We start from the raw sequence: 144179 nt of genomic DNA, 5'->3' as shown, positions 1-144179 counted from the left end.
ATGCGTTAAACTTCCACTTCTAATATTTGCGCCCCATATCCAAATGGTGCTTTGTAGCCTAGCTGCTCTGCTCCCAGCTATAGGAAAGCAGAAGATGGTCCAAGCAATTGCAGTACAGCCACCCACTTGACAAACTGTAATGAATTTTGAGGCTGTTGGCTTCAACTGCCTCAACTATGAATATTCCAGAATTAACCAGTGAATAAAAAATTCTCCTCTCTCTCTCTGTTTCTCTCTCTTTCAAATAGATTAATAAATTGTTAAAAATATAATTTAGAGAAAGTCCAGCACAATGGTTCATTGGCTAAATCCCCACATTGCAAGTACCAAGATCTTGTGTGGCTGCCAGTCAGTAATCCAGCTGCTCCACTTCCCATTTAGCTCCCTGCTGTGGTCTGGGAAAGCAATTACAGATGGCCCTGCACTTACATGGAAGACTGGAAAAAGTTCCTGGCTCCTGGTTTGGGATTGGCTCAACTCCAGTCATTGTAGCCATGTTCAGAGTGAACCAATAGGCAGATTTTTCTTTCTGTCTCCTTCTCTCAATGACCTGATGTTTGTGATCAGGTAAATATATATATATATAATTTAGGAAAAAACATGTTTTATCATTACTAATGCTGTTAACTACAAAACACCAACAAGAGGAAAGAGTGAAAAACTATTTTTTTATATGAAGAACAAGTTATTTCAAATGTTGGGATTCTCTTCTATATTTATGATGAAAACCATTAAGCTAAGCATTTAGACTGACATAGGGTAAAATGCAAAACAACACCTCGCAGAGGTTTCCAAAAGTCTTATAATGAGACCAGAAATTGAGTAAAACTAGATTGCTTTATTTATTTTAGTGTCTTGAGAAAAGAAGGAACATTCTAATAAAACATTAACAGATACAATACATGACATACTGCCAGCAAAGTAATCTTAAGTGAAAGTAAGCTACAAAACAATTTATGTAAGTGGCTTTTTAAACAAGCATTTAATTTAACTCTACATGTGGTAGACATAAATGTCAAGGTCTCCAGAGCTTTGCAAAAGTGGTGTGTGAAATAACAAATATACCAGATTCCTTGAAAGTCAGCTATACCTTTTTATGTTAGCATTTTCTCTATTTGATAGGTAAAACATGTATCTAATAATAGAATATATATTGCAGTTTAATAGGTGGGAATTGTTTAACTCAATTATAAATTTTAATATCACTGACATAGTGGATTAAATAAGATGCTGTTGTTCATCAGAATTTTCCCATTTCTACCTCATAGGAAAACAGAATTTAGTCACTTTCATGGAGTACAATGAATTCTCTGGCAGCTTTTCTTTCTTTCTTTCTTTCTTTCTTTCTTTCTTTCTTTCTTTCTTTCTTTATTTCTTTCTTTCTTTCTTTCTTTCTTTCTTTCTACTTTTTTTGGTCTTGGGCATTTTCCTCTATGAATCTATACCTGTGGATCTCATCTGCAAAGCACTTGCAGTCTTAGCTCACTCCCAGGAACATTTGTCCCTGTCTACATACATGATCATTAGTTTATTATCATTATCATTACTTTTTTGAGAGGCTAAAACACACACACTCAAAAAGAGAAAGGGAGGAAGGGATAAATCTCTTATAGTAGTTCATTCACCAATGTCCACCACCAGCACAACTCTGTTGCACCAATATTTTTTTAAGATTTATTTATTTTTATTATTCAAGGCGAGGACTTTAGCTGCTAAGCCACAGCACCGTGCCCTTCTGTACCCATTTTTGAGAAACCAATCCAGGTCTCACACGTAGGTATCAGGGAGACAAGTCCTTGAGCCATCATTTGTCTCCAACGGTCTTCATTAGCTAGAAGCTATAATCTGGAGTGGAGCTAGGTCTCAGTTCTCAACAGAGTCACAGATACAGTCACAGATACAGTCACAGGCCAAATGTCCAAACCCAAACAGCTTTGTCACACAGGTGTCCAAACTAGGCAGTTTAAAATGTTAGCAGAGGCCAGGTTGAAAAATATTGTCAGGAGAATCATGGTGTAGAGCACAAAATCATCCCTATGATATGTGTTTCAACTTTTCAGATAAAAAGCCAACCAAAATTATTATTATTATTATTATTAATAAATTGAACATAAATCACATAATTTTAGGAGTAATAAGAATATATAAACTGTCATACTATTTTGCTGAAAGTGAGTTTTTTTTCAGGTTTGACTCTCAATATAATTACTAGAGACACATTAAAAATGTTATTGCCTCAGCTCTGCCTCCAGAGATACTGTGACACTTGATATTCAGAATATAGCTTTTCTGGGGGACTTATAACTATCCATGGTGATACAAAGTCAAGGTTAAGGATCACTTCTCCAATACTTCTTCTTTTAACCTAGATGAAAACATCACCTCACTTAACCATCTTAACCAACTTAACCATCGATAAGACAAAGTTGTATCATTTGCCTGGTATTAAAGTTTTGGTAAACATGCATAATAGAATTCAAAAATTAAAATTTGGATTCAAACAACAAATACCAAAAACACTAATTTATCAACACTGTAAACGAACAATCCATCCCTAAATAAGCATTTGGCAAGAATTTAGAATTAATTAAATTTACTTTTGTGCATTCAAATTTTCTTTTTCTGTCTCGCTTGTAACTCTACTGACAACATGCCACACAGTGAGAGATTACAAGCATTCCTTGTATCGCAAGAGACATGTCTGTGACATTCCTCTCTTATCATTTTATTTAGCCTGTGTCTTTTCATATAGAAGATGTCAAACTCTATGTGGACCTATGGATGGCTCCAGGGACACAGGCTTTCTGCTTGTGTCCTTTGGACAGATCATGTCTCCAAAAATACCAAAATGTCTGGAGCTGAGTAACTCCAAAGCCAGGATCACCAGTTTCCTCTGTGTCCCCCAGAAGCATGTAGGAGCCCATGACTTTGAACCATGCTTCACTGATTTGCTAGGACATTAGTTCAATCGAAAGTGAAGCAGTTGGAACACATATCGACAGCAATACAGGATGCCGGCACTACAGGCAAAAGCTTAGCCCCATATGCCATGGCAGCAGCTCCAGAATTTACTCTTTACAATCTATAAAAACTTCTAGACAATCTACTCTCAAAGGTTGTCATCTTCACATATGCCCCGTGCCATCACTGAAGATACTGTCTTTTATGTCTGCTTTAACCTCTGTATCTTTGAATAAACTATCTGTGCTTTAATAACTGGGTGGGGCTTCTCCCTCAATAACCCCCTTTACCTCAGATACATGAAGGAAACAATATGGAAATAATACTTTTACCCTTCCCTATAGCCCTTGAACCTTTTTTTCCCCTAATTAACTATGTAAAGATTGTCAAAAATATAATAAAAAAATCAAATTAGAAAAAAATACTCTTTTTATTCCATATTCCTTATATTTCTTTGATAGAAAATAGGAACCAAGCAGAAAAATACAAGAATTGCAAATAACTGAATATGGCTTCAACACAATGTTACGCAGAAGCCTTTGTAGTCCAGAGTGAAATCATTGTTATGGAAAAATGGGTTAAGTCAAGCACCTGTGACATGGCATCTCATAGGCGCATCAGTTTGAGTCCCGCCTGCTTTCTTTCTGAGCCAGCTCCCTGGGGAAGCACCTGGGGAAGCAGTGAATGCTGGACTGAGTCATTTAGTCCTCTGTCACCCACATGGGACACCCAGGTGGTGTTGCAGGTTACTGACTTTGGCCTTGCCTCATCTTAGTTTGGTATGAATATGCCTAAAGTTAATTACTGGCCAAAAGATGTCTCTGTCATCATTCCTACTCTTATTCCCTGCTCCCTATGTGTAACTCTGTCTTTGAAATACATTTTAAAATTAGTGATTAGTATGTGATAATTACCGTAGCTCATCTGTGTCTATTTTTTTTTGTTAAAAATTTGGATAATAGTGATCATTAAAAACATTAGTTGGCTTTTTGTACTGCTGATAGTAATCACGAGTGGAAGTCACCATTATTTCCTCTGAGTGATTGTGAAAGTATAGGTGCAATACTAATGCAGACAGCAATGTGAAAACGGGAGCTCCTTTTCCAGTGATAAGGCGTTACGTACATAGAACAAATTCAAGAGAATTCCCCTTAATTTTTCAATATATTAATGGAGTATGATAACTCTTTTGTATTCTAAGAAAACCACTTGGTTTTCCCTTGGTTGACAACCGTGAATGGAGGGATACAAATAAGCTAGATAGAGTGTGGCTCCCATGTTTTCTTTCTGATAAAATGTATGAAAAAAACATGATTACACAGAGTGCTAATATAAAAGTAGAAATTAATTTGCATAATAAGCATTGGGATATAGCCAGTCTATTGCCTCTAATTCAAAATAGTTTTAAATGTAAAGGCATCAGATAATTGTATACAGTTTGATCTCTGAAGGGAATTAATTGTTTCTCCAACTAATTAGTCACTGTCGGCCTAGAAAGACCTTTTTCTTTTACTCATTTGCAAAGTTGTGGTTCATTAGCAGCCAATAATTGAGGTGATATGTGATCAATATCCTGTGAACCACTTTTACAATATATCCAGCTAAGAATTCCCAGGGTATTCTGTAATCTTAATTCTCCTTCACAACTATATGACATAATATTTAGAACATTCTGCTATATAATAAACTGATCTCTAAAGCTTTCAAAATGACAATTGTGATAAATTATCAATATTACATAATTTCACTCTAATTAAAATTAGGCTACACCGATTCTGAACGTGTGCTTCTGTGTGAGAGCAAGGTATGGAGACAGAGAAATATTTCATGGGGAAAAAAAAGATATAAGATTACTCAGTAGATTGCCTGATTTTTTCAATGCGACATTTGTTTATTGTGCAGGGGATACAGACGTGTTCTAATAGTGCTTTTGGTTATACTTAAATTTATACGGACACAAAGATCAATTTATATAGAAAAGATACGAGAAAAATTGATATTTAGCATTTTATATTTGTAGGATTATTAAGTATCAAGAGGATATTTACTGGTAGATCTGAATTCAGGGTTAAAATAACGGTTATAAACTTTATTTAGTTACATATTTTATCTTTAATGACAAATTTTATTATGTGAAATGTTAGCAACAGAGAGGTACCCAGAAGAATGAAGAGATCCTCTATCCATTGATTTATTGCTCATAAGGCCCTAAGAGCCCAAGTTGAACAGGGTGAAGACAGAAACCTGAACCTCCACCTGGTCTAACTCCTGGACAGCAAGAGTCTGTTTTTGATGTTATACTTTGGGGTTTTCTTTGCTTTGGTTTTGCCTTTTGGTTTGTGGAGGGACTTTTTTCTTGGACCTTAACTTATCTTTGTCCAATTCAGTTTATAAAGTTACCTTCTATAATATATTGTGAAGCTTCCATAGTTTTAGGCTTTAAATTTAGCTTATTCACCTCTAGCTTATTTTCATGTTATGAAAGTCTGAATCAAGAACCATTTTGTGTTTCTCCCATAGAACTGTATAATTCTTAAAATTCTGTTGGACAGTACTTTGTGCGTTAACTTGCATTGTTAGACTTGTCAAAGAAAAATAAAAACAATTCTTATATGTGCTGATGTATTTCTAAATTTTGGCTCTTAACACTAATATGTTTACCTTTCTGAAAATAACAAGATGTATTTAATAATTCAGATTATTATGTTTTCAAATATGTTCCTTTATCAAATTATTTATGTAGGGTAAACAAATGTGTATTTCACAATGCGTGTTTGGCAGTATAGTTATAGTTCCTACCCTACCTTGCTTCTGACCCATGGCCACCACCCATCATTCTGTTTCCTTACATTTAAATTAATTTTTACAAGAACATACTTTCAGTTCACATCAAAATCACAGGTTCAGCATGCCACTAGATTAGTAACTAAACAAATTGAAAGTTGGAAGAAAGAAACATTATTTCTCAAGAGTATAATAACTTCAAACAATAATCAAAACTTAAAATGATAATTTTGCTTACATGGATAACTTTTTGTACAATGTGTATTATTTGTCATGGATCTGGCAAAACGTATGATATATTTCTTCTTGGTTCTGGCTTAGTTCACTGAACAATTGTTTCTAGTTGTACCCATTCTACTGCAAAGAATTTCACTTTTTTTTTTTTTTTTTTTTTTTTAGGATTGAGTAACAGTCCAGAAGTATTTTTACACAACATTTTAAGTTTCACCTAGCAATAAAGTCTTAGAGTATTTCATATATACCATGTTCTCTTTATTCAATCATGAGTGCAAATCAGTATTAATTGCATACCTTGGCTATTGTGAATTGGCTTGTTTTAAACATAGGAATACAAATAGCTTTCATAAGCATCTCTTTAGAGCAAATTCCAAGGAGTGCAATGACAAAGTCAAATTGAGATTTTTTTTTCAGATTTTTGAGGCATTTCCATCGTGTCTTCCATAATATAGTAGTTTGTATTTATACCACCTGTGGTTTGAATATCTTTTTCTCTGCATCTGACAGCATTTATTGTGTTTGATTTCTATATGATAACCACTCTAATCCAAAGAGGTGAAACTGCATTGTATTTTTACTTATTTACTCATTTTTTGAATTTTCCACATGACTAGGAGTTCTGAGAACTTTTCATTTCTGTTGGCCGTATGAGTTTTATTCATTGAAAAATGCCCATTCATTCTATTTTCCCATTTCTTTTTTTTAAGATTTATTTATTTTTATTGCAAAGTCAGATATACAGAGAGAATGAGAAACAGAGAGAAAGATCTTCCTTCCAATAATTCACTCACCAAGTGACCACAACAGCTGGTACTGCGCCAATCAGAAGCTACGAGTCAGGAGGTCTCCCATGCGGGTGCAGGGTCCCAAGCGTCCTGGACTGATTTCCCAGGCCACAAGCAGGGAGCTGGATGGGCAGTGGAGCTGCTGGAATTAGAACCGGTGCCTATATGGGATCCCGGCAGGTTCAAGGTGAGGACTTTAACCTCTAGGCTACCACGCCAGGCCCTGATTTCCCATTTCTTAAGAGGATTGCTTTATTGTTGAGTTTTTTGTGCTCTGTATAGATTCTGAATATGAATCCTCTATCAGTTGTTTAATTTGCAAATATTTTCTGCCGTTTTTCCTATTACCTCATTCACATTGTTGACAGTTTCCTTTGCAGTGTAGAAACTTATTAACTTGGTGTAATCCTGTTTGCCTATTTTTGCCTGTATATCTGGGGTTTTTCTAAGAAATCTCTACCTATGACAATATCTTGTAGTGCACCCAATTTTTTTTTTTCCTAGTTGCTTGCTGGTATCAGATCATAGATTTAGAACCTTGATTCCTTAAGAGTTCATTTTTGTTTAAGGTGTAGGTTATAGTTCGTGTGCTATACTTCTGCACATATAGATCCAATTTTCCAGGCTCCATTTGAGAAAGAGTCCATCCTTTCTCCATGGATCAATTCAGGTTTGCCTGTCAATAATTAGCTGGCTCTTTATGTTGGTTCATTTCCAGAATTTCAATTCAGCTACACTGATCTTCGTATCTCTTATTGGTACGGTAACAGGCTAGCTTGATTCAAACTGTTCTGTGTTATGTTTTGAAATCTGATGTTGTGATGCTCCAGCTTTTGTTGTTGCTGAAGATTGCTTTAACTGTTTGGGGTTTCTTGTGTTGCTGTAATAATTTTAGAATCATTTTTTGAGAGTTGAGAAAAATGTACATTCAATAGCATTGAAAGTCACTTCAATAGAATGAAATCTTTAAAATGCGTTTGGTATTATGGATATTTTTTCATGCTGTTAAATGTAACAATCTATAAACACGCCAGGTTTTTCCATCTTTTGATGCCCTGCATTTCTTTGTTTAATATTTTGTAATTTTAATCTTATATATCACTCACATCTTTGGCTAACCATAATCCAGTGTAATATTTTCTCACAGCATTTGACAATGATTTACATTGATTAAGATGTAGAATGAATAGAATGGATGTTAGTATTATTTTATATTGCTACCTGTTTATTTGAAAAGGAGAGAAAAAGTCAGATCACAACTGGGAGTGAGAGAATGGGTTTGTGTTTGTGTGTATGTGTGTTCTGTTATGTTTTGTGAGAGAGTAGGAGAGGGAGAGAGATCTCATATGCTGGTTCACTTTCAAAATATGTACAACAGCAACAGGGAATTCAATCTACCATGTGGGTGGTATAAGTCCATTAACTTGAGGCAGATTTTACCTTTGCATTCCCTGAAGACAAGACCATGAAATTGGGAGCAAAACCAGGGGTTGAACCCATGCACCTTAACATGGCATGCAAACCTTAGCTATCATTATGAGCGTGAACCAGTGGATGGAAGACCTCTCTGTTTCATTACCTCTCAGTAATTCTGACTTCCATGTAAAATAAATGTTAAAAATTTCTACTGAGAAATCCTATGCTATGTTTGTTGAAACATTATTAGTATTATTTTTGACAATAACGTTGGACATCACTGCAAATATCTTCAATGGTTACCTTAAAATCATGATTTATACAGGAACCAAAGGAGACCTATGTACACCCTGGAGAGAATCCAAAATTAGAATTGCAAAACCAAAATAAAACAAAAAAAAAACCTTTTTGCAACCAGTTTCAACATTTACTGGTTTAAGCTTCCGTGTTATGTAGCTTTTCAGTACTACAGTTTTTATTTTGGGCTGCTTTTGTAATGTACTTAGTGTATTGAATCTGGAACTGCTTTCTTTCAACTCAAAAATATTTTGACTGCACTAAAAATGTGTAATTGTGTGTCTCAGGATTTGTTACATCATTTGTCAGTTGAAGATATGAAATCTTGAATGGCAATATGATTTAAAAATATCAGGAAATCTTTACTTTCAATTTTAGTTATTTTAAAAATGACAAGAAACAATAGAAAATGCTTTGGTGTATACTAGACAAAAATGTCTCAATGCACTTATGAAAATTATTTTAGGATGAAGAAATTGTGTCAGTGTATCTATGTTTTAAAATGATTAGTGTATTGCCTACACTTCGTAAGACAAATCATAAACTTATGTTTAGTTCCATAAGATAGCATGTGTGAACATACAGTTGTTTTACTTTTTAGGATTTATTTTAATTTTACTTGCATGTTTGAATTACAGGAAAAAAGGGAGAAATAGTGTGTGTGCATGTGTGTGTGAGAGAGAGAAAGAGACAGAGAGAATGCTTCCATAAGCTGGTTCAATCATTAACTGTTTGCAATGACAAGATATAAGCCAGTCTGAAATCTGAAGTCAAGAGCCAGGATCTTCTTCTGGCTCTCCCACACAGGTGCATGGACGAACGGCTTGATTCATCCTGTGCTGCTTTCCTGGGCCACCTAAATCAGAAGCGGAGCAGCTGGGACATGAACCTGCACCCAACTGGGATTAGCCGGCTATGCTACCACGATGGCCCCAGTATAAATTATTTTTAAAATATAATTCCATATTTACAATTTGATAACCTTTAACCTTTGGAAGTTTAAAAGAAAGAAATAGTGTTGTCTTGATGCCCAAGTTTTTCTCCTTCATACTTTAAGGAAAAAACTGAGTACCAGAATTATTGTCAATGTAAAACATGTGCTAACACTGTATTTTTGCTATCTGTTTCTAGGCTATAATAATTATAAATAGGCAGCTGACAGAAGCCTGGAGATAAAATTCCAAATGTCTGGCTTGTAAAAAATTCATCATACTGTCTAGTACTTACCAATGAAAGCAATTCAAGGGCAGCCTGCCCTGTACCAGCACTTCATCATTTCACACGCTTACTGCCAAAGGATAGTTTTTAATTGTTTATGTGATGAATGACTTGATTGTCTTCTTTACTCAGCAACTAGGAAGAACAGAGTAAATTAATAATAAGCTTAGGCACTATAGCAAGCAAAGTTACTAGGGAATTCTCATGATTTATATGCTGAAATGATGCTTGGACCTTAGATAAATAAATAAGGACTATACATTTTCTTCCATATTTCAAATCAGTAGATAGGTTTCATATTGCAGTTGAAACAACACTCTTTGAAATATGGAAGTTAGAAAAATACATTTGTGTGTTAAAATGGATGAGAAAATCTCAAATGAAAATTGAATGACTTTCAATACTGTGTTCTTTGGCTTTGTCACACATTCCTATGGAGCAGCAGGTACTGAATTCCTACAAGGAAGTGGTAATGAAAACTAATGCAGACAGAAATAGCTTGCCTCTGGCTAGACTAATGGCAAGGTCAGAAGATATCAATTAAATCGAAAGTTTCCAAGATAAAGTTCACTACTACACTCAGGGATGCTATATTTTCCCAACTGGACTTTTTTTTCTCCTAGTTTTTTTTGTAAAGAATATAAGGTGAAAAGCAATCCAGAAAAATGCATCCATTTTATATAATCATATGCTCCTGTGTAGGTTCTTAAAATTGTATTTGTAAAAATCTTAAATGCAAGATATACAAAGCTTATCATTATAAAGGTATCATCACAATCATTAATGTCATCATGATAGTATATTGGGTTTATTTTTAATTCAGTGAATTATGTTAATTTGAGAAGCACCACAGCCCTATCATTTAAATATTTCTTTTAAATTTTATTTGAGGTCACATTAATTATTTGAGACATGCCACGAAAGTAGAGAGACAAGGACAGAGGGTCCATCAACCAACTTACTTTCTAAATTTCCACAAAGATTGGGGATGGACCTTTATAAAATCTGTAATAGGAATTTAAATGTATCCAGGTGTCCCTTGTGGGTGGAGAGACTCTCTTATTAACTTAATCGCTTGCTGCCTCCCTTGATATGCATCAATCCAGGATGAAGCCTGGAACAAATTCAGGGCACAGGGACCCAACTCATAACTTACCTGCTAATCTTAACCTCTATCACATGCTACCTTTTAAGCAGCAATAATGTAGTACATTGGCTTATAACTCAGGAATTGCGGTAGAATGGTGCTTAGCAATAACTGTATTTATGAACTTTTCCTATTTTGAGCTTTTTTAAAATTTGTTTTAATTTTTATTTGAAAGGCAGATATTTACAGAGAGACAGCACGAAGGTCTTCCAGCCACAGGTTCACTCCCCAAATTGCCCCAACAGCCAAAGCTGAGCTGATTTGAAGTTTGGAGCCAAAACTACCTCCCAGATGTAACATGGGTACAGGGACCCAAGAACTTGAGCCAACATTCTCTGCTTTTCCAGGCCATTGGTACTGAGCTCAATTGGAAGTGGGGTACCTGGAACACAAAACAACACAAATACAGGATAGCAGCACCATGGGACATAGGATTAACCTTATAAGCCACTGTACTTGCCTCTATTTAACTGTCACAGAGAAAGTTTTGTGGTAAGCATCAGAAGATAAAAATAAACAAAAAATCACTAAAACTACCTGGAGTCATCTTGTTAGAGCTTAGAAAAAATGAAGTGCATAAATAACTTTTATACAAGATACGGTAAAGGTTTGAAAGAAAAGAAGGATTAGCAGAGTCATAGTTTAAATTAAATCATAAGTGTAATACATCCAATTTTATAAAATTTTCTAGTAATTTAACCGAAAATCTGTGTTTTATTGCAATTAATTAGAAAGATATTGCATACACTCTTTAGTATGCAAAAGTACAATAGTACAAACTTCATTTTTTTTACACATTTATTAATTTTTTTAAAAAGTCAGATTTACAGAGGGGAGAGACAAAGATCTTCCAACCACAGGTTCACTCTCCAAGTGGCTGCAACTAAGCTGTGCTGATCCCAAGCCAAGATCCAGGAGATCATTCAAGATTTCCCATGAGGGTACTGGTTCCCAAGGCTTTTGGTCACCCCCAGTTGCTTTTTCAGTCTACATGTAGGGGGCTGGAAGGGAAGTGGAGCAGCCCAGATATAAACCGGAGCCTGCAGGGGAGCCAGGCGTCTGTGAGGCAAGGACTTCAGCCACTAAGTTACTGCACCAAGACCAGATTTAAACTTTTAAATATTAAAAAGGTTCAGCTTTTCTTGTTGATCTTACATGCAAAATTTCTAAACCAAATACTAGCAAACCAAATTTAACACCACATCAAAAGCTGATATTTATCCCAAAGCTGCAAGTTTGGATTCACATCAGAAATCAATAAACATGTAAATCACATAAATAGAGAGAAGAAAAATACTGCCGTCCTAATTCCCTTTTTTGTTTTCTTTTTTGGTCTAAGGTTTTTGTGTTTCCATGGTTAATTTATTAAAGGATTTGTTTTCTAGTGTATTAAATATACTCTATAATTTTAACTCCTTTTTTGCTTTAACATTATGGACATTTTGATGATATCAATTTTTGCAATCATGAAAAAAAATTCTTCCCTTTTTTGTGTATCCTTGATGATGTCTTTGATCAATACTTTATAAATTTCATTAGAAGGATGTTTCCCTACTTGTGGAAAATGAATGCTTCATTTTTTTTTTGAGAATTTTTATTTACATTGTATTTGGAAAAATAGGCAAACATACATAGACATAGAGATGGAGCTATATACTGACATTTACCATTTGGTGATTCATTCCCCAAAAACTTCAATAGCCAGAACTGGGCTAGACTGAAGTCAGAAACCTGCCACTCAATCTAGGTATCCCACATGCTGGCAAGGACTCCACTACCTAACCCATCCCTGCTGCCTGTCAGGGTGTGCATCAGTAGGATGCTAGAACTGGAAACAGAGCTGGAGCTGAATGTGGGTTTGCCATAGGATTTGGGTGTCCCAAAGTGATGTCTTAACTGTGACACAAAGTGCCCACCCTGAGCTTTTTGAGTATATCTCCAATATTCTATTACTTTTATAACTTTATTCTTTTTGCTTGTCAGAAAGAAGTTTTTAGTCAAAGCAAGCTGGTGTGGGACAATGGGTGACTCAGGTAATAGTGATGTGACTGCCTCACCTTCATGCCAGACTTGTGGCTGAATGCTTCATTTTTTCTATTGTTTATTATGACCTGAATTTATTTTTTTGACTCTCCTGTTGGCAAGTTCAACACTATTATATAAAAATCTACTTTTGTGTATGCATTTTTTGTAACCTGCAACTTAATTAATTGGCTATTCAGTTCTAACAGCTTTTTGTTGGAGCATTTAGAGCTTTTGATTTAAACATCCTGTTATCTTCATATGTGGGTAATTTTACTTAATCCTTTCCAACTTTGTAATCATTTGTTTCTTTTTTCTCCCTATGGGATATTTCTAATAAATCAATATTACACAAAATAGAAAATTAAACTAATAATGAATATTGATCACTCTTTTTGTACATCATGGTGATATTCACTTTCAAATAAATTATTTTATATTAACTAATAGGTTACCATTTGTATAATTCTAAAAAAATGCATCAAGATGATTTTAACTGTAGAAATAGCCAGATATACAGATGATATTCTTTGTGGAAATTTTCAGTGCAGAGAAGCGTGTAATCAAACTTTGTTCACTAATTAGTTTTGTTTCTAACATAAATGCAACATTCTGCAAATCGCAATATAAAGGGTGAGTATTGTTCACTATTGTGACATTCTGGTAGTTGATATTACTAATCATAACTGGAATGCAATGGGCTGACATTAAATATTAACAATTGTGATGTTAATACTTTTAAACTTCAAATTGTGAGACAAAAAATGCTGGAAGCATCACATCTTGGTCCTTATTACAATTGTGGTCCCAAACTTAAACAAAAGCAGCTCAGAACTCAGGGCATTTTAATGTATCTAAATTAAAATAAACACATCTAAAATCATTTGCTTTTCAAAGTACCTGAACAAATATTAATCATCAAGTCATATTAGCTAAATTTATTTAATTGGTGGGAAATATTGTTAAAGTTGGTATTTTACCTGCTTTATTTTCACCACCTTTCTCTATTCTGAAACACCAAATTGAGAAGTGCCTGATGCTGACAGGAAGCGAAAGTAAAGGGAAAGATATGAAAAGCTTTTGTATATAAATGACATGCTTTTGTGGCATATAATTTTAGTAAAATACGGTTGCAATTTTAGATGAAAGCACTTGTATGGCTGGTAAGCAAGAGAAAATACAAGGTATCTTACATATTTCAAACACATAAACAAGTAATGATGAATTGCCAGTAATGACAAGGACACATGATCTTATAACAATTTTCTGCAATCTCCCAAGGAATAATTTTTGTTTTATTGTTTGTGTTGCTCAGCTTTATATCATGTTAAGTGTATATCATTTCACTTTAGGAAACATTAAGTGGTTCCACAGTAGAATCAATTGCCAGCCTTCAATCAATTTTGTAATGTCCTTGACCACGGCAAGTAGTAATGAATATCATGAACTACAGCTGAAACCATGTGGGGATTTGAAATGAACTTAATACAGACTTTAAAAGAAAATTACGGTCCTTTTTACAATTCTTGCTTAATATAAATATCCACGCAAACACATGAAGGAGCATGCTTGAATTGACTGTTGAACCTGTTTCTCAATTTCTCTAAGTGTAAAATAATGTTGCATTTGCTTTTAAGAGGAAAGCAACCTATACTTCTGTTTTCCATCTCACTTCTTCATTCAGCTTACACTTCCTGAGAGTTCTGTAGGATTTCTTGGTGTAATAATTGTATTGCTTTGGGTTTGTATAAGTGGTGTCAGTGACAGCGTGGAGTTGACCCTAACACCTATAGACTCATGACAGTTTGGGACCTTCCATTTCTAATGTATAATTTGTTTTTCATATGAATTAAAATATTATTTCTGGGGTATGGTAAATTTATTTTTGTCACTTGATGTTTAATCTGATATTGCTTTATTTCTATCTTCAGACTTTCATCTTTCATTGCTTAATGTGTCTGAAATTCATTAAAATTCATCAAGTATCCCCATTATACTGGAATCGCATGCAAGGTGTGCTAGCAACTTATTATCTAAATAAGCAGGTTAAGCAGGTTAATTGGGTTTTCACATTCCCAATTATATCCCTGCTTACTTTAATGAATATTGTTAAAGTATATTGATATTATATTGGCATATGCTATAGTTTTCTTTCATTTCATGCAATTTATAATGTTTGTCCTTTACTTGGAGAAGCTAATCTTTTCAAGAAAAAAAAAGTAAGTTTCAACCCTGTAACGGTCTGATTTTTTTCCCCACACACCTCTTTTTTGCATTATGTATCTCAGATTTAATTAAATGTCTAAGATGGTTTCTTCTCCTGTTTAAACACAATGGATTGTAAATAAAAAGCTGCCCTATTGGTGTACAGCCTTGAAATTCTAATTTGTGCATTCATTTCTTTTTATCTGCTTTGAAAATTTCAACACAGAATGTAGAATATCAGTAATGGAAATGACCAGCTACCACGAAATCCTGGAATATGGCAGCTCAAAATCTGATTTTTTAGTTTCTACTCTTGCACATAAGATGTCTTTATATATTGCTCTAACATTTATGTTTTTAAAATGCCGCATGTTTACATTCTCCTGCTGTGCAAATTATGTTATTTTACTAAATATTCATTGGTCTTGGAATTCCATCAAAAATACCTACCTAGCTTATAGCCTCTAGTATGTTTTATTAATTTGTATTCTTTGATATATAAATATACAACATATATTTTATATATATGAGAGCAATAAGTAAAAACTAAATTTTCACATTGTTAGAACACATTCATTTTATTTATATACAATATATTATATATGCATGTTATAGGGAAATTTATGATTATGTATGCATAGTATGTATTTAATATAATACAGGCATAAAATATGTATATATAAACACAATGTCTTACATATATGCTGTAACTGTGGAAATGCATATATATGTACATATATGTGTGTATATATTTATATATTCTCACTGCACTCATCAAAGTATATAATTGATCTGAAAACTAACTTTTTTTTCTCTTTTAGCTTGTTAGTCTTAGCTCAAGTGGTTTATGTTTTCAACAAATGACTGTTTTGTTCCTCAGTATCTGTTATTTGTAGACACAATTTTTAAAATTATAATTAGAGTGTTAGACGCTTAAGCTCCCATTTATTCAAAAGCAACCTACTAGCTTATCTGGATGATTAGAAGCAATTATTTGAATCTTTGTTTAATGCTCAACAAAATTATTTCATGATTCCCAACATCCTAACACACATTAATGCATAAATCTGCATTATTGTATAATTGTTAATATATTCTTCAAAAGGTAGTCATGGCAATGCTTGGTATTTCTGTTTCAATTGAATGAGCCGTTTCCAGTGATGGTAGGACAAATATCTCCTACATTTCATCAACAGATGGACTTTTAATGCATTTCGCAAAGCTCATATTTATTACAATGCATTTCTCAAGACTCAATTAATTGGATTTTCGCATACTCAACTTTCAATTTCTTCAAAAGTTTTCCTTTTATATATTTCCCTAAGCAATTGAACACAAGGAAAAACAATATAATCAATAGTACAGCTTTCCATCGACTGTATTCAAGAAAGCAAGCAGCAGCATCCTGTATTCTTTCTTAAAATTAATTAACCATTTTTTTACATTACATTGGAAATTATACCTTACAGGAATGTTATATTACAGAAATATTTGTTTCCTCCGTGAACATGAAGTATACATTTTGGTAGATGAATCTCCATAATAATAAGAAGTGATTTTGATTATTCGTTCTTTACTCCAGTAGGAAATTAAGTCAATTACAGATAATGCTAGCATCAATCACTATGAATTAATTAACTTATAAACATTGTACTATATTCATATATGTTATGTTATAAACCAACGAGGTTAAATTAAAATCTATATTAAATTTCAGCTCATTTTTTGCATTTGAAGAAGTACCAAGTTTGAATCACATTTGGCTATGTGTGCATGCACTATCTTTCAGAAACAAATTGTCACCTCTGCCATAATTACAGAATCTGAGAATGAAAAGAAGGTAAAGATGGAAGCATTTCACTAATAATGCTTTTTATGCTTTACCTGTACTTATTCTATCAAAATATTGAACATGATTCAGAAAAACACATGCACTTTATTGTGTAGAGAATGATTTAAACAATATAGTGTGGGGTCTGGCGCAATAGCGTAGTGGTTAAAGTCCTTGCCTTGCATGCGTTGGGATCCCATGTGGGCGCCGGTTCTAATCCCAGCAGCTCCATTTTTCCATCCAGCTCTCTGCTTGTGACCTGGGGAAGCAGTCAAGGGAGGTCCAAAGCCTTGGGACCCTGCACCCACGTGGGAGACCTGCAAGAGCTCCTGGCTCCTGGCTTCGGAATGGCTCATCTCCAGCCGTTTTGGCTGCTTGGGGAGTGAACCATTGGACGGAAGATCTTCCTCTCTGTCTCTCCTCTCTGTATATCTGCCTTTTCAATAAAAATAAATGTGTGTGTGAAAAAGAATTCCTATTCATCTAAAATAAATCAACATTTACTTCTATCACAACCGAGGGTCAATAGCTGATATTGTGACAGCAAGTTAAAGCAACTATTGCAGTGCTGGAATCCTATATCAGAATGCCAGTTCGAGGTTCAGTCGCTTTACTTCCAATCTAGCTCTCGCTTGCGAGCCTGGGAAAGCAGTGGATGCCAGCACAAGTGTTCAGGTTTTTGCCATTCTTGAGACAGAGGAGAATTTATGTTTTTTTCTTATTTGTAAATGCATTTTCTACTTTTGTTGAATATTGTGATTAATGCTGCACTAAGCCTTGATGTTATAGTATAATGATTTTTTTTTCAAAAATTTAATGAAAAGAAGGAAAGGGGGAGTTGGGTATAGATGGAATTATGGTTATATTTTTCTAAGTTTACTTATTAAATTAGTGAATTATGTTGTATATATTGAAAAAAATATAATATTTTTTTTATAATCTATTTTATTGTGTTGTTGTTGACAATCTTTACATAGTTAATTACAGCTAAAGAAAGAAAAAGAAAGAAAAAAAAAGGCTTCAGGGGGATAGGGAAGTGGGCAATACTATTATGGAAAAAAATATAATATTTTTGTATTCCAAAGTTTAACTAAACTTCCACTTTATTTTGCCTGAAGTCTTGATCAAACTTCTGTTTCCAATTTGAATATACAGCTAATAAAAGAGAAAATTTTTATTTACTCCACAAATTATATTTGCTCCCATGCCTCATTGCCTCATTGTTAATCTTCTCTATGCTGACCAGCACATTAGGAAGGTCTGGTTGTGAACGCTGAAGCATGAAAGATCAATTATAACATTCCGATTGCACTAATTTCAATATCCCCATTTCACAAATAAATAAAGGTCTTTAAATGATTGATAACAGGAGACAGCTTTAATTCACTTACTCTACAGTGAGTAGGATGTAAAAGATACAAGATATACTTGTTACATGGTTACCTTCATTACCGAGTTGTACTTTTTTAAGTTTTAAGATGAATTGGTAACAGTTAATTTAATAAGTAACCTGTACATGCAGGCAGCCATTTTGGGCATTCACTTTGATCTTGGGCTACAAATGTCTTCTCTGAAAGATTTATTTGCTCTAGGGTTATCATCCTTGGATGAAATTAATGTTGGTGTTTTGAAGTGACCTAGATTTTAATGAAAACATGTTATATGTGACTGATTTCCTATTCACCTTTCCAATATATTGTGGTACAACCTTTCGGTGCTTTAAAATGCTTGAAATAACTTTCAAACCAAAGTTCCAGCTTTCAAAACTGTGAGCTAAATAAACTCTATGAAGTATCCCATCTTAGGCATTTGTTACAGCAAAGGGTAACTAAGATAAGGCATCTGGTTCCAAAGAGTGTTGGGGAAGAGATTCTGCACTGGAGTAACGATGGAACCTTGGGATTGGAACTGTGTCCAAGCAGGAATCCGTAACGGTGCCAATGTGGAAAGTCATCCTGCCTGAGCATGAACGTGGGTTGTGCCCAACTGACTGGTGGTGATTGAGTTGTTGTGCTGCTAGAGATTTTTTTCCATGCTGGTGAATGGAAGTTTCCAGTTAGAGCTTTAAAATTTAATGTGTTACTTAATTTTGGTGTCTTTTATCCAGTTCCTCTTTCTTCTTTCTCTATTCCTTCCATTTGGAATAGGAATATTTATCCTATCTCCATAATTGTATGTTTAAAGTAGAAAACTTCCTTCTGATTTTACTGTTTCACAGCTGGGAAGTGTTTGTCTTAAGTGTCAGGTGGAACTTTAACTTTCCAGTGATGCTGGATGAGATGAGATTTTGAAACTGAAGATAGACTATTTCTGTTGTAAGAAGGTGCTAATACTTGGACATTATTGGTGGAGCGCTAACTGGTGGTTATTGTCTCAGTGTGTTCTCAGGGTTGAGGCTGTGTGTCTGCATTGAGAACATAGAAATATTAAGAAATGGACCGCAGCACAAAATAATTGGGTTGTGGAATTGCCATCCTTATGATTAGGGTATTATCAAATGAATCTACTTCTGCCTTGGCCTTTTTTTACGGTGCCATTTCCTTTTCCATTTCACTTGACTGAATGTGTGTAGTATGATCAGGGTGGGAGAATGGGGTCCTTCCTTTGAGTCAAACAGATGAAACTGTCAATCAGAAGTTTCCAACCCTAAAACTAATAATTGTTTTATGAAGTCCCCCAAATCAGCTATTTCTCTTTTCTTTTTTGCAGCAACAGCAAATTGACTAAGATTGAAGCAAAGGACCACAAACTGGTATTTGTATTGTTGTAAAATAATTACAATGGAAATAATAATAGATAGATGCTAGATACACAGATGTTAGATCATTGACAGATGACTTACACACAGATCACTGCATACATTATTCTAATAATCATCTTCATTACTGTGATAAATGATTGGTGTTATTTTACTTAGAGTGTGTATCAGAGGAAAACAAAATTGAAAGGAGTGATAGAAAATATGATCAATGACAATAGTGATGGGAAAATACGTGGAGGTAAAGTTGGCACGAGACTTTAAATGATTAGGCTTATTGAAAGGAAGACTGTGAAGCAAAACGTGATAATTTATCTTGTAGCAAACAAACAAAGAAAAAACCTGTGGCATACTTACGGATATATTCAGGTTTTACGAAGTATGTGAGCCAGCCATTGGCCTAATGGTTAAGCAATTGTGTCCCCAGTTGAGAACATCTAAGCTCAAATCTGGGCATTAACTTCAGACATCAGCTTCTGGTTAATGTGAGCAATGAGAGTGAATATGACTTCCAATTAAGTAAATAAAACTTTTTATGGAGGGGACCCAAACAAACCATTCTCCAACTCATATTTTAGTCAAACTGTCAAAAGTTAAAAATAGGAGAGAAGAGAGAAACACAGTAAGAGAAAAATGTGAGCTTACATATAAAAACAAAACAAACAAACATGACCAACAGCAGACTATTCAAAAGAAAAAAACTTGCAAAGGCCAGATGGGAGAGAGACAAAAAAGAGAGAGAAGGGAGGCAGGGAAATGGAGACAGAGAATATATTCAAGTCTGGAAAAATCAGTTTTTGAAAAGTCAAGAATAGCCTATCCAAAGAAACATTATTTTAGAAGTAACAGAAAAATAATGTTTCCAAAGCATGCAAAATCTGAGAAAATCCATCTCCATAAGAGCATTATAATCAGGAATCCTGAAGAAATCTTTAAATTAAGGTAATAATCATATGCCAATATTATGGCATAATGGGTTAAGCTTTGAGTTTGGGCAGCAGCATCTCACGTGAAAATGTCAATCCGAGCCTCACTTCTCCAATTCCTACCCATCTCCCAGCTAATGTTCCTGTTAAATCAGTAGGTACTTTCCTAAGGAAGAGCTTCATTTCCAGTAGTTAAAATGTTTCAAGCTCATCTTTGTATTGCCTGCTCTAGTTGGATAATGAGTTGTCAGAAGTGTCTGTGTTTCTTTTAGTGAAAAATGTGCTAAGAAACCAACTATCTAGATGTATTCTTTTCTTCTTGGGAGTTTACTTGTAGATCTTTTTAGCTGGTGATAAAAAGTGAATATACTAAACTATATATATATACATATATATATATATACACATATTTATTAATATTTTCTATTTCAGAATTCACATATACTTTAAGCTGATTGTATTCCTACAACCTCCAAATAAATCCTTCATAAAATCACTGACCATGGAATGTATCAAAATTCTCTGTAAAACTGCAAAATTTGGCTTCCACTTTGCATCATGGAGTTATGTAATTTCAGTTTTAGTGTGTATGTATACTGCTATCTGTATTGCTGATGTATGACTCCATAGAAAAATGCTTAATAATGTATAACACAAAATACATGTAATTATTTCTTCAGCAGTGCGTATGTCACATATTGTCAAATTTATTTAGCACAGAAACTCTATCTCTATACTTTGATGTAGATGTACACTTTTGTTGATCTATATTATTCATGACTTGATAACTCATTCCTTTTTTTGTTGGATAATATGTTGCTACTGTATTAGTGTTGCATAAGAGTTCATTTGTTCCACTATTAATTTTTGCTGATTTTATTATACAAAGTTATGAATATAGTTGCTAGAAATATTTGCATGCAAGTACTTGTGCATATGCAGTTTTTCAAAACTGTTCCATAAAAGTGACCAGAATAATGACTGATGGAATGTATGGTATGCCTATGATTAATATTTAAGAAAGTTATTTGGATGTATTTAAAAAATTGTTGAGCATTTTGCAATTTGGGTAGGCATGACTTAGAGTTTTGTTACACCCCACCTTTTTCGAAGTTCATTCCAACTGTTTTCTTTAAAGAAAATAGCTTTAGCAATCATCTTATTATTATATTAATTTGCAAGTTTGTCATAGCATATGATGTTGTTATTTTCCTATGTTTATGTCTTTCTTTCTTCTTTGTTTCACACTGTTCATATCTCTTCTATTTATTTTAGTTGTTTCCATAGTATTGAGTTTCAATAGCTGTGCAATTTGTGTACAAATCATTTGTCAGATATGTGACTTGCAAATATTTAACCAGCTTGAAAGTGGTAAAGCCTGCCTTTTGAAGATAACGCAGTACACATATTCAGATCAGGAAGCACAGAATACACTAGACAAAGCAAGCACAAAGTGTTGCAGGGAGAAGCATTTGCTTAGAGGTTAAGAAGACGGTTAAGATGGATACATTCTATGTCGACATGCTAGAGTGACCACCAGCTGCCTTGAATGCAGATTCCTCGGTGCAGCAGGGAGGGTTCAAGTAGTGAGGCTTCAGCTTCCTTGTTAGACACTTGGACACAGATCTCAGCTTGAAGATCCTGTCCAGCTCAGCCTTGGTCATTCCTACTAGGAGAAAAATAAAAAGCAATAAAGGAGAGAGACTGACCCCAGCTGTACTGAAACAAAAGGTGTGATAGATTTTAAGTGCAGAATTGAGCTAGTGGAAAGTGCCAGAGGACATTACGACGTCAGACTTTTATGTTCCAACATAGATTAGGCCAGAGAGGCCCTTTGATTATAACACTTCAAAGGGAGACTTCCAGGTACTTGAGAAATACATTAAATCATTTCAACACTGTCAAGAACATGGGAGAATGTTTAAAAATGAAATGGACAGAGAAGAAAATTGCAATTAGAAGTTTTTAAAAGTAAATGTTGTATGTCAAGGGAGGCCAAGATTCCAGTCAGTAAGGAGCTGTTCAAAGTACAGTCAAGTGTAGAGGGATTTAAGGCAATTTATGTCACTTGACAAGTTCACAGATCAAAAATGTATAGCTCATTCGTAAATAAATATCTAATGTGCTGATATTTATAGATGTTCATTTAAAAAATCGTATGTGGTTGAGATGGTGAGAATCGATGTGTGCTGGAGAAATAGAGGCACGTTTGATAAATGATCAATCTAGAGACAAGAGCAGATATCACAGAGAAGCAGAAGTGACACTTTTTAATGCAAGTGAATTCAACATCAGAAGTTTCCTTTACTGGTCTTCTACTTCATTATTGATTGATAAATAGTTCCTAATGGGTGGCTGTCAAAGAGAATATTTCATTGTAGCAGATAAAAACAAATCTGACACTAAGATTAGAATATAACAGCAAAATGAGTTTTGTATAATTTTGGAAAATATCTCAAGTATTGCTGTAAGTACTAAAATAATGAATTGCTGATTACTAATTATTGTATGGCTTTTTTGGACTGTATCTAAAAAAGATGTTTCTACTAAATGCTTATACAGAGTTATTCTATTTTCAAAAATAGAATTTACTTTTATTTTGGAATTTTCTGAAGATCTATATTTTTTAATTCAGTTTAAATATATCATTCTTGAGGTTTCTGCATCTGTTTAATTATGTTATATATTTAAATGTATGTCTACATAAATTGACATTTCTGCTTTCTTAAAGAAAAAAAAAACTCCATCAGGTGCATGTTAAGTTATAATCCACTCTCCGAATACATATTTTGTCTCCAAAAATCATTTTTTTGCATTGATTTAAATATTCCCATAATTTTTATGAAATCATGAATAGCTTAAGTCCAACATCCAAATTCAAGAATAATTTGATTACAATGCTGTTTGGTTTTATATCCCATAAACAAAAATACAATTGTAAAATTTGTATTAAACATGAATTTTGGGGTTCATATTAGTGTTCATGATGATGTCTGACATTTCAGCTCTTTTGTAATTAATTTGTAATATGTTAAAATAAAATCATGAAATGCAATTCTTTTACGTGACAATATCCTGAGCAACCTAATGTTGTTGGTATAAAAAGAATATCATTTACTTGAGTAAGAACATTCTTTTTCAGTAAAGGAGATGAGAGTTTTAGCAGTCACTGTTTTACTTGCCATACGTGTAAGAGAAAACTTGAAAGCAAAATTGAACCAAATGAATTTGACAGTCATTTGATCTAAGACGTATTTGTAGACAAGTTGTCTGTAGTTGCACAAGGTAAATGATCAATTTGTGGTCTTCAAGTTATTACCATTTTGGAAGGAGATACTTACATGGCCCAAGCTAGGAGCTTCATCCGAGTCTATCATTTGAGTAACCCAAGCACTTTGGTCATCTTCTACTGCTTTCCTAGGCACATTAGCGGAGAGTTGGATTGTAAGTGGAACAGCCTGGAGTCAAACAAGCAGCCATAAGCCTGCATCATAGGTGGTAGTTTAACCCACAACACGGCAGTGAAGGCCCCAAATACACTCATTTTAAAGGTTTGCTGCTGTTGTTGTTCTTTAGGAAATAATGCAATTTTTTAAGACTCCAATGATCCAAAATGGCAGAAGTGAATTTTCCAGACTTATTTAATGATTTTTGCCTGCCAGAATGCCAGCAATAACAAAATTGAGATATTTCTCAAAGGAAAATATGTCTTTTTTTTTTTTTTGAGAAGACAGGAAAAATTGAAAAAAACAACTACAGAATATACAGTTAAACTGGGCTAGCATATTAGTGTATCAGGTAAAACCATCACCTGTAATACCAGCAACTAGTATGGCTATAAATTTATATTCTGTCTGCTCCATCTCCAAGCCTGTTAATGGGTTGAGAAATCAGCAGAAGATGACCCAAGTGTTTGGGCTTCTACCACCCATACAGGAGGCCCAGCACAAGGTCCTGGCTCCTAGCTTCTGCCTAACTCAGTCAACCACTGTGCTCACCTGTGAGAGAATCAGTGAACGGAAGAACCCTCTTTTTCTGTCTTCCTCTGTCTCTAGCCAACAACATTACATTTCTCAGGATACTATCACATAAAAGGGGAGTGAATCATCAGACAAAAGATCTTCCTCTCTGTCTCTCCTCCTCTCTGTGTATCTGACTTTGTAATAAAAATAAATAAATAAATATATATATTTTAATCTAGTTTGTAATTTGACTCCAAGTAGCACACACCCGGGGCCAGTTGACCTGACTGGCGCCAGGGTGGACTGACCTTGTTGGCCCAGGATAAGCACAGCTAGCCTGAGTACACCTGGGCCCTGGTATGGGTGGGCTGGGTGGAGCTAAAGCCCTGGACTTCATGTCAGACCTGAAGCACTGGAACCGCCTCACCAGATTCACAGTGTGTCGTGAAGTTAAAAACCGACGTAGCCTGCCTGAATAAAAATGTTACTATGTAGATAGAATGAATTCATTATATAAATAAATGCACAAAATTGATTATAAAAGTATAATCAATCTGTATATCAATTTTAACTCACAATATTTTCAATCCGTTTGGGTGGCCATGCAGCTCCCTGCTTGTGGACTGGGAAGGCAGTCAAGCACAGGCCAGGGCCTTGGGGTACCCCACCCATGTGGGAGAGCAGGCTCCTGGCTCCTGGCTCCTGGCTTCGGTTCAGCTCAGTTCAGCTCTAGCCGTTGCAGCTGCTTGCGGAGTGAGTCAGAAAACAGAAGATCTTTCTCTTTGTCTCTCCTCCTCTCTGTATATCTGAGTTCCCAATTTAAATTTAAAAAAATCTTTAAAATCTATACACATTTATTCATTCGAAAGGCAGAGTTCTAGACAAGAGAGATTTTCCCCCAGCAGGCTCATTCCCCAGTTGGCTACAAAGACTGGAGCTGGGGCAGTCCAAACCCAGAAACCCGGAGTTTCTTCGGGGTCACTTTAACCGTAGAAGCCAGGGATTTGATGTGGTCTCTCATTTGGGTGGCACAGGTCTCTGGATCCCAGACGCTGTCTGTTGCCTCCCAAGAAGTTAGTCTTTTGCTGAGAGTCTATCTTAGACACTCTACTGAATGATCTGATCATCTCAGTAACCATCTTGGCTGCTGCCTCAAATGCCTGCCTCAGAGAAAACCTGTCATAAACAGTTTCTTTGGATACATTTAAGAGTATTTAATGCAGTTTGTGTCATGGAATTAGAAAATATAAAACAAAATGGAGCCTGCTGTTTGAGGCATTGAACTCATTTTTTCTGGGGAAAAGAAATTATTATCTGTGCTCCCACTTGGGGAGTGAACCAGAGGATCAGAGGATGGGAGATCTTTGTCTTTTTCTAAATCTGGCTTTCCAATAGAAGTGAATAAATCCTTAAAAATTGAAGAAGAAGTGCATGGCCTAAAGATTAAAATTGCACTGTTATTTAAGGCATACTTAATAAAGGGAAAAAAACACAAAATTATTTAGTGACCACACGCTTTGTTTTCCTTTCGTCTGACCCACTTCATTTTTTAATGTTGTATGCATTTTATTTTAATATCTGAGGAAAGGTATCTCTAATGAGTTTTTCATTGAATACATAGTATTTATATATTGAGCCATACTATTTTCAAAATTTAAACATATAAAAATGATAATGACTCATCTGGTATAAATTGTGCTCAGTATATTATTCTTTATTTGGGTACTATGCTTCTGTTGTAGTCAAATGCATTATGCCTTTCATCTCACCTGATTATTTCCAATGTGGTATATTAACTTCTCTAACATTTAATTTATCTTATAGTACACTGGGGACTAATAACTAACTCCTGAGGATATTTTTAAATAGCTCACAAGCAAAAGTACAGAAGTTTTGGTTTCCTGTTATCAAGCACACATTTATTACACTTATTTTTCTCTGAAGCTTTGTATTCTTTCTTGCCCAAGTAGCTGCATGCTGAACAATTTATAAAAACCAATTAGTTTGGAGTTTTTATATATTGTCTGATATAGAGACACTAACCCATTTTAATGTCTCAGGTTCACAATTTCTAAGTCAAGGGTAAAAATAATCACACACTGAGTGATATTTAATGGGTAATAAAAGTACAAATTGAACAGAGAATTAATAGTATAACCTTTAAGCTTAGGCTCTCCTAGGTGTAATATATAGCCTGAGGAGAAATACGTGGTAATTAATTGTGCAATTTCAACTTTTGTCTTTTCATCAGAAACTCAGTTCCCTTTTCAGAGCTGCTCTGTAATTATAGACTCAGAGTAACTCATGCTAAGTAACTAACAAAATAAAAAAAAAGAGAGTTTATAGATTTTAATCATTTTCAATGTTTTTGGCTTCTAATTCTCATTCCTCAAAGGAAGCAAAAATACGGTATTTGTTCACTCAGAATATTTAATGTCATTCTTTCTTAATATCACTGCCAGTCAGCCATAAACTCCACCATTATGAATAGAATATGGGCCATTTTAATGTTTGAGGATCTATTTGCAAGTAACCTTACAATTTCAATGAAATAACATTAAATTTTCAAAAATACATGCATATAAATTATTTAAAATTCATTTATAGGACATATTTTAGAATGATTGTATTTCCAAATAATTTATTACTAAAACACTCAGTGTCTCTCATGTGTTTCTCATTCTTTCCAATAGATCAGTTTCATTTGCTATCACATTTTACCAAAATAAACTTTTGCTCATCATCTTTTAATTCAACCATATTTCCTTTCTGTCAATGCTGGTTGTCCTCTACAATCTGTTCAATTGCTGAAGCCCTTTGTAGTACTTTTCAAAAACTGATTTTTTTCATATCAGGGGTTATTTCAGTTTGAATCATGACAAAGCATCAATCTTACGTGAAATTCAGTTAGAATATTTAGTGCACTTTTAAAATGTATAAATAAATATCTATATTCTATACACATGCCGCTACATTAATTTGAAAGAGATATTGACAAAATGAGAAACATTCAAGCCATTTTCATATTTTTGCAAATTACGTGAGGAAACCCTTTCATTATCTTACATCTTGAAACAAAGACATTGCCAAGTGGAGAGCATGCTGATTTTTCCGCATGCAGCCTGCAGGTAGGTCTGTGTGAACAAAACAAGTTACTTGTTAACATTTATCAAAATGCTGCACTTGCGGTATCACATAAAATATTCCAGTGCTGGCTTCACTCAGAGCTCCTTAACTTCAGATCCCAACTCCCTGATAATGTGAATAATATGTTACAGATCATGCTTCAAGGACATGCATCACTGTTACCACCATGGGTACCCTAAGTAATTCCTGGCTCCTGGCATCACTACGGCTCAGGTCTGGCTGTTGTGGCCATTTGGGCAGGAAACCAAGGAATGAAACATCTGTGTTGTTTCTGTCAGTCAAAATCCTTTCAATTACTAATTTTTTTACAGCAAAATATGGATATGCCAAATTGAGATGTACATTTAATATACTATTAATCTTTAGAAGTTGTAACAATGTATCTGATAGTTGTTACGAATTTCTAATTCCAATTGGCTAGATGCAACATTTTTATTGCTGCCTTCTTTGTAAGAGATAGTCTTTACTGTTATTTTTCAATTAAGTACATTCACAAAGAGTTCTACAAATGTAAGTTTTCCTGGAAATTTATCCAGATATATTTTGTTGATTTTCAGAAATATTTGTTTGTGTGTATATATATGTATACATATATATATCCCACTATAAATAAAAACAGCTTTGAATATCACCTACAACATAACACATTTTAAGATAGGGAAATTACTGTAATTTTACAATGGCACAGCCAAGAAAAATATGCAGAGGCAAAACTGATCTCATTTAAAATTAACTGTTTAACTTTGAGAGGAAGATGGCAACTCCTTTACTGAGAAAATTTCAAGTCAGTCATGCCACAGCAGCTCAATGTACTAATTCTCCTCTTGGAAGTTCTGAGATCACCTATGAGCACCTATTCAGGTCCTGGCCACTCCACTTCCTTTCCAGCTCCCTGCCTGTGACAGGGAAAAGCAGCAGAGGATGGCCCAAAGCGTTGGAACGCTGCACCTGAGTGGGATGCCTGGTAGAATCTCCTGGCTTCAATTTGGCTCTGCTCCAGCTGTTGCAGCCATCTGAGAGTGAACCAATGAAATGGAGATTTTACTGTCTATCTCTTCTTCTCTCTGTAAATTTACCTTTTCAATAAAACAAGAATAAAAATTAAAAACAAACTAAATTTAAATCATATCTAGGAAGTGGCCTCTTTTACAATACAGATTTTAGATTCAGCTAGTTGAATTCATAGATTGCCAGCCTCCAGTCTGAATAAGTTTCTCTCCTTGTGCCCTGTCCACATTTATGGTAAAAATCTCTTAAACACAATGTGTGTACACATTTGAAAAGTCATTTCCTTTTGGAAAGGATGATAAACTATTTTCCTTGGAGGGCAACTGGATTTAGTCGTTATTTAATTATGGCACTCTTTACAAACATAAACCAAATTGAATAGTCTTGGCCTTAAGACAGCAGAAATAGTTTCACATCTGTGGTACTAATCCTAATTATTTAATATACCAATCTATATATTCATGGAAACTGCACTTACAAGCCACTGTTCCTTTGCCTTGCATTTGTGAAGATCTCCCTTTATTCAAAGAAATTTTTTACATCTGGAGTCAAAATAATTTCTACTTCTGTCTTTCCTCTCCTCCAAGTTTGTTTTTTAATTCCTTCACCTTCATCCATCAGTTTCTGTTTGCAAATAGTTTCCAAACACAAGTCTTGGTATTTGAAGCAACACATTGAAAGGGATTTGCCTTAGAGTGAGACACTGTTAGTACTCTGCTTCCTATTGAGTCCATTGCACATTAAAGATTACATTATACATTTTGGAATTCAAAATAGGATATGATAAAAGCCTGTACTTAAAATCTACTGCAATACTATTCACACAGCCAAGGTATGAAACCAAAATAGATATTCATTTGCAGAAAAAAAATGAGAAAAAGTAAGTGCTAGGAATTCTATCCAGTCATAAAAACAAGGAAATCCTTTGCACTTATGTTTAGGTATCTTAACATTTAAGTGAAATAGGACAGGTGAATACAATTAAATATCAATTTCAAATAGCAAATTTAAATCACGTGTAACAAAGCACAGTCAGTTGGAAGTGACATGTTCTATTACACCAAAGTAGGATAGGGTGACTTAGCCTACGATGACATACCACAAATTGCGTAACAGAAGAGAGCTAGTATTGCTCCAAACATGGGGAAAGGATCAGGAAGAATGGCTGCCTAGACTGATCGTTGACTTTACATGTATCTGTCGAAGCACGGAATGCATCCCAGATATTTCTGCAAGTGATACATTTGATTCAGATTTTTAAAACTTGAAAAATAATGTAAAGTGAAAATGCTCTTATTTCATGGCAGAAATGCAGAGTTTATTTCTAATTTGATTCATGAGGGAATCAATGTAATCAGTAAAGATTATCTGATTATGTTGTAATAGGAATGTCATCAATTCAGCATGAATAGAAAACGAATATACATGCTCTTTTTTGAAATTCAAAGGTTTTCAGGAGCAGTTCATTTTTTTTAAAAATTATTTTTATTACAAAGTGAGATATACAGAGAGGAGGAGAGACAGAGAGGAAGATGTTCTGTCCTCTGTTTCACTTCCCAAGTGGCTGCAATGGCCAGAGCTGAGCCAATCCAAAGCCAAGAGCCTCTTCACGGTCTCCAGCAGGGGTGCATGGTCCCAAGGCTGTGGACCTTGCTTGACTTTCCCAGGCCACACACAGAGAGCTTATGGAATCTCTCTCTCTCTCTCTCCCACTCTGTGCGTGTGAGTGTGTGTGTGTGTGAGTGTGTGTTTGTGTGTGTGCTTGTCTGTGTGCCTTCTATTGTCACTCTTTCCTATTTAAATAAATGAGATAAGTTAAAAAAAATTAGGAAAACACACCAAATGCTAAACTCTGTGCTTCTCTCAGTTTTTCTCTATATGGACGTGTGCTTATGTGTTAGTGCTTCTACCCATCTCTTCTTAGCCTGGTAATTATGTTTAAAAATAATTAAGTGAATGGTACATTTAGGAAAACATGTCAAATGTTGAGCTGTGTGTGTATATGTTTGTATCTTAACACAAAATTGGTGTTTAGGAACAGGAAATTGTTGTTGATATTTCACACTGAATAACAGCAGGCGTATATTCTTGACAAGCCTCTACTTTCATGCTTATATGTTTGTGATTGCTCCAAAATAAAATGAATTTGGAAAACATGTCAATAAGTAGTCCAAAGTTGATGCGCCAGGGTATTAATATAGTCTTTAACATCTCCTCTGAGAGACTACGAGACAAAAAACATATCCAGGCTTCTTAATATTCGAGAAACAGCTGTACAGACAATTTGGGGTATAATATGGTGCCATGTTTAACTTGCCAGAGACAAAAAGGTCCTTGATCTATTGATCTATTAGGGATGTGATTTTCTTTAGGATATTACTTCACCTTTTGCTTTTAGACTTTTCACACCAAATTTCTTCTCTTTTGAAGTTGAAGAGCTGTATTTCGACATTTAAAAGGCAGAAGCTCTCCTGAGGGATTCACTGGTAAAAGCCATTAGTGAATTTGCTGATATAAAACTTGCATGCAGGCATAAATCTTTCATAGAATGTCCGGAGGGGTGTGTGTGTGTGTGTGTGTGTTTAAGCAAAATATACAGAAATATAGAAAATAGGAGGAAGATGAGAGTGGCAAATTGCATTACACAAACCTTTGGAATGAACATCCAGAACTGTACTTTTTGGTGCTTTGCAAACAGCATCACAAAAATCTGTGTCCTTAGAGACTTTGTTTGGCTATGTGTGGATGAATAGCCATGTCATAGGCTTATGAGAAAATACACACACACACATTTCCCATTGTATGACTGATTTTATTTTCCTTTTCTGGAAATAAAAATACTCCAATCTTTAAAAGTCATAGCAATAGCATGGATGCCTACGACTACACCTATCAAGATGGGCAGAGAGATTGTAGTAACACTATATCCTTTTGTATAGTTCTTTATTTTGATCACCTTGGCATTCACAGATAGGGAGGTAAGTTTTCAATAAATATTGTCCAAAGCTTTGTAATTTTTTTCAATGCAAATCCAGTTTTAAATGTGATGGTTTGAAGAATTTCTTCCCTTTGTGACTTATTTTATTTATGTAAAATGAACAGAATTTACAAAATTAATTTAGGAACATAATGATATTTACCATATTACCTTCACTTTTCACACATTACCCATGCCCCCTTATTCTTTCTTTTTTTTTTTTAATTTTTACAATGGGATACATTGATTTCACTTCAAAATCACAGGCTTGACATTCCCACCTGATAAAGATTTCAACATATAGCTAGTAGAATAAAAAACAAACAAAAACAAAAACTCTATCATTCCTCAGGAGGATAGATGAAGTCCACAAACAGTAATCAAATCTGGAAATGTTCATCTTGATCATATAGATAACATTTTAGTACTCTGTGTCCTACTTACCCAAGATCAAGGAAAACAGGTTTTTTGGCTTTTTTGGACTAGCTAATTTCACTAAGCATAATTGTTTCCACATTTTATTATTTTTATGACTGAGATTGTTTGGAAGTTACGTATACATTTTCTTTATCCTGTTATCAGCTAATACATATATAGATTGATCTCATAGCTTAACTATTTTGAAATGAGCAGGATTAATCATGTGCAAGGAAGTCTCTCCTAAGTTTGTCATGAAGTATATGTTTTCAGAATAAAATTTCTCTTTGCTGGTAATTCCACAATTTTATGAAGTCAAATCAGACTTCTGATTTGAGAGGAAGTTGAAATAGAATTGTTTCTTACTCCTCTCCTTGGCATCACAAAAATCATACCAAAATACCCCAATGTATTTCAAGAAATGCGGTCCTAAAATGATTCTAAGGACCAAAAAACAGCAGGAAGAAAAGCTCACAACTTGACCTTGGTTTTATTTAAGCTGATAATATCCTGAACTGTAAGTCGAAGAGAGGCCTGCGATTCAAAACTACGAACAGAAACAATACAAGAAAAGAAGGAGGAGGGAAGAAAAGACTATAACACAGGGAAAGTTTGATTTCTGTCTAAAGAAGAGGAAACGTAAAGCCCAGAAAATTCAATCAAACACATGACCTGCTATGTAGGCCTCCCTCCTAAATAAGATTATTTCAGGGCTGACAGCTAATTCATCTCCTTTCTACATTTGACAACAGTGTGTCTGGTCTGTCTTGGGCATTGCATCTGCATGTCCTGTGTTTAACACAGCCTGTCCAGCCCCCACTCCTTATCCCAGAGGGGATCCACATGTCATATTCACTTGTAAAGGATACAATAGCTGACAAAACTGAACAGTTAACAGTTCTCCTGGCTATCAACAGAATAGTAGAAGGACAAGTAGAGTCAACGTTTGGATACTCCTCTTGGTGGCAAAACATATTTCCTGAACTTTGCACGAAATGACACAGGAGGCAACACAGGCATCCTTTGTGTGAGCTCAACCGGGAAATTTAATCAGTTGCAGGTTTCTGTGATAAAACCAAACTGACTGGCTGTGGCCACTAACTTGCCGTACAAATTACAGCTTACAAAATCAGACCAAACCTGGGGCATGCATTTAATCTGGTGGTTAAGATCTGAGTTAAGACTCAAGCATAGCACGTTGAAGTACCTGGGTTTGATCTGTGACACTAGCTCGTGAATCTACCTTGCTAGAAATTGAGTCGTTGCTGATGGTTCAGATAGTTCGCCTCCTGAAACCTGAATTCAGTCACTGGCATCTGGATTTGAGCCACATCAGGTCCTAGTTAGGCACTTCAGCTGATTTGTGCAGATAGGATTTCTCTCTCTCCCTTTCTGTCTCTCAAATGAATTCAATTTTAAAAAGCTTACCTATATCATAAATCTAAACAAGACGTCTGATTAAGTAGATTGAAATATGATTGGGAGCATATTAACATAGGATTCAAAACATCAACAACAAAAAAGTGGAAAAATCATTCTTCGCAAGAGCCAAGAAAAGAACACTTTGAAAGGAAAAGCGTCATAAACTGACAATAGCACTGATGTGGATCGCACGTTAGGATTAGCTAAAAGAGATTTTAACTAATCATCATAAAATATTTCAATAAGGAATTTCAAACTGTATTGAACGAAAAGAAAGGGAAATAATATTAAGTGTAAATGAATTTTAAAAATATAGCTGAAGAATAAGAAAACAGCACAATTTGCTATGTGGGCTCAAGAGTGAAGATAGAAAGTAGAATTTTAATAACACAGGGAAAAGAAGTTGGAACAGAGCTGTCCTGGAAGTTGAATAGCCAGAACTCAGGCAGGAATAAGATAGAAAGTCACCTGTAGACATGATTGTTGGTCATGACATTGATTTGATTCCTGACCTTGATTTGTTAGTGTCTTTGAATTTAGGGACTAAATCAGATTCATAGTCACCAATCCCTTATTAGACACAGAATGTTATCAGATTCTGATTGATTATCAGGCTCATTTAACGCTTTTGGTGTTGAATTCAACCTTACTTAGCATTAACTCATTAACTGTCCAACACCATTTTTTAAAATAAAAGTTTTTGGTGTGACTTTCCCTGCTTATTTTTGATATGTGCATTGTAATTTAGTATATTTCGGAGAAGTGGATTGTAGGTAGACTTCATTATTTTTTAAATTTCATCAGTCCTTGCTTTTTTGAAATAAGAATAATCTCATTCTTTCATATTTTCAAAAAAGATATGCTTTCCTTTTAAGTCATGTTTATCATTCATTAATTTGCATTTTATTATTTTCCTGCAAATTAATTTTCTTGGCTGGATTAAACTCCATTTCTCTTGATTAATTTTAAAAGTCTATTATGCCATTTTAAATAAGAGAAACATTCCTGCCATTATCAATTACTCTTAAATTTATATGTTTACATTGCCATACTATTGATTAATATATTTTCCAGATTCTAGGATAAATGGTACTATAATAATCTAAATCTTAACATTACATTGCTAGTATTCAATAATCGAAAAAGCAAATAAATATTTTGTAAATAATAGAATGTGGGGAGCCATGCAGTTGGGTCAGATGGCATGGGTGTGTGATGAGCACCGCTCCTTGGGTAGCAGGGCTACGAGGAGTTTCTGGCTGCAAGGCAAGGCCTGGTGGCATGTCTCAGGTCACCTCATTGCTGCCTCACCCCATTGTATGGAAACTCAATCAGCTCTCTGATGTTTCATAGAATTCTCCTGAGGGTGTTGTTGTTATTTTTCTGCTAATGTGAAGTGATTCCTGTAACTGGTAATAACACCTCAAACTCATCAATCATGTTATGGTAAAAGCGTCTTTAGCGACATAAGGCAATGACACACAGCTAAAAGTACACGATAGACCACAATGTCTCCAAATATCCTGTTATGTGCCCATTTTTGCCCTGAAGTTTGCACTAGCATACGTAATGATTTCTTTAAGAAATGGCTTGATAATATCTTGGAACAGATGGCAATCATGGAGGTACAAAGAGTTGTTTACCATGTGCCTCGAACTGTTACAACACATGATATGACGCATTTTAGTTTCTCACCACAGAAAGCAAAAGTATAGGGGCATCTTCTAAAGGGAAACAAATGTGAACTCCCTAAAAATGGCTTAAAATCTCAATCTTATACTGGCACTTATATTTAGGGAAAGAAAACAGTTTATAAAGATAAAAGGAAGTTTTTTTTTGTAAAGGCCCTCTGTAGATTGGCTGAGTTGCCTTGATCCCTTTCACTGCCCTTTAACAAAAGAACAAAAAACAATTGAATCAGCACTAGGTGAAGGTGACAGTACTTAATGCATGATTTGATTATAACATTTAGCAAAGAATCTATGTTATATGCTTTTAAAACATCCTTTCATTTATGATTTTTAATTCTGTACTCTTAATATTTTAAGTAATATTAGTTAGTTTGTGTTTAGTAAAAATTGATTTTGAGTACAAGTAAACTACTTCTCACTATGTAACCACATGCACTGCCAACGGTTGAGTTCCTGGCTTCAGCCAGGTGACTGCAGGTTTCAATGAGTAATGGTTTGTTGAAAATGTTTTCTTTAGGATTGTTTTTTGTATTTTCTTAACCATGAAGTAAAAATGAAACAATTGGATACTGTGCAAAAGCTTGTGATGATTTGGGTATAAATAAAGAAGAAGGCAACTTTTCTGAGTTGTCCATTATGAGCATCATGTCATAGTGGTCCATGTCTTATCTCTTCTTCATATCGTCTCACCGATCCACGCATCCTTTGCAAGCTCTCAGTCAGCAGGAGCTGGTCTCCAGCAATAGAAGATTTCATTTCATGAATTATTTAGTGTTTAGTATTTATTTTCCTATGCTCCATTTTCTGTATGACACAGATACTGTTTTATATTGCAAATACATGACATCAACATTGCCACCTTATATTTCTGCCCTGATTGTAACAGAAAAGTGTAAATACAAGTAAAAGGACACATGTATACATATAATAAATATATGTATATTTAAATGTACAGTTACCTTATCCAGTTTTAGCCATTCAAGTGAATGTTTATCTCCTTATAAGTTGAATATACTACATCATGCATATTTTTATATAGATTAATTCATTATTTTATGTGAAAATTCATCTGTACTGAAGCTGTGTACTACGAAGGCAATCAATGAAAGTGGCCTAACAATTGCATTTCAGTTTCAACAATTTCTTCTGGTGTGAAATTTATAGATTTTCAATAGCATATATACATGTACACACATATATTTAGCATATAGATGTGCTAAATATAGTGTATATGTATATGTATATACATACATGTACATGCTAAACTTTTTCCATAAGGTACAAACCACATAAAAATAGAAGCAGAAATTTATACCAATAAAAGTAACAAATACTTTGAATAAAGGGTGGATTAGAAATGTACATGTTAAATAGCATTGCAGAATTATTTCCCACCAGAGCAATAAAAATAAAGCCTCTGTGTGTTACCATAATATGATCCAACAGAATGGCTGCAATGGAAGACATTGACGACAGCAGATATTGAAATGGATCTGCTGTGCTTCGGTTTCTTGTACTTTCCTGTGGAAATGGAAATTTTTACTGAAGAAAACTGCTAACAAACATTAATTTTAGTAAATAATCAATATTTAATTCTATACAATACTAGACTGTAAGTTAAATGTAAAAAAATGTTACGAAGGTTTAAACTGTAGTATTGTTTTAGGTTGTCAGGATACTTGTTCTGATTTTCACTCACTTCACCATTTCACCCAGAAACTGTTAATTTCTTATATGAAATTTGAATTTGAGTTTCCTGAGGTCATTATGATCATATCCAATCTGATCTGAAAAGAAGCTTTCTGATTTCTCACTTGCTTCGTGTACTCCAGGCATTGCAATTCCTATGTTATTCTTCATGTAGGTCAGTCATGTACTTCGTACCTTACAGCTTCCACCTGCCTGTCTTTTCTTTCTAGATGATTTTTTTTGCTAATATGTTCAAGACCGAATACCTCACTGCTTTTACTTTTCTTCTCTAATGAACATCCTTAGTGAGACTCACTTGAACACCTCACATATAAAATACCCAGATAGCAAAATCTTAGCGTTCCTCCACCATCATTGTTTTTCCACACCAAGTTTCTTCTTTCAAATACCAGATATGTTACACTGTTCATACCATATGTAAGATTTTTTTTATTGCAAAGTCAGATATACAGAGGAGGAGAGACAGAGAGGAAGATTTTCTGTCCAATGAGTCACTCCCCAAGTGACAACAATGGCCAGTGCTGCGCTGATCTGAACCTTGGAGCCAGAAAGTTCCTCCATGTCTCCCACGTGGGTGCAAGACCCTAACGCTTTGGGCCGTCCTTGACTGCGTTCCCAGGCCACAAGCAGGCAGCTGGATGGGAAGTGGGACTGCTGGGTTAGAACTGGCGTCCATATGGGATCCCAGGGCTTTCAAGGCGAGGACTTTAGCCGTTAGGCCACGGCGCAGGGCCCCATACGTAGGATTTTAAAAACTCTCCCAATTTACTAATACCAGAGTTTAATATACAGATTTTAGTCATGTATGAACTATTCTACTCTTCACAAAAAAAAAGTGAGTAAAAATTCTACCTTAATAATCCTTGTTTTCTATCCCATCCCCTTTTTTGATATCCTTATTTTTATGTTCCACTCATGAAAAAAATTAAAATCTCTGAAACCAACAGGAATTTTGTACAAGTGAAAGAGTTTTCTTTAGCCAAGAAGAGGTATAACATTGCAAATATCAGTACTGTTTAAACATGGGCAAAGCATATGCAACAGTTATGAAAGTCAAATCTAGCATTCGATCTATCTAGTTACCTACCAATAACTTATACTTATTCTATATTGATGTAAATTCTATTAATTTATAAGATTCATCCATACCAGAGAATGCAATGTAACAGGCATATCAGTCAGAACAAAGCCATATAACTCTGTTTAAGTACATATGCGCATACACAGTGACATCATGGTTACAGAGGCAGTTTCATTTTTGACAGACATTTAGTTACACAGCAAATCAGATCAAGTCTTTCAAAGGCTTAAAGTACATTCTGAGTAAATCATTTCACCACATCAGTAGATTCTAAAAAGTTAAAACAGAAAGCCTGATCGAATGCTTGCATTAAAATGACTTCAATTTGATTTTGCTCTTGACTGATAGCCTTGGATAAATAAAATAGGTTAAGACATCAATACTGTTAGGAAGTTGAGGAAAGGATTCTGAGAACACTCAAACAACAGGGTAAGATTGAGTTATGCCAGCAAATGTCAAGTTCGGTCAGACTGCTCTTGGTTTCAGCACTATGTAAAGTCATTTAGTTGGTCTTGAATCCAAACTGCACACATTAAGGTCACCCTGAGTGATTGCAGTGTCACCAAGAGAAAACAAGCTGAGATTCATCACAATCATACTATGGGGCAGGGAACCCCACAGGTCTTGGTGGACAATGTGGTTTCAGCTGGAAATTTTATGAAAGCCTTAGGCAGGAAGAAAAATCTAATTTTCCCTGAATAAAGTTGGGAATTGCAGCTACTCATAAAAATTCTCAGTGGTCCTATTAGATCAAGCCAGACATTCACCTTTTTTTTTTCCTCCCAGAAGATTGAATATGAGGAAAACTTGGGTGCTCATGTGAAATGTACACTAATGGACCCCCCACCACACATCCATTGTATCCAAAACTCTGGAGGGTTCTAGTGATCCGCGTGTAAACAAATATAACAGGATTCCTTTTCCTGGTGCATTCAAATATCACTGTTAATGAGACTGTTTTTGTTTCTTCAAATCCTCAATAATTAGATACTGTAGAGCAACTAATTCAAAAACAATTTTCAGGAAATTGCTTCTTCCTTTACTGTAAGCTTTTATCTTGTAAGAATAGTGTTTTTTTTTTTAATGAGAAAAAAAAAACAGCAAATGAAGATAGAATTCAGTTTCTACGTTGATTCATGTTGAAAAAAAATTGTTTAGAGCTTTCTCATTTCCTTGATGGTTATCTGTGGTCTGGCTAGCGCAAAAGAAGCAGAGCTAAAACACAAAGCTTCACACTATTGGGTTGAGGAATTAAAGGTCAAATATCCATGATGTCGAAGGTAGCATGCAAAAGAAATACAGTCTGATGCTGGCATTGAGAGACTATAAGCTGTGAAGGCATGCACATATAAGAATAAGAATGCTTGCCATTTCTAATGCAGTTTGAGTCCTGTGATGGACTTGCAAGAATGTGTGTGTACTTTGCATGTGCTGAAGTCACATCAGTCCGGAATCTGAAGTTGTTCGAAACAGCTGCACAGCATTTCAAAAGGGCTCAAATCAAACACTGAAAGGATATTTCTGATATTGATTAACACAATGGCAAGAGAGAGATGAAAAACAGGTAAGTTTTCTGAGACAGCTTCTTGAAATATTGCTGGTTGGTGTCATAAGTCTTTTCTGCCTCCTTTTATGATTGGGACCTCCATAATCTTTGCTTTGGATATGTGATTAAAGCTAGTTGCCTGTCTTGAATAGTTTCATTTTCATTATACTCTACAGAGAGGAAGATTTTGATTCAAGCTATTGCTCCTAAGATATAGCTCCCAGGCCCACACAGCCTGTTTCTAGTCCTGAGGAGGTTTATTCCCATAAACACCTCCTAAGTCAGATGAAATTTCTTACCCACATCCCTGTCCCCATCCCCATTCCCAGAGTTAGAAATGAAGAACTTTAAGTGCTAGCAATGAGAAGGGGCATGAATCCTTTCTTCTTTAGACTGAATTCATTCACTGAACTGGAGTTGGTAAATTCTGGAAAGCAGCTATTGAGTCTCCTAAGAAAAGTATTGTGGTCTGATGTCTTGTAGGTTCCCCCAACCCCCAGGAAAAAATCAAAGAGACATCTAATAGTTCAAGAGAGATTCTTCTTTGATGCTGATCTGGCCATTAAATGTGCCAATTTCCCTCAGCTGTTAAACACCCTGCCTTGCCATTTCCCTGTCGATGAATACTGAAGGTGTTTGATAGGGAACCCATTAGTGGCAAAGTGCAAAATATGCTTAGATAGAAATTACCTCAGTCCATTTCCTTGTTGGTCAACAGAAGAGCTGCAGGTAATGGGTGGTGCCATAGTTAAAACTTTCCTCTGGGAGTTGAGCACTTCATCCTCCAATTTGTCTCTGACTATACCATGCTACAGAAAATGTGCAAACAGGTAGTTTTCTTTATGATTTAGGGATAAAGGAACCTCAGTGCAAATTTATGCACTCAAGGGGCTACATACATGCTGTGGATGGCTAAGTATTGTATCTGAAATAAAAGTACAAGACACACAGCTGCCCGTAAGTTACTGCCTACATGTAAAGGCATCACTCAATCTCCTGGATTATAGGAGCACGGCAGGGAGAAGCTATAGAACAATGGTAGATGCTGTTATTTGCACGTCCAACCTTTCCCATGTGTCCTTGGACTATCTGACCCTACAAATCTTGGGTACACATGCTACTTGACACACATGATTAAGGAAGGTTAATCTGGTGGATTTAGTGACCCTTACTTGTGATTAAATGTGACAGTTCCTGTATGTGTGGCTCTCCCTCTTCAATCATATTTTGATTTGACAATGCTTGGATATTTAAGGTTTAATTTGCTAGTGTGTCTTTGTGTGCTTGGATATTTAGTATGTAACTTGTTAGTGTGTCTTTGTCAGTTCTCCTTTAAAGACAATGGTTTACTTGCTGAACTGGCCTGTTCAGGCAAGACAAAAATATGGCTTTCCCTTCTGTTGCCCCTTTTTTATTTAGCCAACCGTAGCTGCACAGCTAAAATGCTGTGTATATGCCTATCTCATGTCTATAGGTCTGTTTTCTGTCTCTTATATTGATGCACCACTGTGGGTTGGTGACTCCCTGCTGAGTGGCCCCCATCCCTGCACAGACAGAGTTAATATTTAGTGCCTGGATGTGCTAGTCAGGAACGGGTGAAAAGTGCAAGTACGGGTATGGAGCAGAGGGCAGATAGCTCCCTGTCTCAGCACCAGTCAGTCCCTTGTGACATATACAGGACTGAGGATAGAGGAAAAAGCACATATTCTCACTCAGTAACAACTGGCAGCCAACATGACATGCGTGACACGCTGTCCTATAGGAAGCCATAGGAGATGGATCTGCTCTTGAACAATGTCTGTGTATAATCACAATACAAGTTAGCCATCATTTTATAGCCTGTTTAAAAGCTAACATTTTAACCAACACTGAAGGTCAAATTTAATCATTGTTAGAGTAATGACTCAATTCAAAATAGGCAGACAATGCTATATCCTGCAAGACTCAGTTCTTCAAAGCAATCAATATTCAATAATGACAACAGAAGCACCTGAGGCTTATCCCTTGAGAGGCATAAAATTTTGGTTACCTAGGCAAATTACAACAATACTGAATAACTGACTAAAAGCTCACAAGACAACTTGTGATCTCATCAATTAGGACAGTTGCATAAATCATGAAAAAAATTAAAAAGTGGAAAAAATCAGATAGTTCGATTGTCAAGAGTTGGAAACTCATCACAAATGTAAACTGCAGAGACAGTAAACAAAATTTGAAATTGAAAGGGATTAAGAGATTATGACCTCTCTTTTGACAGCTGTTGTGGGGAATCTTCCCTGGACAACCTGTAAGTGGATACAATCGTCACTCTCCCCTCCTGGTATTACATATTAAATGATGAGAGGTAAAACAGAGACAAAGTGAGAAATGTGAATTTTGCTCAAATATGCTAATGGGCAGTCAGAGTCTGGGTCTTATCAGAACCCTACTTACAAATACCAGGAGTAGCCCCAGCCAGAAATGTTCAATTACTCCAGAAACTTATAGCAGTCTCCGGTGCTAGAATTTTCATGAAAGGAAACTGAGGCATAACAAGATCAACATTCCTGGCACCAAAAGGCACAGGAGATTAATCATGTTTACAGCACTCTTGTTTGTTGAGTCTTTTCAACTTAGCACACTCACTGCTTTTATCTGATTGAGTGCAGTGTTTTAAATTGATAGGCGGCTATGATAAAGATTTACAAAAAGAAAACAAACAAAAAAATGCAGAGACAATCGATATTTACTCACACTTCTGAGAATCCAGAATGTGCCTCCTTAAATAGCACAGGTACCCATGGTTTTAATTGTTTGGTTTTGTGTTCTAAGACATGTTGTCTGCTTACATTTTTTGTTTTATACTAATTTAATTTAAAGTTTTTTATTCTCCACCAAGTTCTTCTTTGTCTTGTGTCCACGAAGAAGCATGGAGAAGGAAGAGTGAGTAAAATGATGGAAGCTAATTCAAAATTTGGGGAAATAAAAGAGAAATTGAAGAAGAACACTGTTCTACTCAATTAGACTAGAAGAAAGCTTGTTCCTAACGATATTGGCAAGAAAATTGTCAGGGAGATAAACTCATATTCAGATTAGGTTTCACTTCTGGTAAGAGTAAATCAGCCTTGAAGATGTTGAAAGTCATTAATTTCGCATTGAGTGACTTGTCTGCTTGAGATTGGTGCCATATGTAGGACTCAGAATTGGTGCTGCTCTTGCTTTGTGTGTAAGAAGTCTATAAACAATCAAGTCTATGCCTACTCTTCATTTCAGCATTACCCCAGTTGTCCATATCTGGTGGACAAGTTGGAAATGACTAAGAGCAAACAGCAACTGAAACCCACTCACTATGTTCCTGAGTTTACATGCCTGCTCTGAAGTCCTCCTGCACCTACTGCTGTAATATATAAAGTTTCACACACTTTCTGTGCACTTTGATATGTCCAAATACAAAAGTTTTCCCACATCTGTTCTCAAAATATCTCACTTTTAAACTCTGTCCTTTCAGGACTTAAATCAGCCAGCAAATCATCTGATACTATTCAACAATCCATAAACTTGGGTCACATTATCATAGGTGATTTTTTATTATATATCAATAGTCCTGCAAAAACAATGCTTGCAGTATTACATGCCCAGGAGCTGCCTCTATTTCTGTACCTAAAAGCTATTTCCTCCAAATTTTTCAGTACTAAAATTGTACTCGTCACTGGGTCAGGTTGACTCATATGTAACCCAGGACGAATATCTTCGCTCTGAAGTAAAATAACTGCAAACTGAGAGAAAATGTCAGTGCAAAAGATGATATATATGTAAATCTTAGGAGGTTGTGATAGTTTTAGGCAGTAGACTTGATGAACTGTTACCAAACTGCTACTTTAGTTTGTTTGCTGATTGCTATTGTACCCAGCATACATTTAGCATATTTTATAGAGCTGCCTGATTTTTATGTTCACTAAAAGCATCTGGCAGAATTCTAAGATGATGTGCAAAATTAGTATTAATGGCATTAAATATGTACTATACACACATATACATATATATTTACATGCACACAGCATGTGCCTATATATAAACATACATGCTATGTAAGTGTATATATAATATGCTTATATATGTATATAATCATACATGTTATGTAAATATGCCTGTATCTATTAACTCATGTTCTTAATTGTAGCAATTACCTGTGAAAATAAAGGGGTTTCATTGCAGTGATTCGGGTACATTATATGGAGAAAAGTGAAGGGATATTGTTCATGTAACAGAGGTCTCAAATCAGGTTAGCTTGAGTTAATTGTAAGGGAGATAATCTTAGGAAGGTTTGCATTAGCTTGGTAAAATATTCTAAAGTGTGCTTGAGATCATCACTGTTGAGAGAATGATTCTCTTACTGGATTTGAAGAGATGTTATTCATTGGAATGGTTTGAGGGTGATTTCTAAATTTGTGGCATCCCTTGATTGATAGTCAGTAAGAACTGAAAAAGTCAGTTCTACAATCAGAAACAGAAAAATTAAGTCAACAATTAAATGAAGATGGTTTTGAACTTCTAATGAAGGTGCAGTCCTGACACCTTCTACATTATGATCCTTTAGAAGAGAATATAATTATTTGGTGGCTGGACTTTCATTCAACAATAACTTAAATAATAAGTATTGTTTAAACCTGAAAATTTGGTTCAACATACAAAAGTAATCTAGACGATCAATATTTGTGAAACTTTGTATCCTACAACAGATAGTTCATTCTCTATCGAAGAAAATATTTAACATGGATTGATTTATTACTTTGGAAAAATTGCATTAGTCTATCCAGAGATCATTTTTTCTCAGTTCTTTTTTTTCTCCTTTTTCCTGTATACATCTCTAATACTTTGATTTATGTTTAATTTTCCCTTGGTGAAGTTACACTTACGAATGTCACTAGCTTATTCAGGTCACCAACTCTGTTGTTTTTTCAGTTGCTATATGGAAGTTGTTGTAAAGATAGAACATGGAGACAATCTAGGACTGAGTTCCTTTTGAAGATCAGCATACATCAGGTGTGGCCCTTGTAACATGTACTTATGAGAAGATCAAATGGAAACACGATGACAAAAAACTGAAGAAGTCATACAAAAGCACACAATGAAATTTCAGAGAAATATAATATTAGCATCTTTCGCAAAAAGTGGATTGATCATTGTAATTAAAACCTGAAAATTTTAGACAGGAGTAAAGTACAGGTTATGTATACAAACACATCTTCTATGTAAAGACATTCATCAAGAGAGTAAGAGAACATATATAAGGCTGAAGTAATTATCTTTATTCAAGCAACATAAGAATTAATAATAAAATATATAGTACTACTCTGATCAATACAGATATTTTACAGTGATGATCATTAAATCATTCAGAAAGGCATATTATCGAAATGTGTATGCAACTACATTCAGAACTACAAAAACAAGAAGCCTAGCCAACAGTACCCTTGGTAGAAAACGAAATATTCATAGTAACATTTAGGGAGTTTAAGCCCTTCTTTTCAGAAACTGATTTTTAAAATAACAGAAACATTTAAAATAATAATTATCTGCACAATTTTATTTAATTTTGATATATTGGATACTAAATCCAAGAACTATAGAATAAACATTATTTCAGCAAAGCTTTCTTTTGTCTTTGAAAATGAAATAAAATTCTTCCACAGTCAAGAAAAGTTAAAAGAATTTGTCTCTTCCAAACCTGCCCTAGAAATGATACTACAAGATGTTCTCTTCACAGAGAAGAGGAATAGAACCAAACAAAACCAAAGGCAAATGGAAATAACAGTCCAGTGAAATGACAACAGAAGACTAAATCAATGAATAACCCATTCCTAAAAGGACAGGATCAAAGCACCACTCATACATATTAACCCTGAATATAAATGGCTTGAGCTCAATCAAACATCATAGATTAGTAGACTGGATTAAAAAACAAAACCCATCTATTTATTGTCTAGAAGAGACACACTTCACCAACAAAAATCAGCGGAAACTATATCGCATGGGGTTTGTTGTTTTCTGTTAGTTTCATCTCTTCAAAAGACTTTCTTCTGATTAAATTCTTCAATGACTCATAGATCATACAGTAGCATCATTTTCTGCAAGAAGGTTCTTGATTTTCATTTCTTCAGCTACACGTTAGTCATTTAGTAGCATGTTATTTAACTTCATGGTGGTGTTAATTTCTTTTTTCTTCCTGATGTTGATTTTGTTTTGTGGCTTTTCATTTAAGGGGATGTATAGTAGTTGTGTAATGGAGACTGTCATATCTAGTAACATGTCATTTAACTTCATGGCATTGTAAATTTCTATTTTTGTTTCTATTGTTGATTTTGTATTATGACTTTTCATTTGAGGGGATGTACAGTAGCTGCGAAGTGAAGACTAACATATCCAGATGTGAAGATACAATGCAGTATGCATTTCTACTTCCAGACAAAGATGGACTTACAATGAAACTGTTTACTATATCTTGACAATAGGATTCTGGACTCTCTGCCATTGTCCATGCCCGCAATAATGGACATATGACTGTGTTTGAGGAACTATACTATAGTAATATTTAGAGGAACTGGGGGGGGGGGGATTAGGGTGGGAATAAGAAAAATACCAGGAGCCTGTGGAACTGTATCACAAAATGATAATAATAATAATAAAATGTAAAAAATATTATTTCATGTCTGTATGGTATGCTCAATTACTTACAACACTTATTGTGTCAAAAATAACTCATACTTTCTCAAAAGAAGGAAATTAAAATGCACTTCTATTCTTATGATAATTAAATAGATATCAATAGCAGTAAGACTTTTTTCCTACTCCCCCAAGACATATTTTTAATCGCACTTGAATTTAAATTAAATAAACTTGTTTAGAACTCCTGGTCAAAGAAAATAATTAAAAGAAAATTTAGAAAATATATAATACTGAATGACAAAAAGCACACAACATAAAAATTTCACTGTATGCTAGCAAGAAGTGTAAAATGAAACAAAAAATCATTGGCCTAAGTTTCTTTGCATTTTTTTTTCTATTCTTCAAATTGTATTTTTCTTTATTTATGTGGAAAAGTGGGAGAAATGGAGAGGGAGAGGGAATTACCTAATCATCTGCTATTTAATTTCCCATTTGGAACACCTGAAATGAAACACTGTCTGGTTCAAGGCAAAATATAAAGTCTGGGAATCAATTCCAATCTCCTTTATGGATGGGAGAAATCTCACTATTTCTATTCTTACCTACTGTCTTGCAGGGTGTGCTGTGAGAGAATTCTGGATAGAAAGCAAAAGAGGGGTTTGACACCATGGTTCAACAGGCTAATTCTCTACCTTGTAGCAACAGTGTTCTGTATGATTGCCAGTACATGCCAATGCTACTCCACTTCTCACCCAGATATCTGCTTATGGCTTGGGAAAGCAGTAAAGGCCGGTCCAAAGCCTTGGAACCTGCATGCAAATGGGAGACCAGGAAGAGGCTCCGTGCTCCTGGCTTCAGATCTGCTCAGTGTTGGCCATTGCAGACATTTGCAGTGTGAATCAGCAGATGGAAGATCTTTCTCTCTGTTTCTCCTCTCTGTAAATCTGCCTTTCTCACAAAAATAACTAATTCTTAAAAACTAAAAAAGAAAACAAAATCAAGTCAATTGATACAGGATTTTGGGTGGACCAATAGATGGCTTATCTTGTACTACAATGCCTACCCTTCCTCTTCATTTTATATATTTTATCTCTTGTAAGTTATCGCAATAGCTCTTTATGTTCTTATAATAAAATGTGAATTTGTATTCCTGAAAATTACTTGGAAAAAACAAAATCACCAGATGCATTTCCATTGAGTTTGACTTTAATGAAACAGGCCAATTTATACCTTAAGTTGTTGCTTTGGTGAGGAGATAAGAAAGGAGCCACCTGCAAAGCATAGGATGCAAAAATCAATGTTCCTGGTTTTGCTGAGAGTGGGCTCCTCTGGTGCTTTGATATCATGTAATCCAGATCAGGGATGGTGGGACAATGCATTTGTTCAGCACAATTACATCTAGTAGATAATGCTAGTTAACTGTGCTGGGCTGTAGTTTGCACTAAATAATAAAAAATAGACCAAACCTCAATACAGCGGAACAGCTGTCATCACAGCTAACAGCGGAGTAAGTCAGCCAGGCAGACAAAATACGGACCTGGGGAACATATAGCCTGGGCTGCCAGGGTAGCAGAACATGACTCTGAACACCTGGAGGCTGTCACTGCCAAACATTTGTGCATTGCCTTTATGCCTAGTAGATAAAAAAAAACCTTTTAAATCAATACTTTCAGACATAGAAGAATGTGTGCAGTTAGTGATCGGATTCTTAATGTCTGCTAATTATTTAATTTTCATCAAGAAGGAAATATGTTTTAGGAAAATAGATTTTTTCAAGTAAGACTATAGTATTTTTAGACAATCTAAATAATGGGGATTAATTCATTTCATTTTATTTGAAATATCTGCTTTGTGTTCAATTACCCATTTCTATTTTCAGAGAAGCCAAATAATTTCTTTAATAAGTATGTTTTATTGGAAATCATTGAATAAATTGAGAATCTTTACTACATTTCTATGCTTCCTCAATCCAGTAACCTAAACAAAATATAAAATTTATAGTAATACTTATTATTATTGTTTTTCTAAAAGTAGCACCTTTATGGTTGCACAAGTTTAAGTTTGTTCCAAAATAAAAAGAAAACCAAAACTGCAGACCATGGTGGAAAGTTAAATTTCTCTTTTTTTAGATTTGGTATCACTCAAAGAATGAGGTCACAGTGGCTCAGCTTTTTTTTTTTTTTCCTAGCACAGTCTTTGAATTTTATGTCTTTAGGATATCAGCCAAGAAAGTGATCCGATTTTTCAAGAAATAGTCTTGTGAAGTCAATTAAGGAGACCTCTATACGCTTCAATCAGCTGTGTAAACTCTTGACCACATATTACAGTGTTGGACACTGGTTTCAAGACAGCCTATATGCATGCACAGGTCCTGAATGAAGGAAAAATTGTGCACTGACAGATGTCTGTTGAAATCAAGGATATATTCAAAATCCAAAAGCCATTTCTCAAGCACTTCTGATGTTTTATCCTGCATTCGTCTTTCATGAGAATATGCATCCTGTATTGTACTGTTTTGTTACCATAAACATATATATGTAGGAGGGCGGGGGAGGGGTGGGGTGATTCCCAGTTCCAACAAAACTGTATTACATAATACAATGTAATCAATGAATAAAAAAAAACATATATATGTATATATACTTGCGACAAAGCAGTAGAAAAATGGCCAAATACTTTCATCAAAATTTTATCAAGATATTTCTCCAAAATGAAGCAGTGCAAAAATGCTAATGTCTAGGGCCCGGAGGCGTGGCCTAGCGGCCAAAGCCCTCGCCTTGAACGCACCGGGATCCCATATGGACGCCGGTTCTAATCCCGGCAGCTCCGCTTACCATCCAGATCCCTGATTGTGGCCTGGGAAAGCAGTTGAGGACGGCCCAAAGCTTTGGGACCCTGCACCCACGTGGGAGACCTGGAAGAGGTTCCTGGTTCCTGGCATCAGATCGGCGCGCACCGGCCTGTTGCGGCTCACTTGGGGAGTGAATCATCGGACGGAAGATCTTCCTCTCTGTCTCTCCTCCTCTGTGTATATCTGGCTGTAATAAAAAATGAATAAATCTTTTTTTAAAAATGCTAATGTCTACACAACAAAATCACAGTTACAATTATAAAACCATAAAAATTCATTGAATATCCCATTCAAGTAATGTTATTGTCAGAGAAAAAATTGCCATCTTTCCTGGAGGTCTATCAGTAGTGACAGATGATAAAATGCAGAACAAAATCTAAATGTCACATTTAATAAGCATTTACAGTATATATATGTGTATATATACATATGTATATATAATTTGTTAGTCTTTTTAGTACTTAAGCCAAACAATTTCCTTCCTAAAATGATTTAGACAATAATCTTTTCTTGATACTATCCAGTATGTTAACAGATACTGTCATTTCATCATATACTTAAAATTAGTTATATATATCAATTCACTATCATTAAATATCATTCAAAAGAATGCTTATACAACCAAAGGAGGAAGGAGCAATTGTCAAATAAAGTCATGATGAATGCAACAAAAAGATTTCTCAGTCTGACTTTTTGTTTTATCTGATAAGTCAAAACATGTAATTACATGCTCAGGGCTTCACACATTCTTTAGAAGACACAAGAAAGACAACATTTTATGGAAAAAAATCTCAAAGTGGTATAGTCAAGAAATTCTAAAATATTCATTTACATTTTAAGTTTGTATTTTTTTTAAATTATTTATTATTTAACTTCATTAATTACATTGTATTATGTGACACAGTTACATAGATACTTGGGTTCTCCCACCCCTCCCCAAACCCTCCCACCATGGTGGATTCCTCCACCTTGTTGCATAACCACAGCTCAAGTTCAGTTGAGATTCCCCCATTGCAAGCGTATACCAAACATAGAGTCCAGCATCTTATTGTCCAGTCAAGTTCAACGGCTTCTTAGGTATACCCTCTCTGGTCTGAAGACAGAGCCAGTAGAGTATCATCCCAGTCAATTGAAAGCTCCAACATACCATCAGCAAAAATTTACATCATTATGGAATTAATTGACATAGTAATGAGTAACCAATATGTTAAAAGTAAATGCGAGTTCCCAGCCACCTTCTGTGACCACCTCACCTATACTTCAATTTAGTTTATACACAACATATAACATTCAAAACATAACATGTTATACATAACATCATATCATCTTAAATTAAGGCAAACATGTGGTATTTAGGTTAAGATTGTATTTTTTTAAAGATTTATTTATTTTTATTACAAAGTCAGATATACAGAGAGGAGGAGAGACAGAGAGGAAGATCTTCCGTCCGATGATTCACTCCCCAAGTGAGTGCAATGGCTGGTGCTGTGCCGATCCAAAGCCAGGAACCAGGAACCTCTTCCGGGTCTCCCACGCGGGTGCAGGGTCCCCAAGCTTTGGGTTGTCCTTGACTGCTTTCCCAGGCCACAATCAGGGATCTGGATGGTAAGCGGAGCTGCCGGGATTAGAACTGGAGCCCGCATGGGATCCCGGTGCGTTCAAGGCGAGGACTTAAGCCGCTAGGCCACGCCGCTGGGCCCTAAGATTGTAATTTTTAGAAGATCATCATAAACATCAAAGCAACATACACAGAATACCAATTCTATGATGACTGGGGTCTAATTTGGAAAGGCAGAAGCATTGATATTGCTAAGAAAAGTAGAACATTACATAGATGTACACATATTACATATGTGTACGTTATACAAATACGTGAATATATACATATTTATGTGTATAATATAATTTCTGACTTTAAAAAGTAAATTTGATCTCTTACTTTTTACCAAATGCAGGAAAGATGTAACAATAGAGAATATGATAGCAATGAAATGTTTCAAGTCGACTTGCATTGAACTTCCTGCTGGCTTACTGAACAAAATTGCATGGTTAAAATGGAGTCACAGCCTGCATTATAGCCTAGTGAAGGTAAAGCCATCATTTGCCCGAACAACATCCCCTATGGGGATTATCATGACTACTCCACTTCTGACTCAGCTCCTAGTTAATGGCCTTGAAAGAGCAGTAGAGCCAGCTAAGGTGCTTGGGCTCTTGCCTCTCACTTGTGAGATGTTGATGAAGCTCTTTGCTTTGGTCTGTCTCAGCTCTGCCACTGGCCACTTGGTAAGTGAATTGACAGATGGAAGAACTTTCTATCTCTCTCCTTTGTCGCTCCATCTCTTTATGTAACTCTATCAAACAAATACACGTATATACATATACATATATATATATACACATATATATATACATAATTCTATCAAATACATATATATACATATACATACATATAAATAAGATGATAGCCATACATATATATATACACATACACATACATATAAATAAGATGATAGCCAATTTTCAAGGAAACAATTTTTGAATAAACTATGGGACACTGGTAAAAATGGATATAATACACATCACATCAATTCCTAATGACACATTTCCAATAAGAAAAATATTCTACCTTTAATATAATTCCTAATGTTACATTTAATCATGGCATTAAGTTATAATTACAGTGTCATGCATTATTCAATCAACTCTGACTCCTTAGCTCCATATGTTCAATTTCTCTTGATCCATAGTTCTGTGAATTATAATGATAAATTATCTTTCTACTGAATGTTCACATACAGAGAAAGAAAAAGACTGGTTCATAAAAGTGGTGGCAGTTCTGCATAACAGCAAACATTCAACATTTTCTGAAATGTCAAATGTAATCATTAAAAATGCAAGATGTTAAATGTAATTCACATTATAATAAGTGAGAAAAATAAATATCTACAATATGAGAAATGACGTTGAAATATATCATGTTCTAAAGAAAGTATCCTGCACAGATTTCTTTTTAAGGTTTATTTATTATTATTTGAAAAGCAGATGTAACATAAAGAGAAGGACAGCCAGAGAGAAGGTCATCCATCCACTTTTTCACTCTCCAAATGGCTACCATGGTCAGACGTGCTAATCCAAAACTGGGAGCCAAGAACTTCCTACATATCTCCATTTTGGAGTACAGGATCCAGAGGACTTGGGGAATCCTTCCATGCTTTTCCAGGCTGTAAGCAGAGAGCTGGATTGGAAGAGGATCAGTCTGGATAGAAAGCAGCACCTGTAACCACAGGGCTGGTGACTAGCCTGCCACCATGGGGACTACCAGTGGAAAGATTCTAACAGCCGTCATCACATGCATGCCTCATAACAGTGTCTTGATATATGTGACAAAAGACTGAGCAAATTAGAAAAAGTTCCACAATTATAATTAAGGACTTCAATATTCTATTGTTTAGTAAAAGAAGCCTTGGAAAAAGAAAAAATCAGCACGTTATGCTTTGAAAAACACTCTAAAGAAACTAGATATGAAACACACCAGTATTTTAAGTAGCAACACCAGAATGTACAATTGAATCTATTCTAGAATTTACCATATATTAAACCAATAAAGATCTCTACATTTATAAAGGCTATAACACAGAAAATATTTTTTCTGCCCACAATGGATGAAGTTGTGTGTAATAGAAGAAAAGCAATAATTTCACAATTAAATGGAATGAGATAAGAGAGTCTTACACAAAGTGTCAAAGAGGAAATCTCTAGGGCAATTATTATGTGAAAATCTTTGCATGAACTGAACTGAAACCACAACTAACCAGCCATTAGTTTAAATACTCACTTTAAAGCCATTATAATTTACACAGGATCATGTATTTTTAAAGGTATTTATTTGAAAGGCAGAGAGACCAAAAGCTCAGAGCATAGAGATAAAAACAGAAAGAAAATAGAGAAAAAACAAAAAATAAAGTTCCTACTCACTGCCCCACTCCTTAAACACCCACAACAGGTAGAACTGGTACAGACCGAAACTGCAAACTGGAAACTCAATCAGGATCCGAACCGTGAATGTCGCCACCCTTACCTGACCTACCCGCCCACTATCTCCCCTTCTGCATCAGCAGAAACTCAGGTTAGTCACTACCAGAGGATATCAAGCCAGACACTCTGACAAAAGATTCAGGCATCTCAATAGAAATATTTAACTGCCAGACCAAATGCCTGCATCAGAGATCTGACATTTAAATGCTGATTTAATGAAATTATATATATCCAAATTATTCTTTACAACAAAACAGAAGCAAAGGCAAGCACGTTTTCTTCAGTGTTTATAAAACATTTCAGACACATATGCTTAATATATTAATGTGTGTTTGTGACATGCCTTTACTGATGGTTTATCATATATGAAATGTGACAATTGTCATTTCGAACAGTTCAAATACATTGCTGAGTCGCTATGGAAAAATGGCAAATGGACATGGTAATTTAAGTTCAAATTATTACAATTACTTTGATGTAACTAATATAAATTCCAAGTAATTGATTATTGTTATTTTGAATCCTATGAATTTTGCTTCAGTTAATCTTCTCAAAGAGTTCTATTAATATAATCAAAAAATGAGATCTTGCTTTTCATGTTTTCTTGGTTCAATTTCCATTGCTTCATAAGTAAGCGTTGATTTTATTTCGTTCTTTCGTGCTTTGCAGACACTAAGTTCATACACAGAAAATTTCTTGTGAAGTATATTACAAAGCAATCTTTTCTTTAAAACATGAGACCCTTTATGAGCGTTTAAGAAATAAACATGCAGCAATTTTCAAAAATCTTATCTTTTTATTACTTTCCCGAATTTTGCTGCCTTTACTTTCCTTTCTAAGTTTCAAATCCAACAAACCATAGAATTATACTTCAATAGAATAAAAGAATATTGAGTTCAAATAAATAAGGCTGTTTGTCTAGACCTTATACCAAATTCATTTTTTTCTATAGATAGTTGTTTTCAAAAACTCCACAGGAAGGGATTTACTGTAAATCCTTGTACCAGATGTGGTTATGAAAATAGTACATAGAAATATTTATAATTACACCATGAAAATATTGGTGTTATTTAGTAAAGAAAAGAGCTCGAAATATTTTGAAGTATCTACTTCGTAAATAAGAATAATTAAAAACCAAAAAGCATTTGTTCAGGTTATAGGATGTGATATTTCAACATATACATATATATATATCTTATGAAATGATTACTACAATTAATCTAATGCATATGCCCATTACCACAACAGTTATAATTTTAATGTGTGATAAGTATATTATAAACTTAACTTCCCAGTGAATTTAAATATACCCCACAAAACTACAAAGCATAATTACCATGTTGTACATCAGGTGTCCAGAATTTGCTCATTTTAAAACAATAGTTTGGACATCCCTTCCCTCACCCCAACCCATGGTAATGGCTCTCTTGATCTTTTATTTATCAGTTTGACACTTCAAAATTACACACAATTGAGGAGGTGCTGTCACATAACTGTTAACTTGACATTTGAGATTCCAGAACCAAATACCCAACTGCAAATTCAAGTTCTAACTTCTCTGCTTCCTATTCAGCGTTCTGATAATGTGCCTGGGAGGGAAGTAGATGGTAGCCCAAATATTTGGATCCCTGCTATACACACGGGGATCCAAACGAGGATTTCAGGATCCTGGGCACAGACTTGGTTTCTGAGCATTTGGAGTAGTGAAGAAGCAGATGGAAGATCCCTCTCTCTCTCTTGTTCCTCTTATCCTGTCTCTCTTTTTCTCTGTTCCCCTCTCGTTCAAGTTAATTAACCTTTTCTAAAGATTTATTTATTTATTTTAATTGTGAAATCATCTTTACAGAGAGGAGACACAAAGAGAATTATTTCCATCTGCTGGTTCACTCCCCAAGTGGCCTCAGTGGCCGGAGCTGAGTCAAACCCAAGCCAGGAGCCTGGAGCCTCTTCCACGTCTCCCATGCTGGTACAGGGTCCCAAGGCTTTGGACCATCCTTGAATGCTTTCCCCTGTCACAAACAGGGAGCTGGATGGGAAGTGGGGCCACAGGGACAAGAACTGGCACCCATATGGGATCCCGGCAAATATAAACTGAGAACTTTAGCCACTAGGCTACCACACAGGCCCCAATTAATTAACGTCTTAAAAATAAACTTCATATATAAGTAACATTAAGCAATGTTTGTCAGCTTGTAACACGCTTATCTATTTAGAATGCGGTCCAAATTAGTCTTTTTTTTTTGTAAAGTGTAGGGTTTCTTCCTGTTTTTGCAATACCCAGGCTTCCAGTCTTGACATGATTATTACTCCACCAAATTTTTCTTGTGATAGTAACTATAGGGACCATCTATAAATGTAGAAATAAGTTTGTATTACCTTTTCTGACTTAATATGTTCTTATTAATGATGCTTAGTTGCATTTATTGCTAAATCATCATAATATATGATTTTTTAAGTTGCTTACTTATCTTCAATGTCCAAATGGACAAAAAGATATTGAGAGAGATTCCACAGCTGCTGATTCACTCCCCAAGTGTTTGCAGCATCCGAGGCTGTGGCAGACAAAACCCAGGAAGGTGAGATCTCCAATTCAGAGCTCTCAGTGTCAGGAACCCATTGTTGGAGCCATAATGGAACTTAAATGTCGGCAGTATAGAAGAAATTTTGAAACTGATTGCACAATTGAGCAGAAGGAAATTTAATTTCATTCTACAAATTAAGAGACTCGATTTAGGTGGTGGATTGGTTAACTAGACATTACAGAAAATCACTAGTGTTTCTAATAGGTAGTTTCCTTGAAATGTGACTAAGTTGAGGCTGAAAGCAAGCTAGAATCGAATATAACAGCATTCAAGAAAGTGTTACATGTTTATGTAAGAAGACTCAAAGTGAGCATAGAAAGGTTGGAGAACATGTTTTATGTGGCACAGAGTGATTTGTATGTATCATTTCTTACAGTAGCTAATATTACTTGCAACCACTGATATCCATAGAATATTTCTAAATATGTGAATGAGCCCTGCTAGAGATCTTTGAAAATATCAGTGGTATTCATCTGAGTTAAATGGTAAGTATGTATTGGTAGCTGCATATTCATTAAAACAGACTGGTTTTCAGTGAAAATGTTATCAATTGCTTATTAGGATGAAACTCAAATTTATATAAAAAGAAACCAGCCAATCCTGTGACTAATGTTCATCAGGGTTGTTACCAGGTCTCGGGGTTTAAACTTGCCAGCAGGCCCCAAGGTCACTGAGTGTGAGGCGATGATGTTCTTTGGCCGTAAGAACCACCAGAGTTTACAAGCTAGGATGCATGTCTGCTTGAGTATGCACATGTTACAAGTTTTAAAGATCAAGGAAGGGAAGGGCAGGAAGGTGTCTTTCGGCAGGTCCCACGCCCATCGAGGCACTGTAATTGGCTATAAGGCATGTGTATTTCCCTTGACCTTCTGGTCGTGTCATAGGTCAAGTTCCATGTATATTCCCCTTGACCTTCTAGTCATGTCAGAGACCACACTCTATGTGGAGGGTTGGAAGCTGTGCCTCAGGTCATAGGCAGATAAGCTCTAAGCTACTCCTACCAGGTAGCAGGCAAGGGCCAGGGGTGATTGCCCACAACCAGGTGTGGGCAAACTGCATGCCCTTGACCTTGCACTTGATAAATACTGTTCGACTTTTCTCCAATGGACTGCTCTGACTGGAATTTGCAAATGTCTATGTCTACTAATTTCTCTACATGAAATAAGAAGCTACTTAGTTTGATTTTGTAAATACATATTACACAAAATAGGAAGCTATCAGAATAATAACTAGCATCGTATTCTTTGCAATGTGGGTGGATGAATACACAGATATAAACTGATGCTGTGAGGATTATACTATGAAATAGATTTATTTGTTTGATTTGAATATACTGTGTAATGAATCTATTTGTGTGTCAAAACAATGTCCCAATTTTCATACCTGCCTAGCCTGCCAATTAAGAATGTAAGTTACAACAGTTTTTGACCAAAATTTTTACAGAGCTTCATTTGTTCATCTATGTATTTACAGAAGTGAACATTAAGAGTATTTATTCTAAATGTTGAATAAGCTATTTGAGATTTATTTATTTAAATGTTTACTTAGTAAGATGGATGAAGCCATAAATCCAACTGTGGAGTTTTTTTTTTTTAAGGAGAAAAATAATTAGTGCATAATTTTTCACATTTATTTTCCAAAACCCACGAAAATCTGTTCAAACAAAGATAAATGAATTTTCCGCGTGAGAAACTTTTCAGCAAAAAAAACTAGATAGGAGACCTTCCAGCTATGAGCAATAAAAACCTACATAATAAACCACATCTTGCACTCCTAGTAAGAATGACATCCTTCTTTTCAGGATACAGCATCTAGCAAACACAGATGGGAAAAAAAAATGATACATTCTTCAAGCAATTGCATGGGAGTGAACCACAAATAAATATTGTAGCCTTGTGTCACTTTTAAACATATCTTTTGGACAATCTGAAACACTATAGCTGCGAATCTTCAACAAAATACGATATTATATATCTTAACTCCCTACTATCCATCTTAACCTAAAGGTTTAAACAAATTAAAATAATGAATTACATTTAAATTAGATATTTAAAAATATCTGCTTACTAGAAAAGCTCAGTGACAGAAACAGGGGAGAGAGAGACAGAGATTGGGAGAGAGAGAGAGAATGTGGGAAGCACAAGCACGAAGCAAGGAGCTGGGTATCACGTGGGTGCCAGGGAATCAAGCACTTGAAACATCTTCTGCTTTTCCAGGCTCATACCAGGGAACTGAATCAAACATGAAGTAGCAGGAATTCAAAGCTGTGCTCTGATCAGCGGTGCACAGAATCAGCTTAACTAGCAGCTCTACCATCTCAGCACAAATAATTCAGCAATTTACATGATTCTGTCCTTTGCCTTCAAAGATCAACGATTTTAAGTAGAAACTTTCATCCAGAAATTGCAATTTTTACAATACGCATTTTTTTACACTGCACACAAGATTTTTTTTAATTTTATTATTATTGTTGACGCTTGTTTGTTTCTTTTTGTTTTTAGGGGCCCAGCATTGTGACATACTGGATTACATCGCCAGCTGCAGTACCAACATCCTCTATGGGACCAGTTCCCACTCTAGCTGTTCTGCTTCCAATCTAGTTCCCTGTAAATGTCCCTGTGACATCAGATGCCGCGCCTGTGTACCACGTGGGAGATGCAGAAGAACTCTGCACTCAGGCCCAGCCACTGTGTTCCTGTGGTGAAAGGACCAGGATATGGCAGCTGTCTCTCCCCTGCTGTCTGTGATTCAAACTGTAACTGCCTTTCAAATACATAAGATGTGTTCAAAAACATTTGACTATTTAATTACTAGATTAGTGTTTTCACTCACAGTACATTAATATGTGTACATGAAATGTATGACTCAGGAAGCACGTATCTACCCTTCTTTATGTATTCTTAAGATGTAATCTACACTAATACCAACACCAGAAACTTTATGAGCCTTGCATATATTTTAGTTACATCTGAGATTAACAAGATAGCCACACAAATTGTAAATATTTCTTATGTGCTTGGAAATATTTCCATATTGAGAGTGGGCTGCAGTGAATAGTTCCTTTCTGTTAGACCAGTCAACCTCTAGCTGTTTTAAACACAGAATGTTACGAATAATAATTATATTTTAATATTTTTCTAGAGATTAGTATGGTGGCTTAGCAAATCCTGCCTCTATCTGTGTGTGGCACAAGCATCCCATTTGAATATTGACTCAAGTCCCAGCTGTTCCACTTCTGATCCAAATCCCTACAATGACCTCACAAAGCACTGGAGAACTTCTCAGTTCCTTGGGCCCCAAGTATCCACATTTAAGACCCCAAAACATCTCATGGCTGTCAGATTCGAATCAGCTCAAGTCAGGCCTAGCCCAACCCTGGCCACGGTGGCCACTTTAGTAGCACACCTGCAGATGCAAAATCTTTTCTCTCTCCCCTCCTTCTTCTTCTCTACTTCTGTTCAATCAGGATAAATATGCTGAAATTAAAGAAAAATAACAGTAAATAAGATTACATCACTTAATAATACCTGGATTTGAAATTGAAATCATGGTCTCATGAACAGGTAATTTTTTGTGTATCTAATAGTTCAGTAGGTATTCACACATGTGCAAGAACACAGATAAGTAAAATTTGCACATAATTAATTATGTACTTTGTCCTTGAAAATATTTGTGAATTCTTCTCATGTTATAGGTATGCTTAATTACCTTGCAGTAATGTTTTGAGATGATTTTTGATTTTGCTCATCAAATCAATTTAGTCTTTATGTAAGACATAAGTATGATTAGGTATTTTATGCTTCAATCAAAATGTTTTATGTGATTACCAGCTGCTATATGTTCAGTAACAGAAAAAAATCATGATTTTTAATGATTTGTTTTCATTTAATTGAAGAGTCAAAGAGAGAGAGAGAAAAGCAAAAATTTTCTCATGTACTGGTTCATTCCCAAAGACCCACAACAGCCAGAAATTGGATACTCTGAAGCCAGGAGCCAGAAGCTTCATCCTGATCTCCCCTTTGGGCGCAGGAGCCTCAACATTTGGGCTGTCCTTAGCTGCTTCTCCAGGCACATTAGCAGGGAACTGGATCTGCTGCAGAGCAGCCAGCTCTTGCGGAATGCTGGTGTCAACAGGCAACAAATTTATCAGTTATATCACTCCTTTGGTCCCTCATTCAGTGTGTTGGAGCTGTTAGTCTGTGATCTTAAAGGACCAAAAATTGTATACATTTAATCAGGGGAAGTGGTAAGAAGAGTAAAACTAATAAATTCACAAGTTGATTCTCAAGCATTATATTGATGATATTGATGGTAATTCTGTAATGTTAAAAATGACAACATATATATTGAGGATTTTAAGTAGTAATATATTACATATTTATAATCTTTCTCATGTAAATCATTAGAATCTATAAATTGTGGTTATTATTATAAACATGTTTGATGGTTGATGACATAGGCTTAAAGCTGCTAAGCACACTTTTTGAAACTTACAAACTGCTAGATTTTGGAATGAGTTTCAAGTATGAACCTGACCCAGAATGCTCATGATAATGTAAAGAAAAAAAAAGAATTTACATGGCTTTTTTATTGGAAAGTCAGATATATAGAGAGGAGGAGAGACAGAGAGGAAGATCTTCCGTATGATGATTCATTCCCCAAGTGACCACAGAGGCTGCAGCTACACTGATCCAAAGCCAGGAGCAGGGAGCTTGTTTGGGATCTCCCACATGGGTTCAGGGTCCCAAGGCTTTGGGCTGTCTTTGACTGTTTTCCCAGACTACAAGCAGGGAGCTGGATGGAAAGCAGGTCTGTCAGAATTAGAACTGGTAATCCTACGGGATTCCGGGTGTACAAGGTGAGGGTTTTAGCCGCTAGGCTACTGCGCTGGGCCTTACATGACATATTTTCTGAAGACAGATCACAACAACCTGACAGTTCATGAATTCAATTAAGATTATAACCAACATTGTTTAAGAATAATAAATTACAAATATCAAACCATGTCCTAATATTAAGAATCTAATTACTTTCTTAATTAATTTTATTTCAGTCATATTTCAGCTCTGAGTAGGAAACATTACTATAGCTAAAAACTTTTAAAATCTGAGTAGAGTAATCGTGTAAAATATATAGTTCTCAAATAACAATTTACTAAGTAGTATACAGTAGAAAAAAGTCAAATTTTAAGTGTTAGAGTTCATGAAGGCTGTGATGTTTGAGCATTAAAAATTTAGTATTCTAGAGAGGACAGAAAAAGCCTATTGATCTGTGTGCAGTTGAATAAAACGAATCCCATTGCTCATTGATCACAAAAGTCTGTTTGTTCACTTTATGTACAGTAAGAGTTTTTAATCTCAGGGTTGCTCAATAGTGATGGTCCTTTACAAGCTCCAGCTAATTAATTACAGCAGCGATAAAGCACAAAAGGCAGGTTTGATAAGCCATTAGTGAGGGCCACTGTGCCCTGTTTGTTCAAAGCAAGCACATTTTTCCTTACAGTCCTTTCCCTGGTTTTTCTCATTCTAAAGCAACAGAATGCTAATACCAAGAATTGCTGTTATTCATGCGACATGCGGTAGCTTGAAATACACACAAAGCGTTATCTTTTTAATATTTACGATGAATTAATCTAAACATATCAGGAGTTTGGGGGAGGTGTGCATGTATCTTTGGATGCTGCCAGAAACTATTGTCATATACGTAAATTCTATTTTAAATTTTTAGTGATTTCTTTTGTCAAGTGTGGTTGCAAGAAGCAGGTTCAGGTTGCTATTGAATATGTGACGCAAGCACCATGTATGTTTGCCTTTGTTGCTAACGCCTTTTAGAAAACTTCGCAAGGATTAAAAAAAAAAAACAAATAGGTCAAACTGATTCTGAGATTTTGACACTTCAGTCATGAAAATGAGCAAAGATTCAACCATTTTGAGGACTATCACTATCGGTACCTGAGAAGACTTCAACAGATACATGGAAAAATAGACTTGAAACATACATTTTAGAGCAAAGAACTATGAAAGCTATGCATACTTTTTTTCCTGTCCAGTACCTTTTCCATGAGATTTCTCATATCTCTCTTATTGAAGCTATCTAAAGCACATGCCGAGTTTTAGGAGTGGATGTATTTTTTGCCACAATTATTGTGATTATGTTAAAATATGAAACACAACTATGGGAAAGCACAAGTAACCTCTCCCATATTTTTGCTGTATCCTGAGAAATATGAGTTATGTAAATATTTCCAAAGTTAACTAAATATTTCCACATTGTGCTATTTTAAACTACAGGACACCATAAGGAGAGTTATACATGATTATGACAGGCATAAAATGTAAGGAATGTGGCAATTGTAGTTATACTTTAAGAACACTGATTTTAATTACAGTTTTTTGAAGATGGATGAAATAATTGATAATACTCTAAATATTTGGCAAATTGTGTGAATTAGAGTTTCTTAATGAATCTTATCCAAGATGTAGCCATAATATTTTAATGGAGCATTATAATTATGGAACAAGAGTGACAAACTCCTTATTAAAATTTTCTGGAACAATTACAGCCTACCTGAATCAAATGCACACTTTGCCTTTTAAAAGTACTCCTACTTTATTTTTTATTCAGGATTGCTAAAACTATTGAGGACATTTTCTGGCTTCTGCAAATATTAGGGTTTTTTTTTCTAGTTTGATAACAAATGTCATTGGGTCTTTGGTAAGGATTGCTTCATTTGGGAGAGAAGGTACATTTTAACAATACTCATTCCTTTAATCCACGATTACTAAATTATTTCTTTTATGTACTATTCAATTTCCATTCTCAGTAATTCTATTTTTATTATAGAAATCTTTTACCTAATTAAATTTATTCCCTGATAATTTATAGCTTAGAAATATTGACATGGGATTACATTGTTCATTTCCTTTTAAGGAGATTCACCACTGTTGTATACCATTGCCACCGGGTTTTTGTACGTTGAGTTTTTCTTAAGCAAATTTACTCCATCATGTCTGTTCTTTTTCAATATTTCTTCATTTTTTCACTTATTTTAAATGGAGAGAGAGCCCGTGTGTTGTTTTGCTGCTGTGGTCCAAGCATGAGAGCCACCATTTTTTGCCTCCCTGGACACATTAGCAGAAAATAGGCGAGAAACACCATTGCCAGGTTTCTTTTTTTTTTTTTTTTTTTTTTTTTAACGAACACTCTGATATGGGCTGTGGGCATTACAGTCAGCAGTCTGACATACTACACAACCATGCCCACACCATAAGAGCTTCTTGGTAAAGTCTTGCAGATTTTCTGTTTATATGAGCATATCATTTGCAATCACTGAAAATATGACTCATTCCTTTCTGATATGAATGCTTTTTATTTATTTTTTCTTTTGCCTTATTGCTTTTGACAGAACTTTTAGTGCTAGATTGTGAACAAAATGAGTTTTCTTCTCTTATTGCAGATCTTAGGAAAGAAAGTATTCAGTTTTATCTCACTCACTATGATGCTAACACTTGGTTTGCTACATATTACTTTAAATCCCTTCTATACATAATTTGGTCAGATTTTTTTCTCATGAAATGATGTTGAATTTTATTAAATATATTGTATCTGCTGAAATAATCATATAATTTGTCCTTCAATTTGTTGATGTATCTTGCCAAATTTGTTGATTTGGAAGTTGAGCCAGTCTTGAATCTCACGGATGAGTTTAAAAGATCTTCATAGTGAGCTGCTGAATTCAATTTTCCAATGTCTTGTTGAGAGTTTTCACATCTGTATTTATCCACAATAATGGTACGCGTATTTCTTTTTGTCTGTTTTGGTGTCAAGGTGATATTGGTCTCATAGAAAGAATTTAGAAAATTTTCCTCCTCTTTAAAATAAATTAAGAATAACCACATTTTTAAAAATATTTGATAGAATTCAGCAGCAAAGCCATATCCTCCTAGGGTTTCCTCTGATGGGACTTTTTTTTTCTGATTTGGTCTCACTATCTATTATTGATTTGCACAGGTCTGTGATTTTGTGATAATTCAATCTAAGACACATCAGCAAAGAATTTGTACAACAGTTCCAAATTATTAAATATAGGATAATATAATTACTTAACTAGCTTCTAATAATTCTTTTATTTCTATTGTGTCCTCCTAATATTTCTACTTTTATATCTCACTCGATATACTTGAATCCCCTTTTATCTGGATTATTTATAAAAAAAGCTTGGATTTTAATTGAAGCAGATTTTTATTTCACTTTTTAAACATTCTTAAATGTGAAAACATTTAATTATTAATTATATGTATTACTTACTCTTAGCCATGAAATAAGTGCTGTTAAATTTGGGGTTTGTTTTTGTTATTGTAGATTCACCTCAACAAGGCATATTTTCTTTATGAAGCATCTGTTATCACTACTTTTACAAATTCCTTTTGTACATTTTTAAAGGTACATTAATATTTCTAATTTTCTAAAAGCTTATTTAACATCAGACCAAGCGGAAAATTTGAGACCTTAAATCAGCTTCTATTTTTTATAGAGCTGGACTACATATTCTTGTAATATGTACAGATGATGACAGACTTTTCAAAAGACTAGCTTTTGTAGAATTGAAATTATCCACACGCAGGGGCAGAGGGCGATAAGTATCCGATACTTCTGTCCCTACGTTGACCGTATCACAAAGCAATAAATGATTCTTGTGACAGCCAAAAGACAGACTTAGGAGAGAAGCAGAAAAGACAACAATTGATTGTCTTTTCCCAAGCAATCACAGAAAAATAGGAAACAAAATAAGAGTGAAAGCTCAGTGACAGATGAGTGATGGCCAAAGTCATAAAATAAGTCATGAGTCACAGTAACTCGGAGTTAGAGTCTCTCAAACAGTCCAAGTAAACGTAATAAGTTGAAGGAGGGTTCAAGAATTCCTCAGATCTGTTAGCACTGCAGCTCTCACTCCCAGCGGAAGTTCACGGAAGACCAAAGCACAGCAATGGACGCCCAGGGGAGCAGAGCATTTGTATGCAGAAGTTTAATTACAGACATTGGTACATGAGGCCAACAAATAGCACACCCATAATTATTTAAGAATAAAAGGAATATCAGCTAGGATTGCTAGTAAAACAACTTGGAAAAATAAGTGTAAACCTGAATTGGTCCCAGGCAGGAAACATACACAGTTACAAGGTAATCAATTCATTATTGGGTATGCTTCTTAAATGACTGAAAGGGAAATTGATGTGGGTTTGGCTAAGAAATTGCTGAAATCGACAACTGAAATTTTAAAAAAAAGTTAATTCATCAAGAAAGCAGCCTTAATTTGATTTTATCAGTGAAGATTCATTCAGGTAATTCAGATTCACAGCATCTTGCTTTACATACTGGGGCCAGTTGTTTGTGAAATGCAACAGTCCGGGTTTTATCCTGAGAAAGCGTAATTTTTTATATAATTTGAATATAATTTGATTTGGGCAAAATTAATCATTTGTCAAATTTGTCTCATAACAAACACTGAATTCCAGGACGCTTATTAAAAATTCAACTTTCTTAAAAAAAAAGAAAGAAAATTCACCAAGTTTTTGTGAAGATATATGGCTGACATCAGATGAGAATAGACGTTATTTTTCCTTGCTATTAAGGGATGTAAAATTGGTATATGCCCAAAAAGGAGAATAGACAGATCTTGATGCTCTTCTTTGCATATTGTTAAGAAAGCTTTCTTCATCTTGAGAAAAAACATGATATTGGAGACTTATCAACAAATTGCATTTAAAATGTGGAGACAGAGAGAAGTTTATCAAGGAACAGCTGAATCTGGCTGAGATCACTCTGAGGCTTCTGAGCTGCTTTTCAAAATGTTCCATTAGCCAGACTTCATGAAACAGGAGTGAGAGGAAAATCATGTATTCACAGGCAAGAGTACATACATTTAAGATAATGAAACTGGTCTGCATGGAGTAGCTTAGCTAGCAGATTGTCACAGCGTGCTTCCTCATTAGGGTGTTTCCTTGAAGCTTAAAATTGTTATCATAAACAAGGCAGAAATACCCAGGTGATCGTGACTTGGGCACAGGTATTCATCTTGGAGCTAAATTGTTCTTTGAAGAATGATGTGGTCCATAGAAAATTCTGATGCTTTGGTGTACTCAGTCGCAATGAATTTTACAACAAACTTTAAATGAGCAGTTTGCTCTAGCTTACCTAAGCTGAATGTTGATGAGACGGCTTTTCTTTTTTCCTTAAGAGTAGATATTTGAATAAATGGCCCGCAAAAGAGATTTTACAATTATGCTGAAAATTGATCTTACATGAACTCAAAGTAACATCTAGGTTTGTAAACAAGGGATATTTCTTATCAAATTCCATATTTAACCACAGACTCCAGATTCCTTACGCGTTTTAATATTTCAGCTTATTTGTGTGACTTTGAAAGAGATTAAGTTCAAATAGTATTTAAATGTTGTACCTTAGTCTTAGCACACTTAATAAATTAAATCTAAGAAACTTTTATTGGTAGGATAATTTTAGAGCATTCACTCTCATTAATCCTTTGGTGACAGTGGTGCACAGACGCTACCACGGTCAAGGTCATATGCCATCTCCATGGATCTGGCACTTTCTTCCAGCCTCACTGTCTCTCCCTTCTCATTCTCCTCCTCTGATTTCCTTCTGTGTGCTCCAGAAAAACCTGATCTGAGAGAGTGAGCACTAGGGTTTTAAGGATCTATTGGTTCTGTGTATCATCACCAGCAAGGCATACATACATTCAATAATATCTGGCATAGAGAAGCAAATATTTGTTAAACAAATGGATAATTGAATGATTTGATTGTTTTTTTAAAGATTTTTATTGTTATTGGAAAGCCGGATATACACAGAGGAGGAGGGACAGAGAGGAAGATCTTCCCTCCGATGTTTCACTCCCCAAGTGAGCCGCAACAGGTCTGTGCGCGCCGATCCGATGCCGGGAACCAGGAACCTCTTCCTGGTCTCCCACACAGGTGCAGTGTCCCAACGCTTTGGGCCGTCCTCAACTGCTTTCCCAGGCCACAAGCAGGGAGCTGGATGGGAAGTGGAGCTGCCGGGATTAGAACCGGCACCCATATGGGATCCCGGGGCGTTCAAGGCGAGGACTTTAGCTGCTAGGCCACGCCGCCGGGCCCGAATGATTTGATTTTTTAAAAATGATTTGATTATTCTTATTGGAGAGGCAGATCTGATTTACAGAGGAGACACAGGGAGAAAGACCTTCAATCCCCCGTTTCATTCCCCAAGTGGTAGCAATGGACAGAGCCAAGCAGATATGAAGCTAGGAGCTAGGAGACTCCGTTAACCACATTGGTTAAGGGTCCTGAGGCTTTTAATCATTCTCTAACTCTTTCCCAGAGTACAAGGGAGCTGAGTCAAAGTGGAGCAGCTGGGACACAAACTGGTGCTCTTGCAGGGGCCCGGTGCTTGGAATATGAGGATTTGAACCTCAGAGCCATTCCTCCCAGCCATGATTGTACTTTTCATGAGAAGACCAACTGAATCTACAGGAAGACGTGAATTGAATGGAAAAGAAAAGATTGTTGATAATGTTACCAGAAAAAGGCACAAATCGAAAGCCTCACGATACAAGGTGAAACATCTGAAATATCAAACTTCAGATGAAAAAAATGTTGTGTCAAAGAAAAATCACTCGATTACATCAAAATTTGTCACCAACGAAAGGAGTACACGGCGGCAGATTTGTCAGTGAAGCAGAACTTGCAAAGCCGGCATCACTTCCTGGAGATGCAGATCCTGTCCTAGCCACCGTACCTCTGCGCACTCTTCCTGCTCCCGCGTCCTGGGAGAGCGGATGATGGCTCAAGTGCTCGGGCTCCTGATGCCCACCAAGGAGACACACGAAGGCATCTTCACTTCTGTGCCAGCCTGGCCAGATTGTGAGCGACACTTGGAGAGCAAACAAGAAGTTAGAAAAAAATTTTTCTCTCTTCCTGAGACTCTCTGCTCCTTCCAAGTAAGTTGAAAACAAATAATAAATGTAAAAAAAGAGATGATCCAAAGATGGAAATAAAATTTTATACAGCAAAATAGAAACCTTGTATTTATTGCTCACTCGAATTTTGTGATTTCCTCATATCTGCTGAATATGGAATTCAGTACTGAATAAGGGATTTAAAAAGTCCTATACAAACCTACACACACACGTACATATCATGGAGAGATTTATAAACTCAATGCTAAAACTAAAGGGTTGTTATCTACAGAGAATGGCTGTGAATTCTGGCTAGACTTGTGACTACTTGGGTGATAAGCTGGGCTTAGACATGTCTAACATTGAGTATTTACTGCTCATTTAAGAACAATAGGCTCTGATAAGACTGAATGTCTAGCTACTCTAGACTGCTTTAAATTTTCTGTCAAGATAGACTGCAAATGGAAAGAATGAAGGGGGAAAAAATTGGCACCCTTTTAGAATATGTTACAGGACCTACATTTTGAGTCGTACTAGACCATCAATGAAAACCAGCATATTTCTAATTTCTAAGAAGTAGTTTCATCCCGAAGGACCAGTATCAAACTAAATATGGCACTGGATAAATTTAAGTAGTGGAGAGTACTTTTCTTCAGTGTACTAAAAAAAAAATAAAAAAAAAAAAAAAACAGAATTTGTGTTTGTATGGACCCAACTAAAACACAGGCTGCTCATTTTGCTGTATTTGATCAGTTTCTGCTTTTTTCTGAAAACTTTTAAAAAATGTAGTTACCATGAGACACTTTTTTAACCCAGCAGAGTGCAACATTTAAAGAATATACCCAGAATAAACCAATCAGACAATTCAAAGCACATTTTAGATTGTTTATTCAGTTAGTTGAAAGATGGAATTATAGAAAGAGAGGGAGAGCTAGAGAGGCAGATTCACGGAGTCAGTCCACAAACAGCTGTAAGTCAGGACAAGGCCAGGTCAAAACCAGCAGCTTGGAACTTCATCGAGGTCTCCGATCTGGTTGCTAGTAAGAGGCTGGAGAAATGGAATAGCTGCTATTTTAAACCAGTGCTCTATTATGGGATGCTGGTATCACAAATGAAGGATTTATCCACTGTACAACAGCACCTATCTCAAATAGCTTTTTAATAAATCAGTTGAAGGGCTGCTGTTAAGGTGATGCAAGCTAAAAATCCACTTCCTATACAAGCATTCAGTATTTGATTACTGGTTTGTGTCTCTGGATCACTTTTTCCTTCAGCATCTTGGCACTGGGGGACTTGATGTTCCTATGGGACATCAGATGGAGTTGCAGTCTTCTGACTTCTGCCTGTTTCTCCCTCTCTCTTTCTTTTATATTGCTTTTCAACTAAATCATAAAACCTTAAAAAAAAGAAAGAAATTAGGTGATGAGGCTATTGGCCATTTGCATTTGCTCATTGGTTGCACTCAAAATTTAATATTTCCATGACAGGAAGTAGTTTTAGAGCTTGGATTAACACATCTCTGCTAACATTAGATTCCAGCACTCTCACTGAAACCGAAGGATGCATTATCATTAACTAAATCACCACAATTCAAAGGGGGCAGCTAATAGTTCTTATGAGAGTGTTCCAAAGACAGAAATTTGGCCCAATATTCAAGTCATTATATAATTCAACTGCATCTCATAAACTGAGTACATGGTTTGAGTTCCAGCTACTCCACAAGCAATCAGCTTTTTACTAATAGACACCTTGGGAGGCAGCAAATGATGTCTCAAATAATTGGATTTCTGACATCAGTGTGGTTGGCTTCTGGGATTGAATTCTAGGCTCCAGATTTCAGTCTAGGCAAGCTCTGGTTTTTGTAGGTGTTGAAAGAGTGAGTTAGGGAACGAAACTTCTATCTCCATCTGTCTCTATCTAAAATAGAAAAAAAAAGTAAAAATTAAAAATTAAAAGACAAAACATTTCTGTGTTATTGACCAACCACAAGCTGGTATAATATGTACATTCACAGCAATAGAAAAGAAATTTACAATTGCAAATTTCCTAATGTGAGCTCTGTAGGAAAAAGGAAAAAACCCTACAATCAGGGAAAATATGTATAATTTTGTGGCAATCTGAAGGGAATGAATACTAGAGCCTCATGGCCAGGAAAATAAAGCAAAAGTATCATTATATCATCCCTAAAGACAAAATAACCCCGCAAGGCAAGCAAACTACATGATTTGCTCTTCTTTAATTTGAACTAAGAACCTTAAGCTATGAATATATTATTTTGCTTGTTACAAAATAATAAAATCTGAATTTTTTAAATTTGGAAATCTTGTTTTTTATTTTTCCATATGACAAACGTTTTAATAACTCCATGCTGCATGAAGTTAATGAATAAATAGCAGTGATGATGATCCCAGATCATTAATGGGGGTGGTGGGGTTATATGTCAGGATACAAAAAAGACTTCAGTGTGTGTGTGTGTGTGTGTGTGTGTGTGTTTGTCTTCCCTGTAAGGATTTTACTTAAACAAGGGGATATAATAACCTTTACATTTCCTTTCCTGAAAGTTATTGTGATGACTTCATTTGAAACCTCTTGAATTCATATATACCCATACTTTCTTGATGTATGGCTAGAATTCCACAAGGTGGCTCTGAGTCTCACTGTTGGAGCGGATAGAAACTCCAATCTCTTCCAATCTCCATGCAAGTTTGTCATTTGTGCTTGCCATTTATTTCTCACAAGAGGATAATGTCAACTTTTTCTAATCAGGTTAAAGACATCATTTGAAAATTGCATTACTTTTTAATGTGCCTGAGTTTTAGCACCTTGAATTAGTAAAGTGTGTGAATTACTGAATTAACCTGATAATATTTGGAAGTAATAACTAAAAACTTCATAGTGCTTGTTATCTCTTACATACTCACTCATTCATTCTTTATAAAACACCAAGGACATTGTAATTATAATTGTTCTTCTAAAAATAAGGAAACTGAAACACACTGTGTTGAATCATTTGCATAGTATCATAAGGTAGATCTAACACAACTGAGTTTTATTTTCAAGCTTTCTGAATTTGATCAATAGTCAAAAGTATGTGGGCTGTTACTGATCTCAGAAAGTGTAGCTTACAATAGCACAATAATGAAATTATGCTTTGGGCGTTATTATGAATACATTATATATTTGAATATCCATACCATAGCTAATTGCATCAGAATATAATTAATTTTATAATATTTAATGAATTATGAGAGATGATGCAAAAGACTTAAGAAAACAAAAATTATGGACATTTAATAATTATTTGCATTGTTTCACCACTAACCTGCATATACTACATAGCAGTATCATGCAATTAAATATATTATAAATACTGTTTTAAATGCTGTTATACAAAATTTCGTGAAATTCACATACTTTTCTTAATTTTACGTTTTCTCTTTACTACATATAAACATTTTATGAACAATAAAATAGAGCTCCTAGTTACTATTTCATACTCAAAATCTCCATTTAAACATAGCAATGTTTCATTGACAGGTGCATTGAAATAAAGGTGGCTGCTCGGAGTTGTAGCTATAATGATGCCTAGACATCAGTATTCCGAAGTGCACTGTTTCCTTCGGATCCCAGCGTCATACTCAAATCTAGCTCACTGCCAACAGAGAGCCACACGGGAGAGAGCAGGCAACTCATCCATTACCTGGGGACCTGCTTCCCAGGTAGAATGTCTGGCATCTGCTCCTGTCTCCAGATGTCAACACTGAGTGTTGTTGGCACCTGGAAGTGAACAAGCAAATAGGAATTACTTTTTCTCTATTGGTTTCTTTCTCTTTTCCTGCCTGTGTACCTTAGGAAAAAAAAAAAAGCATGTACAAAGCATAACAATTGAGATAGGCTAACTAGCTGTGGTAATTATGTCACTGTATGTGTATGAATACCATTAATATATAAAATTTTATTTTGTCAATTATGATTCCATAATTCTGGAGAAAAGGAAAATAAATATACATGGAATCACAAAGGGCATGCAAAAAGATAAAGCAATATTTTGGACAAATAGGCTTCAATTTAAAAACAGAAATGCCTCATCTTAGCATGCACACATGTTTTTGAAAGATGCTTCCGATTTTATTTTTATGAGGAAGGACATGTATTTCTTTCAAAACATAATCCTTCTGATATATTTTGAAAAATATAATCCTACCTAAAAACATTTTCTTTGTTATTAAAAGAAGAGAAAGACTTGAAATTTCTGATCCTTATATTTTTTCATAAGATATACAATGCTGGTATTAAATGTTCCAATATATGTGTACGTGCATGTATAAAGATGGCATGTCGTTGCTTTCTTTAAGGGCTTTTAGATTAATGAAAAAAACAACTAGAGTTGAACTTAAGGGTCAGAGTTTTTGGTGTCTTTCTTAACACTGCCGAAGGGATTTTTTCAGTGAAATAATTTCACATTCAATCACAGAATACTCTGGGGTGCATTTGTCATGGGCTTGACAGGTTAGATAAATTGTTGGTTAAAACCAGAGGTGAAGGTCAATAAGGACAGATCGGAGGCAGCTAAATTAAAGAAAAATGCAGTTGCATTTCTACTTGTGATGGAATGACTAGCTCAATTCAAATACAACAAAATCGCAACTAAGTTTATGAGATTTTTACTACATAGTGATAGACAAAATTAAAACTGTTTCCATATAGACATTTTCTCAATGACATTGAAGAGATGTTGTGATCTTCCTATCATATGTAGACTTGATCATACAGGATTAATAAAGAGAATAAATAAAGGAGCACCATACACCAAGAACGAAAGTTACTTAGAAAACTGAATGATGAATTTAAAGCAATGAATACATTAAAGGTGATCTTTTGAATTAATTTATCATACAGAAATATTCGTTTTTATACATACTAATAACTTTTACAAAAATAAAGAATCAAAGTGACTATTACTAATACAATATTAAATATACAAGTCTCACCATGAAAATATTTTAGATCTTATTTATTTTTATTAGAAAGACAGATTAACAGAGAAGAGCAAACAGATAGAAAGTTCTTCCATCATCAGATTTACTCCCCAAGTGGCCACAATAGCCAGAGCTGTGCTGATCTGAACCCAGGAGACAGGAGTCCAGAGCCAGGAGCTTCATCCAGGCCTCCCATGCAGGTGTAGGGTCCCAGGACTTTGGGCCATCCTCCACTGCCATTCCAGGCAGTAAACAGGGAGCTGGAGGGGAATTACATCCGTGCCCATGTGTGATGGCTGATGCTTGCAAGGGAGACTATCCAATCGAGCTATCACGCTGGTCCCTTAGCAATATATTTCTTGGAATATGTCATCATTATTAAGTGACGTAACTGTACAGTTATTTCTGTAGCCTTGTGGAAGGGAAACACTAGAAATAGTTTTGAGAACCAACATCACTTTTGAAATATAAATCATGGGATAGATGCAAATATTGGGAAATGAAAGCTTTCAGAGAATTATCTAGAGCAATGATTTTAAAATAACTTGAACCACAGATGGAAGATCTCTGTGCTTCTCTCCCTGTAGCCTATTTTTAAGGGACATATTTTAATTATTTAAGATACAAAGTTTGCTCTTTTTATTAACTATCAATTTGTTAAGGCAAGACACAACTCATGAACCAGGCAAAGTTCAGATTGCTCTTTTGCAGTGTTTTTGTAGGACAAGCAGAAGTTTAGTAGGCATATGTCAACTTTGGATATGACCTTGCAAATTGTCCCTATTATGGGTTAATTGGCAGTTTCGATCAGCTAATTAAGTTTCATTTTATTGTTATATTGGATTTCATTTTGATTGTGATAGCTACCCAAGGACCTGGAGCATTCTCAGGCAAATTATCTTCAATGACATTGCTTTAAAAATGGCAACAATGACTATAAATTCACGATTCACAATACTTACTAATATATATTATCATCAAACATCACAGTCACATAATGACTTTGCTGTAACTTCACTGCAGATTAACTGATTTTATTTTATTTTGTATGACATTTTAAAATTTATATTAATATAATGACAATAAATTTCATTTATTTTATACCTAATCATTTCCTTCTCACCTTTCTTCACTCCTCATTCCTTCATTTTGCTTTTATTTAATTTTTGCAAAAGCATATCATCAAACTGATTACATGACTCATCATAGTGATATAAAATGTGAGTTTACATATTCCCTCTTTACAGTCATTTTGTTAACGAAAAGAGCAGTGTCCAGAGTTTAATATCAGTTCAGGTAGAAGTGTATAATTTAACTTAACCCTGTTGGAGGGTATTTTATTAGAATTCCTCTTGATATTTGTGTTTTAGTTTATTGTTTTGTTTGGTGTCAAGCAGACTCTCTTGAACTCTGGGTGGGAGATCATATTAAAACAAACAAAAATACAGACTGTTCTCCAGACTCAATGGAATAAAATGAATAATAAAAAATTCTTGAATTTTCTCATATTTTTGAAACTGACAAGTACAAGATCTGTGTTTTGTTTGTGTTTTTCTGAAATGCCTGTGCAGAAAACATGATGACGTTAAAAAGTGGAGCTCTTATTTGTTTGTTTATTTGTTTATTCAAAACTCAGAATTTCAAGGACTGCTGGAGTGGGAAAGGGAAGAATCTTCCATCTGCTAGTTCCCTCCCCAAATGATTACAATAAACGTGGCTGGCCCACGCTGAAGCCAGGAGGCAGTAGCTTCACCCACGTCTCTCCCACATGAGTTGCAGAGGCTCAACCATTGCGACCTCTTGCTGCTGCATCCCCATGTACATTAATTAGCATGTTGCTGTATCAGAAATAGAATTCCCAGAACAGGAATCGACTCCATTTGGGATTATGGTGTTTCTTAATAGACCACACCACAACACTGGTTCCAAGGTGGAACTTTTGAGAGGTGATTTGTAATAAGAGAGTTTATCATAAAAAATTGGATTACTATCCTTTGTATATGAGGGTTGAATGAGTTTGTTTGCCTTATGAGACACATAAGGATGAAATGAGATGGTGCCATTACTGAAAGAGAAAAAGCTTCCACTACAAAGCAAATCTGGTATGGCTGTTGTAATAGACTTTCTGAATTTGATAATAGTGAATTTTGCTTCTTTATACTGTAAAATAGTATGAGTTATTTTGTAATAATACTTACTGTGACTCATGGAATCAACCGCTTTTTAAACTGAGTGAAAATGTAAATACACAGACCTTGTGTCAACATTTTCATGACAGGTAATGCAGGGAAGTTGATGATTAGAAAGAAAGCCCCAAAGCAGCAGTGTCGATTCTCCCGTTAACTATGAAGACAAACTAGTAGCCAAGGCTGGTGTGGTACAGTTGTTTGGGTTGCTGGTGTGATGTCGCCCTCTACGTTGTAATGCTGGTTCAAATCCATGCTGCTAGGCTTCAGATTCAACTTCATGATGATGTGCCTGAGAAGGCAGCAAGAGATGGAAAAACAATTGATCCCTGCTACTCATATGGGAGTAGCCAGTGATCTTGGCCTGACATATCTCTGACAGGTGGCCTATCTGAAGATTGAACCAGTGGATGGAATCTCTCCCTTTCTCTCACTCTCTTACTTTTGTTTTACCTTTCAAATATGTTTTTTTATTTAGAAAAATGAAAAAAAGTCACCCTTAAGCAAATGGAATCTAAACATTAACAGAATTAAAGGAATTGCAAACAAAAAAGAAAAAGAAAAAAAAAAAAACAGAAGTAGAAATCAACATATTTTAAAACAAAAAATCCCCAAATGTAATAAAGAAAAAACGTGGTTCTGCAAAATTATGAGAAATTTGGGGGCCAGTGTAATGGCTCAATGGGCTAATTCTCTACCTGCAAGTGCTAGTGTCACATATGTGTGACATTTTGTGTCCCGGATGCTCTACTTCCCAACCAGATTTTTGCTTATGGCCTGGGAAAGCCCAGTCTTAAGACCCTGCACCTGTGTGGGAGACTCAGAAGAAACTCTCACCTTCTGGCTTCAGACTGGCTTAGCTCTAGCTACTGTGGCCATTTGGGATGTCAATTGATGGGTAAAAATCTTTATTGCTGTTTCTCTCTCCTTAAATATGCCTTTTGAACAACAAAAACTATGTACGTGAAATTTTACAAAATTATTGGAATTCATGCAATTCCAGTAACATCTCAAAAAAGAAAAAAGAAAAAGAAATACAGGCCACATAAGTATTATCAATTTTAAGAATAAATAAATAGTATCATAGATATTTCAGACAGCAAAGGATAAAATATATTGTGAACAACTATGCACACACACACATACATATATATTTATATATATGCATTGAAGCTTGCATTTCATGTGTGTATGAAATGATTCATTTCATTTCAAAGCACAAACAACACATCATTAGGAAAGACATAATTTGAAAAGCCTGATAACACTTGAAAATGTAATGATTAAGCCTTCCTTGTATATAAATCCCCAGGCCCAGATGCTGTCACCAGAAGATTCTGCAACACATTCAAGGAAGAACAAACATCAACTCACCAAACTCTTTCCAAAATGAAATAGAGGTAGTTATTTTTTTTAGTTAATTTTTGTTTTAAATTAGCTTTATCCTGGCGTCAAATTATGCAAACAAAATGACCTAAATTCAAAAAGGAAACATAACCCATCAGCAGAGATGCCAAAATCTTTAAAATATTAGCAGAAAAAATATTTATGCTGTGAAAAATAATTATACAACTTATTAAATGAAAGTATTCAAAAAATGTAAAGCTGTTTGAATAACTGAAAATCAATCAGTGTAATTCACTATGTTAACAGAAAAACATTCTTGATCATATGACTGAAGAAAAATTATTTCATAAAAATTGAACTGTTCATGATAAAATTTTCAGCAAAGTAGGAAAAAGAGAAATTTCGTCAATTAGCTATACAACATCCAGAGTAAATCTACAGCTACATTATCCTTAATAGTGAAAATGAAAGCTTTCTCTCACGATTGGGAAGATTATAATGAGATTTCTAATCTTGTTACTCTTTTCCAAGATAGCACTAAAAATTCCAACCAGCACACAAAATAAAGGGCAAAACAAAAAAGTAAAGAAGTCAGTTTTGCATAGAAAGATTTAGCAATCATCTAATTGCAAATTTAGTGATCATTTGCATAAAATCAGAAGAAATTTATAAAGGACTACTGAATTCTATAAACTACCCTTTGCTGAAAGGATAACAAATTTAAGTAAATTATATCATTTAAAAACATTAACTGATACACATTTATAAAGTTGACAACAGTAAAAAGAATGGAATATCAGATTAAATATCTAGGCAAACAGAGTTCATGGACTTGAAAATATTACCAATTAATTATGTAATTTTTCAAATTTATGCACGTTTATTTGTATTGTAATCAGAGTATTTTTTTGGTAGTTGAATGTAAACATTCTAAAGCATATATGGAATGCTATAGCATCTACAATAGCCAAGCATTTTTGAAAACTGGAAATAAAGTAAGAGACATCTGTGAATGTTTAATTTCTAAATGATTTTTATTAATGTCTATTTTTTTGTATATCAATGTTAATGATTCCAGAACACGTCATGAAATGACTATGCCTGTTCTATAGCTAGTCATTAAATCACATTTGCTTCTTTCTTACATCATTTGTATATGTATTGATGATGACATAGTATTTTCATTAAGGCATAATCACTTTGGAGTTTGTGTGTTTCTTTTGTCTGTGAATTACTTTTCATAATTTATTCAGGAATAATCATTCCCCTGACTAGATTACTTGGCAATAAATTAGCACAACCAGATTCACACAGGAGATATGGAAATAATAAAAAGAAAAAGCAGTTATACTATAAAATATGAACTTGAACCTTGCTTTAGGTGATTTATTATGAGAACACCAAATCTAATAAAAATTCAGATAAATCACACTGGAGAATATGCAAATGATTTTTCACTGTGAGTAATATTCAAGGATTAGAGATTTTACAAAATTTAGAAACTTGAACTATTAAAATTAGAAAATCCAGAGGGATAAAATGTATGTATTTTTATGCATATAAACTGAAAACTATTCCATTTACTGCTGAACTAGAGATATTATTTATCAACTCCAGTAGATTAGACAATACTTATATATAATTACAAAAAGCTTAATAAAGATAAACAAGTTAACAAACAGGCAGATTTGTTTTAGTGGTAATGAAGGCATGCATTTTAAATGTGCAGTTTAAATTCACATTCTGATAAGAAATATTTCACCAAATAAAATAATTCCAGTGTAAATTCAACATTCCTTAAGTTCATTTACCTCTGTAAAATTCAAGAAACGACAATGCTAACACACTGTGTTTAAAGACAACGACATCTATATACTCATTAAAATTGTTTTAATGAAACCATCTCGGGCAATTTCAAAATAACAGCTAATTGTCTCTGTAATTAATGTCCTTAATGAATCTAGTTAGTCTTTAATTTTCAATAATGAGTATCAAATTTTCAAACATTGGCTCATAATGAAAGTTATTCCCTTGAGCTTGTACTGTCCTGATGAAGTAACCAAAACTCTTTAATTCCTTCCCTGAGAAGACTAAGTATCAAATACATGTCTCCCATCCAAGTGCTAACCAGGCCTGACCCTGCTTAGCTCCCAAGATAAGGCGTGTTCAGTGTGGTATGGCCATTGATGGTAGCAAATACCTGTGGGAGACACACCTGCTATTATGAATCACTTGTTTTGACACAATCTCATTTCAACTCACCATTGTTTTCTGAATTTTCATTTGTACTTTTTGTTAACATAAATAAGTATTTATGGTCAGACAGTACATTCAACATATTTAATCGAATACATTAAAATTCTGAAAACCTACCTAAGCAGAATATCAATAAAAGCTTAGTTTGGAATCCATGTTGGATTCTAAATTTGAAGCCTAAATTTAAGTCTCTTATTTCATGTACTTGAACAATATTTCAAATTTATTTTGATATTGCTTTTACAAAATATGATCCTTCAAATGTTAAATCAATTCTAATTAGGTTTGAGTTTTACCTCCTGATAGTGGGCTGAATCAAGGACCTCGCAATCGCATCCCTATTGTAAGGACTGCGGAGCAGCCGAGTAATGACAGCTTCCTGTGAGAATCTCCAGACTGAAGACGAAACAGAGGTTAATACTTCATAAGGAATGTTGTACACTACTTTGAAAGGATCCCCTAAGAATTCTTCAGTGATTCTACCTTTTTTCCAGCTTCCAAGATTGTGTTTTATATTCAGAAAAGTAATTACTTTGGAAGAATCATTAATTTTGATAAATATTAGACACATACATTTCTGTGTGTTTGTGTTCACAACCTGCTTCATCTGGTTCCTTTCCTGTAACCCTCGCTACTTTTTTTCTGACTCAGTTTTACTCTTTCTGAAATTAGCAAATAGCATCTGGATTAATATCAAAGTTCTACGATTATTTCTGTTTAAAAGTCATAATTGTTCATCCTTGCACCTGCTTGGTAGACCTGCAAAGGCTCCTGATTCCTGGCTTCAGATAGGTTCAGTTCAAGCCAGTGTGACGATTTGGGGAGTGAGCCAGTAAATGGAAGATCTTATCACCATCTTTCCTTTTCTCTATAAATTTTCCTTTCAAATGAAAATGAAAAGATCTTTTTTTTGAAAGAGGTTGCGTCTTTTTTTTTTTTTGAGAAGTTCTGTCTTTTTACAAAGAATTAAGCAGAAGTAGATGCCAATGCCACAAAAATAAGAATAGCTCGAGCATTCAGAGATATGAATCTGAGATGGATTACTAAAATATTCTAAGTATGTATGTATTTATTAATTATTATTTGTACTTAAATCAATGCAATTATATAATGGTTGTATGAACTGAATATGAATATGTAAAAATCAAGCTAGCTGTATAAATTTACAAACTGTTAAACACATTTCAAATACAATGAATGCTGAAAAATCAAACTATGAAAGTGTGTTTGATATGTGTCCATGTTTTGTTTTGGTCTTTTGATACTTTTCCAAATTAAAAAAAAAAATAGTGTTAGAAAATACTGCAGAATCTTAGAAGACTTCTGGAAAGGATGAGTGGGTATGTTCAGAAGAATCTTTGGGGTACAAATATTATCATTTTATTCCCAATCCTTGCCTCCTGCCACTCAAAAGCATTAACCACAACCTTCAATCTACTAGGTAATTCCTGTGAGAACATTACAGAGAAGAAACCTGACCTTTGATCATTTTTGCTTTTTTACAATATCATTTACTGAGCATGCAGAAAACAAAGTAACCCTTCCAAACAGAACAATTACATTACTTCTATAGAGCGCTTACCATTCTCACCTTTGAACAATTTGAACACAGAGTAATAAATCATTTTCTCTTTGTCCCCAAGAAGATTTATAAACTTGTAGTATTAATACAGGTGATGTTATTTTTCATTTTGTCTGGTTTTCTCAAAATGGAGATGGAGCATTTCCTTTGTTTTTATGAAGCGTCAATATTGTATTCTAACACAACCTCAACTAGACATTTTGATGAACAATATTTTGTAGTTGTTGTTGTGGCGTCAGAGCCCTGTTTTTCGCTATTACTTTCATTCAGAAAACTATCGTTAGCACTTCAAACAGAAAAATATATTTGTTTCTCTTAATAAGAAAACTATGTTAAGAATTAACAAAGTGCTGCCTTGCATTTTAACATTGCTTTAGTTATTCAAATTTACCTATATTTTCACAAAAATTTTAGTATTATATTTTCTTCATCTTGAGAGAAATATTAAAAATAATACATTTTTAAATACGCTGATCTCTGACAGAGTAAATTTAAACATGTAACACTGCTTTTCGTATCTTCTCCTTAAAAGTAATTTTGAAAGAACTGGTGTAATAGTTCAATTGATAAGTCCTTTCTTTACATGTACTGGGATCCCAAATGGGCGCAAGTTTGTGTCCAGCAACCAGCTCCCTCCTTGTGGTCTAGGAAAGCAGACGAGGATGAACCAAGGCCTTGGTACCCTGCACCAGCATGGGAGACTAAGAAGAAGCCCCTGGATCCCGGCTTCCAATCAGCTCAGCTCTGGCCATTGTGGCCACTTGGTGAGTGAACCAGCAGATGGAAGATCTTTCTCTCTGTCTTTCTTTCTCTCTGTAAATCTGACTTTCAATAAAAAACACATTTTTAAAATATGCATTTTAAATTGATAATGTCACAAAAGTAAATTTAAAGGAAAGCTATAATACATGTTTTATAATTACTAATTTTAAAATTATAGGTATCATATGGATGGCTATATGAATATCAGTAAAACAGTCTCCAGAATAAACACAATTGTAAGACTCATTGAAGTATATTATACTGTGAAGAAACATGAAATTCTTCAATAAGATATAGCTATCATATATTTATATGCACAACATGTATACAATATATGAAATGAATTGGTATGAATATACATAGAGATAGATAAGGAGACAGAAAAAGGAGAAAGCAAAATCTGGCTACTGAACATAGACAAAACAGTTAGAAATATATAAAAAAAAGTAGTTGGCGGCGGAGGTCTCAGATGTCCTCTTTTTCCTAGTGCTGTGATGCTGTTATGATGGGTGACATAGAGAAGAACCGAGACCAGCGTCACTGCTGGCCTCCCAGAGGAAATGCTATAGGCTGGAAGAGGACAGATCATCATTTTTCAGATTCTAAAAGAAAAAATAAAATGTCAGCCCAGAATAATGTACCCAGAAAATCCTTCCTTTGTCTTTGAAAATGAAATTAACTTCTTCCACAGTTAAGAAAAGCTCAAAGAATCCCCCTCTTCCAGACCTGCCCTACAAATTATGCTTAAAGATGTTCTCTTGACAGAGAAAAGGAATAGCACCTCCAAAAACCAAAGGTGAATGTGGAGAGCATCCCAGCAAAATGACAACAGGAGACTAAATTAAACAGTGAACATCCTGTGGCTAACATGACAGAAAAAAACACTACATAAGCATATTAACCTTGAAGGCAAATGGCTTAAATGCCATCGATCAAGCATCAATAGGCTGGATCAAAAAATAAAAAAATCTGTTGCCTACAGCAGACACATCTCACCAACAAAAAACAGCAGAAACTGTTTCATGGATTTTAATGTTTTATTTTAACTTCTCTAAAACAGTGGGGTTTTTTTTCTCATAGTTCTTCACTGGCTCATATGTCACAGAAGAGCATCATTTTCTTCAAGATGGTTCTTGATTTTCTTTTTCATTTCTTCAGCAACACATTAGCCATGAAGTATCATTCAATGTCATTGTGTTGGAAATATCTGTGTTTCTTCCTGTTGATGCTGTTTTGTGGCTTTTCATTTAGGGGGCTGTGTAGTAATTGTGTAATAGATACTATCATTTCCAAATGTGAGGATACAATGCAGCATGCATTTCTACTTTCAGATCAAAAAGGGACTCCCAATGAAACTGTTAAATATAGCTTCACAGCAGGATGATGGATTCCCTGCCATTGTCCATGCCTGCAATGTCAGGATACACTTAAGTAGCAGAATGGCAGACTTCTGACACTTTATGAAGAACTATACTAGTGTAATAATAGAGGGGAAATCAGTGGTTGGGAGGTGGCGTTTTGGGCAAAGGGGAACGTAAATCCCAGAGCAATGAAATGTATCATAAAATACTTTGCAAAATGAAAAAAAGAGAGAGAAGTTTTTGTTTGCAAATATTTGGTACAGCAGAGGCCAAATTGAGTGACTTAGTTTGCTCCAGTCTAGATTCTTGCTAACCTGCCCACTAGGTGGCAGTAGAAAATGGCTCAAATGCTATGCCCTCTGCCAAGGCATTGTTAAAAATCTTAGGTCTGATCAGCCCCACTTGGATATTTAAGGAGTAAATCAGGCTGATCTCTCTGTGTGTTTTTCTGATTGCTTTCAAATAAGTAAAAATAAATAATTTAAAGATAAATACAGTTTGGCAATTTTTTTTTTAACATTCTGTGTAGTTTTGTTTGTTCTTTTATGTTTGTTATAAAGCTGAGGGGATTGCAAACCCATTTGGGCTACTGAATGGAGTGGAGGCATGGAGAAAGTGAGTGACAGACACATTTACGCTTTCTTTCTCACACTGCGGTGAGAAGGCGGAGGGAAGGAGGATGCACTGCTTCTTGCGATCAGACCATGTTACTGCCAGGGGACAAAGTGGTCTCTCTAAGTTGTCTCAAGAACCTTGTGGAAGGGAAGAATGCCCTCAGGAGGTAGTGGAACTTCAGATGGGTGAGACTGACACAGAGCGAGGGAGCTGCGACTTCCATCTTGTACCCTGAAGGTTGCTGCCTAGTCGCGATTCTGACACTCTCGCAGAGGATGCTTTTGCTGGCGGGAGACGTCCCGTTCAGGAGCTGTGGCTGTGACCTCAGTATCATATTGCTTGCTCTGAGGAGTCATTTCTTTAACCATTTCTGTTTGGGGAAATTTCTATATAGAAAGGTAATTTTCTCATTTTTTTGTTAGAATCATGTGATGTGTAGGTTTAGATCTTTAAATTCCTTATACACTTAAATACTATTTTCTAAAAAATAAATTGTGAATATTTTCACTCATTTACTAGGTTTCACATTATTGCAATATCCAGTTTTGCAGTTAAAAAATAAGAAATTAGATTGTCTTATTCAAACTTAAAAAAATAAGAAATTAGATTGTCTTATTCAAACTTATTAATTGCATTGAGAGTTTTCCAATATTTTGGTTTTGATCTTACTTAGAGCTAAAATAGGACAATAGTTATCCTCCCATTCTCGTTTCTAGAGAATATTTTTTCTTAGCCCTAATGACTTGTCTTTTTCTAGTTTGTGTGATCAGTGTTAGAAATCAAACTTAATCATTCGTGAAACATTAGGCAAACATTACCAAGCAAGTCAATCCTTTGTAAGATCAACATTTCTGCTGTCCTCGACCCTAGGCCTCCGGTTCCCCCCTTTAACCGCTTGTCTTTCTCCTTCAATCTTTTTTTTTTTTTTTGGTTTTGTTTCAAATACGATGTTATATTTCCGATATCATTCTATTTGAAGTAATCTATTTACAATATGTTCCTTCTCTAGTGTATGTGAATTATTTTCCTTTCTTTTCTGTCATGTAGCTTAGCACATTTGATGTAGTTAATTAGATATCTACATTTTACTCATTATTGATTATGTTTTCCCACGTTAGCAGAAGGTAAAGTCTGTGAAAGGAAGGTTTATTTTCTCTTCTATTCTAGAACAAAGCCAACTTCCATGTAGAGTTCCAGACACATGGTGTGCGTTCAACTTACGTTGTACGTAAGATGTTGTATATACAATCATTATTCTTAATTTATTTAGCTTTTATGTATAAAATTATCTTCTGTAAATGAATAATTCATTTTCTAAATTTTAATTGATCTGTTTTTTTCACTGCTGCTCTTCTACAAAATTGTTGTATGTAATCTTGAAAAATGAAATGTTGATGTATCATTTGCATGTAACTTGTTTAGAATCTACAGCATTTATTTACCATATGCTCATGTACATATGATTATACTATAATCATCACATATGATACACATATGTATATGTATATATGGCTATACTCTACTATATGTGATAAAAGTATAGATTATTATAACATGTTGTAGGAATCTATAAGAATTCAACATATGTATGATTGCTGTATGCATTGATATTTCCATTTAAAGATATTTCTAATTAAAATTTCAAAATAAATGATTTTTTGCATTTAGTATAAACTTATTTTATGTTAAAATATTTTTAAAGTTAGAAAGTAAGATTAATATTGATTTACATGTGTTCAAGAAGACAAGGTTAAATTTCAAAATGACAATATGAGTATAGGTATACTTAAATCAAAAAGGCCAATCTTTTTGAGACCTGAACAAATAGTCCAGGGATTATTTATTAATTCTCTCAGAGACTATAATACTGTGCTGTCTGCTGTCCAATGTTGGTAAGCAGTGACCTCTTATATTTTGTTCAGCTTAGTATTTGTTTATAAGCAGGCTTTCCCAGTGCCAATTACCCTGCATTGTGGTCAGATACTGTGCTGTCTGCTGTCCAATGTTGGTAAGCAATTACCTCTTTATTTTGTTGTGCTTGATGTTTGTTTATAAACTGGTTTTCCCAATGCCGATTACTGCATTGTGGTCAGAAACAGTAGCTTAACTAAATAAACATTTCAAAATAAAGATAAGATGAAGCCAGCCGTTGGAATTGTGACATGGTGAGTTAAACACTGCCGCATGTGATGCCAAAGTTCTATATGCGTACCAACTTGATGCCCTGCTACTTCGCTTCTGATTCAACGCTCTGCTACTGCTCCTGTGAAACACCAGAGGATGCCCTGACACTTGAACCCCCTGCACTCATGTGGAAGACCGGGATCTGAGAGGCGAGCCAATGGCTGGGAGATCTCCATCTCTCTGTGTCTTTGTCTTGCCTTTTCTCTGTAACTCTTTTAAACAACAATAAGTTACATATATATTACATATATTACATATATATTAGCCACTGCTCCTTTTTCATAGAATGAGTATGAGTCATTTTCAAGCTGAATGAAAGTGTTTATCATTTCAATATTTTAAATCTGCTGACAAGGGTCAACGGTTTCCCCCATTCTGGAAAAGTAAGGATGAGTATACTGCTTCTTAGGACGACCATCTAAGTGAAGACAGATGCTTAGTCACAAAGACCATTTGAGAAACTGTTGGAATTTGCATAGACAATCAATGATTACAGCAGAACACAGGAATGTTGTTGTAGGAATGAAAACTGGTAGAATGCTCAATATCAGAATGTTTAATTGTAACATAATTTGTCAGGTCCAGTATTTTTCAGGCTTTCTACTGTGAAAGACTGTGGTGATTCTGAGATGCCTGAGGCAGGGACCTTTATCACAGTCTGTTTAATACAGACCATTGACTTTTTTTTTTTCTTTCCTCTCACCGAGCTCAACACACACAGTTCTAAAATACTTTGGGTTCAAGATTGTTAAAAACATTTGCCCTGTCTTGATGTTATTTCATGAATCTATTCACTGCAATTTCTTTTTACAGCCTAATTAGAGAAGTAAGATTTACAAAGGCCCACAAGTCAAATCAATGCAAAGAGAACACTATAATTTATTTCACTGTGTCAGTTGGGTGAGTCTTGAGCAAGAGTGAGAAAATTATCATTGAAACTGTTTCCAATGACAGATTAACACCAAAAGGATTGGAAACATAAATGAGACATCATACTAAAATCAGCAAGTGAGGCGTTGTCGAACAGAATTTACTAAGGTGAAGGGATAAAGGTATTCACACATGACAACATTAATAAAAAAGATTCTGAGAAGTTACAGATCAGGGTTCATGGTGTTTTTCAAATACCACAATTCCCAATTTACAGCAAGTGTGGGAACAAAGAACAAAACAAAACCAAACAAAAACAAAAACAAACTTCGATGATGTTTGAAAGTCACATTATCAGAAAAGATGCAAATTTTCCTAATAGCTATTCCACTTACCAGCTACACATACAACTATTAATTATAACATGCATAAAAATTCACATAATTTTGGAACAAAACTGTGAACATATGTTTTGTAGTCTATGTGAATGTGAACTGGCTATAATTAATTGTATAATAAAAGATAACGCAAAGGGATCAAAATCTACTATTTGGAGAGTCTGAGTACTTCAGTGATTGTAAGCATTCCATTCTATAAACATAGGATAGTTTGTATTTATGTATTTTTTCATTTATTTCATCAGTATTTATAGTATTTGTATTTTTCAGTTTTCACATCTTTCATCAAATTTTCTTGTTAATAATAACTGTATTATTGAATTTGCTATTATGATTTATAGGATTACTTTTTAGATAATGTTCTATGTGTTTACAGAAACAGAACTAATGTTTATATTTTAATTATATGTTTTGTGTATTCACTGAATACATCTCTCTATGATAGCTGGTCTTTCTGGGACTGGGGGTTTCCTCATATAAAGTTGAGAGAGAGAGAAAGAAAAGGAAAAAAGAGAGAGGGAAAAAGAGAGAGAGAGAGAGAGAGAGAAATTGATTGGTTTATTCCTCAGATAGCCTCAAACACGGGAGCTGGAGGATGCTGAAAAAGAAGAGTGTAAGAGAGAAGAATAGCCACCCTTCTAGGATGGCAACACTGCAAGTGCCGGCATTGTCCTTTACTCCACAATGCTGTCCCATATGTCTCCTTTTTTATGTGTTGGAGAAAAAGCCTTCAGATTTGCACCAATAAGTATGATTGTAACTACGGGTTTTCACATTCAGTAATTATTATGTCTGTCTGCTGCTTCTGTTTCCTTATGTTGAGTGGGATTGTAAAAGAATTACACAGGAACTGAGAAGTTTTCTTTTTAAACTATATTTTCCACATCTGTTGAATCATAACATGAATGCTATCTTTTATTGATTTCTGTAGGTTGAAACATTTTTAGAATCCAGGGTAAATTTTATTTAATTCAAGCCTATAATTCTGAAGATGTAGTATTGATCTAAATGTGTTAATATTTTATTGAGGGCCCGGAGGCGTGGCCTAGCAGCTAAAGTCCTCACCTTGAACGCCCCGAGATCCCATATGGGCGGCGGTTCTAATCCCAGCAGCTCCACTTCCCATCCAGCTCCCTGCTTGTGGCCTGGGAAAGCAGTTGAGGCTGGCGCAATGCATTGGGACCCTGCACCCGCTTGGGAGACCTGGAAGAGGTTCCTGGTTCCTGGCATCGAATCGGCGCGCATTGGCCCGTTGTGGCTCACTTGGGGAGTGAATCATCGGATGGAAGATCTTCCTCTCTGTCTCTCCTCCTCTGTGTATATCTGACTTTGTAATATAAATAAATCTTTAAAAAAATATATTTTCTTAAAAAAACCCTTACATGTATTTTTATCAGTGATATTGCGTACAAATGTCTTTTTATTAGTCACTTTCTTTTCCTCTGACTTTGCCATCATCATGTTAGTGGACTTACGAAATTAATTTGGAATTTTTCTCTCTTATCATCTGTCATTTGGAAGAGATTGAGAATGGCTAATGTTTCTTTAACTGTTAGAATTTACTAGTGACTATTTTTTTCATTGTAGGTACTTCTGGTAATGATTCAGTCTCCTTAGTGCTTTTGTCTGCTTACATTTTATATTCCAATGCCTTCAACTCCACAGGCTGTTTGATGTCAGTAGTGTATCCACTTCTTCTAGGTTACCTAATTTGTGGGAAAATAATTCTTCATATAGCCGCTTGAGATCTCCATGGTTCTTGTGGCATTGTTGTAATTCCTCTTCTTAGATTTTAATTATCTTTCAGTTAGTCTTCTCATTATTACCTTGGTCAGCCTTAGTAAAGTTTTTCAATACTTTGTGTTTTCAAAAATAAACTTTTATAGTATCATATCTAATTTCAAATTTATACTTCATAGTGTTTTTATCTAATAATTATGAGTTCCTCCTTCTGTTCTTACTCTTTGAGGTTGTGTAGATAATTTCTTTAAATATCATGCATTTAAAAATGTTAATGTTTGTTATAAGCACAATTTTTCGCATAGTTTAGGGTACATTCTATGTAATTTGAAATGGTGGTTTTTTTTCTCCTGTCTCAGGTAATTTTTATTTTCCATATTGATTTCTCTCTTTTGGTTAGGTTGTTTGTTAAAATTATGGTCTACAGTATTCACCAAGATTTATTTCTATACTCTCCTGGAGCATCTCTGTGAGTGCCTGAATAGAACGTGTAGTTTGATGATATTTGGTGTTTCTATTTGGACAATTTAGTTGCTAGTGCTTTTCATGTCCACTCTTTACTTACTGATTTTCTACCTGTATGATTATGATCTATCCATTATTGCAAGTGTGCAGTTGAAGCCTCCTGCTTCTATGGCATTGCTGTCTATCCCTCCTTCAATCTGTCAACCTTTGCCTCCTGTGTTTATGTGCAACGGAATTACGTGTATATATATTTACAATTGTTAAATCAAAGCTGATTTATCCCTCTTACCATCACATGATGCCCTACCTAATCCCTGAAAAAGTTTTTAACTTAAACACTTTTTGCCAATATATGTATTGGTACGCTTCTATTTTGTTTACACTTTTGATTGAACTAAGAATTCTGAATTTTGAGATAAAGTTAACACTCTGTCCCTGTCACTTTAAAGTTTTCCATAAATCATTCCCAGTAAGTAGAAACTTGAAGAAGTAAAAACAGATAGATGAATCAATATGGGGGAGACAAATGGGAATGTTTAATAAACAAAATTATAATTAATTCATGGTAGAAAAGAAAAATCAGCTCAAGGGGTCACATTAAAGTATATTTCTCTTTTGGCTTCAATACATATATACTTTGTTTAAATATTTGGCTTGAGATTTAAATTAATAGCAATTCATTTTAGAAAGTGGATGTTGCCACTCAACTTGGTATGCTACATAGTACCCCTAGAGTTTTCTATCTTCCTGTATATTAGTTACATCTATGCATAACATGATTTAGAAATGCACCAAAACCGTATTCTTAATAAATGCAGCATAATTAAAAAAATGATTCTTATCCACATCACAGGTAGATTAAATTGCTTGATTCTAATATGCCAGAGTCCAGTTCCAGCTGAGTTCGGAGCTCGGGAAAGGTGTGTGGAGTCAGTTATAAAGAAAGACATTGACACTCTCACTTGATGCACTCTCATACCAGCTCAAGAAAAAGCTGTCCTTTTTATTTACTCAGACACCTCACAAGCTTCTACACAAGGAACTAATTGTTCTATTTTTTTACTTCAAGACTAAGGGGTATGTACAGACATTTGGTCACTCCGGCTGCACTTCAGGGCTAAGCAGGTGCCCCTAAAGATAATTCTGCAAAATACTATATTCATATTCTTCAACAGTAGCCATGGAGTGACAGCCAGGACTCCAAGGCCAAGGCACTGCTAATCAGTAGTACATTCTTAAAACATTTCTATTTCTACAATTTACCCATTATTTAATGGGAAAATAGGTTACAAGGGAAAAATGTAAAATCTAAAACTAAAGTTTCAAATGTTAAATCCCCCTACTACTATAGACTCTACAACTCCATAAACAATGAAACAATAATCAAAAGCATTTTTCTTTAATAAAAGCCTCCTTAATTCCTCTAGCTAAAAATTATAAAAGCGGCTAAAATAGTTACATTTTCAATGCTCCTGAAAAAAATTGCAAAGACAGGCTAGCCTTTGAGATAACGATAACTATTTATTGCCATAGCAGTTTCAGCTCTCACTCCCATCACTTGCATTAATATTTAGGATAGTTTCAAGCCCCTTCCCAGAAGGAGAGCTACATGTCTGGGCCAAATTCTGAGGCAATGGTTAAGTACCCAATAAGGTGTCCAAAAATGGCATGGGCTTAATTGTGCTCCTGTGTGTAAATTGTCAAAGGCCCACTCACCAAGACATTATCAGTGACATTAACTCTCAAGCTCACATCGGTTGCAAAAACTGTCTCACAGGGGCAAACAACAATGCCTCAATAGATTACAGAATTCTTAGCGGGGTGCTTGAGTGTCCATGCAACCCGGGGTGGGGGGGAACAGAGTCAAGAGACATTTGCCGGGCCTTGCCAAACAGCTGGAAGCTCCCCTGGGTCTTGCCAAACAGGGGAGCTGTTCTCTTCACAGCTTTGTGTCATCCACACCCACTGCACAGATCCCAACACTAATAGATTCAATTATAACAAGAATCTATACTGTTCTAATGAACTCACTTGCTTGTACATATTCCTGCATATCATTTCTACAATAACACTGTATTGTGTTTCACTGGAGAAAAATATCATCCTTATTCCTTAATTTCAGCATATTGAGAAAGAAACCAATGTTCATTAAATGAATTAGTTAAACCAGAATAAATAAAATTCTAACTGTGGCAAAATCTTTCTCATTTATAGTTGTATTTTCAATAGGATCTTATAGTGGAGTGAAAATTGTTTACCATGATGCAGGAAATCATAAAACCAAAGTTGAAAGTAGAGGAAAATTAAATACTAGTTTCAAAAACAAAGTTGTCAAGTATATTTGCATGTAGTAATAAAGTAAATCAAACAAAGCATTTCCTCAAGTAGCCGACAAAATATGTATTTTTTTCTAATTTATTTTCATATCTTCTTCCCATTTTCTAACCTAGAGCAACATATTTCCATTGAATTATTTGATATCTATTTTCTTGAATCATTTATGAGACTAACAGGTTGACTGCATGGGTAATAACATCCTTTTGCAAGATATTTTCAAGCAACAAGGAGAAAAACAAATGATAAAGAAGAAGTCAAACCTTTGAGATGCTCATATATCAACATATCTTAGGAAAGAAAACTGCATTTTTATGTAAAAATGCAAAGAATTGAAATACAAGAGAGGTTCTGTTATAGAATCATTTAAAATATCCCAGATGCTTATTTTATTGTTTTTTTTTAATCTGATCATTCCTGAATATTCTCATTGGATAATTTTATTTTCCATTCTGGTTTTTTTCCAATGAATTGCATAATTTCCACACAGGTTTTGCAAATTGCCAATGGCCAAGCTCCCTCTGGAGGACTTTACTTAGTACATCAAGGGAAAGCACAAACACTCCAACATGCAAGTCATTCCACCATGTGCAGTTTGAGCACTACTTCCTCCAGAGCAGATTGGTGACAAGCTGAAGGAACTATTTATATAATTGGAATGTTTTATCATTTGGCCTAGGACAGGCCATTCAGTTCAATTTAGTATTTGTGCTGTGCATTCAAAAAGGAAACAGGATACAGGATAGATATTTTCATAAGGGCAGTTGACTGAAAATTTAAATATTCTATCGCTGGACCTTTGGAAAGTGGCAGTTTAAGAATCAGGAATATGACTCCCTGTCTAGAAAACAATTTCAGAGGCAGACTCTGTCCAGTGTAAATGCCATGGAATTATGCAGTCTATTGATACCATGCAACTTCTAGGGGAATGCTAGACAGTAAATTCCAGGTAATTTTGGTGATTTGTGAATGCAGTGTGCAGGTGACATTATGAAAGATTGCTGTTTAGGTCACAAGATGAAGACCAAGAGTTAGATGGTCTGAAAGAGTGCAAGCCCCTGCCCCCAGGCCAGAATTGACTTTGTGTGGTTTGGTACAAAGGCTAAAAATTCAGCACATTTGTCTCTGTTAGGATCTTTTTTGTTTGCTGTTTTGAAAGTCAAGATTTGGAGTCAAGAATTTAAAAGCAACTGTGTATTCAGGGAAACCACACATATTCCTACAAAAATAAATAGGCCAAGTGAGGATCTAAAAAATATCTTAAATCTAACTCACACTTATTCTCAGCACAGATATATCCCATAACAGTGAAACGAAAACAAAACATGAAAAGAAAAAGAAATCAGAAAAGTGTATGCAATGGGGATTCCAGAATGTTATTATCTGATTAAAATTTCTAAATGTAACAAAAAGTTACATTTAGAATATGCTTCCATCAGAGAAAATAAACAACAAACTATGCATGAGAAGGACCTAATGGCAATCTGCCATAACGGACTGAAATAACTGTCATTATAGTGTTAAAACAGCTACAGATTATGCGGAACAAGTCAAAAAATAAGATATGGAAAATTATACTACCAATAATGAGATGTGAAACCTAAAAATTGTATGTTAATATTTCTGAAATTGAGCATTCTATGTAAAAATGAAAGCTTCATTATAAGTACTCAAAAATAGATCTGACAAGGCAGAAAAAAACTTGAAGATGGAACAATTTGTATTATTCCTCTTGAAAATTACAGAGAAGGACTATTGCAGTAAACAGAAGAGAGTTCCACGGAGCTGGGAAACATGAAGTCTGTCAACATGGTTATGGAAGCCCAATGAAGTCTATCTCACAGGTGATTGAGATGTGATTTTCTATGGCATAACCTTGTGTCCTGGATTGTAGCCGATAGACAAACGAATGTGCTGTTCACAGAAGAAATTGTTATATGCTTGATACAGTCGGTTTCTGTCATGACTTCAGCAGCTGGAATCTTTCTAGATTAAAATGCCACATGTGTCTCCTGAAATCATGCTTTTATTTAGTCAAGAAGGATCAACTCTTTTCCATGTTGGTAGAGATAGTAAATATCATTAGATCATACACGATGTGATTTCTGATTCTCAGCACTATTATTGCAGGAACAAAGCAGACAGCTGACGTTAATGGCATAAAGACAGTTATGCAGACCAAAAGAGTTCACAAAACCCAGCAACGCACTGTCAACAGATTCAAGACAGAAATAGCAAGTGAACACACTGGGAGAGAACTGTCATCAACAAACAATGTTCAAAATTTGGAAATCTACATGCAAGGAAACAAACTGTAACACCAGAGCATAAAATATAATAAAGACTAAAAATTTAAAGCTATTGGAGTTTTATATGGAATCCTGAAAAAAAATTTGTTATTATTAGACTTGTTAATGATTTCTTAGATATGACACCAAAACCACAGGCATCAAAAGAAACAAAAATAGGCAAATATCATATTTATCTCTACAAATTATTTGCATCTACACAGAAAATGGTTGTTATTCAAAATACATGAGAAACTCCACTTGCAACAAAAAATCTAAATATAAAAACATGGCTTCAGTATATGTTTCTCCAGAGAATACAAAATCAACTAAAAGCATCACTGCGATAGCCTAGTGGCTACATCCTTGCCTTGAATGCCCAACATCCCACTTGGGTGCTGGGTTGTTTGCTGGCTGCCCTGCTTCCCATCCAGCTCCCTGCTTGTGACCTGGGAAAACAATTAAGGATGGTGCATGGCCTTGGGACAACTGGAGGAGGCTCCTGGCTCCTGGCTTCTGATTGGCTCAGCTCCAGTTGTTGCTGCCCCTTGGAAACTGATCTTTCTGCCTCTCCTTCCCTGTGTATATTTGTCTTTCCAATAAAAATAAATGCATCTTATAAAAATCAATTAAAGCTACATAAAAAAAGTTCAGTATCTCTGTCAAGAAAATGCAAATCAAGTGCGTAGTGACTTTTCAGTTAACATCCATTAGAATATTTTCAAAAGGTCTTGGTGCATATGAGAAATGTTTGCAAAGAAAGGGAAAACATTGATATAATCACAACACTGTGTATATAGCCACCATGAAGAGAAGAGAAGGAAAAGGAAGGGAAGGGAAGGGAAGGGAAGGGAAGGGAAGGGAAGGGAAGGGAAGGGAAGGGAAGGACCCATCAAATTATCCTGGATAATCATATGTGCAATATATCCTGGATATTTAAAACATTCAAATCAAGAATCAGGATCTCAAAAAAACAAAAACAAACAAACAAAAAAAAACAGTCTTCTTCAATTCATCCACGTGTATTCCAAAATAGTCAAGATTTGCAAGTGGTCTGAATGAGTTTCAGTGAATTAATGAATAAAATACACACACACACACACACACACACACACACACACACACTACAATATTATTCACCCTTAAGATACATATTCTACCATTGTCCTCAGTATGTGTGTGATCCCAGAGAACTTGATGCTAAATGGTATAAACCAGTCACACAAGGACAAACAATGTACTTTTGCACTCATATGAGCAAAATTAAAGGGTCAAATACATAAAATTTGAGAAAAGAAAGATAATTGCCAGGGACTGAATGGAGGCTAAATGATGTTATTGTTCCACTACATAAAACTTTTTTTTTTAAAGATTTATTCATTTTATTACAGCCAGATACACACAGAGGAGGAGAGACAGAGAGGAAGATCTTCTGTCTGATGATTCACTCCCAAGTGAGCTGCAACGGGCCAATGCGCGCTGATCCGAAGCTGGGAACCTGGAACCTCTTCCAGGTCTCCCATGCGGGTGCAGGGTCCCAATGCATTGCGCCATCCTCGACTGCTTTCCCAGGCCACAAGCAGGGAGCTGGATGGGAAGTGGAGCTGCCGGGATTAGAACCGGCACCCATATGGGATCTCGGGGCGTTCAAGGTGAGGACTTTAGCCGCTAGGCCACGCCAGGCCCAAGCTTCTTTTTTTTAAAAGATTTATTTATTTTTATTACAAAGTCAGATATACAGAGAAGAGGAGAGACAGAGAGGAAGATCTTCTGTCTGATGGTTCACTTCACAACGGCTGGAGCAGAGTCAATTTGAAGACAGGAGCCAGGAGCCTATATCAGGTCTCCCATGTGGGTGCAGGGTCCCCAAGCTTTGGATTGTCCTCGAATGCTTTCTGAGGCCACAAGCAGGGAGCTGCTGGGATGAGAATCGGCGGCCGTATGGGATCCCGGTGAGTTCAAGGCTAGGGCTTTAACTGCTACGCTATCACAAAGGGCCCCCACTGCATAAAGTTTCAATCATACAATAAGATTTACAAATCTGTATTAATATGCTGTGTTTTATATCTAAATTTTATATAAACAGGGTATCTCAGTATCTTTATTATCAAACTAAATAAAATATTTGATTAAATTCTAATAAAATGTTGTTTGTAGACACTGATATTTGAATTTCATACATTTATCTTGTAACAAAATAATCCTCTTTATTTTTAGCCACATAAAATACTGACATACTTTTGAGCTCACTAACCACAGAAATGGAATTTTATCCTCTAGCTAATTTTCAGACCTTTAACCAGGCCACCTATTCTTCACCAAGGCGCTTCTTGAATTAATTTTTAGTGAATGAATCGCCATGTAAGTTTCTGCATTTAGAAACTGCTATAGCAGACACACTTTTACCCCCAAATGATCATATATAGCATTTTAATTTTACAATCTAAAAGGCAAATATCAAACATAAGACACAAATTAAATGTTCTTTATTACCTCTTCAGGCAAGCTATATTCTGGTAAGGGTCATACATTTTATTCCATGTAATACTTCCTTTCAGATAATGTGATGATCGTTCCAATTCTTAGCCTTTTACTTTCCCTACTTTTGTTACATCCATTTTCATAAGCTTTTTATGATTTTTCATTTGAAGTTTTATAATCTTTCTTATTTTGTTATTCACTTACATGTAGTTTGTGTATGTATTCATATATATATATATATATAATTTTTATTGAAAACATACTGATAACCCAATGTGCTGTATTAGTGATAATGATTATGATGTGATTATTATGATTATAATGTGATGAAAGAGTGATATATTGTCATAAGCATGGTGGGATTCAGTGAAGCAATTATTATGATACACCGAATCATCCACACAATTTTTACACTCATAATATGAGCTTTCCCAAATAAGAAAACACATATTTTGTATGTCATTCCAGGTTTGGCTTATTTCAGTTAGCATAATGATCTCCAGTTGCAACAATTTGGGGGGCTAATGTCAGTATTTCGTTTCCTTTTATAGCTGAGTGATATTTCATTGCACATATGCATCTCATTTTCTTTATCCACTCATCAGTTGCTGCACATCTAAGTTGATTCTGTATTTTGCTATTGTGAATTGAATTGCTATAAATATTGGACTGCAAGTGTCTCCTTGATACGATGATTTCATTCCCCATGTATACCCTCACAGGAATGGGTGAGCTGGGTCTGAGACTTCATCATTTTCTTTCTTACAATGTTTGTGTCAATTTGCATTCTCTCAGTCAGCACATTATTTTTGCACATTATTGCTAACATTTGTCCTTTCTTTCTTTCTTATCTTTGGGTAATAATTGCCAATGGAAAGGATAATACCTCATTGTGTGTGTGTGTGTGTTTAGATTTATTTATTATTTATTGGAAAGTCAGATTTATAGAGAGAAGGAGAAGCAGAAAGAAATATTCTCCTTTTACTGGTTCACTTGCCAAGTGGTTGCAACAGCAAGTAGCTAAGCCTATCTGAAGCCATGAGCCTGGAGCTTCCAGGGGTCATATGGCTCCAAACAGGAGATGAGGTGATACCTGCTATTGCCAGCTGGAGTCAGTCGGCGGTGGGGGGGCGGGGGAGTTGGTTCAGCAGCAGAAAGACTGCAGATACTGATCACTGTGACAGTCACATGTGGCTTTCTCTCTGTGTTGTAAGGAGTTTCCATACTGTTGCAGCATGATTAGCTTTCTTAGCACTTGTGAAAGTGATCTGATTGTGAAGAGCTGTTCATTTTGCTATCACTAGGGAGACAAAACTCAAGTTTCTTACAAATTCACTATATTGGCCTGCCACACAGATGAATTACTAAGTTAATATTCTTTTATTAATAGCACAAACAAAATTGTTTTTTAATCTAAAAAAAGGCTTATTTACTTACTTGAAAAGTGAACACAAAAACATTAAGATTAGAGTGAGAAAGACTCAGAGACAGAAACAGAGAAAAAGGGAGGTGTTGTCCTGTTACTAATGCATTCCCCAAATAACTGGAATAGCCAGGGATAGGTGGGGCCAACAGCTGGGGCTGGCTAGTAACGTCTATGTCTCCCACATAAGTGGCAGGAATTCAGCTACTTGAGTTTGTGTTAGCAGGAAGCTAGGGCACAGACAGCCCAGACTCAGACCAAGGGGCTCCCGTGGAAGAGGCAGATAACCTCCAAATATGTTCAAGACTATCAAACACCCATTTCACATTTTTTTCAAAGACATATATTTACATTTAAGATAAAACAAGAAATGTTCGATTTTTTTTTATATGTGAGGATGGGTATGACATAATGGTACAATAAGTTTAAGTTGATTAGGATGACTACGTTCCATATTAGACTGAGTCTTCACTGTCCGGTTTCCAATTCAAGTTCGTCTTGATGTGCTGGGAGGTATTTTATCCTTGCCACCCATGCAGGAGGCCAGGGACAGTCCCAATCTCTTGCATTTGTTCTAGTCCAGCTCCGGCCATTGTAATCATATGGAGAGAACAGGTATTTCTTCCTCTCTCTCCCCTCTATCTCCATGGCCCTGTTTTTCAAGTGTGGATAGATAGATACATAGACAGATGGGATGCACAGATACATAGTTACATAGATACTTGTGTGTATACATATATAATCAACGTGCTTTAAAAAGTATATAGAAATGGAGTTACAAGTTTTTTTGTGTGTAAAATTTTTGAAGATTTGTGTGTTCACTAACAGACATGAAAAGTACATTATCAGGAAGTTGATGTCAGAGGCCAGAGCTTATTACTGATTGCAGCTACTCCAGTACAGGACTCTGGTATCTCATTCTGCATTTTAAATGCTGCATGAAGCGTTAGCAATGATACAATTCTTAATCACCTTGTTATTTTAATATAGATGACAATGGATTGCAAGTAAATTCCTGTGATTCAAATAAGGTTCCTTTCCCTTTATTGCTATAAGCACCATCATTGCATCTAAGCACTTTTCTATCATTGCTTTATCAAGCTTCAGTGGCTCTGTGCTTTTAATGAGAGCATTATAAAATGCATATCATTCTGGCCATGGTAGAAATGAGTCACAAATCTATGAAAATTATACTAGTTATTCTAAACTCAAATGCTTTTGATTTCAGGTATGATACAAATTCTTGAGGAATACATTTGTATGCAAATCTGTAAATATACAGATAATCACTGTTCTGAGGACAAGAGCTATATGCATGTTATTAATGAGGCAGACACAGAATGACATCTGTATCATACCAATGTTGTGCAGTTTTTTGTTTTCTTTGAATATCCTGTTTAATAACTATCTGATGCCTTGCTTACAATGCATATTAATGCTTCAGTCTACCACTTGGTTGGTGATATTTTTGATACATGAAATTAATACTCATGGGTTAATAAGCCATGTTTGGATTCAACATAGAACATTAGAATTTAGCATGAAAACAAAATCAGGCGGTGCTTTCCTTTTGTATTTAACATCATAATTTCAACCAAATGGCAACAAAGCATTTTTTTTTTTCCCAACAATACAAGTATTTGTCCCACCTGCTTAGTGCAATACTCACACAGTGCTAACCTATCTTCATGGAACGACCTGTACAAAGTTGTACAAAGTTGCTGATAGTTGTTTGTCTATTTGACAGTGTAGAAATTGCCAAACCCATGTAAACATCCTTAAACCTGATATGGATTTGTACCCACTGTGAAAATAAATGAGTCTTTAAAAACTGAACCTTTTAAGAAACAGCACTCTACAAGGCTTATTTGTCTTTAATCCACAGAAATATTAATGCTACTAGGGACATATTCTGCTTTGGTACTTGTGCAAATACATTTTGTTAAAAACTCGTAATGATTAGAAAGCAGGGCTGGCAAAATGAGTGTTAGGAGATATACCTGAAAAAGATTTCTGAAAAGTTTGTTGTTATTAGGCAGATGCGAACTACAGGCAAAATTAGTGACAAAAACAAAATATACCACAAACAAGAACATTATTGTTGAAGTGGATTGGAACTCACTTTTTGTTTAGAGGTAGAGAGAAAAAATGCATCTATTGAAAATCCTTTCCTTGTTATTGGACCTATTTATATTTACACTAAAAATATCTATTTCATTTTAAAATTTCCTCTTGAAATGATATGTACATAATAAAGTAAAGATTTGCAAGCTGCATTGATTATCACGTTTATGTAAAAATGCAATAAAACTGAAATATAACTAGTTTTCAGGAATAACATGATTAAAACATGGAATTTACTTATTGACTCAATCTTCTTTTACAATAAATAGGAAATATTGAGTGGGTTATAGTTGATGGCTGCAATTCAACTAACTAAAATTTTGGCAGCCTACAGATTAAATAAAACACAAGTTTCAGGATCAGTATATAAGACGGTTGAATTCTAAAGTCCTAGCAGAGTACTTATGTGTGATATGTCCTGAAAATTGAAATCAAGTTAATTAATAAAATTAATAGACACTCTAGCTATCATTCAATAGCTCCAAAATATTGTCATATCAGTTACAGGAAAATAAAATAAAAAATTCCAGAAATGGACTTTAATGTCGCTGGAACATTGGAAAATCATAAGATAGTTTCAAATATTATGCAAAACTAATTATTTTACCTTCTTTTCTCTTAGCTGTCATTTAATCAGTTTGCTAACCTTGTTTCAACAGCTATAAACCATTTCCAATGATTGGATTAATTTCCAATGCAGCATTTTTATGGCCACTGAATCTGCATTATAAGAGAAAATCAAATGGCTTTCCCAATTTAAGGACCAATAAAATTCAGAGGTAATCTTATTGTCATTACACTTTGATTGCTCATTCATTTATTGCACATTTACATGCAGGGTAGTTACTCTGAAGTTTGTAATAACTAAGTTACCTATCTTAGTAATAAGTTCTGCTCTGATCATATCCTTTCTGAAAATAATTTGCTTCTTCAGAAGTATGTTATGAATATAAATGCACAATGCATTTTATAACATAGCAGAATAACTAAAATGACAAAGAATGCTCTGCATATATAATAGTCAATTGCTTTTTACTAAATTCAGTTATTTGCAAAAATTTGTTGGTAAACAATAATGATGAAAGGACATGACAATGAACAGTTACTGTATCTAATTATCAGGAAATAATTCATTAAGTATTGTGATGTCTCATGGTTAAAATTATTGAACATATTGCTTAAAAGTCCACATCACATTGTATAACCTCACATAAAGAATATTGATTCAGTCTTCTTTTCATTCAAAAATCATTTTATACTGTTCTGTAAAAACTATTTGCACATACACAAGGTGTGCATACTATATGTGATAAGTGTGAGAAATATAATCAATATAATTACATAGTTAATATAATTAATAGGATAGAATCTTGATAACTTTTTGAGAAAATGGTGATAGTATTGGAGTTTAATTTTTTAGATTACTTAATTCCCATTAGCAAATTATACTTCATTAGTACATAAAATTTTTTGAAGATATTTTAAAATTTTTATTGGAAAGTCAGACACAAAGAGGAGGAGAGACTGAGAGAAAGATCTGCAATTCGCTGATTCTCTTTCCAAGATGCCACAATAGTCCAAACTGAGCCAATCTGAAGCCAGGAGCTGGGATCTCTTCCAGGTCTTCTATGAGGGTCCTGCCCCAAGACTTTTACCTTCTACTGCTTTCCGAGACCACAAGCATGGAGCTGGAAGGGAAGTGGAGCAGCTAGGATACCATCCAGGGCACAAATGAAATCCCAGCCCAAGAAAGGTGAAGACTTTAGCCACTCGGTTACAGCTGGGCTAAAGATTTTCACTAACACAAGATTGAGATTTAAAATGTTGTCTTTTGAAATCATTTACTTTGGGCCCGGTGCGATAGCATAGTGTTTAAAGCCCTAGCCTTGCATGCACCGGGATCCCATATGGTCACCGGTTCTAACCCCGATGGCCCCACTTACCTTCCAGCTCCCTGCTTGTGGCCTGGGAAAGCAGTCGAAGACGGCCCAAAGCCTTGGGACCCTGCACCCACATGGTACACCTGGTAGAGACTCCAGGCTCCTGGCTTTGGATTGGCTCAGCTCTAGCCATTGTGGCAGCTTGGGGAGTGAACCATTGGACGGAAGATCTTCCTCTCTGTCTCTCCTCCTCTCTGTATATCCGCCTTTCCAATAAAAATTAAAAAAAAATCTTAAAAAAAAAAAAAGAATGAAATCATTTACTTTAACTGCCAAGAGCCAGGAGTTCTTCCTGGTCTCCCACGCGGGTGCAGGGTCTCAAGGCTTTGGGCCATCCTCGACTGCTTTCCCAGACAACAAGCAGGGAGCTGGATGGGAAGCGGGGCTGCCGGAATTAGAACCGGCATCTTTATGGGATCCGGGCAGGTGCAAAGCAAGGACTTTAATCACTACACTATTGTACTGGGCCCAACTGCATTTTTCAAGTCAGTTTGACAGTCTTATGCCTCCTTCCTGTCATTGCATACATGTACACACAGAAACATACTTACTGTCATTCTGTTTTTATAGTATTATAACCATCAGTACCATTAGATTTCTTTGACTTCCTAGTGAACTGGTGTCTCACCAGTGTTCCTTCTCCTTGTCTGTTAATGCCTGCGAATAACACAGAAATCTAACACTCTAAGCCAGAACTGAACAAGCAACTGTTTATTTTTCTTATATTGTCAGCATCACTAAACATTCAATATGTTGAGCTACATCAGGGAACAGCAGATACTCTGCCGCTTGCAATGTAGGAATCCAATATTGGAAAGCAGTTTTGAGCCCCGCACCTGCTAAGGCACATTGGAAGACAGAAGATGATGTCCCTGGTGTCTGTGTTCCTGCACCCTACATGAGGAATAAGGATAGAGTTCCTGATCGTGTTTTTGATCTCACCTGGTCTTGGCTGTTACAGCTATTTAAGGAGTCAACCTATAAAAGGAAAATATCTTTCCTTCCTATAGAAGGAAAATTTCTCCCTGTAGCACCCCTCCCTCCACATCTCTCTCTCTCTCACTTCTCCCCTCACTCTGAGTTTTTTTTTACATACATACATACATGAATAAATAAATAAATCTTGAAAATCCAACAAATGTTCCACCTGTGTTCAACCACAAAAAATCTCTACACTGAATAATGAATACTTCTGTTTTAGTTCTTCTGATATCACCATTGATCCTTGTTGTGAACTCAATTGCATCATCCACAAAAAGTGTTTAAGTGAAATCCCTGGAGTGGGTCTAAGTGAGCGTGAGCTACTCATTCACATCTTTATAGATTTAATCAAGTTAGAATGAGCTCCGGGAATAGGTTGCATCATAGTGCAGTGATTCTTTTACTTATAATAGAGGAAATTTAAACATGGACCACCATGTGCTTGAGAGTCTAATGGCTGACTTGGTGGTCATACAAACGCAAGGGAAAGGGCATCAGAAATGAAAACAGTTAAAAGCTTAAAAAAGGAAAAAAAAATAAAGAAAGTGTTGTCTTCTTAAAGATCCAAGAAAAGTCATTCTTTAATAAATGAAAATAAAAGACCTCTTCTGGGATTTGTTAATTTTATTTTCATTTTATTCTAGTAAACATGACACAACATCAGATACAGTACCTTGGAGTTTTATGTACAATATGCTTAAAATATAGTCACAATGTTGTGCATCACATAATAAAAACATGCGCACTTATTGCACAGTAGCTCCTCCTTTCCACTTCCTCTGCACCTGGAAGCCAATACTCTGTTGGCCGTTTCTTTGTGTTTGATATCAGTCGATATGATACATTTGTGGATATGTGTAGTGACTGTCCATGTAGGACTTTATGAGGGCAGCCAGAAGTTTAGCCTACTATACTAAGGCAAGAAACTTTTTTAATGTTTCTAAACTCATTTATTAGTTTATTTATTATTGGTATATTTAGAATTTTCTGTAGTTTTCATGCTGTTCTAGTATAAAAATAGTTCACTTCTGTGTTACTCCCACTCTATGCTTTCTATTTTTTCTTACCTTTATAAAGATTTATTTATTTTTATTTGGGAAAACAGAGTTACAGAGAGAAAGTGACAGAGTGAGGGAGCTTCCATCTGCTGGTTCATTCCCCAAATGGCCACAATGGCTGGAACTGAGCCTTGCTGAACTCATGAGCCAGGAGCATCTTCAGGGTTTCCCATGGGGGTTCACGGTCCCAAGGTATTGGGCCATCCTCTGATGCTTTCCCAGGCCACAAGCATGGAATTTCGTGGGAAGTGGAGCAGCAGGGACACAAACTGGAAGCCATATGAGATCCTGGTGCTTAGAGATGAAGGATTAGCCAGTTAATCCATCATGCCAGCCCTTGTAAGTTATACCTCTGACAAAAGGATATGCAATTTTTCTCAAAGAAAGCATGAGTGGAATTATTGTGAATACAGTACAGGGAAATAAAAACTATTTAATTCTACTTAAAAATAAAGAACTGAGTAAATAGAAAAAATTTATTCTTGCAAAAGGATAAAATTGCCCAGCAATTTTTGTGCCTGAATAGATCATCGAGTGTCAAGATTGGAAGAAATTAATATACAGTCCCAATTCACTTTTTACCTTCCCTCCAACAGCCTGAAGAGACTTGCTACCTCCAGTAATAAACAGGTTTATTGAGTTTAGGAATTCACTTAAATTCTCTGAAGTTTTACATTCTTAGTAAGTTTATTTTGAGCTTAAATACATTAGCATCTACAAAGTTATTAAAACTTTAGTCATTAATAAAAACTCTGGAGATGCCAACAGCAATTATTATTAGAGCTATCATCATTGTATGCTTCTTAGTTGTACAAACTTGATTAAGAACATAATAATAACATTGGCATAGTCTGGATAGCAGAAAGAAAAAAAAACAAGTAAAATAATTAGAAGTAAATTGGTTTAGGGCCCGGCGGCGTGGCCTAGCGGCTAAAGTCCTCGCCTTGAAAGCCCCGAGATCCCATATGGGCGCCGGTTCTAATCCCAGCAGCTCCACTTCCCATCCAGCTCCCTGCTTGTGGCCGAAAGCAGTCGAGGATGGCCCAAAGCTTTGGGACCCTGCACCCGCGTGGGAGACCTGGAAGAGGTTCCTGGTCCCAACATCGGATTGGCGGCCCGTTGCGGCTCACTTGGGGAGTGAAACATCGGATGGAAGATCTTCCTCCCTGTCTCTCTTCCTCTCTGTATACCCAGCTTTCCAATAATAATAAAATCTTAAAAAAAAAAAAGAAGTAAATTGGTTTATTCAATATTGAGGCAGAAGTGTATGCCACAAGCTTTCTTAGTTGTACCAGTAATTCATGGCATTGGACCACTGACAAATTAAAATCTAAGGTGGTATACGGCAGAGAGGAATTTCGAACAAAGACAGTTAAACTGGATTTTAAAATAATCAATTCTGTATTTTTCTAAGATAGCTTCAGAGGCAGGTTATATGAAGAATATAATGAAAGGGAAAGTGACTTGGAAAATCGGTTCGCAATGCATATGACAGTCAAATCACACTCCTGTATAACAAGAGGACAAATCACTGGCTATCACCCATCTCAGAGCCAGCATCTGAAAGAAAGCATCAGAAAAAATTAATCAAAGCAAAAGTGTCATACATTTTTAAAGCTTAGTTCTTCCTCCAGAATTATTAACACTGTTCTTTTTGCTTAGGCGTTCCATACAAAATGAATTCATAAGAAAACTAAGATATAATTCTTGGTTCCTTTTGTGGGATATGTTGATAAGGAGGCTTCAGTTTTACAGTCCATGCCTTATTATATGAATCATTTATTGAAACATTTCAAACAGAATGGAAAGTTTAAATTAAATATGTTGTTACTTGAAAATGAATTTGAGTAATATATATATCTTTAGAGTTATAAAAGATCTGTAAAGTTTTGTTTAAGGATGAGTAACCTTGAAAAACTGGAAAAAGAAAACTGTAACCAAGTATGCAGCGAGGTTCTTCTTGTCTCTCTCTTAAGTTTCTTTTCTAGATTTGGGGACATGGGAGGGATTGTGTCATACCTTATGGTCGCACACAATACACATTGTAAAGACACACAGAGTTCAAAGTTTATATAGGGATTGTCAACTAAACGTTACGATGTCCTTAAAGGTAAGGATACCAGATAGAGAAATATAAATGAGTCTGCAGTATCCATTAATAAGAAAAAAAGGGAACTTGGTACCCACCCCTGTTGCCTTGGTTTACTTGTAAACTGAAGTCCAGTAGATTCTGATGTTAACAGAGTTATGCACAAAGGAGACAGCAGAGCATGAAGTTTTTCCCGATAGGTTCAGGGAGAGAAGCTAGGCAGTGATTTTCATTGGGCTGAGAGGTCTAGTGTTTTCCCATCTACAATCACATAAAAGATTGGATCTGTACCACTCTTAGAAGCCTCATTCATGTCCATTGGTACAGGACATTTTTGGCTTGTAGTTCCTTGCTTTGAACATAATACAATCAAAATTCTGATGTTTCTGCTGCTAGCCCACAAATGTCTTATATTGTCATATGGAGCTATTCTTGATTGAGGAAGTCCCTATTAAGGAAGTGAGGTATCCTCTGTGGTTAGAGCCTGGAGGTTCTTTGTTCTTGGATAGTTTGGGCTGATGATGTTAAACAGTTGAGTTAGAAAATGGATACATGTCAGGTGTTGGGAATCAGGAGATTTATTGAGCATGTTTTCATCCTGTTTCAGCTTGGATCTAATGCACTTGGGTTATTCCTTGAATGATTAAATATTTAATATAGGACACTGAATATTTGGCTACTAAAGCTACATTACAAAATTTGAATTGTGGCTTTACAACAAGCAGTTCACACAGACTCAAGTTGAACAAGTTACTTATCGATGTAAGCCCCTAGTGAGTTTGCTGAGTGGCTCCTGGAATCGGTGAGAAATCTTCCATGCAACACCTTGATACATGCCTGGAACATTGTGCAATTTGGCAGCTGACACAGGGACTTGAACCGGCATTCCCATAGCTGGTAATCACTGGGAATAGGATTCATCTTTTTTGCTCTTCCCTCTCAAAAGCTCTTAGGGAGTTATGAGATTTCATGGACATCTTGGCATTCTGTTAAATGTTATTTCTTGACATGGAAATATAGCTCAAACTCTACTAGTTAACTAAGAATACCCAGGCAATGGAAACCCACAATCTAACATTGGTAAACTGAAGCTCTAAAGGACTTTGAGCCACTAAGGCAAGCCCCTCTTGTAACACTCAATCTGATTCTCCCAATTAAAAACAAACAAACATACAAATATTGGATCCTATATAGAAGACGAAAAAATGGTAGTTCTGAGGGTATCCACTTAGGCCAGGAATCAGCTCAATAGTCCAGTTCATATATTACTTAAGTAAGTAATTTGACTCGGTGGCTAAGGGATTGCTAACTTTCATATGAGTACTGGTTGTAGTGTCCCCTTTCTTATTGCAGAGTCTACAGATTGACATTAGAAATGATTTCGTAGTGTATTCTCCCAAACTCGTTGCCGGATCACTATCCTCATAGAGGAACCTGTGAGACAGCTCAAGACATGCTTCTCTCTGCAGCGCAGGAAAATGCTGAGTATTCGTGCAAAGAAAAGGAAGTAATCAAGAAACTGTTCAAGGGAAAGCATACTCCAAGTAAGTGTTCAGTTTTCAAGCCATGATCATGTCATTTCAGAAAACAGTCTCATCACCTTTGGGCTTGTATTACGATTAGGTCTCATAGTTTGCCTAATTGTTCACCTTGCCCTCTTATTATCCTGTTTTCCTGTCCTCTGTGGTGCCCATTTCTAATCTAATTTCCTGCTGGATAAAATGAATGAAATTATTATCGCTGGTTAGTTCATTGCTATGGCATTCAATGTAACTGATGTGTGGATGTGTAAGAAGAGATTCCTAGATACAGTTGTTCCCATCGACTGAGAAACTGGAAAAATATTAAATAATAATAATAATAAAATGTCTTGGTGCTATCGTGTAGTGATTAAAGTCTTCACCTTGAACTCACCGGGATCCCATACGGGCGCCGGTTGTAATACCGGTGGCTCCACTTCCCATCCAGCTCCCTGCTTGTGGCCTGGGAAAGCAGTTGAGGACAGCCCAAAGCCTTGGGACCCTGCACCTGTGTGGGATAAGCTCCAGGCTCCTGGGTTTGGATTGGCTCAGTTCTAGCCTTTGCCTCCACATGTGGAGTGAACCATGGGAGGGAAGATCTTCCTCTCTGTCTCTCCTCCTCTCTGTGTATCTGCCTTTCCAACAAAAATAAATAAATCTTAAGAAGAAACTGGAAAAATGTCATTTTCAATTATTTTGTTCTAGTACAGAATAAAGTGGCCAGAGAGGATCTCTCTTTAGCGGCCCTAACAGATGATGTCTCTACTGAAAGTTCTGCTATCACCAGATCACTGGTGCCCCACTCATATTCAGGATAGGGAAAGTGCAAATAGGCAGCCAAGGTCATTTCTTTATGTTGCATGAAGTAATTTTCTACTTCATGCAGTAGGAAACTGGGATGGCTTACACATACCAACTCACTTTGAAGTCACCTATTACTCAATGGAGAGAATATTGGAATTCAACTAAACAGCTCCAAAGACATAGACTGTACATAGATATTCCAGCAGCTGTGTTTAGATTCTAAACAAGGACTCTCCTCCATCCCCCCAAAGCAGACCAACCTTTACACCACCTTCCCTCCACTCACCTAGTAAAAGGGTTAGAATTTGTAATTCCCATTGAGTATTATGCCCACAGAAATAACTTCGTCCCAGGATTCCTCAAACAGTCTGATTCACAAATCCACATAATGGTCTTAGCATCAAAATGGTTTCTTTGCTAATAGGCCTACAGAAGAATGCCTACAGTGTCAAACTGGGTCAAACTACAGTCCAATCCACCCCTCAATAAGAATGCCAAGGCCTTAATAGGCATTCTATTTTAAAAAAATAATAAAATCAGATCACACATAGATTTTCTGCCTGGACTAGTGCTCCAAAAGAGATGGGTCCTTAATCACTTGACAACACATGTGGAAGCCTCTGTGTCTACCTCAAGCAGCAACATTATTTTCAAATAGACATTGAAGAGCAGGTGCTCAGGTTACACTGCGACAACTTTCTCTACGTAAAACGGGCCACAATGATGTCAGTTCCCTGATTGGTCGATGTTTTGCATCTTAATTGTTTATAGATGTGGACCAACGAGATGTATCCCCTCATTTGGAAAATACATGAAGAATCCTGGACTTAACCTCTTCATCCACAGTATCTCACGGATATGATCAAAGGTCCTAGGGCTTCTGTTTCTTGCTCAATAAAGATCTTTTGCTTGAGTCACTTGTCCTTGTCCACGTGCCTCATTCCTGAGGCCTTAAGACAAGAACCCAGCAGAAAGAAGGTCTTACTATATCTTCATGATGCCTACACTGAGATTGAATTCATGGTAAGGATTTAATCCAAAGCATACATGAAACTCAGAACTTTTAGTTCATGTCAGACTTTTCTTATGATTATTGGAATTATTCAATAAATATTTGCTAGAACGTTTATGATAGATATCTGCAAGGCCCTTTGTTAGAATAAACAAGGGATCTATGGCTTCCAGTGCCACTAGAACATCATTTTCAAGGGTGAGTTCCTGAAAGGATAATTTTATTTAGTTGTTACAAATAAAGTAGGCAGTGGGAACATACAGTTTCTGAAAAGAAAATACCTCCTGAGAAATAATTAGCTAAGGTTTTACCAGCAAGGGTTAAGGAATGAGAAAAAGAAAGTAGGGGCTAGTCCTCGGCTCATACACTGGAAGCAACACATTTCTTCAAACTTGTAGAGTCTATCATTCTATGAATGTCAGTATGCTAACCTGGGCTAGAAATTTAGCATTATAATGAGGAAAGCTCAGCTTAGGTCTCAAAGATGGGACTCAAACTGATTTCCTTGAAGCTTTAATCCTTCCTTATTTGTGGTGATTTGGCCCCCACTTGGAAAATTCTCATAAGGATTAGCTTTGCTGGAGCATTCTCTGAAAAACAAGCTGAATAGATCATACTCTTGCACACCGTTTCACATTCTCCATGCATGTTCCACTGCCCCTGTTTTGCTTAAATGCTACTCTCAGATACACCATCCTTTTACCATCTGGTTTTGTTTTCTTAGATAAATTACATATCTATTAAAGAATGTTTCTTCATCTATTAGCCAGCATAAAGAGACATGTAATAAATATTTTCTTTCAACTGTCAAATTCTCTAATAAGAAAACATTTAAATAATTTGTTCTTTACTATCAAAATTGTTGGTATTTGGAAAACAACTTTTAAAGGAGCTATATAATGCTTATTGAGGTTGGCAAATCTGATGCTTGACTTTGTGCTAAAAGTAAATTCTGATTTGTGACATGCTATTTATCTGCTGATGGATAGCCCAATGCTTAAGTTTGAATGCCGTCATGCACACACATGGACACACATAGGCAGTCACAACACACACACGCACACATACAGGCACACACATGCATACTTTACAGATTACGATTCTTTTTTTTTTTATCAAGTTGGGATATTTTGTAGATTGTGTTTCATAACGAAGCTGTGGTATGAAAACTGAAAAGTTAAAGGTAAAATGTAACAGTTTGTCACAATTATGTTTCATATTGACAGGTGTTCTGAACTTTCTGTTTGATAACTAGACATATAAATTTCAGTTCTTAAAGCTTTGCAGCCAATTTAAAGCCTCATTTATTTCACTGACAGCAAGATGTATGTGCAGCCTGGCATACTGGATGTCTGGGGCCAAAATCGGCACTTTGTTGCTTGCTTGTCTCACAGGGAGTAAATAGTAGCAATTTTTCAGCATAGGCACGCTAGCACAAGGTGTTTAGCAAATAAATGAGCATAAGATGACCTGTGGTGTCCTGAAATTACTAAAATTCATGAATAATAAAATGATCTATAGATTGTTAGCAGAGGGCTACAGCACAGGCTAATTTGCAGCCAGTGAAGCTTTACAGGATAATTTATAACTTTTGAAAATTTAATGACTTCATCAATTTTTACCTATTTTTTTAACCAATATAATCTCTGGAATACCACTTTTAGCTCTGATTTCTTCATAAAAGAAATTTCTAAATCACCTACATGCTTAGGTTACGGAAATTAAAAGCTGCTATCCTTAGATTTCTTGATTGTTTTATATAATTCAGAAAATAATAGAATAGAAAATTTTACTGGTTCTGTGTGTTGTGTTTTAATAAGGCTTGTTTAGAAATTTAAAAAAAAAGGAAAGAGAAAGAAGTGGGATGAATGGACAAGGACAAGGGGAAATTGTTATCAGACTTGTATCTGAAATACATGAAATATTTTATCTGTATATTAAAATTTAAAATATACAATGATCATGAAAATATCTGTTATTGCATATATTTTTGTAAATCTGAGTATTAATATCAAGTCATTTTTTCCTTTAAAAATCTCATGGGAGTAATATCCTTAAACATGTAAAACATCTCTTTATTTCTTTAAATTACTCGACATAGCTCTATTTTGTAGCAAAATTATTTAGCTCAAACATCAGATTTTATTTACACTATGATCTTTGTATGCTATCTTCAATTCTCTATTGATAAGATTCTGAGACGTCTCTCCTTGTCTTATGTGTAAAAATTACACATACATCCACAGATATAGATATAGATATAGTAATAGTAATAGAAATAGAAATATAGATATAGATACAGATACAGATATAGATATAGATATAGATATAGATATAGATATAGATATAGATATAGATATAGATATAGATGTTTTGGTTTTCCCAGTGATACAAACTTGTTTTTTTAAGGATGGATCAAATTGCTGCAAGGAACCAAAACTGGTTTCTGTGAAAATCTCAGTGGTAAGAAGTAAAATTAGAATACTCTAATATGATTCAATTGTGTTTTTGACAGAAACCATAAAAGTTTCAGATGCTATCTGAATCTCAACTTGACAAAAATATTTTTTTGGTACTCACAGAAATACTTAGCAAGTCACAATTTTTTTAAGATTTATTTATTTTTATTGGAAAGGCAGATATACAGAGAAGAGGAGAGACAGAGAAGAAGATCTTCCATCTGATGGTTCACTCCCCAAGCAGCCACAACGGCTGGAGCTGAGCCTATCTGAAGCCAGGAGCCAGGAGCCAGGAGCTCTTCCAGGTCTCCCACACAGGTGCAGGGTCCCAAGACTTTGGGCCATCCTTGACTGTTTTCCCAGGCCACAAGCAGGGAGCTGGATGGGAAGCGGGCCGCCAGGATTAGAACCAGTGACCATATGGGATGTCGGTGCGTTCAAAGTAAGGACTTTAATCACTACACTATCGCGCTGGGCCCAAAAATCACAAACTTAAAAATGCTATAGTACTACTGAAGTTAAAATGAGAAATTGTTCCAAAAACCAGTTTAGAATTTTTTTTTTAAAGATTTATTTTATTTTTATTACAAAGTCAGATATATTGAGAGGAGGAGAGATAGAGAGGAAGTGGAGCCGCCGGGATTAGAACCAGCGGCCATATGGGATCAAGGCGAGGACCTTAGCCACTAGGCCACGCTGCTGAGCCCCAGTTTAGAATTTATGTATGGGTCCCAGATGCCAAATGCATTGGCTGGTATTTGGCCATTACTGATCAAGCTTTGATAGTGTTACTTTTTAACCCAATTCTTTCATTTTAGTGTATTTACATGTTCATTTTTCCTAGAGAAAACATTTCTCAGTATGTATTAGCTGTCCACTTATATCCCAAACTTATTTCTCCATCTCATCTCAAAACCTTAAAATGGTTGCAACGTGCCCCTGAAGAAATGAATTAAAGGAAAGCAAATAAAAATAACCTCAGTTAACTAAACTTGAAACTAGTTTCTTTATGTATAAATGGACAACGCAGGATATTCTCTTCCCACCTCAAACCCATTTTTCTCTGTACTAACAACGTTTTAAACATTCTGTGCAATTGAATTATTTTTGTACCCTTTACTTGTCCTGTTTTCTTTGACAGGAAAACTTGACTTGGTTTCTCTGGGCCCACGTCTTTGTTGCCTGACCAGTGGATAAGGTAGTGTGGTTAATAATTCTTAATTACTGTTGAGTAACAGAGGGAGGCAGGGAGGTTTAGACACTTTAAAGATTGATGACCAACCACTCATTTTATTCCATCCACTCATTTTATTCTGATAGTTTAGTCATTTTTGAGGTTTTGTTAGGTCTTCTGGAATAGAAAATGATTTACTCTTAGATATCATCGCATACAAGAAACCATGTCTCCTTAACTAGTTTTCTAGAACATTGTAGATTATAAATCATTTGCAAAGATTTCAAATTATTTCAAATGTTGTGGGTACTCTGCTTGTGATCTATTTCCCCAGTGTGGCTTGGGAGGGTGGATGCCCCAGTGCTTGGCCCTGGCATTCCTGGGAGAGACCTGAGTGGAGTTCCTGGCTCTTGTCTTCAGACAGGCCCAGCACCAACTGTTGTGGCCATTCGGGAGTGAATCAAACGTTGAAAGATCTTACTCCCTTACGCTTTCTTCATATCTCAGTTTTTCTAGCAAATGGGTAATTCTGTAAAAGTAAATAAATAAATGTTTCCTCACAAAGCTCCCCTGAGTATTATAATAAGAACGTTAATAAAACTCGCTAACAAAATTGCCATCTTTACTGCTAAAATTGACTAATATTTTACATAGTTGAAAAGGATGAAGGCACATGAGGACCACTGAATAGGGTGGGGAGAGTTGAGGCATAAGGGCAGGTGGGTGGGGCAAATGGTCCCAATTTTTGTTTGTTACCTTTCTCCCTGTATCTATTACCAACTGCCTAACCACATTAGCATCCAAGATTATAGTCTCTTTTTAAGAGTCCAAAATCTATGTTTATGCGCTCATATTTTTTAACCCAAGGTTTAAGTTCCAAGAAACCAGAGACCAAAAACATGGTCAACACACCCAAAGATAATGGCATTACTTTTCTTGGCTTCCATCTGAGAACCATCTTAACTGATATCCTATTTTAATTGCATGTAATTTCTGCCCTTTGAAGTAGTTGATTTTGTATTTCTTTCAAATAAAACTTGCAGGTACCATGATTTATACGTAGGTTAATCCTATCAGATTTTTTTTAAAGAAGGGGATACATTTATTTAATTTTGTTTGGAAATCATAGAGAAATAAAGATATCTTCCTGTATCATGGTTCATGTTCCCAATGCTCATAAACAGCTGGGACTATCCAGGAGAGATAGGAGCATTGAACTCAGTGCAAGTATCTCACATGAGTGCCAGAGACTCTGGTGCTTGAGCCGTCATCTACTGCTTCTATAGGTGTGCATTAGTGGAACGCTGGACTGAAGGCTGAGGGACTGGGACTGAAAGCACACACTTCATTATGAGATGCTGGTATCTCAAACTTGGAATCAAATATCCAGCCTTAGACAGATTTTATAGTTACGTGGACATATAACTTGGACTCATAAGATGTTCAGATTCTCACCATGTTATTTGAAATATTAAATATATCCTGTCATGGTTTGGAAAGTTTGTCAAATGCCTCATAGTCTGGGCAGATTCAACAAATCATTAGACAATGAGGACAACAGGTGTTCCCATATCTAAGTGCTATTAAGATTGCACCTACCCTAGAAGTTGAGAAATGGTGATTCAACATGTTGAAGCCAACATTCACAACATGGTCTTTTACCTGAGCAAGATATCTTGGATCCTGTCTATTTTTCAAGAAGTTATTTTCTGGAGGCTAGGCTACTTTAACTTTTAAAAAATTCCCTGTCTTAAAAAAATATATATATTTATTTGAAAGAGAGAGGAGAATCTTCCACTATCCTCTGGTTCACTTCCCAAATGGCCACAACAACAGTGTGATGGGCAGGCTGAATCCATAAGCCAGGAGACTTTGAAACTTCCACAAAGATGGTGAGAACTCAAGCACACATTCCGTCTTCTGTTGCCTTTCCAAAAACATTAGCAAGAAGCTCCATCACAGTGAAATAGCCAGGACAGAAACCAGCACTATGATACAAGCTGTTGGTATTGCACGCAATGGTATGCCTGCAGCACAAAATCAATTCCTGTTTTCTGACTGACTTGTTTAATGAAAAATTTGATTACTTACTTCCCTCACTACCTACTTCAATTATACCAAGAATCCACTCAAAATTTAAAATTTAAGCAATTTTAAGAAATTAGTTGATCCTGCTTAGAAAATGTATTGGTGTTCTTACTCCTAGGCATGTTCAATTGATTTCATGATGATTAATAATAAACTCATATGGGATTAATCTTAAAGATTTTACTTTATTTTTAGATAAGTTAATTATGGATATTCAGAGTACGAATGCATAATCAACACTCTGCTTTTTTGTGACTTAGTCTCCAAAACATGATTTTTATTTAGTCCAATCTTCCAACAGAAGACCCACTCCCCTTGGCTGGTATCTATTTACCTCAAAAGATAAGTTGAATCATTACACTAGAAATCTGTACTACTGAATAAAAGTAGGCCCCCAATAAAACTGGCAAGTATACCTTGACACAAAAATTGCTAAATTGCTTACAAATACTTACACCTACAATGTCAAGACACATGTAAAGCACAGAATGCTGGAATCCATACTAAAGCTAAAGGACTGTATTATTGTAAAATATGGGGGACAATTGGGAAAGGAAGAAGGGGGTAGGGAAAAATAATGGAAAGAGGGAAGCTCTATTCCTACAAAACTATTGGATAGAAAATAAGAATTAAGAAGAAAGAAAGGAAGAAAGAGAACATGAGGAAGGAAGCAAGGAAGCAACGAAGGAAGGAAGGAAGGAAGATAGAAAGTCACTCCAATGTCTGGGAAATTTGGAAGTTTGTTTTCACCTCTTCCTCTCTACGGAACTGCATCTTGTTAATCTGGCACAGTGCCGAAAGCTCTAAATACAGTTTTCATTCTAGTCATCCTAATACAAGTTTCCTACTATTTGTAAATCCCTGTGTTTTTATATCTGAAGTCTCCAAGGGGCTAGAAACAAAGCTGTGGCATCATCTTCAGATAACAGAGGTTGAACAATATACTCAGAATTTTCTAATATATGAACAGTCCTCAGATCTTCATCCATTTTCTTTTCATAGTCAAAAAAAGGTCATGATCAATAGGAGTGGAAGAATAGTTCAAGAAAGGAAATAAGAAAGCAATTGCTTGCACGAATGCTTATAGAATGTGACACTTACAGGCAGTGTCTACTCCTATGACTATAATCCACATTGAACAACCATCAACATGGCAGGCAGGTTCTCTTATGGTTAATCAAAATATCTCTAGCTCCTAAGTTGTAAGCGTGTTTAAAATACTTGCTTAGATGATTCATTTCATTTTCTAATTCCTTTCATTTTAGTCTAAATTTACAGTGCAGCTTCTACATTTGTATTCTAAGCATTGTTTATCCAGAATTGAAGGAAAATTGATTTTTACAAAGTTCACATTACAATTAGGGCAAAGATGCTACGTATTTAGTTGATATATAAAATTAGTACACTGTCACAGGTGATTATCAAGGTTATGGTGAAAAAGAAATAAGCAATTAGAATGCAAGAATCACCACGAGATATGCTAGGCTTTCATTCGCTTTCAAAATCAGTTTTTAAAAAACAATGAAATTGCAGATACAGAGCTCAAGGAAACCCTAACTCAACACGCATATTTGGACAAAAGATCCGGAGATCATGAATGCACAATGCGTGTGATCTTGTTTGGGAAGATTTTTTTTCTTCCAGGTCAATGAAATTAGAAGCATAAAAGCTTCTTATATCTTTAATTGGGAAAACAATAAAAATAATTTTTTAAAGGCAATATTTATAAAGTCAGAAATCCTACAGAATATGATCTTAAAATTTGTATTTAAATTAATCTGTCATCTGGAGTTTATACATCTGATTTAGAACTTTCAATGACCATTTTTTGTACTATTCATAAACTGCCACATGAAATTTTATGTGGATTTAAGTGTATTTAGATTCCAAGTGTATAATTTATCAAAGGATTAATGATTATTGAAAGCCTATGTAACTCTCCTAGTTTCTTTTATACTTTTTCTTCCCTGTTATTTCTCTTCAGAGGATAGGAAACAGTCATGGCATGTTTTATTCTTTATGCCTATTTGCAGCCATTCAGAGCTGTAAACTTTAATGTCATGCGGAGATTAGATTATGTAACATCACTGAGAAGTTAACATTTAAATACAATTATTCAAAATACATTCATTAATTGTATCAGAATACTATTTTGTTACTCTGAGTAACATATAACCTGTATTTCCTTGCACATTGCATGATCCAATATAACTTAATATGAAATAAAACATGTACATAGGGCCCAGCACTGTGGAGTAGCTTGATTCGATGCAGCATTTGACTGCTGCATCTCCATTCTAGCTCCCTGCCATTATACCTGAGAAAATACTGGAAAACCACTGGTCTCCTTGAGACCAAGTATACACATAGGCAAGCGCAGTGGAGTTCCCACAGTCTTGGCTTCATACTGTCCAAGCTCTGGCTGACACGGCCGGTTGGTTGAGTGAAGCAGTGAATGGAAGATAGATTTAAATATCTCTTTCTCTCCCCTTTCTGCTAGCGCTCTCTGTTTTTCTGCATAACTATCTTTCAAATAAAGTACACACACCATGTGTATACAAGTACAAAAAGAATATAAAATTCATGCTATTTTTCTCTTCTGGAGTTGAATAACAGCAACCGTCAGTTCTTACAGTTGTGACAGATATAAAAGGATGTGTCTGTAGCTTATCTACAGTAAGCTGCAAAGGTAGAAATGGTAAAGTAATTTGCTACTGCAGAATAGTTTTTAAGTCATTTGCTTTTATATGTAAAATTAATTGAACAAGAAAGATTGAAAGCTGACACACTGAGGATTTTAATTCCTTTTGCTTAATGTAGCATATTATTTCTATCTGAAAAAAAAAAGAATACTCAGTGGTATTTTTTTCTTTAATTCTCTTCTTTTTAAATATCTGAAAGCTTAGTTAACAATATCCAGTATTATGTGGAAATCCTCACTGCACCAGCATTGTGTTTTGTATACAAAACAGAAACCTCTGCCAATTATACAAAACCGAGTCTCATAACCAAGCCAGGAAGATTTTCTAAGACAAAGCACACTACATGCAATTTGAATTTTTGCAGACATTACAGAGACAGTAAAAATGAAGCTAGATGTAAGACATAAATAGTATGCAAAAAAAAACCCAGAAAAGCACTATTGTTACAAAGAAAGAAAAATAGCCATACATGGCAGGTGTTCCACTGATATTTGCACTGCAAATGACTGATGCTCATAGCACTATTTCATTATATATCTTAGAGATAAACACAATTAGATAGTCTTAACTAGTTAGACAGTTTAAAGGAAATTGAATTTAACATTTTACTTTGATTAGAACAAGTTTCAACTGCTTGAATACTTTTTTTGTAGGTATATGGAGATATTGAAAAATTAAGAAAACAGTAATTTTATGTAGAAGATACTTAGGATTATTGATATTCTCCTGGATTTCCTTAAAATATTTTATTAGATCATGAGAAATATAGATTTATATGTCATACTCATGGTATCTTGTAGGCTTGCATGTTTTGATTTTTAATCCTTTATATCTATTATTATGGCTATTTATTCTTGGCCAAGTTGAACAAATGACATTTCAGAGATGTGTAGGAATAACATACACATTTAAGTAGTAGAAAACATTTTTTCTCTGTAATCAGAAGTTATTTCAATTAGTTCAATATTACTCTTCAGAAATAGAATTGTTTTTCCACACAAATATGTTTCAGACATGTGAATTTTAATTTTATCAGTTTTTAACAGAAAGGACTGCATTTTAAGCATTGCATGCAAACTATTGTGAGAAAATTGTATAAATAAAATTTAAAAGCCGCTAAATAAATGATTGTAATATCATTTTAGTGATACTTTCATTTAAAAATTTACTTTGCACTGCCACTAGGTGGAACCAGTAAGCTTTGTAATTTCTATTAATATATTTCTGTCCCAAATTTATGTAAAAAAAAAAGCTGTTACTAAAAATTCTTCGAAAAATCAGCATTCAAGTTCCTTAAATATGATTGTCATTCAAAATTGAATTACCAATTTTTGATAATACAATTGCAAATAGAAATACAAAAGTAAATACATAATCAATGACATATAGCTGATTAATTCAGACATAGCAGGAAAGAATTAGCACTTTTTAACAAAAAAGAAAAATATATGCAACCACTAGAAATATATTAAATGATTGATGCTGTGAAATATATATGAAATACACCAAAATCAAAACACAGTAATGCTTTAATTACTGGCGTTCTTTGGATGGCAGTCAATGATATGTAAAGTATATTTTAAAATTTCATTTAAAATTGTTTGTAGTGACTAACAACAATCACGTAATTTTCCATTTGTGTTTGTGCTGGATTGTTTCTGAAGTTTTTAATCATTTCCTTCTGGAATTTTTTAAAGGTCAAGTTAAAAGTACAGTTAAGAAATAGAAAACACAAGAAATTGCACAGTATTTTCTATTTTGAACTTGTTTTTTTAGTGCATTCTTTACTCAAACTGAAAAACTGTAGTGGTTAATGTGCTATATGTATATAAAAGAGAAAATTATTATAATGAAAAGATCTGACACGCTTTATTACATTTTTTTATTTACCTTTTTACTTCTTCAAATGTTAGTGTGAATCAGAGAAGGAGAAATAGAGATTGTCCAGTCTCTGGTTCATTTCCAGAATGACCACAGTGGCCTACCAGGAACTGATAACTTCACATGGGAGTCAACGCTCCCAGACTTGGGTCTTCTCAGGTACCTAGGCAGGGAGTGAATCAGAACAGTTCCTGAAATTTGAATCAGCACTATTAGACAGCATGCCAACTTTGCAAATGAAAACGTAGCCTACCATGTCATAGTACCAACATTTGGATATAGTTATAATGTTTCAGGTTTTAAATCTGAGACGTAAAACTTTCTGAGGGACTTTCTACAGTCTTGGAGACAGTATGTGTTCCAAGATGTCATATTCTTTTTTTGTTTTAATAAAGATTTATTTATTTATTTATTTTTGGAAAGTCAGATATACAGAGTGGAGGAGAAACAGAGAGAAAGATCTCCATCTGCTGGTTCACTCACCAAGTGGCCACAATGACTGGGACTCGTTCAATCTAAAGCTGGGAGCCAGTAGTCTCTCTCAGGTCTCCCACGCAGGTGAAGAACCCTAAAATTTTGGGCCATCCTTGGCTGCTTTCCCAGGCCACGAGTAGGGAGCTGAATGGGAAATGGAGCATCCGGGTAACAAACCAACACCCATATGGCATCCTGAGTGCATGCAAGGTGAGGAGTTTAGTCACTAGGCTAATGTGCTGGGCCACCAAGATGTCATATTTTTTATTCTCCATGCAGAAGATAACAGAAAACAATGTTGGACCAATCTGATGGTTTAAACACATGAAGAACTTCAGTATAACATCTCAAGCTCATGTAACACAGATAAATGATAAAATGACTTTTTTCATGTACTTAATTAAGAATACGCAGAGTGGCAATATAGTTTGGCTTCTTTAAATGTCTAGCAGTAGTTATTCATCTACAAAGGTAGTAGTAAAAGAGCACAGTTGGCAAAGCTAGAAAAATTAAATGAATGGAGTTTGAGTTGAAGCATAATTATGTAACTGATGGAATTATTGAATTAATAATTCAATAATAGAGGTAAATAATATTTCATGGATAGGGCCCAGCACATTAGCCTAGTGGGTAAATCCTCCCATGCACGCTCTAGGTCCCCATATGGGGGCCAGTTCTTGTCCCTTCCAACTGCCTGATTGTGGCCTGAGAAAGCAGTGGACGATGGCCCAAAGACTAGGGACCCTTTACCTACATGGTTGGAGACCTCAGAAGAAGTTAGTGGCTCCTGGCTCCCAATGTGCTCAGCCCCAGCAATTCTGGCCACTTGGGGAGTGACCCTTTTACCTTGGATGTTCTTCTGTCTGTAAATCTGATGTTCCAATAAAAATAAACAAATCTTTTTATGAAAGAATGAATGGATGGTGACAACAGTAAATAAGTGGAAAAATAAAAGAGCAGAAAGCATGAATTCTATAGTTAGATATTACTCTCTGAGCGTTGCCAAACCCACGGAGAACGTTGACTATGAATATTGCTTAAGTGTGAAAATGTGTAACTTTATCAAAATGAACTTTCATTTTTCTTAAATAAATCAAGCAATGTAATCAATTCTTGGTTTGCAGATTTCAGAATATAAAAATTTTAAGATTGATTTACAGATTCCTGTCCTAAATTGGTTTTATTTTTAATTAATATAGAAAAAAAATCAATAAATTGATAAAAAAAACCTTTCTTTTGACTTGTAAATCTAGAGACTTTTTTCCCTAACAATTAATACATTACGAGTTAAATGTCCATAAACACTAACAACTGTTTCTGCTGTATGTCTGTACTTAAACTCAGCAGCCACATGAACTACATACATTGTGCAGCTGAGTGTCTACAGGAGGCAAAAACAGCTTGTCTCAATCACAGTCGTGAGAGGGAGTCAGTCCTTTGAGCTAAATAGAAAAAGGCTTTGGGATCTGAATACAGAATGTTGTTGATAAGTCCGTGTATCTTCACTTACATCGCTTTTTTTTTTTTTTTCAGAAAAATGCCAGCAAGCTAAAAGTTTCCTCAACAGACACAGCCTTCATATAGATCAAACTTTAACTCTTAAATTTATAGTTATGTATCAGTGTTAGAGACAAGAAAATAACCAGAAGGAAGTGGCAAACATATCATTATCACTGTGACATTAGCTAATAACAAAACTGTAGAATTAATTACGAAATCAACTTATTGTCAAACTAGATTGTTCAAAAGTTAGAAAAATCCTGGGGAATCGTGTGTCAGTGTTGAAAGGAAAAGACTGGGGGAAATGAAGAATAACAACAGCGGTCTCATTAATCTTTTAAAAGTGAAAGGCTAAATTTTGATATATTTATATGTTAAATATGTTTAACACCTCAGCACTAAACACTCTGTTGATATACATATGTAATAATATATCTGTATATATTATTAAATTTTAATTGGAAAATCAGATATACAGAGATTAGGAGACAAAGAGAGGAAGATCTTCTGTCCATTGATTCAGTCCCCATGTGGCCCGAATGGCCAGAGCTGTATTAAGTGCACCAGGCCTTAAATACTCTGTTTTAAAAGCAAAGCCTTCAAATAAAATTCAGTTTCAGCAATATTTAAGCTTAAAACAGAACTCATCCTTTTAAAAATGTAATTCATGAAATATGGAGATTTCATTAATTAATAAGCATTTTCTCTAAAAATGTTAGGAGACATGTATATAATTAAATCATATGCTCACTGTCATAATTCTGTCTCCTACTACCATGAAGAAGAGAAAATGTAGAAAAATACAGTTTAAGTGAAAAGGTAATTCTTATATTGCTTGGAAAGACAGAAGCATGGTCTCAGTCCATTGTACCACATTTATTTTGACTGCTAACAACATGAGGCACTTCTCACATCTGCAGAACACACTATCCTATACACTTGTAAGTTACTCTATCTAGCATAAATCCTCTATGCTGTAAATAAATGATATGGTCCAGTAATTAGAGCATTAGGAATAAACAGGATGCTTCTTCTCCTAAAACAATATGGTTCTCATGCCTAGAGATGTGTGGTGGATTCAACTTCAAATCAAATGTATTCGTGATACAACTACACCACAACTTTAGATCTCAAAGCCCATCAGGAAGATCTCTATAGGGCATTTAAAGAAGTGGAGAGAAATGAATGGCTACTATATACAGGGGGCACATTTACAAAGGCAATGGGGGACAGGAACTGTATAATTTCTGAAAAAATGAATAATAATGACAAGTAAACATGTATGTGTGTATCTTAGCACAAGCCATTACCTGGAAATTTTTGTTGTTGTTGTTGTTAGGTTTTTTAGTTTATTTTTAATAAGAGGGATGCGTGTTCATGTGCAGCTCCCATGAGGATGAGGATGAGGAGGGTCAAGGTATGGAAAAAGGTGCTTTGGATGAATACTTCAATTATTTTTTTCCTCCTTTGTCTGCAACAGGGGGAATGGGAAAGAATTTTAAATTCGGTCAGTGTAAAAATTGTCATTTTGATATTCTTTTTAAATCTACCTAAATTATATCTTTGCATCTGTGCAAGTTATAAGTCATAATGAATATATTCCATACCACAGTTTGATGAATTTTGGGCTGTCATATACGAGTGTACAATCACTAATTACTGCATTAACACAGATTATGTACATTAGCTCTAAAAGTTTTCTTCTGCGAGTTTTCAAGTCATTTGCTGATAAATAATAAATTTTGAGAGGTAAATCTTGCCTTGTGTAGTGTCACTAGGGATTAGTGGTTTCTGTATTTTAACTACATAATAATGGTCTCACACTGTATATTCTTTTGTATTGCCTTTTTCTGATGAGTTTATTTCCATTATCAGTGTTTGCTCAGTTTAACAGCAAGTAATAGCCTTTGGCAAAAATACAGATTAACACATTTGTCTCTCTACTCTTTCTGGACATATACTTCCTTGCTGTGTCCAGTGGGTTGACCTGAAAGAGAATGGTGATGCATGAAAAGTAGCAAACTCAAACTGAAGTTTCCACCGCAGGGAGATCAAGGGGCACTGTGTCCATCCAGGATTTGAGGCTCTGAAGTCCCTTTCTTCTCTAAGATGCTATTCCCAGAACTGTTGCAAACAATCAGTCATTAGTAATGTTTTCATGAAAAACAGGATTTTGTGATGAGGAAGTTTGAATACAGTGAAACAAAGAACAATAGGGAGTTTCAGTTTACAAGAAAATATTTTGAATACAATTGAAATTGGTTAGATACCAGTAACTAAAGTACAGTCACAATGGGGGGAGACTTGTTGTTGCCAACTAACCTTTACACTAGATGCTTACCAGGCACTGCCTTAGTTGCTTCAGCATACATGCCAACTTGGCCTTTGCCTCAGCTAACGTGGTGTGGTGGGCTCCATGTGAGCTAGGACTTCTTGCAATATTTTATTTGTTTTAGGTACAGATGCATCTTATAAAGAATTATTTGTGTTTTTTTAATTATTATTTAAAAGGCAGAGTAACACGGAGAGAAGAGACTTAGAAGAAAACGAAGAGGAAGAGCGAGAGTGAGGAAGAGAATGGACCCAAAGACACAGAGACACTCAGAGAGACTCAGAGAGACAGAGAGCACTTTCATTTCAAGTGCTGGCAACCACTGTTCATAGGCCGGACTGAGCACCATCGAGGACTCCCATGTAGGTAATAAGGGTCCAATTCTTTGAGCCATTATACACTGCCTCTCAGGTGCAATAGGAAGAATCCACATCAGAATCTCAGAATAGCTGGATCTTTAACTGGCAATCCCTAAACCTGTATCTCATCTGGTGGCCTAATGCTCAGTGTCACAGTACCTGACCATGAAAACAGTTTGTAACAGGCATAATTAGAAGAAACAAAAACATATTTATTCTTACATGAATTGCGGAGTCACAAAAAAAGAGAGAGAGAGAAAGAAAGACAGAGGGAGAAAGAGAACACTTTTCAATTCTTTGTTTCATTGTTCCATTGACCTCAATGTCTGGAGCTGAGTGGATACTCTGTCAGGAGCCAAGAGCTCCTTCCAGGTCTGTCATGAATTCCAGGGCTCAAGGACATGAGCTATTCTCCACTTCTTTCCCAGTCCATAAACAGGGAGCTTAATCAGAAGGGGAGTTGCCAGGCTATGAATCAATGGCCATATATGATACCAGCACCGTGCAGCGGAAGCATAGCCTACTATGTCACCGTGCTGGCTCCTAACAGCCATTCTTTATGATTCCTTTACAGACATAATTGCATTTTCTTTGAGGAAATGAAAAGCATGGTTTAACTGGCAACAAGGTTGTTTTATTTATCACTTACAAAAGATTGTCAAGAGTGATTCAAAGTATTTGCTAGATTTTCAACATTGTTAAACTTTGTAGGGAAGCGTCATCAATTCCTTAGCCTTTCCATCCCTTGTTTTAGTCAATCTGTTCAGATGTAACAGTTCCCCTGCCATGTACTTTATTCTGATCTAAATATGTATTTCTCAAATGATACATGATGCTGAGCACAATCTGAATCAAACAATAGAATCATGTTTTTCATTTAGAGCCTTTTTCTTAAGTAATAAATAGCCAGATGCTACAATTGTCATTTGGAAAGTTCTTGAGCATCAAAAAAAGAATTAAAATATGTGTTTTTTTCTTTCTTTTCTGATCCTCTTCTAAACTTTTCACTAAGTTCTGCAATGTACGAGAAATGTATTTATGACATTTGATCTATCTTCTACATTGTGTCTCAGCCCACAGCAAAATATTGTACATATCTTTATACAATGAAACAAATTTATTCCTAATTGAATACAGGCATGTTCAGCGATGTATGTTTCCCTGAATTTGCAGTGCCCTGCAAACATTACAGAACTGTATGATAATATCCTCAAGGCTTTCATTTATTTATAGTTGTATTCTAAAACAATCTATGAGCCAGGAAGATTCAGACAATCCATTTTGCTTAGTCAGAGTGATTGTGAAGAATTAGTACATTTATATTTGGGCCAATGAAATGTTTTACTAAGCAAGATCTTCATAGGTTGCTAGTCTTTTTTTTTCTTAATTGAATTGTGCAACCTCTCTACTCCCACCACCATCACCAAATCTTTTTATCAAATACCTAATCCCCAAGGTAACTCCGGACATAGACTCTTTAAGGAGATAATTAACAATAAAACAGGGTCTTTATAAGATGGAGAGAGCCATACTCTCTCTTTCTTTGAATTTAGCTATCTGTTTCTTTCTTATACAAGTATGAATCAAAAACTATGTAAAAATATATATGTATATACACATAAAGATATTATAAGAAGCTGACCAGGAATAAAATACTGATCAGAAACCAAGCCTGGATTCACTTTATAGAATTCTCTGTTGTTTAAGCCATGCAGTGTGTGTGTGTGTGTGTGTGTGTGTGTGTGTGTGTGTGATCACTGAAAGACTAACATACCAAAGGGAATCCCAAAGTTCTTACATATTTTATACAAAGTACAAGAACTCAGATATGTTTGAGCACCGAAAGTTTCAATGTTCCTGCTGCTGAGAAGAGGTCAAATGTTTATAACTGAAGGGAATGTATACGACGCACATTCGTTTTCTGCTTTCCAGCATCTGTTGATTGTATTGGTCAATGTCTCCTTTCTTTGCTGACATATTATGTTCTGATGCAAAACTTGTTGCTCAAGTTGAAACCTGAAGATTGGCATGAATCTGCTATGTAGAACGAGGATTTATGGTACTGCTATTTTCATCGGAATATCTGTGTACACGAGCACAGTGTCATATACGAAAATAAAATATTTGATCTGAGAATGAGTCATGGCTCTTATTAAATTTCTACTTCAATGATAAAAGGTATCACATATTTATGAGGATTTCTTTTTTGTTCATAGAATTTGTATGTGTTGGCTCTGTATCTGTGAATTTAAAACTATCACCACAAATGTTCTTCAAAGCTCATCTGTGTTGAATGTGTACATACTTTTTCATATCATTATTCCACAAACAATATAGTAAGAATCCATCAATAATTTGCATTTAGTTACTTATTACAAGTGATGCTGAGATGATTTATAATGCACTGTAGGATATGTGCAAATTACATGCAAATTATGCATTATTTTATATAAGGGATTAAGCACCCCTGTATTTTGCTAGCTATGAGTGGTCCAAGAATCAAACCTTTGCATACATCCAGCGATGACTGAATGTTTATTGCATACTGTGACTATATACCATCCATTTCTTAAGTTAAGAGACAATGTATATTAAAAATAAAAATTCAGTACAACTTGACAGAATAGGTTCTGTTTAAAATGTTCTCAACTGTAGAGTTATCAAACATCTCTAATTTCGAAGTACTGTTTCCCAGTAGAACAACCAAAGTGTATCTTGTTAAGCATAATTAATTACATAATTTTAATTAACAAAAATCTCTCATTTATATTTTATTTGCCAAGCATTTAGCGCAATGACCAATAAAACATCATTTCAATTAAAGGGTAAGTTATCATAGCCAGAATAACTTCAAACAAGTGAAATATTTAGGATGCCAATTACCAGTGCCTGTTTGGCATCCCATTAGAGACTTCTAAATTAATAAGCCCGAATCTAACTATTTATTTCATAATTGAGTTTTCACTGTGAAGAATCACAAATGTAACACAGCAGGTGGATATTTGCCAATGACATTCAAGTTTCAAAATGTTATTATAGGTAAGATGTATTATTCTAAAAGAAAGGAAACAATAAGTCTTTGAGAAACCAAACCTAACAAGGAAAAGGAGTTTTGACGCTGTGCATTCTTTCTGTTTCATTGCAATTTATGGTGAAAGAATTTGAATAAACTTTTTAGGATACTAAAACAAAATGGCCTACATAGACACAGGAAGGAAATACAGAATTATTGTCCTTAACAACAGCTGAAAACTTACTAATTTGGTATGAATTATACTTAATTGATCATTTTTATTTTTCCAATTTAACTTCACCCTACATTCAGAGCAAATTAACACTTGTAAGAACTAATCTTAATTTTCATAAATTAGCTTATTTTAATTAGCCCAAAAGTCATTTTCATTATTTTATGATTTAAGTCTTAGTATATTTACATGAAACCACAAAAATATACACATTTATTTATTCTAGTTGTTATCTTAGAGATGATCTTTAAAATTATATTTTTGAAACAAGGCAACAATAATGTTGTTTGATATCATTAGTAAGTGACTATTCATTTAATAACATTTGTGATTTTTAGGTGTACATTAAACTCCCATTTATAATAATAAAATAAGCATTTATCTCAATGTTGTGATGAGTTCTAAAGTAACACATTGATAATTTTGTTAACTATAAAGTAATATTAAGAAGACTTTATGATAATGAAACATGAGATATGCTTCCCACTTAAAATTAGTTCAGTTGGAACTGCATTGTCATTATTAGTTTCTAGGTAAATGAATCCCATAATACATCATTCTGATAAAAAAAGTAGATAAGCAGAAATAATATCAAAATTCATTCAATTATTTTTCTTTGTTGGTACATCCATAAGATCATATTCAATTTTGTTCTGTTTTGTATGCTGCTAATCTCACCAAAATGTAAAAAATATTTACTTCAAATGAAAATTTACTTTTCTGTGACTGAACTTCAAATATACTTTTATAAGGTATACTAAATATCATATCCAAAGAACAATGTAACTTTATGCTAACTATAGATCTATTATTTTATCACAACTATTTTTCTCTGTTGCTAAACTTACACTATGAACAAAGACACGCCTATAAAATTTTAAATTGCACTTTGGTATTATAATAAATAATGCACAAGTAATCATGAATCTAACAATAACCTTAATTTTCTATATTAAAAAATGTTGCAATTGAGATTACCTCTGACAGCCTCAAGAAAGAAATTATATACAGATACTACATGTAGAGATAAAGATCTAAAGCAAAGAAGCAGGGAAAAGGAGATGTCTCAAATCACTTATAATTTCTATACTAGGAAAAATATGAGAGTACATTGTATATATAACATTATTTCATCAATTTAAAAATAGTAAGATACATTGTATTTTACAGTAACATGTCGTAAATGCATATGTAACAGTTTATCAGTGATTCTACTAATCATAATATTCTATTAAAAATAAAATGGATTGATGGTATATTCTATTTTCAACTATTTTATAGGCCAAAAATCTCTGCGATACAAAGCGTTAAATTTTTGGGGAAAGAAAAGAATAGAAATTATCATTGAGCCAAACTTTCATCTGAACATATTTTTATATGTTACTTGAAAGTAGAATCTTTTTTCTTAAAGAGATGCATTGATATTAGATTCTCAGGTTCACATCAGTTGCCTGATAATGGCAATGGACTTCTAATCAATTCTCTTAGTAATATGATAATAACACAAAGAGAATAGTTCAATGCAGTTCATACACATAATTGCAAGAACAGAATGCTCCTTTCTGTCACATCCCCCCCACTTCTTGAAATTGGACATATAATTCATTTCAAGCAATCCAGGATGGTAGCTTTAATTGTGGCACTACAAATTAACCCAAAATATGTGATGCTGGCATCTGATTATAGGCTCCTTTCAAACGGACAAATGGGTGTGCAAGAAATAGAGCGAGAGAGAGAGAGAGAGAGGAAAAGAGGAAGAGAGAAAGAAAGATGTTGTTAAAAAAAAGATTTATTTATTTATTTATTTATTTATTTATTTATTTATTTATTTATTAGAAATGTAGACTTACAGAAAGGAAAGAGACAGCTACACTTCTCAAGTGGCCACAACAGTCCAAGCTGAGCTAAAGCCAGGAGCCTCTTTCAGGTCTCCCATGCGGGTACAGGGTCCCAAGGCTTTGGACCATCCTCTACTGCTTTCCCAGGCCACAAGCATGGATCTGGATAAGAAGTGGAGCGGCTAGGACAGGAACAGAGACCCATAGGGATCTTGATGCATGGAAGGCCAGGTTTTAGCCATCAGCCCATCACACTGGGCCCAAGAGAGGCCTGCTATCTGCAGATTCACTGCTCAAACAGATGCATCGCCTTGAGATGGGTCATGGTTATCCATCATATAATTGTTCCCCATATGGGGAATCTGAAGTGTATTCCTAGTTCCCAGCTGTAGGCCCAGAGCAATTTATGGAATAACAGATCCCCTCCCCAAGCCCCTCTTCCACTTTCTCATTACATTTCTTTACCACTAAGACAATAAATGTGTGTGCATGACCAGGGATGTACTAATTATGAGTTGAAATCTGAGCACCCTCTCTTTTCTTGCTGTCCATGAGGTTCTGAGCAAACATGATCTGAATGATACAGCAGCAGTGTCAAAGAGCCTAACAGTAAGTTGTTATAGTATGTCTGCAGAGCACTCGAACAAAAAGTGAGAGTAGCTAGCAATTAGAAGTTAAAGAACTTTTCTCTCAGCTTTAGTTTAACACTAAATGTATATAATTGTGCAGCAGCTTATCTTTAATCTGATCATCTATGTGTCCTTTCTGTTCTTTTTTTGCCTTGGCAGGTGGATGTCAGTAAGTAGGATAAACATGGGATTATTAGATGCATGCATGTTAGGCTTACTTTCATTTTCCAATTCTGATTATTTTATCTTCATGTGCCAGAATGATAGATTATGAAAGTATGTGGGATAACCACACGGACCAGGTTGTCCAGACAATACCATATTAAGTCAGACCACAAGGGTCACTCTCTTATCATATGAGTAAGTTATGGCAAGAGTTGTTAACTGTTGCATGACTGATACAAGACCCACAGATGCTTACCCCGTGTTGTGGTGACATTTCTATGTCATTGTCCCATGGTGAGGCAGTGGAGAGAGAAGGAGTTGGAATATTATAGAAAAGTGTACTAATATATGTTGAGATCTACAGTGTTTTCTGTAGAGAAAAAAAATACAACTACACTTGGAAATCTTTTGGAGACTATCCACTTTCAAAATTAAGGTTCATAAAAAGCATTTTAGTGATAAATATTATCAAAATGTAAGTCTATATTGTTTTAAAACTACTGGAATTTACCAGAGGTTCTTAAAATGTTCATGAAAGCATATGTTAAGACAAATTGAGCCTTGATTGCAAACTTTGTCTGTACTTTGATTAGTTTTCTTTTAAATTCCATTTTCATAATTTTCTAGTACCTTTGCACATGTGTTATTTAGAATCAAGACCTCATGTTGGAATTTCTGATGATGCTATGAAAGGATAATTGAGATTGCTGATAGAATTCACATTGCCAAACACACCTTAAGGTTGGACAGCTTGCTTTCACTATGTAGGCAGAACCAAGATAACCACAAGAGTTCTCATAAATAAGAGCAAAGCCAGGAAACTTGGGGTCATGTGCTGTGAGAATCATTTGACCTGATATTGCTGGCTTGGAAGAAGAAAAAGAGGCTCATAAATCAAGGAATACTGTGTTTTCTGTAATAATAATAAGTAGATCTTTCCCAAACTTCCCATTCAATCATATTAGCACTGTGATTATAACTCAGAATTGCTTAGCCTCCTAAATTAAAACCAATAAATTAATGGATGAAGTTGTGATAATTTGGATATCAGTAAAGTAGTAAACATATGGACATCTGTGTGTGATATGTGCACCTAGGATTTAATAAGATGGGAATTATTATAAATTTTCATTGAATGGGAGCATTTCCTCTCCTTAAATATTTAAATGTGGGTGTTAAAATGGTATGATCCCATATTTGCCTAAGAAAATGGAATATTTTCACAATTTGAGGGTTAATTAAAAGTAATGTAGCTATTGTAGGTAACAGAATCGATACTGCTTGAAAAGACAACTGCACTCCCATGCTGACTACAGTACTATTCGCATAAGACAAGAAACAGAAACAATCTATGTATCCGTGCATCTAGCGATGAATGGGTGAATGATGTGGGGCATATGTCCAATGGAATGGGACTCATCCATATACAAAGATGCAGTGCTGCCTATCTTTAAATTCAGAAACAGAGATGATGTTACAATGTGTCTTTACTTCATAGTATACTTGAAACTGTTAAATATATCTCGACAATAAAATGGTAGACTTTATAATATTTTCCATACCTAGAATGCCAGAATACAGTTAAACAGCAGAATGATGGACTTGTGACTGTTGTTGATGCACAAAACTGTTGTTACAATAAGGGAAAAGGATGAGGTGAGGGGAAGGAGGTGGGGACAGTTGGAAGGAGAGATACCTGAGCCTAAGGAACCGTATCATGAAAAATAAATTATTTATTCACACAAAGTTCCAGCAGCTAAAAATTGGAAACTCAAATCTCCTGGAGCTCATAGAAGCTCAGAATCTGGCTAGACCAACTCCTTCAAACCCACACTTTTTTTATGAGATTGAGGAGAGCTCGGTTCTTTCCATGGCAATTGTCTGTGCTCTCATGAGCACTGAAGGATGGTCTTCAGGTGATCCGGCACTTAGTGTGCTGCAAAAGCGAGAAGATCTTAATAAAAATAAAAGATTGCAGCTCAAAAATAGAAACAAACAAAAGAAGACAGTATTGTCGTTTGTAGCTGGAAGTATAGAGCTTAAGTTGAACAGAAATAATCCAAGCACAAAAAGAGAGATGCCACATGACCACATTCATTCATGGAATACATTTTTAAAATGTATAATTTTAAATCATTTTCTGTAGCATCATTTCAAAATTATGTAGATAATGCTCATCAGAAAAAAAAGCTTTGGCTAAAAAATTCTGGATATTTTGGTAGTTGTATAGAGCAGGTGGATAAATTCCAGGTGACTAAAGAGCTATGTTGTTTTACTTTTTAACATGGGTCAGCATTTACGTTGTTGCAAAGTATTCTTCTGGGTAGCTGCTTTGTTGGACTATTACTCAAAGTATATTTAAAAAGAAAAGACTAATAAAAGAAGTTTTTTTAAGAATAAATGAACATTGATTGTTTCTCCTCTGAAAGCAGGTGCTATAGCGATGTCTGTAAGTGTGGTTGGTTCCCAGTTAAGAGTTTATCTCAGTCACTGGATAAATCTCAACATTCAAGTTATGCCTTACTGGCAACATAACGGTTCATTTGTGTCATCATATGTGCCATATTCTATGCTATTTTTCAAAACATAAAAATGTACTTATATTTTCTGGATTGAGTTTGACCCTATAAACAAGATTTTGGAAAATAACCTTTCTAGACTAAGCCAAGGTAATCCGAATACTTGTAGTCTTTTTATTATCTTCACTATCATATATGTTAAAATATTCATAGAATATTTTAAGAAAATATTTGTAAAATGTAATGATCATGGTCAATTTTTAAAACATCATTTTGATATATTATGACATTATAGTTATAGTTAATAGATTTTACGAAGAATACATGACTAGCATAGTTATAAAACTCTTATGCAATAATGTATTTTTATTTATATAAATGTTTTAGGCAACTTACTCAAATTATTTATTTTCATTTTGTTTTAAGGTCTGAATAGTAAGATGAAGAGAAAGCAGGAAGAGCCCTTTGATCTGCTGGTGCCCTCCCCTGCAAGACTTAGGACAGGAGGACTGTATTCACATGGGCTTCCCACTGAGGTACAGGGACTCAAGCACTTGCCGGACTATCGGATAAACATTAGCAGGAGCCTTGATCAAAATAAACTTGGACTCTGACAACTTTTTTTTTTTTCTTTTCTACTATGGAAAGCATGTACTCCAAAGGGACACTTAATCAATGCAAGAAATTCTCGCTCGCAATCTAGTTATTTACAAATAAGGGCTGGGGTCCTAACAGGCTATTCTTCCACCGAACAGTGCCGGCTTGTGCACTGGCAGCTCTGCTGCTGATCCAACTCCTAGATTATGGAGGATACCCCAAGTCCTTGGGTCCTTGCACACACATGAGAGACCTGGACAAAGTGAGTGAACCAGCAGAAAGATCTTTAACTCTGTGTTTCACCTTTTGTTTCATTCAGCATTTCAAATAAAAATCTCTTTGGAAATTCACTTGTGGCATGAACCAGTAGATGGAAGAGTTTAAAATAACAATAAAAATATTCACAAGTGTTCTAGGTAACTTATTCTCCTAGACATGAGTTTTGTAATTTTATCATGCTGTACAACACTTTGAATTATCCTGTCAATTAAATGTTGTACTTGATGTAACAATAACATTAGTCATTCTTTGTTGAAGACAAAGGAAACCAAAAATGATTTGTCAGCCTACTGACTGCTATGTTGCTCATAGTAAATCAATGTATCAATGCAACATGCTAGCATACACATTCATATGCAGATGTAGAGATTCATTTTTGAGTTTCTTAATACATGTCAATATTAAATTGTTCTTATTAGAGTATGCCAAATACTCCATAAGGTATTTTAAATTATTAATTGATGTCTTTTATGCAATATATTTTTATTAAATATTATACACACACAGAGGTAAGACGATGAGAAAGTTATCCAAGTTTGAATTCCCTGAAAAAAAATGTAGGACAATATTTCACCCTCATATTCTCTAGTCCAATAGAAAAAAAACCATCCAAATTAATGTAAGATGGGATATCATCTCAAGTGACACAATTGTCACTCATGTAAAATACGTAATTGATTATACGGATCTGTGTAGAGGATGTACCTGGTAGGTGAAATTAAAAAAAAAAAAAGAATGGGTTCTGAATTTCTGAATTCAAATACAGAATGTGGTACGGCAACTTAAAATACATTAAGCTGTGCCCATTTATATTTCATGATTCTAATTACCCTTTTCTGTAACATAAAGATAATAAGAAAACCCACTACGCACAATTACTATTAGAATTTAATGAGAACATAAATATGAAGTTCCAATTACAAAGCTCATAACTTAATTAAGGATAAATACATATTAGTTGTAGTGTTTTATAATTGTTATTATTTTATCCTTGGGCACTACTTTAAAAGATTGCCAATTATATTCTAGATACATGCAATTTTTTTCCTTTATTATATTTATTTAATCATTATTTTGTTTTGATAATCTTTACATAGTTGATTTGGGCACAAAAGGTCAAGGGCTACAGGAAAGTGGGTAAGACCATTATTTCCACATTCTCTCTCTCTCTTTCTCTCTCTCTCTTTCTCTCTCTCTCTTTTTTCTGTTTCTGGGGTAAGGGGGGAGATCAAGGGAGATACCCCACCCAGCCTCCCACCCATCCCAGGGTCCTAGAGGTGAGGCATGCTCCGAGGGCTCTGATCAAATGATTTTGATAGTGTAACAGTTCTGAATTATTTGCCAATCCCGCCATTCCAAGCATGATGAAATCTCTCCAGAATCCACTGGCTGACACAGTCCACTTTAGACTCTCCATCTGCCCAGATTTTCACTGCCAACTTGTGGCTGGTGTGGTTGATTGATTTGTTTTGTCCTCTGTCCTCTGTTGTGGTACCAGTTGTTCTCTGCAGGTTCTGATGGACTGCCATATCCTCTATGTGCACCTGGAGATAAACAAAAGTTTTACATTGATTTTCTAACTTTGAAAGATATAGTTTGTTGAAAGGTTTGCAGAGAGAGATTCCATTTGTTGTTTCACTCCCAGGGAAATCTGGAACCAGGAGTTTCACTCCAGTTGTCCCTCCTTCCACTGCTTTCCTCATGCCATTACTGGAAGCTAGATCAATCCAAATCATTTAATTTAGATATCTTTGCCATGTGAATTTATATTTATTAAAATTTCAATCATCATTTCATACTTTTTTTGGGATTCATTAGATTAATAGGAGTGTCAGTTTACAGAAATCACTAATTTGACAGTTAGGAAAACTTCCTGTAGATAGAATTGTAACCATAAATGTAAAAATGAATCAGAATGAACCAGTAGGAAACCAGAAAACACAAATCAGAAAGATCAGGTGAAGCCACTCTCCTAAGAAAAACTCTATCAGGCGTGAACAAAGTAGTTGACTCATTCACCTTACATTTATTCATGTACCCACTCATTTGTCAGTCCATTCAGCTTTCAGTTCTCACCATCCAATCTCAGACACTTTGACACTTGTGGATAATCCGACGAAACCATTTGTGAAGTTTTAAGTAAATAAGCAACAATACAATAAAACAAAGTAAATAACAATGAAAATAGATAATGTACTAAGTGGTGTAAACAAAACATCAATATCAGATGGAAGAATGCTCTGGACAACAGTAAAATTAAAAATCCTAGTTCAAGAACATGTCTGAGAAAGTAATCAAATGATTGAGTGGAGAATTAGTGTGAATGTTAACAGATACAATCAACCAACCACATATTAAACATTTAAGATTTCTTTGGAAGTTTTATTTTGACGCAGTATTTTGATTTACTTCTTAAAAAATCTGATTTGTCTAAAACAAACACTGCTTTGCCATGTTTTATAACTAGACTATCATTTTTTGTATTTTATGTTTATTCAATTTGTCTCTTCATGGGAATATTTTAAAGTGCATATTTATGTATATTTAAAAACAAACATTTTAGGGAACAAATAACATAAGTTAGCAATTATAGCTAATGAGAAGAAATTATTAGGTAGACATGTTGGTGCTTTAAAAGTTAAAGAAGAAACTGGAGACAATGAACAGAAATAGAGAAGTAATGAGATTGACGTTAAGCTCGTCTGCAGTGCTAAATGTCAGATGACAAGGGCACATTATCCACATTATGCAGGAAAGAGGTCGTGTCTTAAGTGACAAAGTCTGCCAGACTGTCTTTCACACGGACACATGAGAGAAGGACACTTCGTGACACCCAAGGAGTCAGAAAGTTCCCCATTTCTCTAATCTCTTTAGATCAAAATAAAAGATACCACAGGACATTAATTGGTAGCAATGAAGAAAAAATATTTGTAAAATGACTAGAGTATCAATGACTATTGTAACCTTGTAAAAACTCCAAATAAGTAGACTGATGAGATTAGAAAATAATAAGTTGCTGAAAACTTCTGAGACATAAAGTCTAATACAATTATAGCAACGATATTAAATACAAACACCATTTTGGTTTTCATGAAATACTGCAACTGATTAAATATTGCAAATAAGTTAAATGTATCGGGAATAGAAGGAAATATTTGTGTAAACAATAATAACTACCCTGATTTGAACTACATAATAGTGTCTGCTCTAAGAACTCTTTATTTAGGGAAAATTAAACATCTCAAATTTGTGACATACATTATTGTACTACCTGCAATCAAAGTTATTCTTTTCACCATAACCAATTTATAAGGAAAAAAAGCCATTTTAAAATAGGTACCATGCATTTATAAGAGAGAGAGAGAGACTTCCACCTGTAGGTTCAGTTTGCAAATAGCTATGACAGGGTAGGACTGAATCCAAGCCCAGACCCAAACCCTCCGCTGGCATCTGGGTGACAGGGCCCCAGAACAGCTCTAATCACCTGTTACTTTTTGAAGCACATCAGCAGGGAGCTGAAGCAGAAACATAGTGTCTGGACAGTGAACGGGGATTCAAATACATAATGCCAATGTTTCAAATAGTGACCTAACTCACTGTTCCACAATGCTAGTGTCAGAAAAGCAAATCATTTTGAAAGGGAAGGTAAAATATCTTTTTTTTTTTTTTTAAGATTTATTCATTTTATTACAGCCAGATATACACAGAGGAGGGGAGACAGAGAGGAAGATCTTCCGTCCGATGATTCACTCCCCAAGTGAGCCGCAACGGGACGATGCCCGCCGATCCGAAGCCGGGAACCTGGAACCTCCTCCTGGTCTCCCACGCGGGTGCAGGGTCCCAATGCATTGGGCCGTCCTCAAACTGCTTTCCCAGGCCACAAGCAGAGAGCTGGATGGGAAGTGGAGCTGCCGGGATTAGAACCGGCGCCCATATGGGATCCCGGGGCTTTCAAGGCGAGGACTTTAGCCGCTAGGCCACGCCGCGGGGCCCAAAATATCTTTCATTTTAAAGTCAGCTCTACATTCACCTGAATGATCATGATTTTGCATATACAAAGTGGTCCTAGGAAGGAATATAGGAAAAAGGTGAAAGAAAGTTAAAAGTGACATGGAAAGATAAGAAAGAAAGGGAAAAGAAATGGTGGAAATGCATGAAATTGTAAGAATAATTGATCAGTAGTATAGTATCAACAATGATTTCCAGTGATATGTATACATATGTAAATTCAGCTTTGAAATTGGCACCCAGAGAAATGAAATTTCTCATGCTCTGGACGTAGCAATTCCCGATTTGTTTGAGGTTAGTGTGTACATGTACTAGAAGGACTGTTGACAAGAGCTGTGCAGCGACTCCATCAGCTGCAGGGAACTGGACTCGCAAGAGACAACGGCCAGAGCATGAAAGCCAACAATGTGGGCTTTGGCCAATCTTATTTGGCTGTTAAACAACAAACAAAAAGCTGAAGATAACTCATTCCTTATTATTTAAAATTCAATATTTCCAGCAAAATAAAACCCAAATTGATTAACATGATCACCATAGTGCTCTTCATACTAGGAAACAATTTCAAAACCAGGGCTTGTCCCAATAAATTGAGCAATTTATGTGTTAGACTATTATACACCCATTTGTTTTATAGCAGATTATCATCACAGGAATGCACTTGGGGGCAAATTATGGGTAACAAGACGCATGTCAAGTTTTAAGTGAAACCTCAAAAGACAAAAGACATGAAAATGCAAAGTACAAGGGCTGTGTGGTGGCATAATGGGCCTCTGCCTGTGGCAACTTCATCCCATGCGGGTGCCAGTTCAGGGCCCAGCTGCTTCACTTCCCACCCAGCTCCCTGCTTGCAGCCTGGGAAAGCAGCACTGGGATGGCCTAAGGCCATTTTTTCTCTGCATCCATCTGGGAGACCTGGAAGAAACTCCTGGCTCATGGCTTTGAACAGCCCAGTTCTGGCTGTTGAAGCCATGTAGGGAGTGACCAGAAGATAGAGGGCCTTTCTCTTTGTCTCTTCTCTCCTCTCTATAAAATTTGTTTCAAATAAAAATAAACACATAAATATTTTTTAAAATAGAACATATCTGTTATCTCCAAGGTTGAGCTATATGAAATTCTATTGTTTGTAGTATCGATTCTCTTTCCATTATGTCTATGTAAGAAGTTATATCACACCCCTATCGCTGTTTGTTATGATTGCAATCAACTTAATGATTACCTATATTTATCAAACAGTGATTAAAACTGATTCTATAAAGAAGTGTAATAAAATCAAGCAAAGTAAAATTAAATATCTCTGCAATCTAAATAGATCAGTATCATGCAATTTAGGAAATGTTCCAGATATTGTATGAAAATTTTCTGCATTAATTTTACACGTTGAGATTTAAGTAGACATCAAAAAAGCAGATACACAGAATCTCAAATTGGCTTGTACTGACAGCTATTTGTATTTGAAAATTTGATTTTAAAACATGTATATACTAATATTCGTCTAGATGAACTGTTTAAAGACTATGAAATTGAGAAGGGAAGATACAAAGCAGTGTGCAGCTCTACTTCTTAATAATAGATGGATCCCCAAGGAAATGGTTCAATATATCTTGACAATAGAATGCCGGAATTCCTACCATTCTCCATAACTGCAACATCATGACATACATAAATAGCAGAATGATGGACTTTGGATTGTTGCTGAAGAACTATGCTATTCTAATAATATGGCATAAACATTTTGGGGGTGGAGGGAGGGTGAATGGTGAGGGTGGAAGAGAAATCCCTAAACCTATGGAAATATCATAAAAATTTTTTACAAATACCAAAAAAGTGTAGACACAAACATACCAAAATCAGACTTTATACTCTTCAAAATTTCATACATTGTTTATTTATTTTTTAATATTATCTATCGCTTCTCAGCCTTTTGGCTAAATCAAGTGTATTTTTAATAATATCTCCACAATGATAAGAGCCATGGGTTCTTTATTTTTGCTTGCAAAGTTACAGAACAAGAGAAAGAGAGTGAGTGAGAGAGGTATTTCATCTACTGTTTCATTCCACAAATGACACAAAGCCCGCAGCTGGGTTTGTCCAATAACAGGGGTCAAGAACTTCCTTTGGTTTTCCCACTTGGGAGCAGGGTACAACCCTGGAGCCATCCTCTGATGCAATCCCAAGCCCTAAGCAAGGAGCTGAATCAGAAGGAGAATCAGAAGAACATGGACTGGGACACATCTGGGGTAGCACCATAGGTGGGAGCTTAACATACTATATAACAGCAAGAGTGCTGGCCTCAAAGATTTTTAAAATTCAAAAATATATTTAACTGTACATGTAATTTCACATATTTCTTGTCTGTCCAATTTTTTTATCACAAGTTAATTCTTCCAACTATTCAGAATTTTTCTTTATTTTTAAAAAGGGATTTATTAATACATTGGATTATTTGAGGCATAAACTGCATGATAATTAAAATACAACAGAGTTCTCGTGACTGCTGTTGCTAATATTATATCAACAAACAGAATAGATTCATATAGTTCATAAAAATCCCCAAAATATAATACTTTCATTTATTTTATTTTGAAATAACATTTTCTTCTTTAGTGTTTTCTTACCAACACTTATAAAACCACACAATAGGAAAGAATTAGTACATCTCTGGACATATGCATAGTGTTTTTTTGAAATTTATTTTATCTTTATTTAAAAAGCATAGTTACGGACAGAAGAGGAAAAGAAATACCCTCCATCTGCTGGTTCACTCCAAAAATGGCTGCAACTGCTAGAACTGCACTAGTCTGAAGCCAGGCACCAGGAGCTTCTTCTTGTTCCACCATGTGGATACAGATGTCCAAGGATCTGAGCCATCCTCTGCTGATCTCTTAGGTGATAGTCAGGGACCTGGATCAGAGGTGGAACTGCCAGGACTCTTAATACACCATGCAGTGTTCACCATATGCATGGTCTTTGTGTAGCTAATAATTAGCTCCTCCTGATTATGACAAAATTAAAACAGGGGAGCATATGCAAGATATAATGTATTTTAATTTCACATTTCAGTCTAAGACTTATTGGCACTAAACATAAGGCATTCAACACATGAAGAGTAAAGGAATCATACTTAAGCAGGCACTGGCTACAAATAAAGGACAATTATCCACCTACATTAATGTAATTTTTAAAATTAGTCATTAATGAATAATTCAATGATTTTGGTGGGTGGATGTTATCAAACTTAGAAAACTTACATTATTCACCAAACCTTTTCTGTTTCTTTGTTTTCAATGGCCTTCATGATGCTCTCTAACCCCAAAGAATATTAAATTGATATTCTTGCCTTGTAATTTTGCCTACTTCAGATATTACATGGCATATTGTTTTTTTTTTTAAATTTAGCTTTTTCAATTAGTTCAATTCTCCCTTTTGAGCAATTTGCTACCCATGGTAATCTGCGGTTAACTGTAGTCCCAATATATTACATGCAATCACCCCAAAATAAATAATTAATAGGCTTTAAGTATTTTTATATTGTGGTAAATTGTTTTAAGTGTTCTGTTTTCTATTTCCATATTATATATCCTTGTTAATTTCTTAATGTGCCTAATTTATAAATAAAGTGTCATTGAACGTACTCATGTGAACACATAAGAAAAGCATATCTGACCATATAGATCCGCACATTTAATTTGGTACCAATAGGTTTCAGCAGCCATTGGTGTTTTTGGAATGCACGCTTCTCACCATGGTTGAGGGAAGACCGCTCTTTTGTACCTGGGTGGTTAATTTACATTGAATTTTTAGTAGGTTTATTCTATCTACTTTTTCTTAGGGTTCAGTAATTTTTGTGTTTAAGTTTATGAGTTTGATTATTAGGACATATTAGCTTTTTAAATTCTCATACATGGGAACACTTATTTTTCCAGCATCCTAATATTTAAATAAATACTGCAAGGCTGGTATTTTGAAGCTGGTTAAGCCTTCACTTAGGAATTTGCCATCCCATATTAAAGCGCTGTTTCAAGTCCAGGCTGCTGTACTTAAGATCCAGCTCCCTGCCCATGTACCTAGGAAGGGAGGGGAGGATGGTCCTAGAGCTGTGGCCCCTGCCACCCTTATGGGAAATCTAGAAGAGTTCTGTGTCCCTAAGTTTCACCTTCAGCTGGGGTGAACAATGGCTGTTGTGGCTAATGAAACTATTAAAAGAAGATCTCTCCTTATATTCAGTGTGATATATGGTTTTTTAATAAATTAATACTTTAAAAGTAAAGCTGCCATAAAAGTGACTTATAGGCCCTTCCGGGATTACAGATATTTATTTCTTTGAGGTACACAACTGGGAGCAGCTGTTGTATGTTCTTATCACTTACTCGGATTTTATTTTAGGCTTACTATTTAAAACAAATTCATTTAGCTGTCTGTGACCATAAAACAACTTTGAAGACCATTACTGATCTATTTTTTATTAAGAAATAATTGATGTTGATAATACATGTCTCTAAATTTTCATATATATTTGTTAAATGTCTTAATGCTTGGGTCATTTTATTTAAAATATGTTATTTCACTACAGAACACTCTAAGAATGGTGTTCCTTGTAATTCTGATGGAAAATCTGAAAACATGAATTTTTCTTTGAATTTGTAGAAAATTTTAAACTGCAGTTTACATGATGTTTTGCTTTTTAGGGTGGATATTTTAAATAATTGTTTCTGCTATGCTTTTAAGGAGTCCAAATTTTAAAATATTGATTTTTATCATTCAGGATTTTTGCTGTTTTATGTGTTTAATTTACTTTGATCTATGGTAGTACTTTTTAATTTTCTTTCAGCTATATTTCACCTTTATTGTAAAACCTTTAGAATAGATAAAGTTCTGTTTATTGATTTATGTGTTATTGGTCTTTATCCATTCTTTGTTTTTCTTTCTTTAAGATTTATTATTATTGGAAAGGCAGACACACAGAGAGGAGGAGAGACAGAGAGGAAGATCTTCCGTCTGCTGATTCACTCCCAAGTGGCCTCAAGAGTCGGATCTGAGCTGAACTGAAACCAGGATCCTGGTGTCTCTTTCCAGGTCTCCCACACGGGTGCAGGGTCCCAAGGCTTTGGGCAGCTGTCCTCGACTGCTTTCTCAGGCCAGAGGCAGGGAGCTGGATGGGAAGTGGAGCTGCCGGGATTAGAACTGGCACCCATATGGGATCCAGGAGCGTTCAAGGTGTGGACTTTAGCTGCCAGGCCACCTCCGTGGGCCACATCCATTCATTCTTTTTTTTTTTTATATATAGTATAATTGATTAAGCTGCCTGCTTCCAATAGCAGCATCCTTTTTTATTATTATATATATATTTTTTATTAATTATTTTGCATTATGTGACAGTTTCATAGGCTCTGGGAATCCCTCCACCCCTCCCTCTCCCATCCCCCCTGGTGGATTCCTCCACCTTGATGCAGTATTACAGTTCAAATTCAATCAAGATTCTTTCCTTGCAAACATATACCAAGCATAGAGTCCAGCTACTTATTGTCCAGATGGGTTGAACAGTTTTGGCTAAATACTAAAATGAAATAGACACGAGACAGCTGAATGGTACCTTATAGCCATTTTAAGGTATATAGCAGCCAGTCCTGTATATAAACTAAAATGAATGTATATAAACTGAAATGTCAATGAGCTAATCATAGGTTGTGGTCAGCACATCCATTCATTCTTAACCTCAGTACAAAACATTTTTCCTTATTTATTTGCAGTGATTTTTTTTTTCGGTATTTATCTTCAGGACTCATACTCTCAGTGTGGTGTTTTCTTGGTTGGTCGTATTTGTTTGGGGATGCCTGTGCTCTTCACTTACAGAGTAGTGGCAGTTGGATATTCAAAATGAATGCAAATCCCTCTTGACCCAGTTTCTCCATATGAGAAGTTAGATGTCACATATCTAACTAAATATTTTTGAGAATACACAGAAAGGTGTGATTCTTAAATACGCTTTATATCACAGTATGTCATAGAAAGACTAGAAGTATATTTTGTGTTTTTCTTGCTTTCAGTGTTTATGAAACTTACATAGTTGTTTATTTCAAACACAAAGAAATAAGCTTTCACTACTTTTAAAATTTTCTTTGAAAGACATTAATATGGCCTGTCATCAAATGTTATTTCCTATCTGAAATATATTTGATTTATTCGTTGAATACTCAGTTGGTTAACACGACAGACAGGGTTAATGATGTTCTTAAACACAATTCTCTCCCAGATTATACCATACTCTATTTTAGTTGCAGGAGTGTATGGATATACTTCGGCTAAAACTAAACTTTTTATTAAAAGGAAAATGTACATCACATGAATGAGTCCCATATTAATAATTGAAATGCCTCTTTATATAAAAAAAATAGAATCAATAAAATGCAAGTGGCATATTATTGCTGATTTATTTGTATGATTCCACCATTGAATATTTATTTACATATGTGTGCCATTAGTTAGCCACATTATCTTAAACACATTTCCACTTTTTGGAATTTTAAAATTTTACTCAAAATAATGTTGCATGTGAGCCTTAGAAAATGTTAAGCATTCAACTGTTATCAGATATGCTTAACTTAGCATCAATAATTTCTATGCATGTATTTAATGAAAAAAATTAGAAAATCAAATTTCAATTTCCTATAAAAGCTGCTGAAATGTCTCCCACTTTCATAAGTTTACCGAAATGAAATGAAATGAAATGAAATGAAATAGAATTGTGTTAGTATAGCTCTGGGAAATTACTAGCATAAGCTGAACTTGTGCAGAAATTGTTGCATTTTAAAGTTTTCCCTTAACTTCAGAGTTGGTTGCTCAGTGGCCTAAGGAATTAATAGTTTGTGAAATATTGCCAAAATCAGAGCACATATATAAGTAGGAAGAGTTTTTCCAAAAATATCATTTTTTTGAAATACTTTTGCACAAGTCTTGTTTTCCACTGAGAACTGATCAGGTCTACTAAAATTTTCAGTACATAAGACACTTAGAAAAAAATGAATGGGAGATCAAAAGCGTGCACAAGTCTAATGTCCTCTTGTACTGAAAGTACATGGAATAATCAATGAGAAAAATTTTGTAAGGTTTAAGCCAACTGAGTTTCTCACTTTGTTTTTGTACTTTATATTATTTCAATTTCGTTTAGTTTTTGATAAGAGGCCATATAATATATCTTTCAAGATCTTTGTTACAATAAGGAAGTAGGTTCATTCATTTCTTGCTGATAAACTCTTACCTATATAACATATTTTTCAAGATTTATTTATTTTTATTTGAATGGTAGATTTTACAGAGAGAAGGATAAAGTCTTTGATACACTGATTGACTTCCCTAACAGCCATAATAAATACAGCAGAGTTGATACAAATGTGGCAGCCGGGAGCTTCTTCATAGTCTCTGACAAGGGTGCAGGGTGCCAAAGATTTGGGACACACTCTGCTGTTTCCTGAGGTCATAAACAGAGACGTGGATAGCCACTGGAGCAGCCTCATCAT

Source organism: Ochotona princeps, chromosome 12, assembly GCF_030435755.1.
Source record: "Ochotona princeps isolate mOchPri1 chromosome 12, mOchPri1.hap1, whole genome shotgun sequence".
NCBI lineage: Eukaryota > Metazoa > Chordata > Mammalia > Lagomorpha > Ochotonidae > Ochotona > Ochotona princeps.
Note: the sequence above shows the minus strand (reverse complement) of the source record.